At 63.0% G+C, this 139,203-nt stretch overlaps 1 protein-coding gene across 3 annotated transcripts; it reads right to left on the minus strand.

Annotated features, from left to right (window-relative positions):
- Positions 1 to 284: 284 nt before the first annotated feature.
- Positions 285 to 71,792, minus strand: CARD11 (caspase recruitment domain family member 11). 3 transcript variants are annotated; one of them, XM_036314659.1, is made up of 25 exons: positions 71,613 to 71,792; positions 34,196 to 34,325; positions 29,662 to 29,874; positions 27,267 to 27,404; positions 25,850 to 26,175; positions 23,221 to 23,400; positions 22,194 to 22,346; positions 21,737 to 21,862; positions 20,632 to 20,829; positions 18,004 to 18,180; positions 16,894 to 16,945; positions 16,277 to 16,359; positions 15,246 to 15,343; positions 14,031 to 14,083; positions 12,224 to 12,356; positions 11,599 to 11,812; positions 11,127 to 11,253; positions 8,727 to 8,967; positions 8,107 to 8,203; positions 7,662 to 7,757; positions 6,131 to 6,266; positions 4,965 to 5,144; positions 3,870 to 3,994; positions 2,256 to 2,371; positions 285 to 913 (listed from the first exon to the last, which is right to left on the minus strand). In XM_036314659.1, exons 2-25 carry the CDS (start codon positions 34,200 to 34,202, stop codon positions 709 to 711), a joined length of 3,474 nt encoding a protein of 1,157 aa, XP_036170552.1. In that variant the 5' UTR covers positions 34,203 to 34,325; positions 71,613 to 71,792; the 3' UTR covers positions 285 to 708. The 3 variants fall into 3 exon arrangements, with proteins under 3 accessions (XP_036170552.1, XP_036170551.1, XP_036170553.1); XM_036314658.1 differs by having other exon boundaries at positions 15,246 to 15,346; positions 71,613 to 71,791; XM_036314660.1 differs by lacking the exon at positions 20,632 to 20,829 and having other exon boundaries at positions 15,246 to 15,346.
- Between the last annotated feature and the right edge of the window lie 67,411 nt (positions 71,793 to 139,203).

The following is a 139,203-nucleotide window of genomic DNA, read 5'->3' on the forward strand; positions in this document are numbered from 1 at the left end:
CCCCTGCTCTCCCCCAGCCCCACCCCACTGTGGCTGGTGAGGTGGAGCCCAGGGCCCGCTCAGGGGGCGCCTGGGCGTGAGCGGCTGCCGTGGTCCAGGAGAGGAAACCGTGTCCCCCCACTCGGGCATCCTGGGAAAACGGCGGAGGTTGTTCATCCGCCTTCACCTGCCACGACGTGAGCCTGACATACCCGCTGCCGTGGCTGCAAGTTGGGAAGGCGGCAGGAGCTGCAAGCCCTGCCGACTATGAGATGAAAGGAGGCTTGAAACCAAGGAAATGGAGACATTTTAATGCAAGAAAAAGAACAGCGGGCACAGCTCCCCCGCCCGATGGCGGTCCTGGCGGGAATGTGTGCTCTGAGCGTCCCGTCCCCGCACAGGCGGTGCCCGGCCGCTGGGTCCCTGCATCGCGGGCCGCACGCCCGCTCCCTGCGTCACATTCAACTGCTGCTGCGGCTCCTCGGCCGGCTGTGCCCTCTGGGGGCCCTGCCCCCGCTCCGGGCAGCCAGGCCGGACCCTCGGCCGCCCAGCCCCGCGGGATCAGCGGCTCCGCGCCCGCTCCCTCTGAGGGAGGGTCTGGCCCCGGGCTCTCGCTGGGGGGAGAAGCCCCAGGCGGGCGGCTCTGCGGGCACACGATGCCCTCTGCCCTCGCCCAGAGCCCTGCCGTGGGGCCCGGACACCCGCCGAGTCCCGCTGGCACACGCCGCCTCACAGCTGGTCCTCGTCCACCCACACGGTCTTGCGCTGCTCCTCGCCGATCTTGTCCTTGACCACGCGCAGCAGCTCCTCCACGCTGCCCCACATGTCGGTCTCCACCGTGGCGTACAGGCAGGGCAGCGCCTCCAGCTCCTTCTCCTTCAGCCGGCACAGGCGCAGGAACTCCTCCTCCGTGTCCGGCCGCGGCAGCATCTTCCTGCGGGCGGGCCGGGGCGGAGGCAGGGCTGGGGAGAGGCTGCAGGCCCCGGGGTGTGTGACCATTGTCCAGCCCAGCCGCCCCTGCTGGGGGCCACCCCTCCCCACCCCGCCGACCACCCCTTCCCTGGCTGTTTGTCCGCAGCGGCTGCTGCCTCTCGCACACGCCGTACTGAGCCCTTCTACTCTGCTCGTTATGGAAATCCCAAGAGGTGGGCATTAAAAACCCACTTTCTTTTTACTTTTCCACGTGGTCAGGTACATAGAAATAACACCTCCCATCGTAACTACTCCTCCGTGCACAGCTCAGCGGTAAGTTTACTCACACACTGTGCAACCGTCACCACCACCATCTCCAGAACTTCCCATCTCCCCAGCTGAGCGTCTGTCGCCATTAAACACTCACTCCCCGCCCAGCCCCTGGCCCCTCCACCCCTGTCTCTCTGAACGTGACTCCTCCGGCCTCGTGTAGGTGAGTCACACAGTGTGCGTCCTCTGCGCACAGTGTCCATGTTTCATGTGTCAGAGCTCCGTTCCCCTGAAAGCAGGGGGGGATGGACATCAGCCACGGGATGGACAAGGCCCCTGAAGTCATTTGCTCTGGCCCTGCCGAGACGTGAGGGGCGAGTGATTAAATGCTTGGCTAACGGAGCAGGCTAATGTTTCAGCTGGCGATTTTGTGTGGCCCGAGTATGATGTGCGACACATCCAACGGCCCTGGAAAACAGGGTCCCCCTGCCCCTACCTCAGGGGTGACAACCATCCCACTGCATGGATGGGCCTGCTTCGCTGGCTCCTGGCCCATCCGTGGGCGGGTGAGCACCTGCCCGGCCCTGCTGTGGCCAGGGGTGGGGTTGCGGGGTCCCTGGAGGTGGTGTTAATTTTGGGGGCCCTCCATCCTGTTTTCCTGCAGCGGCCACACCATCCCGTCCCCACGGCGAGCTGTGGGGTCTGCTCTGGATGAGGGCCACCTGGGGTGTGTGAAGTGGTCAGGTGGGGACTCTGGTATCATCTGCTCCCTCAGGGGTCCCCTAGGTCCTGGCACTTAACAGGCGCCCCCCAAACATCTGGTGACAGAGTGCAGTGGCCTCAGCTCTCCGTCTCGGTCGTGTGCGAGGAGAGGGGGGGTCAGAGGTGATGCGTGTCCCCACCGGGCCCCAAACCTCAGCCTCATCCCGACTCCTCTCCTCTCAGACCCCACGGCCCAGCCTGTGACAAACTGCACACGCCCTGGCCTCTCCTCCCGCCGGAGGGCCCGGCTGCTCTGGTGGGAGCCCCAGAGGCGTGGCGGTGGGCGGGAGGAGAGGGGGTGCTCTCGGGCGCCCGGGGTCTCGGGGCCCTACCTGAACCTCTTGATGTTCTTCTCCGACACCCGGATGAAGAGCACGATGGGGTAGATCCTGGACTTGATCAGGTCTCGCGTGCAGCTGATCCCGGCCTCCAGCAGGCAATGCTTGTTCTGCAGGCACAGCCCCTTGTCAGCAGCGGCCCACCGGCTCCTCCCCAGCTAGTGAGGGGCCTGGGCGGGGCCTGGGGTGTGGGAGTGGCCTGAGACACAGGGGGCGGGGCCTGAGACACAGGGGGCGGGGCCTGAGACACAGGGGGCGGGACCTGGGGTGTGGGGAAGGGCTGTGGGGCGGGGCTTGACATGTAGGGGGCGGGGCCTAGGATGCAGGTGTGGCCTGATACACAGGGGGCGTGGCCTGAGACGCAGGGGTGGGGCCTGGGCTGCAGACCAGGCTGAGAGCCCAGAGTGCCAGGGGCTGAACCAAGGCGGAACCCGGGAATGACCAAGAGCGAAACCCAGCCTCCTCTGGCCATGCGTGGAGAAGGCACTGGGGGCCCAGGCACCGGGGCCCAGGCGACCCTGGCGGCCTGAGTGAGTCCTAAAGTCAAAGGGGCACCGGGAACGCCAGCTGCGCCAGGCGCCCGGCAAAGGCGGCCCGGTCCCAGGCAGGGGAGCACCCTCGGCGGGGTGCCCCGCGTCCACAGGCCCCCGGCGCCCGCCACCTCATTCCCGAGGGGACAATCCCTGTGGCTGCAGGGTCGCTTCCAGCACAAACCACCTCCGCACGAAGCGCCGTGAAGGCGGGAAACCGCACGTGCTCCCAGCGAGCGGCCACGGGTCTCACCCCCAGAACCGCACCGGGGCTCGCACGTGGGATGGAGAAATGACGCCGCGCCCCATGTTCCCTCACTGCTCCCCGCCCTCCCGCCCAGCGGCTGCCGGCTTCTCGCAGATCTGACGGCATCACTGCCTCGGCTCCCACGACCTCATTCCAACCTGCAGACCCGCCCGCCCTCCATCGTCCACTGTGCGAACCCTTCACCGGCCACGGCCCAGCCTCTGGCCACCGAGCCCAGGCGGAGGGCTGTGCCTGTGCTTGTGTCTGCGAGTGACCAGGCCGGGAGGGCGCTGGCGTGACCATCTGCTGGACGGCAAATGCGAGCTCCTGGCCGTCCCCAAGGTCACACCCAAGGTCGGGAGCTGCGCTTTCAGAGCCCTGGGCCGGGAGAGACTCAGTGCGGAGGGCGTGCGCCGGGCTCCAGAGGACGCTGCCTGCGCGCCGACACCTGCTCGTGTCGCTGCCATGACCCCCGGTGCTTCGTTTCTCCTCCTTTGGCCAACACCCCATCTGTCACCACCAGCTGGCCCTGGCCCCGGCCCGGCCCCAACACACACTCGCTCTCTATCTCTGGCCCTTGTTATCACGGCCAAGCAACCCCCGTCCCCCCAACAGCGTGAACTAGAGCCCCAGGAAGCGGCAGAAACAGGAGGTTTCAAAACACGAGGGCACGTCAGAGCCGGACGAGGCGTGGAGGGAGGAAGGGAGAAGGAGGAGGCCCACCCACTGGAGGCGAGAGCCAGTCACATCCCCACGGCGCTCAGCCACGGCCAAGGCGGCCTCCGCGGTCACCGGGCAGGGGCCACGCCGCCCGGCCTCCCCCCGCCTCACCTTGGCCGCCACAGCCTCGATGTTGGCGGGGACGATGCACTCGAAGGTGTTGGGGTTCTTCTCTCGGGAGTAGATGATGGTCTCTGACCTCTGCTTTCTGAGGAACTCGTCTCTCGTAACAACATCTGCGGGGACAGGCCCAGTCCTGAGGGAGGCTCAAGGCGGCGCTGGGCCGACGTCCTGTCCCCTCTGCCTTCCCATCGGGGCTGGACACAGCTGCATGCCCGGGCCCAATCCTGGCTGCGTGTACATAACCCGCCTCCCACCGCCGGAGGCTCCCAAGGGCTTGGCTGCAACTCCTCTGGCAGCGCCAGCACAGCTGTGAGTGAGCACTCGCTCTGCTTCCCAGCGGTAAGATTCACTGGACAAAGCATCTCATGATGATCACGGGTGCCTGTCATGAGGGACTTCGTGTTCCCTCACCCATCCACCCACCCATCTACCCATCCACTCAACTATCTGCTCATCAATCCATCTACCCACCAATCCACCCATCATCCATCAATCCACCCACCTATAAATCCACTTCCCAACCCATCCATCATCCATCCACCCACCAACCCACCCATCATCCATCAATCCATCCACCTATCAATCCACCCATCATCCATCTATCCATCCATCTGCTTACCAATCCATTCATCCATCCACCACCCACCCATCCATCAATTCATCTACCCATCCATTCATCCATCTACTCACCCATCCTTTTATCCATCCATCCATCCATCCATCCACATATCAACCCACCTGTCCATCCATCCATCTGTCCACCCACCATCCATAATTGTCTCCCTGCCACATGAGGATGCAGAAGTCCCCAGTGATGGGGTGGCTTGTCGCCCACATAAGGGCCCAGACTGGGGACCCCTGGCTGACCCTGAAACCCGTATTCACCCTGCCACCTTCAGTGTAAAGGGGGGAAGGGAAGACCGGCTCCCCTGGCTCTGGGCCCCCGAGTGAGAACTTGGCCAGGCTGGCATGGGCACACAGGCCTCCCGTCCACACCCGGCCACTCCACCGCTCCTCCTGCTTCTCCAGCCGCTGTTGTGATGTGACCTGGCGGTGGGGAGGGGGCTCCGGCCGGGGGCTCACCTGGCTTGCACATGGTGAACTCCATGGCGCCCCCCGAGTTGAGCAGCTTCTGCACCAGCGCCTTGGCCAGCATGGTGGGCGTGAAGAGCACGGGCCGGCGGCGCTCGCAGTGGACGGCGCGCACCAGGCTGTAGGGGATCAGGCTGAGGTTCTTGCTGAGCTCGCTCTCGGGGTCCAGCTCTGGGAGGGACAGAGAAGGGCTGGCTGGGGACCCCTGCCGGCCTGGCCTGGGTGGGGGGCACGGAGGCCCTGGGTGCCTTCTGGCCTCACGGATCCTTTCGGGGGAGAATGGACCACGGGGCCCGGGTCTGGCAGACAAGGCCGACGGCAAGCCCACAGGCTCCAGGATGCGCCTGGCCGCCAGGAAGCTGACGGAGTGACCCTGGGCTAGGCCCTGTGCTGTGAGCAGGCATGTGGCCCTGCCTCTGGGCGCTCCATGCCAGGAGGGCTGTGGTGGCAGAAGGCAGACAAGGCGCGAGGAACAAACACCAACTCTGTCCCTCTGACGGCACTGAGCACTGAGGAGGGGCCTGGAGCGGACGGGCAGGGATGCTGCTCCGACAAGGGGTATGGACAGCGAGGGGCTGGAGTCAGGCCCGTCTGGGCAGAGGAGGTGGACGCCAGGGAGTCAGGATTGTAGGAGCCTGCAAGGGGCAGGGCTGACCGGGCGCCAGGAGGGGCTCGGCGCCCTTCAGGAGCCCTGGAAGCTGCAGGGGCAGAGGCAGGAGCGCACGGCCTCATGCCGCCTTCCCACCCCATGCGGGCCTGGAGGAGCCGCCTTCCGGAAACCAGAGGCTGGGCATGTGCTTTGTCTGACCCAGCAGCCCAGGCCCCGCTCTGGCCACCAGCAGGCCCTGCACAGGGGCCTGTGCCCGGGGCCCTTCCCCGGCGTGATGAACGGCAGGAGTGCGCACGGGGGACAGGAACCAACAGGCAAACCCTTCCCAGCAAACAGCCCCCACCAGCACGGCTTCTGGGCGCACACCAACCGAGCGGGGCTCACGGGGATGGGCTTGGCGGGACGCCACCTGGGGGGCTGTGTCCCCCCAGCTGAAGCCAGGCAGATGCTCCCTGGGAGGCACCCCGTTTGGAGGGAGAGGCTCCAGCGCCCCTTGCGGGGACCCTGAGCCGCCGGGCCGGGGGAGGGGCCACGGTGGGCGCCGTACCTTCCTGCCTGTCGGCCAGGAGCTTGGTGGCGTCCATGGAGGGCCGGGCCAGGCCCCCGCGCGGGCTCCCGGGAACGATGCGCACGCGCTCGTTGCTGTTCATCCTCTTGTACTTGTTCTCCGACCTGCTGACGAACTGGGGGCAGAGGGCGCACACGGCTGTCGGCCGGTTCGCGTCTGACCCGCCCCCGTGCTCTCAGCCCGGCTCCGGCAGACCTCTGTCCAGTCCCAGCCTGCCCGGCCCGGTCCCCACTTCCCCTGGGGACACAGGAGGTGCCTGCAGGCCTGCGGTCCTTGTGCGTGGGTGTCATTAGGTAACTAAGTGGACAGGCGCCCACTCTCTCCTGGCCCAGGCTTGGAGCCGGGGGCTCGTCCTGTGGTCCCGCCTGCACCCTGCAGACCATGGGTGCGGCCTCCGCAGGCGGTGGGGCCAGGGGTGCCCGGCCGCTGAAGGCCCAGGCTGGGAGCCCCGCTGGCTGGGAGCCCTGCTGGTGGACAGCCCAGGCCCCATCTCCCGGGGCACTGCTCTCTGCACCCCTGCCTTGCTGTCCTCGGCTCCTCCAGGAGGACCTGCTCCCTCCCAAGTTCAGGGATGAGGTGTGGGGGGCCGAGAGGGCTGTCCCCATGGCAGGCACAGAACCCAGGCTCCCACCATGTCCCCCGGACACTCTGTGTCTCTCCATACCCTCCTCTGCCGGGAGGGGAGTCGGGGAGCCGGGATTTCTGTCTGCTCTGCTGTCAAGCGGCCCCTGGGTGTCAGCTTGCTGACACGTGGCAGTAACATGTGCTCCCGTGTGGTCCTGCTCCCAGGATGCCTCAGGCCCAGCAGGGTTCCCTGCTACCTCTGCCAGGGACTTCCTGCTACCTGTCTGCATCCCCTGGGCTTTAGGGTCACACCGTTCACCACGTCTCTGGGTCCCTCGTGTCCCAACAGCAGGACAGAGCAGTGGAGGGACACGTTAGCGCAGCGCCTGCACACGCACCGCCCCGCAGGCCCAGCTTAGAGCTCCTCCCTCAGCTCTGTCGCCTGTGACCGAAGGGACGGCCACATGGAACTGCTCACCGTGTGCGTGTGAAACCACTTCTGATTTCACGGGACACCCCCACTAGCCACTCTATGGTCCTTGGATAATGACCCATCAAAAAAAAGTCCCTGTAGAGCTAAGTATCAGGGAAGATCATTTGGTCCCGAAGAGCTGAAATAGCTCGGTGGTTAGATGAGATTCGAAGGATCTGCTGGTTCCCGTCGCCCTTGGCTGTGGGCGGCTCAGGGAGAAACGGGACGCTCAGCCCGAGGGACACACTGACCCAGACACCAGCAACGTGCTTCCCTTTCCTGGGACACGGCTTCCGGTTTCTGCTACTGTTTAGCAGAGGCTGAGCTTCCAGCCACGAACTCCCCAACCTCTTAGGAAAGCAGCGTGTTTGCTTTCCGCAGGCGCAGAGCCCGCCGACCGGCCCGCTGCCAGGTCACCTGGATGGGAGGGGGCAGGGCCAGCGGCTGAGGAGCAGCGGGTGCCTGAGGCCTCACCTGGAGCAGCTGGCCAAAGAGGAAACTGGCTCTCGAGAGGCGGGGGCTGACCCGGGGGTCACTGGTGGAGAGCGGCTCTTCGGGCTGCAGGGTGTTCTGAAACCAGGTGACCCACTGTCAGCCCCGCGGTGCTGGGCAGGACACGCCACCGCCACCGAGACACAGGCGTGTCGCAAGCCCCCTCCGAGCCGACGGGAAGTGCCAGCCAGGGACCCGCGTCCTGGCAGGGGCAGCTCAGACGGCAAGAGAAGCCCGAGACCCGTTCCCATGGAGACGAGAGCCCTGGCTCAGCATCGCCGTGGCCTCCGGTCACAGGGCAGGCTCCTCCTAGAGGGGTGTCCTGAGAACCAAGTCTCCCCGGGACCCTTCACCCCAGGACTTATCCGCTCCCGGCTGCGATCCCTCCAAGATGGGGGGAGCCCCGGTGGGCAGGGCGGGGACCTACCCGGAAGGCCCTGAGGGTGTGGTGGGCGCTGTCGGCCTCCTCGCGACTGCCCCGCTGCATCAGCCGCTGCAGCTTGACCAGGAGCAGCTGCTGGGCTCTGGGGAGGGGACAGGGGGCGGAACCTCAGGGCCGGAGCAGAGGCAGGGCCAGCCCTGGGCAGGGGCCTTGCGTGAGGGCTGTGAGCTCTGAGCCTGGGGCACCCGGGGGTGGACAGGGAGCCTCGCCTCTGGGCCTGAGTCCTGCCTCCAGGGCCATCATAGTGGCCTCATCTGTAAACGGTTCTACGAAGGCTGCCCCCCAGGCCTGGCCTGGGCCATGGTGCTGGCGTTTACAGGTGCTTTACGGACGCCTGTGCATCTAGTGGGTGGTGTGTGTGTGTGGGGAGGCTGGTGCTCAGCCCCTGGTGGCCACTGGCTACTGCTGTGCCATTCCGGGCCCAGGACTAGCGGACGCGAGCGGGAAGCTGCGGGAGAAGGACCGAGAGGGCGCTCGGGGACTTAGGGAGAGAGCAGCGTCCCCGAGGCAGGAAGGCTCCCAGGAGGGGAAATGGGCCTTGCTGCTCCACGGCAAGGCGCCCGCGTGTCCCCTGGGCTGCGCGGCCACCCCAGGCCCCGCCTCACCGGCTGTAGCTGGGGATGGTGCCCAGGTCCAGGTCGTGGTCCGTGAACGGGTCGACGCGCGCGCACAACCACTCGTGCCGGTCCTGGTACATGGTGTCGCGCACGTGCACCACGTCGTCGCACCTCAGGGACAGGGAGCAGGCGTCCAGCTGGCCGGAGATGTTCAGGTTCAGCCGGATGTAGAAGGAGTCCCCTGAGGTCACCAGGCCCTCCTCCATGTCCTTCAGCAGCGTCCGGTACCCTGGCAGGAGGCAGGGGACACGCACCGATGAGGCGGGGCCGGGCCTCCCGCCGCCGCCGCCGCCTCCCGGGCACATCCACCTGCCCTGACTCCTCTCAGAGCTGCTGGCACCGAGACGCCGGGGCCCCCAGGGAACCAGCAGCTGTGTCACTTACGGGGCTCCCGGCTTGTCCTGGCGTCCAGGAAGCTCAGAGCTAAATTTTGGGCCCAGTTGCAACAAATCTGGGGTCTCTGCTACACCCCACGCCTTCCCCACCCTCACCCAGCGCTCGTGTCTCATTACCCCCACCCTGCCCTCCAGTCAATGCACAGCTCGCACAGTAACAGCGTCATCATGGGACTCAGCCTGACGGATTCCCACAGACGGACACACCCGCAAGCACCACACAGAGCGCTCACTCACCCCTCCCGCCAACACCCCTCCTGGGACCCCCCACTGCCACCTCCACAGGCCAGAGTCCACGCTTCGCACGCGTGCAGCCAACAGCAGGGCCCCCGTCTGCGTCTGTTGCCCAACATCATGCCCGTGAGCGCCATCGACGCTGTGTGCAGCATCTGTGCCCTTCTCACTGCTGTGCACGAGTCCACGTGGCGTGGGTCTCTCCTGCGTGCACACGGGTGCTGTCCCAGGCCTGGGCCGCTGTGGACAGCCCTGCGACCAGCATGCTATGCCTCTCTGGTGGACGTGTAGACTCGTGTCTCTTGGACACAGTCACAGACGTGGGGTTCTCAGGCCCCGGTTATGGTCTGTTGAGCACACGCTGCTGAGTGGATTTCTGAAGGGCGAGGACCACGACGGCTGTGGTTAGACCAGTGGTTCTCAACCTCCTGGCCCTTTAAATACAGCTCCTCATGTTGTGGTGACCCAAGCATAACATTCTTTTCGTTGCTACTTTATAACTGTCATGTTGCTACTGTGATGAATCGTCATGTGAATATCTGATATGCAGGATGGTCTTAGGCGACCCCTGTGAAAGGGTCGTTCGACCGCCAAAGGGGTTGCAACTCACAGGTTGAGAACCGCTGGGTTAGGCCCCCCTGACACCATTGCTCGCCAGTGTGACGCTTTCAAATCCCTTTGGAAGGAAGGGCATGAAGCACAGATGCAGCAAATGCCACAAGGGGTGCCCACGACACGAACCCCTTTCCAGTCCCAGGTCAGCCCCACGTGCGTGAGCTGCGGGAACACGGTGGGCGAGCACACGGTCCCCACAGCCAGGCCCGGAGACCGCTCGTCAGACGGCCACACCGCACACGGCCATCTGAGCCAGCAGGCATGTGTGCGTGTTCACGGGGAAGTGGGGGCCGCTGGTCAGGCCCCCCCACCAGCCGGGTCGTGTTGATGCCAATCGCTCTGTGAGCTCCCCGCCCGGGTGGAGACCCTATAAGCCGGCCCGGCAGAGGGACATTTCCTCCGCTGAGCTCCATACCGGGCTATCCCGCTGCCCACCTCTGGGGGGCCCCGCCAGGCCCTGCCAGGAAGCCTGCGGGAGGCGGCAGGGCGGTGAGAGTGGCTATTTCTGCGCTGATGAAACATTCATGAGCCTGTGGTTAAAAATAAGCTCCAGCTGCAGAGATAATCACTCGGGGAAACACGGAGGTGAGGGCGCGACGCAGCCTGGCACAGGGAAGATGGAGCGCGGCGCTCCCGCCCGGGCCGGACCAGGAAGGGCCGGTGAGGCTGCCGGGGCCGGACCAGGAGCGGGTGAGGCCTGGCTGTCCTGGACCCGGGGCCACAGTGCAAAGGCCTGGCCCTCCGTGTGGCTGCAGGGCCCTGCTCCTGCCAGAGCGGCCACCGCAGAGCCCGCGCCAACCCCGGGGCTGGGAACCTGACGGAGGAAGCAGCTCCAGCCCGGCCCGGAGGGGGGAGCCGGGCCAGACAGGGCCAGTCCCGGCGCTGGGAGCCCTGGCGGCCTCCGGCCCCTGCTCGTGGCTGGACCTGCAGTGCGCCCCGGAGCCAGGTGTGTGCCCGCCGTGTGCCAGGCAGGTGCGTGGTGCTCACCTTCGTCGCCCTCCTGCTGCCACCCCACACCCGCCCGTCAGATCCTCCTCTCCCCGCACAGGTGCGCGAGGAGAGGCCGCCGCCCGCCCGGGGTCCTGCCCGCCCGGTGTCCTGTGGCCGCGGCCGAGGGCAGGCGCGAGGGCGGCGCGGGCCTCACCTTCCTGGTTGGCCTTGTAGTGCAGGGTGACGGGCCCGCTGCACCGCTGGATGGTCCAGTGCGCCTCCTCCTTCGTGCAGGAGTCGAGGGGCACGCTCTGCCGCTCGCCCTTGATGCAGCCTTCTAGCTGGAGAACAGACCTGTTCCTCCTGGGCCGCGGCAGAGCCCGGGCTGGCGGCTCCCACGAAGCGAGAGCGTCCCCCCACGCTGCACCCCGCCTCGTCGCCTCGCTCGCCTCCTGTCTACCCCCCTCCCGCACACATGTGCTGGCCCGTGTGCACTCGCAGGGGCACAGGCTCCCGAAACACACGTGAGGAGTGGCGGGGGGAAGGGCTGGAGAGGGGCTCGTAGCGAGGAGGGGACCCACCCCTTCCCGCCCCCTCCTGGCCTGGGGGCCGAGCTGAATGCAAGCCGTGGGGGTGGGACACGGGGACAGCCCCCTAGAGCCCCCTCCCCCGGGCCCCGCCCTCACCAGCAGCAGCTGCAGGCCCTCATGCAGCCCGGCCTTCTCGGCCAGCGAGCCGGGCTTGACCGAGTGCACGAAGCTGCCGCTTGCGTTGCCGCCGAGCAGGGTGAGCTGGGAGGTGAGGCCGTCGCCGCTCAGCGTGGCGTGCTGCACCGAGGGCTGCACCGCGGGCCCGGGGCCCCGCACCTGCCCCACCGACGTGACCGACGGCCGGAAGGGTCTGGGCAGGAAACGGAACAGGGGGTCGCGCTGGAGCTGAGCACCTGTCCCCGGACAACGGAGGGCGGGCGCTGCCACTGCAGCCACCTCGAGGGAGAGCTGTGCACACGGGCGGGAAGCCGAGCTGCTCCTGGCCACGGGCAGTGACCCAGTGACCGCGGCGGGAGACACTGCTGCCCTGAGAGCCAGGTCTCCCCCCCACTCCTCCTTGACGGGCGGGGGCCCAGGGCCAGGCAAAGGGGGGAGGCTGCTTCCTGGCGCCCCCAGCTGCATGGCTGGGGAAGCCCCTCCCCCTGGGCCTGATTGGGGGACTCAGATTCTAGCTCTCAAGGGGCTGTGGACGGTCCCCTTCGTGGGGGTCCCACCTGGTGAGTGGCCTCCACCCCAGTGCCCCTTCCCGCGGCCACAGTACCTTTCTAGAGAGAACTTCCTAAACATGAGGTTGACCTGCTCCAGGTCGAAGGCGTCCACGCCCTCGGACTGGTGGGAGGAGGAGGAGGAGTGGATGGAGGGGGGTCCGAAGGAGCACCGCTCGTGGCTGTCATCTGCAAAGGGACGGGGCCCTCAGGACCCAGGAGCAGGGGCGGGGCGGAGAGGGTGCCCCGGACTTGCTGGGGTGCCCTGGGCCGCTCCCGGGAGGCTCGGCCGCTGTCCGCAGCTGCTGGTTCTGCTTCTGAATTGGGCTCATTTGGGGACCACCCAAGGTCTCACTACCCTCGACCAGCTCTGGGCCTAGGAGGCTGGGGGCGGGGCTGGGCGGGGCAGGAGGGCAAAGCCTAGACCTTGCAAAGCTGTCCCCCTCCCCTCCCTTGGGAAGGCCGCCCGGCAGGGCTCGGCTCCGCAGAGGCTCCGCAGCCCCTGCTCGGGCTGATCACGAGGCTGGTCTGCAAGGGGATTTGTCCGGACGCTGCAGAATCAGAATCGCTTGGCCCGCTGCCCAGAACTGTCCCGCGTCCCCTTCCCCAACTCCTCCAACCCTCCTCGCTCCCAGCCTCCATTAGGGCTGCCCTCTCTTAACACTTGATATAGCTCCTGACGGCTCCCAATTACGGAGCCACTAATCTCTCATTTTATCTGCGGGCGGGCGGGGAGCTGGCCCGGAGGAGAGCCATCCCCAGAGGCCAAACCCTCCTGCCCCCTCCGCCCGCAGGCCAGGGGCTCCCGGTGTGGAACTCGGCACCGTCCCCTGGACCACAGCCTCTGCCTCGGCAAGGACTCAGGGACACGCGTGTGAGCCCGTGCACATGGCCCAGGCCCGCGAGGCACGGGGCTCAGCGGGTGCGGCTGAAGCAGGCCGCCAGCCGTCAGGGCGGTGCTAGGGCCGCACACGCTCTCCCCCAGAGACGGAGCCCCTTCCCGGCTCCCTGCAGGGCTCTGCATGGCACAGCGGGCCCGGGCGCCCGCCTAGGAGTGCCACGCGCACTCGCCGGCCCAGCGGCCCTGCCCCCGCCTCCTTAACTGCCGCCCCACCTCAGCCCCTCCCCTCTCCTCCTGTCTTGTTCAGGTTGGTTAACAGCTTAATACATGGATGCTTAGGCGGCCGCCCTGCCTCCAGGCCACGTCCACCCACCGTGCCCTCATCTGATTCTGCAAAGTGAGAACAGAAGCACCTGCGCCCGGTCGCTGGGAACCCATCAGACGGGACCAGGTACGCGAGGCAGGCGCGTCCAGGGCGCTGGCTACAGCCCGAGAGCCGTTCCCTCTTAAAGACCCAGGCCGAGCTCTGGCCCGTGCGCAGCAGCCCGTGTCCCCACGGAACAGCGGCCAGGCCCGGCCAGGTGGCTCCGTGGTTGAGCTTTGACCTATGGACCAGGAGGTCAAGGGCACAGGCCCGGGGTGCAGACTCCATCCCCAGTAGGGGGCGTGCAGGAGGCAGTTGATCCATGATTCTCTCTCATCACTGATGCTTCTCTCTCTCCCCCACCTTCCTCTCTGAAATCAATAAAAATATATTTAAAAGAAAAAAAAAACACCCAAAAAACCAAAGGACAGCCCTCGGCGCCTCCAGCCCTGCAGCCCACCAGGACCGAGGCCTCTCTGTGCCCGGGCAGCACCCGGCGCCCTCTCAGAGCCCATCCTCTCGCTCCTGAGGCCCTACTGTGTGCAGGGCTTCGTCCCGCGGGCCCTGCTGGAGCGCCAGGCGGGAGCCACGTGCCCTGCTCCCGCTCAGTGCCAGGCAGCGTGGCACCTGCAAAGGCTCGGAGCCGCCGGGTACCCACCGTCAAGGTCTAAGACGTCGAAGCCGCCGCTGTCGTTGTCCTCGTCCACGGCGCTGCAAGACACAAGGGGGGCGGGAGGGCGTGGGCGTGAGTGTGAGTGCCGGGCTGGGTGTGCGGAGCTCGCGGAGGGGAGCCTCCGGGGCCTGGCTTTCTGAGACGCTGGTTCTGAGAGGGCAGGAGGGATGGAGAGAGGAGGGTCAGCGGGAGGGGGGGCTGTGGCTGAGGGGGTGGATGCGGCGGGCGCTCTGCTGGGGAGGGGGGAGGTGGGTGGGGGTGGCATCAAGGTGTCAGCCTTCTCTCAGGTCCAGGTTGTTCACACGTGCTCCTTGCCACGGAGGATCGAGGCCCAAGCCAGGCCCTGGCGGGACCGGAGAAATGGGTCCAGCCCCGCCTGTGACCAGTGCTCTCGGCCCTTCAGGACCCGACAATCTCAGACTTGAGTGTGACCCACCATCTGTGGCTGGCGGGAGATGTGCCGCCCGGGTGTGCCCCTATGGTGCCGCCCGGGTGTGCCCCTGCTGTGCCGCCCGGGTGTGCCCCTATGGTGCCGCCCGGGTGTGCCCCTGCCGTGCCGCCCGGGTGTGCCCTGCTGTGCTGCCCAGGTGTGCCCCTACAGTGCCGCCCAGGTGTGCCCCTACAGTGCCGCCCAGGTGTGCCCCTACGGTGCCGCCCAGGTGTGCCCCTACGGTGCCGCCCGGGTGTGCCCCTACGGTGCCGCCCAGGTGTGCCCCTACGGTGCCGCCCAGGTGTGCCCCTATGGTGCCGCCCAGGTGTGCCCCTATGGTGCCGCCCAGGTGTGCCCCTACAGTGCCGCCCGGGTGTGCCCCTACGGTGCCGCCCGGGTGTGCCCCTATGGTGCCGCCCAGGTGTGCCCTGCCGCCGCCAGGTGTATCTGAGTGGTTTCCTTTCTGGGAACCTGATGGTTTCCAAGAGGCGAGGGAGGGGAGAGGGAGGAGCCGGGGCCATGCACGGGTGGCTCTGTGGCTCGGGCCCAAACCCTGGAGCCGCGGGCGGAGGACCCTGACTTCGCGCACAGGGACAAGTGGCGCCGGTTCTCCCATTTGCTCGCTGGCCGGTGGCCCTGGGAGAGCCATGTTCCTCCTCTGAGCCCCGGCCTCCTCGTCTGTAAAACGCGTCCCGGCTGCCCTCCCCGGCGCCCGGGAGGGGAAGGTGGTCAGTGCAGAGGGCACGGCGGGCACCAGGCCCGTCACCCACCTCCGATGGGGCGCGTCCTCCTTGCAGCGCCTGACGATGGAGTCGTTCCCCGGGGGCTCAGCGGTGATGGACATGATACTGGACCGGCTCCGGTGGGGCTGCTTTGGACGCCAGGGACAGTGTTACGGGGCCAGGCAGCCCCGCCCGGGCCCCCGTGGGCCCCGGATCACAGGCACAGCGACCACATTCGCTGGGACGCGGCCCTGCCTCGCTGGGGTGTGGGGCTGGCCAGCGGGTCTCAGAGGGGACCTCCCCCGAGAACCAGCACATCTGTGGGGGGGCGGGGGCGGGCGGTGGGGGGGCGCAGGCGGGAGGATGGGCTGCAGGCGGGAGTGGACTTGCACCCTGCACAGGCTGAGCGCCAGGGCCCCAGCTGCGAGGTCGGGGCACCCGCCCTGGACCAGATGAAGACCTGCGGGCCCGGCCTCCTTGTGTGTGGGGGGCAGTGGGGCGATCTTTCAAAACCAGGCCTGCCGGCTCCTGGCAAGGGCTGCCTTCTACAAGCGCCGGATCCGCCCCCAGAGCTGCCCTCAGGAGTCACCTGTTAGCGTCTGTTAGCACTGCATCTCCATCTCCTCGCCGCCCTCCCCTCCCCGGGGCCTGTTCTGGAAGCAGAGCTGACAAGCTTCTCAGGGTGGCCCTGGGTTAGATTCGCTAATCCCCAGCCCCCTGCTGCCTGGCAGGTGGGAGGCGGCTGAGACCCAGGCGGGCTGCCCAGGGGGGGCTGGAGCTGAGGAGAGGGCCTCTGGGCTGGGGAAGGGCCGACTGGGCCCCCAGCCGGGGTGTCAGGGCCGAGGGGTTGTGGCAGAGTCCCGGCAGCTCGTGCGATTCCCACAGCCCCGGGGGAGGGGGGCGCCTCCTCCATCCGAGAGTTAAATGGGGAGGAGGCGGCCGGAGGTGGAAACACATCCTGAGGCCCCAACATCTTCACATACATAAGAGGCCTGGGGTGCAGCCCGGAAGGGGAGCGGGCGCCAGGCCTGCAGAGGGAAGCAGGGCCCTGGGGTGGGGGCAGGAGGGGCCATGCTTACCATCTTAGGGAAGGAGCTGGTGATGGGCAGGGACCGGGAGGAGCTGGGGCTGACGTCCATGCCTTCTTCTTCCTGTCCCCTCCCTGTCCTCACCACGGGCAGGAGAGGCCGAGGGGAGAGGGGAGGGACAGGGAGTTGAGAGCCCCTTGGGGGGGAAGGGGGAACAGGGGGGGTCCTGTCTGGGGGCTCGGCTCCTCGCTCCCACGGGCTTGCTCTCTCCTCTCCTGACCCCGTCCCACTGCAGGCTCCTGGGGTAAGGCTGGCCTCATTCCCCAGCAGCCCCTGCCCTGGCCAGGCCCCCAGGTAAGTACTGTCCCCTGGAGCAGGGAGTCCCTCCCCTCCCCCTCCCTCAGGGGCTGCTGGGCCTTTCGTATGCTTCTCGCCGACAGACAGACAGACAGACAGAAGGCTGCACTGGGGCTCTGGGGACCCACAGGGAGCGGTGGTGGACACGACGAGGCTGCTCCTGCCCTCCCGGCACAGTGACCATTAATTACCAGGTGGACACCCCGCCCCAGCCCCAAGGCCAGTCCCAGGTGTCCCCGCAGGGGCGAGCGCCAGGGGGTGCGACGGACGCAGAGCAGCGGGGGACAGAGCGGAGGCCGCGCCGCACTAACCTGGAAAGTCGGACGCGCGCTTCAGGCTGATGGGGGACTTGGCTCTCTGCAGCTGAGGGGGCAGAGGACAGGGTCACGCGGGCCCAGACCCGGCGCCGTGACGGAGGGGAGGGCGAGGGGGAGCCCAGCGGCCCCTGCCACGCGGCTGCGACCACAGCAGGCGCACGGCACCCATCTCCGCGGCGACAGCTGCTGGCCAGACGCCCCCAGGGAGGCCGGGGCTGGGCTTGGAGGACAGAGCTCCGAGGGGCGGAGGGTGAGCGGCGGGCGCGGGCGCCGGGCTGCGTGGATCCACACGCCCCGGGCGCGGCGAGGGAGGGCGGGCGTCGGGCGCTGCCGGCCACTCCACCAGTGGGTCCCCTGGATGTGCTGCCCTGGTCCGTGGTGCGGGGACGGTGGGGACCCGTGGGCATGGTCAGGCCCTCACACGACATCGTCTCCCTCCTTCCCTCCTTCCCTTGCTCCTTCCTCATCCGGGGCCAGAGTGCGCCACAGACACGCTAGACACGGAGCCCGGCAGACGGAGGACGGGGAGCCCCGCGTCTGCTGTGCCCGTCACTCCCCCACTCAGGAGGGGGGCTGCACTCACACCTACCTGTTGAATTTGGAAATAATGCCTCCCTCCCTCCCCCCCTCCCTCCCTCCCTCCCTCTCTCTCTCCACTTATTTATTTATTTAATATTTCTTTATTGATTTCAGAGAGAGGAAGGGAGAGGGAGAGAGAGACAGAAACATCAATGATGGGAGAATCATGGATTGGCTGCCTCCTGCACGCCCCCCACTGGGGCCAGAGCCCGCAACCCAGGCCTGTGCCCTGACCGGGAATTGAACCGTGACCTCCTGGGTCATAGGTCAATGCTCCCCCCTGAGCCCCGCCGGCCGGGCCTCTCCTACTACATTTAAAGGAAACGAGGGGACTGGCCAACACGCACAGCGCGCAGTGCCTGTCCGTCCGTCCGTCCGTCCGTAGGGCTGTGACGGGTCGGCCCGTCTGGGGCCTGAGACCCGCAGCAGAAGCACAGCCGCATCCTTGACGGCTCCCGCTTGCCGCCCGCCGCCCTCTGCCCACCGCCCGCCGCCCTCTGCCCGCCGCCCGCTGCCCGCAGGTACCTGGATGCCCTTCAGGTTCATCCTGCGCTTGGGCGGGTGGCAGGGCAGGAAGTATCTGCTGTCTTCAGGTGAGTCCTCGGAGGTGGAGGAGTCGTCGGCTTCCTGGCCGTTGGTCCTGGGGCTGGCGTCCCCGAAGCTCTGGGAGATGATGGTCACCGGCAGGTTCCGGGGCAGACTCTGCAGACAGGGGAGCCGGGCGGGGGGGGGGGGGGGGGTGAGCGGCAGCCGCCAGGCCACAGAGCCGCTCTGCCCCTGGTGCCGCCACGTCCCGGGCCCAAGCTCAGGACGCCTGCGCTTCTCTCCGCCCCCGACCCCCCCGACGCCCGTCTACCGGGAGGCCAGGCCATCTTCCAGCTCCACCCCGTCTCTCCTCACCAGCCTCCATCCCGCCTCCCGCCAGCCAGGGCCTGGAGCAGGGATGGGACCCCCAAGCTGGTCCTGCCCCTTTGATCCGAGGTGCACCATCCTCTCTCCAATTTCCAGCCCCCAGTCTGAGCTATGAATACGAAAAACATTGCCAGGCCCGGCCAGGAAGCTCAGTGGTTAAGCGCTGACCCTGAACCAGGAGGTCACGGTTCAATTCCTGGTCAGGGCACATGCCTGGGTTGCGGGCTCGATCCCCATGTGGGGCGTGCAGGAGGCAGCCGATCCATGGTTCTCTCTCATCATTGATGCTTCTCTCTCTCTCCCCCCTTCCTCCATGAAATCTATGAATATATTTAGAAAAAACAAACAAACAAAAAAGAACACATTGCCGAACGAGGGAATAAGGACAGAAACAGTGCTGGGTCCTGTCCTCTGTACTGGGCTGAGGGGTGAGGGCGTGAGGTCACTTCTGCTGACCCCCAAAGCCATGCCACGCCACCCCCACCGGCTACCCTACAGCCTCCAGAGCCAAAGCTGCCCTACCTCCCTGCACAAAACCCCTCCCGGCCCCTGCGAAGCGGACAACGCCCGTCCTTCCACCACCGCCGCCCCCTCCCCTTGCGGCTCCTCCCACTGTGGCCCCTGCCTGTCCCCACCGCCCAGTCGGCCATCATGGCCGCCAACAGCATGCCAGGGTGCCACCCCGCCCCCTGGCCTGGCCCGTCTGTCCTGTGGTCCCGTCTTGTCCGTACAGTTGGCCGCTGACCCTGAGCCCACCCCATGCCCGGCACCAGGTCCTTCCTGAGCGTCTGCGTGAGCACAAGAGGCTTGAGAGCTGAGGGCACCGCACACTGGCTCCCGGGGCCACACCGAGGCCCGGGTGGAGGCGCCACAGCCCGCTCCCGGCTCCACGCGCCCTTCTCCGTGTGCTGACAGCCTGCGGAAACGCCAGGCTCCGGTCTGCCTCCAGCCAGGGCGTCCTCTACGGGGGGTGAGGGGGTGAGGGGTGGGCATCCCCGTCTCCCAGGCCCCGATACTGGGGCCCCAGGCAAGCTGCTTGGGGCCTGTCTGGGTCCCTCCTCGGTGTAGGAGGGGAGTGGTGGGGCCTTCCTGCTGGGCAGTCCTGCACGTCAAGCGAGATCACACACAGAAGGCGCTTTGCACCGTGCATGCACCCCCGCAGCTGCACCCCCGCAGCTGCACCCGCACACCTGCACCCACAGACCTGTACCCACACAGCTGCACCCACACAGCTGCACCCACGCACCTGCACCCGCAGACCTGCACCCACACAGCTGCACCCACGCACCTGCACCCACACACCTACACCTCCGCACCTGCACCCATGCACCTACACCCCCGCACCTGCACCCCCGCACCTGCACCCACGCACCTGCACCCATGCACCTGCACCCCCGCACCTGCACCCATGCACCTGCACCCACAGACCTGCACCCACGCACCTGCACCCACGCACCTGCACCCACGCACCTACACCCCCGCACCTGCACCCTCGCACCTGCACCCTCGCACCTGCACCCACGCACCTGCACCCACGCACCTGCACCCCCGCACCTGCACCCACGCACCTGCACCCGCAGACCTGCACCCACGCACCTGCACCCACGCACCTGCACCCACGCACCTGCACCCACGCACCTACACCCCCGCACCTGCACCCACGCAGCTGCACCCGCAGACCTGCACCCACGCAGTTGCACCCGCATACGTGTACCCACGCAGCTGCACCCGCACACCTGCACCCACAGACCTGTACCCACACAGCTGCACCCACACAGCTGCACCCACGCACCTGCACCCACACACCTACACCTACGCACCTGCACCCCCGCAGCTGCACCCACACACCTACACCCCCGCAGCTGCACCCACGCACCTGCACCCACACACAGGCCCCGAGACCCAGGCGGCTTTAATAACATCCCTCGTTCGGGCGGCAGCGCCCACTCCCCACCTTGCCCTGCCCACTGGGCACTGTAAGGGGAGCAGGGAGCTGAACCCCGTGAGCATCCCCACGGCGGCGGGAATCCAGTGTGGGCCCCGAGAGGGAGCCGCAGCGACCTGGTGAGGGGCTCGTCTGAGATGCCAGCGGCAAGCGCCAAGCCGGGCTCCACCTCACTTTCCACCTTCAGCACGAAGCGTCCCCTCATCACTGCCCAGCACACGGGAGGCTCAGGCGCAGGCTGTCCGGGGGAGGGAGGGTGCCCCTCTCAGCCAGGCCGCCTGCCGCCCGCCGCCCACCTGGTCCAGGCTGCCGCTGTCCCGGGACAGGCGCCGCAGCTTGCTCTCCAGGTTGACGATGCAGGCTTCGCGCCGCACCATCTCGATCCGCATCTCGTCGTTCTTCTCCTCCAGCTCGCGGATCTGCTTCCGGTACTTGTCCTTCTCAATCAGGCACTGTGAGTACTGCGTCTGTGCCTCGTCCCGGGAGTGGAAGGCCTGTGGGAGGGACAGGCCCCTGGCTCTCCATCCCGTCTCCCCCCGGACACGCCTCCCAGCCCAGGGCCCAGCCCCGGCGGGTTACTCAGCCTTTCCCAGCAGCACCATCCCGCTGGGCTCCAGCCGCGTGGGGCCCGGGGCTCGGGGCGCCTCTCCGGGGCCCACTCCCTGGGCCCGAGGCACTTGTCATTCCCGCTTTACAGACAAGGGCACCGAGCCTGCCAGGGTGCCCGGTGCTGGCCACACGCCTGAGTGACAGGCCCCGACCCGTCTACTCCGGAGACCAGCACTGAGGGGTCACGCGAGGCCAGCCCAGCCCCACGTGTTCAACTGCCTGTGCGTTCGGAGAGCCTCCGGTTGGAATTCATCTTTGAAATGGAAGTGGGAGAGCCCGGCTGACTGTGGGTCCTGGCGGGGGGGCGGGGGGGGGGCAGGGCCTGGGCCCAGAGCCCCGAGTCCTTGGCCGTGTCTTCCCTCCCGTCCAGAGCACTGGGCTCAGGGGGAGCTCTGAGGACCGTGGTGAAAGGGCACCGACATGGCCAACGCCTCGGGGACACCGGCTGGGGATCTTTGACCCTCATCTGTCGCCCGTTTCACCCCACGGTTACCTGGAATTTTCCAAGGGACATAGAGAGCCTTTGTTCTAAACAGCGAATCGGGAACGCCCTCAGCTGAGAGGGGCGGCTGGTTTTACTGGAGAAGGCTCTGTGGGCCCTTCTCGGCCGCCACCGGGGTGCCCTGGCCCTCAGTCCCCCCTGGCCCTCGGTGCCCCCCTGGCCCTCAGTCCCCCTGGCCCTTGGTGCCCCCCTGGCCCTCGTGTCCCCGACCCTCAGTGCCCCCCTGGCCCTTGGTCCCCCCAGGCTCTCTGTCCCCGTGGCCCTGTCCCCCCTTGGGCGGCGTGGCGCACCTGGTCCCGCTCCCGCTCCACCTCCTCCAGCTGCAGCATCACCGTGTTCATGCGGTGCTTGTACATCTCGCAGTCCTTCCCCAGCGTCGAGCACTTCAGCTCCAGGTCTTCCTTCTCCTCCAGGTACTGCGGGGGGACAGGCGGGTGGGGGGTCAGCGTGCCGCCAAGTCACCCGCAGGCCAGGCCGCCGCCCCAAGTGGCAGCCATCTGACCGGCAGGGATGGTCGCGGTAGGTCAGTCAATGAGCTGGGATTTGCTCAGACCTACTGTGTGACGGGGGATGGAGGGGGGACGTGCAGACCCGGTGCGTGCCCCCGAGGCCTGCCATCGGGAAGGGAGACGGGGCCCCGCGGACACAGTAGCGAACAGCTGCAGGGGTGCCGGTGCTGGAGGTGGGGCTGTACCCGGGTCAGGGAGAGGGGGGCCGGGCAGCAGGGTGCACCCCCCACCCGCCCACCTTGTCCCGCAGCCCCTCGGCCTGGCGGGCCTCCTCCTGCAGGTTGTAGATCTTGTTGACCAGCTCCTGCCGGTCCTCCAGCGCCTCCTTGCGGTCGTGCTCCAGGATGTCCAGGATGGCCTTGTCCGAGTCCGGCAGGCTGCGCTGCCCGGCCTGGGGGCGGGAGAGAGGGTGGGTGCCGGGCCAGGGAACCAGGCAGACACCACAGACACCGCAGGCCACGCTGAGCTGGGGGCAGAGACGGAGCAGAGAGCGAATCGCCGCCCCTGGGGTCCCTGCGGTTTGTTAGGTGAGACTGTCATCACCTGGCAAGAAGCATAAGCCCTGCTGCTGCCAACACCCCGAGGCCTGCTGTGGGGCCCCAGCTCTTATCGGAGCCCCAGAAGCTGCTCCCCAACACTTCACAGGTGGCAACAAAGATAGGGCAGGCCTGCTGGTGGGCGCCTCCGCCAATTAGGTGCCATCTGCTTGGATGACACCGGCTCAGCTCTGCTATGTGTGAGAGTGCAGGCGCCAGGCAGCCAGTTGGGGGAGGCAGGGGAGGCAGGGGGAGGCAGGGGGAGGCAGGGGGAGGCAGGGGAGGCAGGCGGCCTCTTCTCTCCCTTAGGTGTGCGCTGGGCTGTCACTCTGAGGAGACGCCCTCCGTCCCCCGTGCTCCGTGCTGACAGGGGCAGGAGGCACCCGGAGTGTTAATAAACGCACGGCTGACAGTGGAGGATCTTGCGATTTTTTTGGTTCATCCTCACCTGAGGGTATTGTTTCCGTTGATGTTTTTTAGGGAGTGGAAGCGGGGGAGGTGGAGAGAAACATCGATTGGTTGCCTCCCTCACATACCCTGATGGGGGCTGGGGACCGAACCCATGACCCTTTGGTCCCGGGCCGGTGCTCTAACCATGGGGCCACCCGCCATGGTGAGTCTCTCTGGGTCTTTGAGGACCAGCAGGCCCCCGGCTCAGGCCCTGGCTGTGCGGAGCGGGTCCGTTAAAGACGCTTTCCCCGCATCAGGCACCCATGTCCCGCCTCCTACCTGGATGATGGACTGCAGCTCCTGGATCTTGGTCTTGAGCATCTCGTTCTCGCGCTCCAGCTCCAGCACCTGCTCCCTCTTGGGCCGGCTCTCGATGTCGTTCTTGAGCTTCAGGGACTGGTTCCGCTCCAGCTTGCACTCCTCCTCCATCTTGTTCAGCCGGTGCTTCAGCTGGTCGATCTGCAGCCGGGCGCCCAGGGGGCGGGGTTGGCAGGGGCCCAGGAGGCATCGCTCCCAGGTCCCCCTGAAGCGGCCCCACCTGGGCCGCGCCCTCCCTCCTCCTTCCGTGGCGGCCGGGAAGGGCCCACAGAGCCTTTTCCAGTAAAACCAGCCGCCCCTCCCGGCTGAGGGGGTTCCCGATTCGCTGTTGAGAACAATTCAAAGGCTCTCTATGTCCCTTAGAAAATGCCGGGTAACCGTGGGGTGAAACGGGTGACAGATGAGGATAAAACCGGTGTCCCCGAGGCGTTGGCCATGTCGATGCCCTTTCACCACGTCCTCAGAGCTCCCCGTGAGCCCAGCTCTGGGCTCACCCTGACTCCCCCCCAGAGCGGCCCTGCTCCCCTAGGCTTTGTCCTCGTGGGTTCACAGCAGGTTTCACTGGAAAGGACAGCGTTCCTGCTGAAAGGTCCCAGGCTCACGGGTCTAGAGGGCCTGCCGGGGGCAGTTCCAACATCTGGTCACGGGGCAGCTGGACATGTGCTGGGCGTCACCGCGGGGTGAGCGTCAGGAACCGGGGCCAGAAGACTCTCACACCTGGTGCCCAGGCAAGTCTGCTGCCTCGGACCCTGGCCTCAGCAGAGCACCCAACACGGGGGCTCGTGTTCAAGGCTGCAAGGAGGGGAGAACCCAGAGGGAGCGGGTGTGTGTGTGTGTGTGTGTGTCCTGTCAGTTCCAGGCTCACGGAGAGGCGGGCATCAGAGTCTGGCAGGTGGAGGGCCGCGGCTTTAGCTGGGAAAGGCCAGCTCTGCACCCCCCCGCCCCCTGGCCCGGGTGGGAGGGGGAAAGGCCGCAGGGGAGCAGCCTGGGGCTGAGATGTGCCGGGTCGTGCGGGCCAGATGGGCCTTTCAGTTCTAGACACGCTTCCTCACTATGACTACATCTCAGGGAGGGAGAGTTCCAGCAGAGAACCGTGTGAGCCCCGCCCTAGGTTAACGTCTGCACGCGCCGGGTAACCGGCACAGGGGTCACTCCTGCTTAGAGACCGTGGGAAAAGGCCTGGTCAGCATCCTGTGCTGGGCCCGGGTCCCCAGTGGCCCCTGAGCGGGCATGGCGCACGGAGGGGCGCACGCGGGGCCAGCCACTCCCCCAGCGGCTCAGACATCTGAGGGCGTGGGTGTTACTGCCCTGATTGCCACTGACAAATGAGGAGACTGAGGCCGAGGGTCCACTAACGGGGAAGCGGAAGCCAGATGTGAATTCCCGTCGATGACAGTTAAGGCTCCTGCTCTTCACACACGTCCCACTGCCCGTTACGCCTCTGACTCCATCCGCCCGGATTCCAGGGGGCTGTTTACTGATCTGTCCGCTGCAGCTAAATTGCATGTGACCCGACCAGAAATCAGGTTATTTATCCCCGCGTCCCCCACGGTGCTCAGCACATGCCTCACGCGTGGCAGGTGCCTCATAAATATCCCGAGTCTATCTCCACCCGCAGCCGGAGTGATCCATCCTGAAATAAATCAGCCGCCACTCCCAGCTCCCCGGCCTTCAGCGCTCCCCGTCACCTGGGATGAACGGCAACGGTCTCACCACGTGTCCCCTCCAGCGGGGTCCTGGCCGCCGCCCCCCCCCCCCACCTCCTTCCCCGCCACTTGCTCCTGTGGCTCCAGAAACACCACCATGCAAGCCCCCTGCTCGGGGCCTCGGTCGCTGGGAGCTCCACCCTGACACTGGCATGGGCGGCCCTCCCTGTCCTCGGCCTCTGCCCCGCGTCCCCGCTCACTGGCCTCCCCGACCGTCCCCCAAGACAGCACCCGCCCGCCGGCCCCCTGCTCTGCGCGTTCCTCCTGAACAGCAGTGGGCACTGCCAGTACAGCGCCTGGTGCGGGGGGCGCTCAGCACTCGAAAGGAATGAACGGGTTAAGCAGATGCCCTGCCCTGTCTGCACTCGGGCGCTGAGTCCTTTAATGACAGCATCACGTGCCGGCGGCCCGTTCACCGAGAGGCGTCCTGGCTCTGGGACTGGGCCCGGCTGACCTTCCTGCGCACGGCGGTGCCGGCAGAGCCTGCGCCCAGGCCCCCATGCCTCCTGCCCCCGCAGCAGGCGCGGTGCCATCTCCTCGCTGACTCCTGGGGGCCACCATCTGAGCGTGGGCCCTTGCGTCTCCCCACCCCTTGGCCTGTGCACGGTCTGAGTGCGCTCGTCTGCACATGCGCATAGGGCACCTGGGCCCCGAGCAGGAGGGAAGCCCCACGAGGTCCCTGGGCACGTGTCTGCACCTGCCTGCGCCGGACCTGCGCTCCCCAGCCGGACTTCAGCTGCAGGGGGGCTGGTCTGCGCTGGTCTGCGCATGCGCAGGTGGGGCTGGGCCCCGGGCGGGCGCCAGGCTGCGGAGGGCGGTGCGCCTGCGCCTGCGCGGTGGGTGGCGGCCCGCCCCGCCCCGGCACCTGCCCGCGCCGCCCTCACCTCGAGCTGCAGGTCCCGGCTCCGCATCACGGCCATGTTCTTCTCCTCGCTGAGCTGCGCGTAGCGCATGGCCAGGTTGTAGTTGTCGTCCTTGACCTTGACCAGCTCGTCGTTGTAGCCGTCGCGCTCCTCCTTCATCTTGTAGTAGCGCTCCTGGAAGGTTTGCAGCTCCACGTGCGTCAGCATCAGCTGCTTCTTCTCGTCCTCCAGCTGCCGCGCCTTGGCCAGCAGCTCGCAGCGCTGCAGGTCCTTGGCCTTCATCTGCTGCTGCAGCTTGATGACCTCGTTCATGAGGAAGTGCGTGAGGCCCTCGTGGCCCTCCTCCACTGCGGGGGGCGGGGGGGGGGCGGGTGTCAGGGCATCCACTCCCCCCCCCCCCCCCACCCCTCCTCCACTGCGGGGGGGCGGGGGGGGGGGGTCAGGGCATCCACTCCCCACCACCCACCTGCCCCTCCTCCACTGCGGGGCGGGGGTGGGATGGGGGGTCAGGGCATCCACTCCCCACCACCCACCCTCCCCTCCTCCACTGCGGGGCGGGGGTGGGATGGGAGGGTCAGGACATCCACGCCCCCATCACCCACCCGCCCTCCTGAGCTCTCACACCGACAGGCCCCAGACTCAAGGGGAGCAAAGCAGCTCATCCCGGTTGAGCTTGGGTCTGGCAGGGAGGCAGACATCAGGAAAGGAGGGATGCAGACATGGAAGTGCAGCCTGAGATGTCGGAGAGAGGGCACAGGGCTGTGAGTGTGAGGGGCCTCTAGCCTGGGGGGTGGGGGTGGGGCTCCTAGGCTCCTGACCAGGGAGCTGAGAGGTTGAATGTGGAGGGAAATGCTCGGGCTGGTGGGACATGCGGAGGGGGACGGGGCACATTTCAGGAGCTGGGGGAGACCAAGTGCCTGGAGCCAGGGAGAGGCAGAGGCGGAGGGAGGCTGGAGTGTCAGTGGGGCTGGGCCACAGCACCCTGTGGGTCGCAGGAAGGGCTGGTCTCAGACAGAAGCAGCGGGAGGTTTGACGCAGGGAGGTCTGCCGAGGTGGCGAAGGCGCGAGACAGGTAGGGGTGGATGTGGAGAGCTGACGGGATGCAGGGCCGGGAGGAGGCCGGCGCAGGAATGTGTAGGAAGGGACGTAAGGCTAGACGGCCAGGGGCTCTGGCTCAGGGATGCTGGCAAGAGAGTAGGTGAGAACCAGACCCAGAGGCGGCGAGCATCTGTCCCGCCTCCGCCATTCACCGGGATGTGCCAGGAACACCCCCTCTCTCGGCTCAAGCTTCCCTTTGCCGCTTTCATCATCGGGCAGAAACCAGGGGCCGCCAGCCCGCAGGTGCTGTCCTAGCGCCACCGGTCCGCCGCTCTGGGACTGTCCGCCCAGTGGACACCCCCCCCTGCACCGCCGGCGCCCTCCCGGCTGAGCCGCTCACCCACGATGGTGGAGAACCTGCGTGTGGGCTCCTTGCCGGTCACCAGCTTGTACAGCTCCGGGTAGTAGAACTCCAGGCTCTCCAGGAACACCACGTAGCCCCGCTGGCCCTTGGTGTGCAGGATGTCCAGCAGCCGGCCTAGGGACACGGCCCCGTCACTCGGCGCACAGGGCACAGGTGACCGGACCCAGGTCCCATGTCCAGCCTCATCCCGGACTCCCACCCCTCCGTGAACTCAGAGAAGACAGCGTCGCCACAGCCGTCGCTCCCGAGGTGCCTCCCGGGTCCAGGGGAAGGAAATCCGAGCGCCAGGCCCTCAGTGGGGATGCGGTGGCTGTCAGCTCCCTTCCTCTGGGAAACTGGGGGGACCCGGGCGCCCGGACACGGCCTCAGGACACCCAGAGCTTCCCGTCGACGGGTCACAGTGAGCCATGCTGGCTCGGCTCCCTGACCGGAGGAGGGGGAAGTGCAGTGGCCACTACAGCGTGGAGGGTGTTCTCTGGGCTTCGGAGCAGAAGCAGATTCTGTGCGGGGAGCTAGGAGTCCCCGGAAGCAGGCCGCTCCCCTCGGGGCTGCCAAGCCCCTGGAAACAGCTTTAACGCCGGAGGGATGTGCCCGCAGGTCTCTGCCCCACTGGTTCCACTTAGTGTTTACATGTCCTGGCCTCCCCTCACTGTTTCATTTCCAGATGTTTCTACCCTGGAGGCCCCCGAGCTCGACGTGTCCCCAGGACGGCAGGACACGCGCATGTCATCTTGTGTGGGCCTCCGGCGTGTGGGCCGCGGGGTGTGGGCTCCCGGGGTGTGGGCCGCTGGGGTGTGGGCCGCGGGGTGTGGGCTCCCGGGGTGTGGGCTCCCGGGGTGTGGGCTCCCGGGGTGTGGGCCGCCGGGGTGTGGGCTGCCGGGGTGTGGGCCGCCGGGGTGTGGGCCGCCGGGGTGTGGGCTGCCGGGGTGTGGGCCGCCGGGGTGTGGGCTGCCGGCGCAGTGGGGGCAGGGCTGGAAGTGACAGCCGCACTCGGCAGGAGAGCGCTGCGATGGGTGATGAGTGTCGTGTTCACAAAGGACGGTCACAGCGCACGAGCCACTTAGCACCCATCACGCTGTGGGGAAGTGACTCCAAACCTTTTAAACTGTGAGCCACAGGGAGAGACATGTACCCTGTGACCCCGTGTGCCGCACAAGGGCAAATACACACACGTGTGTACACACAGGCACGTGTGTGTATAAAACCCCAACTAGTTTCACAAACCAGACTTAGCACCAGGCAGCCCTAAGGCAGTCCGACAGACCCCTTCTCAGGAGACTCTAGGCCAGCGGTTCTCAACCTGTGGGCCGCGACCCCTTTGGGGGCGAACGACCCTTTCACAGGGGTCGCCTAAGACCATCGGAAAACACATATATAATTACATATTGTTTTTGTGATTCATCACTATGCTTTAATGATGTTCAATTTGTAACAATGAGAATACATCCTGCCTATCAGATATTTACATGAGGATTCATAACAGTAGCAACATTACAGTTATGAAGTAGCAACGAAAATAATTTTATGGTTGGGCGTCACTACAATATGAGGAGCTGTATTAAAGGGTCGCGGCATTAGGAAGGTTGAGAACCACTGTTTATATATGTGTTTTCCGATGGTCTTAGGCGACCCCTGTGATAGGGTCGTTCGACCCCCAAAGGGGTCGCGACCCACAGGTTGAGAACCGCTGCTCTAGGGTGTCCCCAAAACGTATGCACACCCCTTGAATAATTATATAGGTAGTGCTTATTAGAGCACATTTCCTTTTCAAAACTGAGCTGTCAGCTGTTAAAGTGTGCACACATTTTTTGGAGACACCCTACATTCTTAAACAGACACAACGCATTGGGTTCCACAGGTGTCAGTGATAATAGAATACAGTTCTCAGACAGCAAAGCTACGACTCAGTAAGAAACGTGCTTCTTTCTGCCTGAAGCGACTCACTCTCCGGCAGATCTAACGGCCACCCTAACTCCGAGGGAGCAATGAGTGTAAAGGGTGTGTGGGGAGACTGTGACCGCGGTGATGGAAACGAAGACGTCGGTGATTGTGACGGGTGGCCACGTCCCAGGTGTCGCTAATCACTTGCTTTGTCACCTGCCTCCACCCGTCAGGTCAGCGGAGGGGTGCTCCCCTCAGGCCGGGTAGGAAAGTAAACACCGTTTCCCGCTCTCCGAGGCCGGGACCCTCTCAGTTCTACCGCTTGGTGGGGGGCAGGGCCGGGCAGAGGGCCGTGGGCCCAGCTGAATAATTCCCGCCCCGGAGAAACTTCACGCTGGCACACTGGCCGGAGGGGTTTCCTGGGGCCGCCACCAGGGGCAGCCCGCCCGCCCCCGCCGCCCCGTCCCCGTCCCGGGAGCGGCTGGCTCACCTGCGCGGTTGATCTTGGAGGGCAGCATGGGCGCGTTGAGCACCTCGTCCTCGTCCTGCTCGTCGATGACCTTGCACTGGCGCAGGTAGGGCGTGAGCTTGGCCGGGTTGATGTAACGGCTCAGCATGTGCCGGTTGCACTCCACATTCTCCCACAGCGCGTCCTCCTCGTCCTTGAGCGTCTCCATGTAGTCGTCCATCCCGGGGCCGCCTCCTGGCACACAGAAGGCACGCGGTCACCCGGGAGCTCACGGGACCGCGGCGAAGTCCCTCAGGGTGACCTCTGGATGCTGTTGGGTTCATTAAGGTCAAGCAGGGCCTGGTTGGGCGTCACCCCGGGCACCAAAAGGGTGCCGGTTCGATTCCCGGTCAGGGCACATGCCTGGGTTTCGGCTCGATCCCCAGGGGGGCGCGGGGGAGGCAGCCGATGGATGTGACACCCTCACATTGGTGTTTCTCTCTGTTCCCTTCCTCTGTCTCTCAAATCAATAAGCGATGCTTTAAAATAAATAGATAAATAGATAAACGGAAAGAGTCAGGCAGAGGAAAGCACTATGGTATTTTAACCATTTAAGAAAGGAAGGGAGAGGCCTGGCCAGGTCGCTCAGTTGGTTAGAGCGTCGTCCCGATTCACAATTCGGGTTCGACCCCTGGTCAGGGCGCGTACAAGCATCAGACGACGAATGCATACACAAGTGGAACGGCAAATCGGTGTTTCTCTCTCCCTCTCCCTCCTCCCTCTCGATAACCAATCCATCAGTAAATGAAAAGAAAGGAGGGGACAGAATACAGACAAGCAGGGTGAGCAAAAGTCGGCTCACAGGTTCTGGCTGTGACAGTAGCTTTACTAACTCTGTGTCTCACGTACTCACACCTGGAGCGCTGCCTTCGCCACCCGCGTCTACATCCTGTCTATAGTAACCATGAGCAATGGGTGGACAAGCCATAGTATTAGGGAAACAACTCTGGGAGGGGGAGACTGCAGCTGGCGTACAGCCCTCCAAGTTTTCGTGTCTCACGGAGAATTGTCCTTAACGAAGACGCCCTGTGTGGTTATTTTTTGTTTTGCAGTTTCACGCCGATGGTGTCATGCTGTGCAGTTCCTCGCTTCCTTTTCCACCTTGCTTTCTTTTCTCTACGTTTTTTGAGACTGATTTAGGTTGATATCTACGTCTGATCTGTTCATTTTTTAAAATATATTTTATTGATTTTTTACAGAGAGGAAGGGAGAGGGATAGAGAGTTAGAAACATCGATGAGAGAGAAACATCGATCAGCTGCCTCCTGCACGCCTCCCACTGGGGATGTGCCCGCAACCAAGGTACGTGCCCTTGACCGGAATCGAACCCGGGACCCTTCAGTCCACAGGCCGACGCTCTATCCCAGTGATGGCGAACCTGTGACACGCATGTCAGAGTTGACACGTGAACTCATTTTTTTGGTTGATTTTTCTTTGTTAAATGGCATTTAAATATATAAAATAAATATCAAAAATATAAGTCTTTGTTTTGCTATGGTTGCAAATATCAAAAAATTTCTATATGTGACACGGCACCAGAGTTAAGTTAGGGTTTTTCAAAATGCTGACACGCCGAGTTCAAAAGGTTCGCCATCACTGCTCTATCCACTGAGCCACACCGGTTAGGGCTAATCTGTTCATTTTTATTTTTATTTATTTTATTTTATTTTATTTTTTTTAAAAATATATATTTTATTGATTTTTACAGAGAAGAAGGGAGAGGGATAGAGAGCCAGAAACATCAATGAGAGAGATCGATCAGCTGCCTCCTGCACGCCCCCCATTGGGGATGTGCCCGCAACCAAGATACATGCCCTTGACCGGAATCGAACCTGGGACCCCTCAGTCCGCAGGCCGACGCTCTATCCACTGAGCCACACCGGTTAGGGCTAATCTGTTCATTTTTAAACAGCTTTAATGAAATATAATTTATGTAGCACACAATTCACCTCTCTAAAGTGTACAATTCAAAGTACATTCACAGAGCTGCCCAGGGATCACCCCAATTCATGTTAGGACAGTTTCATCGCCCCCAAAGGAAGCGCCATGGGCATCCCTCCGATGCGCACCCCTCCCGCCCTGGGCAACCACTAACTTCCTTCCGAGACACCTGCCTTTTCTGGACCTTCATGCGCAGCAGGCGCTCAATTGTCAGGGCGACAGTGCCTGCATTTCAAGCGCTTTATTCACGTCTAACGGTGGCACGTGTTCCGTGGTAAGAACATGGCAGCGTTTCTTATCCCTCCCCCCGGTTTTCGATGGGAACATTCAGCACTGTCCCCAGCGGGAGAGCATGGAGCAGCCTGACCAGGAGACAGTCCCCGGCCCTGCTCCACGGAGCCACGGCTCCGAGGGATGCATGCGGCGGCCCGACGGTGGCCCCAGACACGCTGGTGTTAAAAGAGGAGATTTCAGAACAAACACAGGTCCTTTAAGAAAAAGCACTTTGGTCTTGGTCCCCTTTCCTACAACTCTCGGGATCTGGAGGGGTCAGGGTGTCCTTTGTGTGGCAACGCGATGCCTCCTCGCTCGGGCCCTGGAGAGCTCTGGGGTGGGCTGGTGGCCGGGAGACAAGAAAGTGACTGGGAGCGACTCAGCCCCACACCTGACCTCTGGGGAGGGGAGAGGCCAGAGAGTGAGTTCAGTCCTCCACGGCGCCCGGCTGGCGTGGCTCAGGGGTTGAGCGTCAGCATATGAGCCAGGAGGTCAGGGTTCGATTCCCGGTCAGGGCACGTGCCCGGGTTGGGGGCTCGATCCCCAGTAGGGGGTGTGCAGGGGGCAGCCGATCAGTGATTCTCTCTCATCACTGATGTTTCTATCTCTCTCCCTCTCCCTGCCTCTCTGAAATCAATCAACATATATTTAAAAGAGGAAAAGAAAGTCCTCCATGGAGAATGCCTTAACCAGCCATGCCCGTGTAATGTCACCCCATAAAAACCCCTAAACACTGGGGTTCCCAGAGCTTCTGATTTGTGCCCACGCGCCCACGCTGGGAGGGGCACCTCAGCTCCAGGGCCCTGGGCCTGGGCATCTGAAGGGTGGGCAGGCTGCTGAAGATGAAGGTGAAGCCAAGTCTAGGGCGGTGGGTACCCCGATACCCAGTGCTGCCTCCTACTCACACCCTCTCAGCGGCCACCACCCTGCGGTCTCATCTGTGTCAAATAGACCCCTGGCCCTGGCCGACTGAGCTGCCCAGGGAGGACCCACCCATGCGCTGGTTGCACCTCCCCCTGGGGCTTCCACGCGGCCGGGGAGCACCGGGGAGCGGGCTGGGGGCTGAGCCGGAGGCCGGCACCTGGACGCCGGGGAGGTCAGAGCTGGGCCACCCACAGTGGGCGGAGCGGGGGAGGGAGGCAGGGAAGCCACGCTGTGTCACTGCCGTGACCGACCCACGCGTCCGCGAGAAGTGGCAGGGCCGTCTCTCTGGGTCTCTCACTCCAGGTCCCGGCCCCGTGAGCTCCGGCCACGAGTGGCCCTGCCCCTCTCGCGTGGCGTCTGGTCCCTGCTGTCGACCGCAGTGATCTCCCAGGGAACGAGCTGTCTGGTCTAGGCCTTTGCCACATGCGACCAAGGGCCTTGGCTGTTTGCTGTTTGGAGCAGCAACTGACTCAGTGATTCCAAGTGAGGGCGCGGCCCCAGTCAGGCCAGCAAAGTGCCAGACAGCAAGCCGCCGTCACCACCGGGCGTCCTGACCTCCAGCCCCTTTGCAAACGGCGCGGGCCACATGGCTGCTGGGTGGGGGCGGGCGCCGCCTCCGTCACTCCCTCCAGGAGAACCTGCCTTCGCTACTTCCAAGGCGTCAACATCCACGTTGGACGCTCCTCCCTCCCCTGAATATATTTTTTAAAATATACTTTTGATTTCAGAGCGGGAGGGAGAGGGAGAGGGAGAGAGAGACAGAGTGATGAGAGAGAATCATGGACTGGCTGCCTCCTGCACGCCCCACACTGGGGATCGAGCCCACAACCCGGGCCTGTGCCCTGACCGGGAATTGAACTGTGACCTCCTGGCTCATAGGTCGACGCTCAGCCCCTGAGCCACGCCGGCCAGGCCCTCCCCTGAATCTTAACCAGAGCTGGTGGCAACTCCAACCCAACACCGGCAGGTCTGGCCAGGGTCTGGCCAGGGTCTGGCGTGGTCTCAAACCCTGGGCCCCACCGGTCTTTCTATAAATAGCAGAAGAGCAAGTTCAAGGCTCCCGGGCAGGCCCCACAGGAAGGGCCACTCCGCTCACCTCTTTACAGTCCCGCCTCCGCGCCTCATTCATCTGAAACACGTACCGCGGGGCTCCCTGCTGCTGTCACCGTGAAGGTCAAAGTCTTCACCTTGACCCCAGGCCCTGTGTGGCCCGTCCCCGCGGCCTCCAACCCACGGACGCTGAGTGTCCAGGGACCTGCTGGGTCAGAGCCGGCCCCGCGACCTCGGGGACCTCCCCGCGCCGCCCCCTCACTCTCTGGTCCCCGCGCTCTGTTCGCGCTCAGGGTGAGGGGGCGGTGAAGGGGGCGGGTGTGACGTACCTGGCATGTGGCAGGCGCTCAGGACGCAGCTCCCTCCGGTTACCGAGGCCTGAGGGTCACTCCTCCCGGGCCGGGCTCGTCCCTCCCCGGGCCGGGCTGCTCCGGGGCCTGGGGCTGCGGTGGCCGGGCTCTGGAAAAGGGGAGACGCGACTGGCGCGGAGCCGGACAGAGAGCAAGGGCCGTGCGGGCCTCAGTGGCCGAGCAGCGCCTCTCTCCCGGGCCGGGACCGTGGGGCGGCCGCGCCCAGGAGCCGCTGGAGGAAGAGCCGTGGGTCCAGCCCGTGGCCGCCTGGGGAGCCACTGCCCAGGTTCTGAGGCCCCGGGACAGAGATGGACAGAGGTCCCTGGGGTTACTCCTGGCGGGGGGCTCCCCACGGTGCGAGAGGACGTGCAGAGTGGACGCTCCCATCGGCCCTCGCTCAGGAGCCAAGGGCAGGGCACATCCCGAGCCCAGAGGCGCTGCCTTCGCTCTAGTTACGTCTGCAGCCGCGGCGCCCGGGTCGGGCGGGATGGGCGCTTGGTAACTCCCCACGGAGCTCCTTCCGGGCTCACAGGGCCCACGGGTTGAAGGGAAGGACCAGGCTCCTCGGGAGAACGGGAGGGAAGGGGAGGGAGGCTCTGCCCTGAGCAGGTGGGAGGGGCTGTGTCCCCCCCCCCCCCCCCCGCCGGCTGCGGGCCTGTGCGGGCTCAGGCGGTGCTCGCTCGGGAATGAGGGGCCTGGGCGCCTGTTTAATCAGGAACCCGCTTGATTTGGGCCAAAGGATTAATCGCAGGCGACACCGGCCCTCCCAGGGCTGACAGAGCTGTTCTCATCGGGTGTCAGCTCGATCGCAGGGAGCTGTCACGGCCTCGCCCCGGGGAGCACAGGACACGCTTCTCTGGAGGACACCGTCTCCTTGGCGTCCCCAAGGCCTCCCTGTTCAGCGGCCGGGACAGGAGCAGCCGCCCGCTGCGGGCACCGCGGGGAGGGCTGTGGGCACCGCGGGGAGGACTGTGGGCACCGTGGGGAGGGCTCTGGGCACCACGGGGAGGAGTGGGCACCGTGGGGAGGGCTGTGGGCACTGCGGGGAGGAGTGGGCACCGCGGGGAGGAGTGGGCACTGCGGGGAGGAGTGGGCACCGCGGGGAGGGCTCTGGGCACCGCAGGGAGGAGTGGGCACCACGAGGAGGAGTGGGCACTGCGGGGAGGAGTGGGCACCGCGGGGAGGAGTGGGCACCACGGGGAGGGCTCTGGGCACCGCGGGGAGGAGTGGGCACCGCGGGGAGGGCTGTGGGCTCCGCGGGGAGGAGTGGGCACTGCGGGGAGGAGTGGGCACTGCGGGGAGGGCTACGGGCACCGCGGGGAGGGCTCTGGGCACCGTGGGGAGGAGTGGGCACCACGGGGAAGGCTCTGGGCACCACGGGGAGGGCTCTGGGCACCGCGGGGAGGAGTGGGCACCGCGGGGAGGGCTCTGCGCACCGCGGGGAGGGCTACGGGCACCGAGGGTAGGGCTACGGGCACCGAAGGGAGGGCTATGGGCACCGAGGGGAGGGGAGTGGGCACCGCGGGGAGGGCCGTGGGCACCGTGGGGAGGGCTGCAGGCCAGTCTCCGGGCTGAGTGCCCAGCCTATGTGGGCAGGCCGCCCACAGGTGAAGGGAAATAGCAATTTTCTTCATTTTCGAGAAGGAGGGGCATGGGTTCCTTCCAGAACCAGAAGAAAAGGCTTCTGGAAATTGGCTGGCGAGAGAGGTTCCTTTGCAAGAGACGGAGCGCGGTGGGCCCAGGCTGGTACATCCACCAGACGTGTCAGCACAGACTGGGGAAACCGAGGCACAGGGCAGCCGGGCATGAGGCTGCCCTTCCTGCCTCTGCCCTAGAGTTGGCCCACAGCCTGAGGAGCCTGAGGTCGGGGGAGACGTACAGGCTGTGTCTCCCGAGAGGTGGACCTGCAGGTATTTAACAGTCACCCCGATGCTGACACGTCACCCCGATGCTGACAGGCCATGGACGGCGCATGGGCTCCCTGAGAGGGGGCGCCCTCGGGGCTGGGGGGCCATCCCGCAAGGAGGCCCACGTGAAGGAGACAGCACGTGTCAGGTCCGCACGGAGGCAGCTTTGGGCCACGGTCGCTGGCCGCCTCTCATCACCCTCCACTGAGCCCCGAATTGCTTTTTTTTTTTTTTTTTTTAAAGTCTGCCTTTTAAATGCCTCTAACCAGAAAGTGTCTGTACAAAAGCGCCCTGAGATATCGCTCCAGCACACAAGCCTAAAACAGAAGCAAAACCACGTCCGAAGACGGCAGATATTGGCTCAGGGTTAAAAAGAGCTATTGCCTCTCACCAAGGAATCGATGGCTCGGGGAGTTACTGGTGTGGGAGTGAGGCCGGCCGGGGAGCCCATCCATCCTGCAGGGCGCCCGTTAGCTGACAAGCAGCGCTGTCTGTGCGGCCTCGCTGCCCCTGAAGGACGGCCACCCCCGGGGAGGGCGAGGAGGCTCCGGGAGGAGGGAGCGGCCGTGTCCCCGCGGGGAGCAGGGTGCGCGGAACAAGGCGAGACGTTAGAAAACAATCTCATCATGAAAACCCATGAAGAAGTTAGAGAAGATGTCGCAGCCATAACGCCATGAAAAGGAACAAAGAACGGGTTCTTGGCAATTAAAATAAGGTAGCAGACACTTGTAATTAATAGAGGATTTGGAAGATAAAGTTGAAGAAATCTCCCCCCAAAGTTAATAAAAAGTTAAGGAAGATGAGAAGGAGGGCTGAGGTCCACTTAGAAGGTCTAATACCCAGTAAGCAGAAATCCTAGAAAGAGACGACAGAGGTTGTATGTCCTTTCTTGTGCATCTTTTATATCCTATAAATGAAGGGATGAAATGATCAAAGAAAGAATATTTGGGATCCTCCACATGTAGGACTATGAGTCTTCCGGTGGGAAGAGATTGTGAGCAGGCGGTACAGCCAGGGGAAACGCCTTCTCAGAACCTCACTGAGATTTCAGGCCACCAGCGAGCAGAGACCCCGAAAGCGTCCGGGGGAAAAACAGCAGGGCACCCCGAAAGGTCTGGAAGTAAGTTTGGCCTCGGGCTTCCAATAGCAACTCCGGAAGCTGGGAGACAGTCAGGCAATACCTTCACATTTTTGATGGAAAATACCGTTAAATCTGGAATTGTAAACCCACCCAAACTATGATGAGTAAAAATAGAACAGTATTTTCAGAAAGGCAGTGACTCTAGACGTTTATTTCCTCGTCCCCTTTCTTGGGAAGCTACTTGAGGATGTGCTCCAGCAGAACGAGGGGCTCAAACAGTAAAGGGGAGGGTATGGAGCCCAGGAAACAGAATCTGATGGGCGGAAGCACCAAGGAAAGTTATGGGATGAGAGGGATGCCGCAAAAAGCAGCGGCCAGGTTTGCAGCAGGGGCATCAGGACCCATGAGAGACGCTGCCAGGGTGAACGTACTGAATGGTCGTCTCATATCCTATATAATAAAAGGCTAATATGCAAATCAACTGAACGGCGGAATGACCGGTTGCTAAGATGCTCACTGTCCACCAGGGCACAGACGCTCAAGGCAGGAGCTGCCCCCTGGTGGTCAGTGTGCCCCCTGGTGGTCAGTGTGCCCCCAAATGGGGAGCACTGCTTAACCAGAAGCCAGGCTCACAGCTAGCGAGCAGAGCGGCTCCCAGTCCCTGTGGGGAGCAGGCCTAAGCTGTGAGTCGGACATCCCCTGAGGGCTCCCGGACTGTGAGAGGGTGCAGGCTGGGAAGGGATGCTCCCCCTTACTGCACGAATTTTGTGCACCGGGCCTCTAGTATTTGATAATGTAGGACATAATATTGTGAAGCAAAGGACTGGTCTGAGAGTCAGATGGGAAAAATTAAGGACAGGCACATTAAAACCAAAAGCCCCGGCAAATGAAAACAAAAAGAGAGGCAACAGTAACTCCAGGAAAAAATAAAAAGCTAAGAATGGAAGCATTGCCGTAACCGGTTTGGCTCAGTGGACAGAGCGTTGGCCTGCGGACTGAGGGGTCCCAGGTCAATTCCGGTCAAGGGCATGTACCTTGGTTGCGGGCAGATCCCCAGTAGGGAGTGTGCAGGAGGCAGCTGATCGATGTTTCTCTCTCATCGATGTTTCTAACTATCCCTCTTCCTTCTTCTCTGTAAAAAATCAATAAGATATATTAAGAAAAAAAAGAATGGAAACATAATTACAGGCCTCAACCGGCCTCAACATAAACAACACCTAGTCACGGAATCGTAGCACACAACACCGTGACCCACATGCACGGGGAGCGTGGAGGAGGGGGGCGCACAGTGGGTCCAGAGGACCGCGGCTCCTCACCTACCTCGCGCTGCGCCAACAGAAAGGACAGAGCAGACACAGCGCCGCGTGGGATGCACACGCATCGCCCAGGAACACGGAGGTGGGTGCCGGAGGGCAGCAAGGATGAAGGCGAGTCAGAAGTGGTCGCCTTTGGGGGTCAGGACGGGGCCTGCTGCTGGCCAGACTGGGAACTGACGGTTTTCACGACAAGCCTACTTAGCCTTTATTCTCCCCACCACTGGCTTTTGGAGAGAGTGGGCGAGAAGAGAGAAACATCGATGTGAGAGAGACACATCGATTGGTTGCCTCCCACACCCGCCCGGACCAGGGCTGGGGATGGAACCTACGACCCAAGCACACGCCTTTGACCGGGAAGCGGACGGCCACCCTCCGGTGTGCAGGTCGATGCTCTAACCACTGAGCGCCCAGAGCGTGCCTGCTTAACTTGTAAACTCTGCATGACATGCATTATCGTGGCAAAAATATTAATAAAAAATGACAACATCCATCGTCGGAAATACGGACGCTGCATTATGGTCTGAAGGGTCAGACAACCACCCCCTTCTCTGCACGCTCACCGCGCCCCGCCCTCTGCAGGGCCTGGCACACCGCTCACCCCTTCAGGAGCCAGAGGTGCGTGCAGGGCACTTCACAGACGCCCCTCCCTCCCCTGCACAGGAGCGGGTCGGGTCGGGTTATGGCTCCCACGTTAGGATGGGGGGTAGGTTAGGGAGTAAGCCCTGGGTGAGACCCCACAGCCACTCAGGGGCAGAGCCTCCAGCCCCCTCCCCGACTCCCCGTCACCGGGTCCTGAGGGAGCCAGCGGCCCTCACAGGTGGCGTGCAGGAAGCGGAGCATCTCAGCCCGCCCGCCGGAGCCCTGCTTCCTGGGCTCTGTGTCTCCCTGTTCCTGTTTGCTCCCCTCAGCCGCCGCCCAGGAAGAGGTGGGGGTAGCTGCTGCGGGCAGACACCCGTGGATCCTCTCATTTGACACAACCGCACTCCGAGGCGGCCACGACCCCCGCTCCCCCTTACAGAGGAGAGACCACCTGCCCATGTCCATCCCCTCTCGCCCCCCCAGCCCCGCCAGAACCCAGCAGGGGCCTTAGTCACAGTAGGTATCCCACATCTACTTGTCGGTGACGGAAGGTGGCAGATAAATAAACAAACGGCAAGGCTGCTCTGACTTCACCTCCGCACATAGCCAGGCCCTTCGCCAGGAGCCGCCCCGCGGGACAGACACGCCTCTGCTCGCTGCACTGGTCCCTCTGGCGGGCGAACGTCCGGGGCCAGACGGGCCGGCAGTCAGGGAGAAAAACGCGTCTCTGGTTAATTGATTTGCCTGGGAGATTGGAGTGGGCGGCTTGAGAGGGAGGGTTTAATTATCCCAACGAAACCTCCACTTAATTGAAAGGAGTTCTGGCAGAAAAAAAAAGGGAGGGGGGATACTATTTAAAAAGAATGATCTAGTGCAGTGGTTCTCAGCCTTGGCCGCACATTAGAATCACCTGGGAATCTTTTTAAAATCCTGATTTCCGGGCCTCATCCTCCGGAAATTCGGTTTCTTTGTTATGGGGCGGGGCCACAACGTGAGCAACAAAGAAACAGAATTTCCAGAGGATGAGGCCCAGAAATCAGGATTTTAGAAAGATTCCCAGCTGATGCTAATGTGCAGCCAAGGTTGAGAACCACTGCCCTAGTGCCTGTGAGGGCTGAGGACACACAGGGACACACCAGCACTCGGCCGGGCGGCCGGCATTCACAGCCCAGGAAGGACAGCTCACGGAAAAGACCCCAGTCACGCCTTCCTCGTGTCCCCTCCCCACGTCCCCTCGTGGCTACAAGAAGGACACTCAGAGAAGCAGCTAGAAACCCCCCTGCAGGCTTCCTCCTGGCAACCCCGTGCACGTCCTCACCTCTGTCTATCTCGGCTCATCCAACCGAAACATTGCGATGATAACATTTCCCATCAATTACCATGTGTACAGCAATCAGTGGCGCTTCACCCGTACATGTTTTGAAAGCAGCAATTATCGTTTTAAATTCACAGCCGAGTGGCAGGCACCGCCAGCCGCCGGCCCAAACCCATGCTCTCCTACTCTGGTGAGGGAGCCCAGTTTTGTGGTGTCGCCGGGCCCATCTGTAAAAACAGCGTCTCTCGCCTCCCTTGCAGCTAGGGTGGCCGTGCGACACAGCCCTGGCCCTCTGCGACGTAAGTGCAAGTTTCAGGGGAGACATCGGGGAGGGCTCCTTGGCCTGGGGGCAGAGTCTGGCGAGAAGAGCCTCTTCTTTGTCCCCGTCTTCCTCCCTGGGGGCGGATCCAACGCCCGGAAGCACAGCAGCTGCCCTGTGAGCTGAAGACAACGGCTGCCCTCCAAGTGCAGCTGCCTGGGTGCCGCCAGGACGCCGGGTCCAAGCTCAGCGTTGAGCCGCTGGTCCACAGGAGAATAAAATCCCTCGTGTGTATGGAATTCGGATTTTGTTTCTGTGATTTGCAGTTAGGAAAACCATCCTCACAGACACGTGTGACAAGCAAGATCTACGACTCTGAGAGCGCCATCGTGGTCCCAGCTACAGACGCCCGAGCCCCGGCTGTCCATCGCTCTTGTTCCTGCTTCCAGGTGCAAGACCGAGCAGGCAGGCGGTCGATGAAGACAAAGCACCGCCCGAGACGGAGCGCCGCGGCGACGGCCACGGACGGTGTGGCTCCGAGGGGTGGCCGTGCTGCGAGGCGGTAGGCACAGCCGGGACACGGTAAGGAGGCGACACCACCTCCGTCTGTCTGCCCGGCCGCTCCTGGAGGGCGGTGCCTGGCGGACCATTCATCTCGCCGCCTGCCTCGGTGCGGCCTCCAGTCCTGAGCCCACGCTCGGTCTCCAGGCCCAGCCTCTCCCACACCCGCTGGCCTCGCCTCTTCTCTCTCAGCCCACGGTCTTCCCGAGGCTCCCAAACGCCCGGTTACAGCCATGCTTCGCGCCAACATCCAGGCATGCCCACTCCATAGCCGGGCACTGCCCACCACCCGCCATCCCCCCGGGCACCAGGCGAGCTCCTCAAGGTGCTCCAGCCACTCCTCTCCGTGACCGGCCAGGGCCATAGCTGCCGTGGATACAAGTGCCAGGGAGAGAGGAGGCCCCAGGAGGAGCCGGGGTGCAGGGGCAGGGGGTTGGCACCCCCTCTCCTTCCCAGTGGCCTCCACCCTGCGCCGAGGCCAAGCCCTTCTGAAGGATGTGCCTCCCCCACACCGCTCCCCCCACCCCTGCTCTCCCCCCTGTTTCTCCCCTTGCTCCCCCTCCCCCTGCGGCTCTCACTTCCTGCCGCAGGGAAGCTCCTGAGAAAAGCTCGGTCCGCAGAGCCGGGCTTACACTGCTCTGGAAGGTGCGCCCCTTCACCACGGGGCTCTGTGAGCGTTGCTGCGTCTGGATCCCAGAGCCGCGCACACAGCGGATGGACAGGACAGTCCCCAAGGTCTCCGGGGGGTCATGGCTGCGCGGGTCTGCCAACCCTCCCCCCCACCCCCCTGCCCCAGCGTGAGGCCACCTCTCTCCCTCTTGGGAAGCTCCCCCTGCGTGGCCACGGGAAGCCCTCTGGCCTCGACCACAAGGAAATGCCGCTCTCTCTCTCCCGCGGTCGCTGCGGTCAACAGATGCCCGTTCGCCACGGGAGCCGCGACGTCACCGGGAGCACCAGCGCGCTCCAGTTCAGGAGCCTCTGTGCTTTCAGAGGAAGCCCTCTGCGTCGTCCGAGGGCCCCTGGGACGTCCCTTACCGGCATCTTCTTCCTCGTCTTGGCCACGGGTTGGTTCAGCATTTGGGTTGGAAGAAACTTGAGAGCCCACGGTCCCGCTGTGACTTCGTCACGCCAGTCTCCAGGCGGGGTGCGGTCACGCCAGTCTCCAGGCGGGTTGCGGTCACGCCAGTCTACAGCGGGTGCGGTCACGCCAGTCTGTCTACAGCGGGGTGCTGTCACGCCAGTCTGTCTCCAGGCGGGGAGTCGGTCACGCCAGTCTGTCTCCAGCGCCGGGGTGCGGTCACGCCAGTCTCCAGAGGGGGTGCGGTCACGCCAGTCTGTCTACAGGCGGGGGTGCGGTCACGCCAGTCTGTCTCAGGCGGGGTGCGGTCACGCCAGTCTGTCTCAGGCGGGGTGCGGTCACGCCCAGCTCTGTCTCCAGCGGGGTCACGCAGTAGGGGGTCACGCCGTCTCCAGGCGGGGTGCGGTCACGCCAGTCTGTCTCCAGGCGGGTGCGGTCACGCCAGTATGTCTCCAGCGGGGTGCGGTCACGCCAGTCTGTCTCCAGGCGGGGTGCGGTCCACGCCAGTCTGTCTCCAGGCGGGGTGCGGTCACGCCAGTCGTCTCAGGCGGGGTGCGGTCAAGCCAGTCACGCCAGTCTGTCTCCAGGCGGGGTGCGGTCACGCCAGTCTCCAGGCGGGGTGCGGTCACGCCAGTCTCCAGGCGGGGTGCAGTCACGCCAGTCTGTCTCCAGGCGGGGTGCGGTCACGCCAGTCTGTCTCCAGGCGGGGTGCGGTCACGCCAGTCTGTCTCCAGGCGGGGTGCGGTCACGCCATGCAGCACGTGCGGGATTCAATGAAAATGCTGACTGGGATGCTCTGGTGATCATCCCATGGCCACCTCACTGTCTTCGGTCATCAGTCCCCCAGGAAGTGCGCAGCTGGACTCTCAGGCGTCGGGTCACTGGGCAGGTCTCCGGGCAGCAGAGGGCGGAGGAGCTGCTCTGAGGGCCGGGTGACCACGACCTCGATAAGATGGGCCGTCTCTGAAGAGCCCTCCGCTGTCCATGTAGAGAGTTGGGGGGCTGGGGTCCGTGTGCAGGGCACCCCCACACAAGGAACATGGAGCGCCTGCCCTCAAGGGGTTAAAATATGTTCTGCTTGTTGGTGGGAAGTGACATCCTCCCCCTAAAGGAGGGGCTGTAGCAGAAGCGTCCCAGGACTGTACTCAAATAAAAAAGAGAGTGAACCCCCAAAACCTTTGCATAAAGGCACAAGCCGAGGCTCCTCTCTGCCCCGTGGGGAGAGCGCGCCCTGAAGTGAGAGACCCTGGTGGGAGCTGCAGCTCTGCGTCCGCTGCTGTGGCCTCTGCGCTGCTGGGCCTCTCGGAGCCGCCTGCTGTCCGCGCAGCTGGACGGGCAGCACTGACGTCCTAGCGTTGTCGCCGCGCCCACGGCAGGCCCTCAGTCCACGCCGCTCGGTCCAGCCCGGCCACAGCCAGCGGCAACCGCGATGGGGGTCTCTGCCTAGGCCCCGCTAACCACCTCCACACCGAACGCAGGTCACAGGAAAACGTCAAGGACTGGCCGCCACCCTGCTGTCTGGGCTGCCGGTTAGAAACTCACCCCCTGGGGGGCGGCGCCTCGTCCGTCCGTCTGTCTGTCTGTCTGTCTATCTGTCTGCCCTGTTGCTTACGATCCTCGGGGCAGGGAAGCCCTGTGGCCGGCAAGACTCCTGGACAAACAGGCGCTGAGTATGTGTAAAGGGGTTGCTTTCCGAGGGGTGCGCGCTGGCTCCCTCCTCCCTCCTCCGTGCGTGCTGTGCCGTCCTCCCTTCGGCGGGTGAGCCCGTCATCTCCGTCATCTCATCTCCGCGGTGAGGTTCCCCCGACAGCCTGCGGGCCGGACCGCGTGCCCTTCACGCACCCGGGCTCGTTTGCTGCGCCTGCATTTCGGGTCTGAGCGCCCATCCATCGCGCTCTCAAGCAGCCGTGGATTAGAGGCGGGACCGCGTGGCCCTGTGGTTTCCGGCCTGTGGGACAGAGGCCTGGTCGCTGGGCGGGGCAGCCTCTCCCGGCTCTGTCGCGAGGACTCTCCGTGGGCTGCGCTCCCAGACGCCGCGTCCGAGCTGGGCTTTTCCCGGGGGCGCTGCCAGAACCCGGAGGCCTTGGCGTTGATGAAGCCCATCCAGGCGCCACGGTCCAGTCACTCCGTGGAACCCCGATGCTCTGAGAACCGATCGCCCAGAACCAGCCAGTGGCCCCTGTGCGAGCCTTGTGCGCGCTCTCTTGTGTGAGGACACGGGAAGGGGACGGGAGCCTCGCCGGCTGCTCCCCCTCAGAGACACCTTCGTGCTGGGGTGTCCGAGGGGCGGGGCACTCATTCGATGTCAGCGGGGACAGAGGGACGCAGGAAAAGCTCAGGACCGACGTGAGGTGGAGGCAGGACGGGCGCAGGAAGCTGCTGGAGCTCAGGGGCGACCCACCGCCACGAATCCTGCGTCACAGGGGGCGGGGGGGGGGCGGGGGGGGGCGGGACCCCGCAGGCAGCTTCTGGCGTTTCTGCCGCATCCCGGCGCCGCCCAGGCCTCGCGCTCCCCCAGCCTCTCTGCCAGCTTCCCGCCCCGGCCCGGCACCCCGAGCCCGCCCAGCAGCGACCCTAAAACAGACACCTGTCCCCACGGAGGAGCCGTATGCAGCCGAGAGAAGGAGCGGAGCACTGACACGCTGTGTCCACGCAGCGGGGCCGGGAAGACGTCCTGCTGAGCGGGAGGCAGACGCCCACGGCCACGCAGCGAGGGCTTCCATCCCGGAAACGCCGGGACAGGCAAGCCCACAGGGCCCGGGGCTCGGGGCGGGGGCGGGGGAGAGGCTCCTGTGTTCTGGGGACGGGAATGCTGGAGCAGGACAGAGCGGGTGCTGGCACAGCAGCACGAATGTACTAGAAACCACTGGCCTGGCCGGCGTGGCTCAGTGGCTGAGCGTTGACCTATGAACCAGGAGGTCAGGGTTCGATTCCCGTCAAGAGCACAGGCCCGGGTTGCGGGCTCCATCCCCAGTGGGGGGCGTGCAGGAGGCAGCCGGTCCATGGTTCTCTCTCATCACTGATGTTTCTATCTTACTCTCCCTCTCCCTTCCTCTCTGAAATCAATAAAAATATATTTAAAAAAACCCCAATTGTTCACTCTAAATTGGTGCATTGCACACGCGTGTCGGGTCCCCAGCCAGCGCTAGCCCACCGCCACGCACCCCGCCTCGCAGCATCGGTGGTTTTACCCGACGCCGTGGTCTCTGATGTCATCACGCTTCCTGCACAGCCGTGATGGGAACTTTACCGCGTCCCAGAAAGTTACCGGTGAAAGGAATTCGGGAATCTTCACGCTCAGAGACAATCCAGCCGGGGCGAGGCGGACGGACCCGGGGGCAGGCGCCCGCCTGTCGCGGTGGCACCAGGGGCTCTCAAACCCGAGTCCTGGGGCCGTGGGACTCAGAGAGCCGGCTGCACAGGGGGGAGGGGGGAGGCCGCAGAGGCAGGTGGGCAAGGGGTGGGAGAGGACGGAGAAAAGGGAACAGGGACGGGGTTTTATTTAGCACCCGCAGGTGCACGGCCCGAAAAGGGAAGAGCAGTGAAGCGAGCCGCAGCGAAGGAGGGGGCGGGCGGACGGGCGCCGGGTGCAGGGCGGGACGGAGAGGGCGGGCTGCCAGGGGGCTGTGCCTAGGGCGGGACGGAGAGGGCGGGCTGCCAGGGGGCTGTGCCTCTGGGCATCCCTGTCCGCCCTCCGCCTCCTGGCCGCTCAGAGACCCCAGCCACCCGCCCAGGAACTAGCGGGCCCGGCTCCCCGTCAGCCGAGGCGTCACAACACGGGACTCGCATTTCCCATCCCCGGGGAGTGTCACCAGACCCCGCAGAGCACACCCGTTCCCCACGGGGAGCCGGAGCTCGCCTCTCCCGCCACCGGCCACCGGCCACCGGCCACCGGCCGTCAGTGCGAAAGGGCCTCCGGCGAGGCGTGGGGGGGCTGGTGGGCGTTCTGCTCGCTTCCTCCAGGACCCGCCCCGTCACCTGGCACCGGCTGTCCTGCTGTCTCCTCGCGTCCTACAGTCGTGCTGGACACCTCACCGAGTCTGAAGTGCCCGGGAGAGGAAGGCGGGCAGCTCCTCGCCAAGTGCGGGGAGCGGTAAACCCACGCCACCAGAAGCCGTGGGAGCGAGGTGGGCGCCAAGCGGGACAATCGCCCCTAATTCCGCGAGGGCCGTGGGCTAGGGCTGTTGGGAGCCCTGGCTGCCTCTGTGGGCCCTCTCTCTCTCTCTCTCTCTCCCCCCCCCTCCCCCCCCGCAACCCCCACCGTGCGAGGACTGTGTGGGAAGCCAGGCTCCAGGGCCGCCGCCCTGCGTCACACACACGTGTTGCAGGCCAGGCCGGGGCTGCGTCCGCCGGGGCTGTGTCCACCGGGGCTGACATTTCTGCACCGACGGGTGTTACCCTCTGGGCGACTCCGAGACGCCAAGAATGTACCACTCGCTTCTTTTAAAGGACGCTCTGCACCTGAGTCACCTCTCACACCTGTGACCGCAGTTTGACCCTGAGAAGAGGACTCAGTCCCTAATGAGCAAGACTGCCCCCCCCGCCCCCCCCAGCCCCGGTGCAGGAGTGTCTGCCGCCCACGGGACCTGCCGGCTGTTTCACGAGGAGACCAGGCCCGGCTCAGCGTCCCCTGCAGATCCTGGGCGGGTGAGCTGCCCGGGGCCCTGGCCCCACTGCGCTGGGGTGAGCCTGCCCCCACGCAGGCCGTGTCTCCGGGATCGAGGACCTGGGTCACCCTCGCGGCTTGGCTCCCAGTGCCGCCTTCTCATCCCTTTGCTGTGGGCGGGCTGGCCCCGCTGATGTCCGCCATCCACGGCTGGTTCCTCTGCATCCAGATCTACTGAGCCTCCGTGGAGCTGACTGACTGCACCCGGGAGGGCGGGTCCCAGGGGGCGGGTCCCAGGGGTGAGGCTACCGGGGCGTGAGGTTTGCATGGGGCGGGGCCCGGCTTCTAGACACAGACTCTGTGCCCACGTCCTCTCCGCCCAGCCGGGGCACGGGCACCCCACTCCTTCCCCAAGAACTCCCTCGGGCCCTCAGCCTGGGCACCGTCCTCATCAGAGGAAAGTTAGGAAAACCGGCCGGCCGGCGGGGCTCAGGGGTTGAGGGTTGACCTATGAACCAGGGGGTCACGGTTGGATTCCCCGTCAGGGCACAGGCCCGGGTTGCAGACTTGATCCCCAGTGGGGGGCGTGCAGGAGGCAGCCGATCCATGATTCTCTCTCATCACTGATGTTTCTATCTCTCCCTCTCCCTTCCTCTCTGAAGTCAATAAAAACATACGGGGGTGGGGGGGGGGTGGTGAGACAGGAAGACCAGCAACAGGAGCAGGAGGCTCTGTCCGCACGGCGGTCAGGATGGGGGACCTCCGTGCAGTTCCGCGCCCCGTGCACCCAAAGCGGGTCCCACAGCCGCCAGGAGTGTGAGGGCCACCGCGTGGCTGAGAGGTGAACACGGAAGAGGAACACGCACGACCATCAGCACACGGTGCGGGCGGTGCCAGAGAAATCAGAGAGCGGGGTGCACGCCACCCGACCGACAGCCCACTCCCTCCGAACCAGCTGGCTCCCTGGCAGGTGGGCAGGCCTCGGGGCGCCGGCCGGGGGCTGTACTCACGGGCTCGCACACGGCGCTGCCCGGCCTGGCCGGTCCCTCCGGCTCCGGATTCCCGCCCCGCCTGCTGCGGGCCAGGCCCCCAAACGCTGACGCTGCAGGAGCAGCGCCGGAGACCGCACCCCACGCCCCACGCAGGGCGCCTCTATTCTCAGCCGGGGCAGCCGTGGGGCTGGGGGGGGGGGGGGTGGGCGGCGGCCGCACTTCCCTTTTTGCTTCTGCTCTCAGCAGAGTCTGAGGGTGACTTTCCAGGGAGGGGAGGCTGGGAGGAGAGAAGGGGCCCCGGGCGGGCGGGCGGGCGCAGAGCGCCTGCGGGTCTGTCCGGCAGCAGCGGCATGGCCCAGGTCTGCCCACCCCGCCCGGCGCTGGACCCCGGGAGGCGGCCGGGGTGGGAGTGCGGGGCCCAGCGCCGCCCTGCAGGGACTTCCTTTGGTTGTTGCTGTCAGCCCAGAGGATACTGTTCCCACTCATTCTGTTTTTAGAGAGAGTGGAAGGGACAGGGAGGAACATCGCTCTCCCGCACACGCCCTGACCGGGGCGGGATGGAGCCTGCAGCCCGGGTGCGTGCCCTGGACCAGAACAGAACCTGGGCCCTGCTGTTCTCGGACCGATGCCCTAGCCACTGAGCCACACTGGCCAGGGCCCTGGAGGAAACCTTTGAAAGCCTCACGCGGAGGCGCTCAGAGCCAATCACACCATTATGAAATTCTCCTCCGGCCCTGGGCCCCGGGCCACGGCAGGGAGCGGGCACCCTGTGCCCTGGGCCTGCAGGGCGACGCTCCTGGATGGGCAGCCCGCACACCCAGGTGTCAGAGGTCATCCCCGCCCCTTCCTGGAAGCCTGCTCAGCCCCCTCCCTCCCTGCTCAGCCCCCCCCATCCTGCTCAGCCTCCTCCCTCCCTGCTCAGCACCCCCCATCCTGCTCAGCCCCCCCCTCCTGCTCAGCCTCCTCCCTCCCTGCTCAGCCCCCCCCCATCCTGCTCAGCCCCCTCCATCCCTGCTTAGCCCCCCCGTTCCCCCCGCTGGTCCTGCCTGGGGACCCTGGAGACGAAACACACCCTCCTGGGTCACGGGCTTTGGTGAGTGAGCCCCAAACCCCAGCCCCTCCAAGCCTGGGGGGGGCAGGAGGACTCCTCTAAGCCTGGCGGGGGGGGGGGCAGGAGGACTCCTCCAAGCCTGGCGGGGGGGGGGGCAGGAGGACTCCTCCAAGCCTGGCGGGGGGGGGGCAGGAGGACTCCTCCAAGCCTGGCGGGGGGGGGGAGGGGGCAGGAGGACTCCTCCTGAGGGACCAGGTCTGTCCTGCCGGCCGACACCGGCTCGGGCCAGGCCCACCCAGAACCCAGGAGCCAGCCTCCGCCTGTGTTGCTTTATTTAGCTTCGCCCCGAAACCCCGGTCCACACGGCGTGGGCCTTGCCTGCTGACTCAGCTCTGCAGCCAGAACTCATCAAATCCCATTTCAAACGGGTCCAGTGATTTTATTTTCCGATCATAAATATGAAATTTAATTAGCAGCTTGCTGCTAATGATGTCGCCGTGGAGGGCGGCCTGGAGACGTGGGGGGGGGGGGCGCCTGGGGAACAGGGCCCGCTGCCCTGCTCGCTTTCCCCTGCCTTCCTCGTCCCTGCAGAGCCAGGCAGCTGCGAGGCAGCCGCTGGCCTGGACAGACACGCGGGACCCTGCCCTCAGGCGGTTAATTGCGTCGGAGGGCCAGGGGGAGAAGGTGCGAGGGGGGGGGAGGGGGCCAGGGGGGTCGGACGTCCCCTCCCTGGGTCTGTGTCCCTGGCCGTCACAGGCCGCTGTCTTCTCTCGCAGCTGCCACTCCCCACGCAGAAGGGAGGGGCCGGGAAGAACCCCGAGTCTTTGCAAAGAAGGTGAAGGAAAGGCCGCGAGAAAGAGCCGGAAGGAGCCGGTTACCCTGCCTGATGCCGAGATTGCGGGTGAGCAAGGCTCCAGGAGACCCAGGCATGAGCCCTGAGCAGGAATCAAACCGTGACCTCCTGGTTCACAGGTCGGCGCTCAGCCACTGAACCGCGCTGGCCGGGGGGTTTTCTTTTAAACAGAAGCATCTCACCCTTCTGCTGGCACTTGGGCTCCTGGACAGGTCGGAGCAGCACCTGCTGGGGCTGAGGGTCAGGGCTGAGGGTCGGGGCTGAGGGCCGGGGCTGAGGGTCGGGGCTGAGGGTCGGGGCTGAGGGTCAGGGCTGAGGGTCGGGGCTGAGGGTCAGGGCTGAGGGTCGGGGCTGAGGGTCGGGGCTGAGGGTCGGGGCTGAGGGTCAGGGCTGAGGGTCGGGGCTGAGGGTCGGGGCTGAGGATTTGGGGCTGAGGGCCGGGGCTGAGGATCTGGGCGCTGTATGTCGGCCCCAGCAGGTGCAGGTGCTCAAGGGTTAAATGCTTCGAGTAAACTAAGTCTGTGTGAACCTCAGCTCGTCCCCTCGGCCACAGCACCGCTGACCCCCTCGGGGACCTGCCTCCGCAGCCCCAGCTCCCTGAGACCTTCCAACCGGAGGCTCCGCAGGGATCACACGCTGAGAGCTCTGCTCACACTCCCTCCACTGTCCGCATGGACACGGTTGTGGACTGGCCTTCTCACTCCCCTGCAGAACCTTCTAGAACCCCAGTTTGACACCGGTGCCCGGCTCTCCTGGCTCACAGCCGCCTGGTCTGTGAGGGCACTCCCGACCTCACTGTTTGGATCTACACACTCGAGATTCTCCTGGGTAACCGAGCCCCGTGTGGGACCAGGTCTCCATCCTTCACCCCAATGGGACCCTCCCCTGGCTGTGGCCTTGCTAGGGCCCCAGACGCCCAGATGGGCTGCGGCACCCAGTGGAACACACTCAACAAGTCCCCAATCACTGTCGGCCCTTAGAGTCCCCTCTCCTCTGGGCTGGCCCTTAGAGTCCCCTCTCCTCTGGGCTGGTGCATGCAGGTCGACCGCGAGGTATGGAAACATCACATTATCAACAGCAGTGACCATATTAGACAATTATAATCCAGGACGAGGGATCTGAACAGGCATTGGCCAGCCGGTGGCTGGGGACTGGTGCTGGAGGTGACGAGGCTCAGGATCACGCTGGCTTTTTGCCTGGATGCTCTTCGCATGGGGCGGGGGGGGGGGGGGGGGGGGGCGGGCAGAGAGGTGGAGCCAGACGGCGCAGGGCAGCCTCAGGGAACCCGGGAGACAGATCAGAATCGGGCTGCCGGGGTCTGCCATTGGGACAGGGGTGCCGAGAGGAGGAGACCACGCAGAGGAGGTGCGCCGAATGCGAAACACACACACGCAGTCCGGACTGCATGCACCTGGCAGAGAACAGCCACCGAGGGCCGGGACCAGAGGGGTTTCATGACACGCGGACTGAGAGATGCTGCCGTCCTGCCTGGCCATGGAGAGACCCCAGTGAGCTCCCCTCAGCGACCTGGAAAGTCCACCCACAGAGCAGGCGACTCCAACTCCAGAATCAGGACCACTCGGAGGCACCGAGCACCCCCTAAAATAAGTGGGAAAAGAATCCAGCCCATTGACACGTAAATTAGCGGTTTGCCAGATCAAAAGTTATCCCAACGGATGGGCAACACAACCCAGACGCTTGGCTCCCATAACCACCAGAACTCACTAACATTTCACTGGATGCGTCTGAACCAACAAACATGGCTCATCACCAGGAGCAAAACCCGTCGATAGAAACAGACCCGGAGATGACAGAAATGCTGGAATCTGCACACGAAGACTTGAAAACAGCTGTTATCAACATGTCAACGATTTAAAGAAGTCACGAACACAACAGCAAAAGAGAGGAAATAAGCAAATGGAAATTCTAGACCTAAAGATCAGAACACACGGACCAGAGGTTCAGCAGATGGGCTGAACCATCATTTGGGCCTCGCAGAAGGCAACACAAACAAACCACAGTGAATCTAAAAACAGGGCAAGAGGAACGATACAACGGAGACACGGCGGGGAACCAAAAGATGAAACGAAAAGGATGAAACTAAGAATCAGCACACTGCGGGGCAGAGTAAAGTGGTCTAACGTTCATATTCCTAGAGTCCCAGGAGGAGCGGAGAAAGCAGGATTGTGGAAGAGGATGCTTTAAAATTTTCCCCAAATTTGAGGAAATGTATCAACCCACAGGTCCAAGGATTCCAACAGATTATAAGCACAGTAAACAAACAAACAAAAACCCCCACATAAGGCATATCGTAACCAAACTGCTGAAAATTACATATAATTACATCTTAAAAGTAGACAGAGGGAGAAAAAAAAGACACAGTCAATGCAATAAACTAGTGGTAAGAAACACTGCTTACTCCCCCTGAAAAGCAATGCGAGGAAAAGGACAATGGAACTGTATGTTTAAAGATTTGGAATAAAGCACCCAACATGGGATTCTTTATCCAGCGGAACCTCTTTCAGAAATGAGAGGAAAGAAAGGCTCTTTCTTTGACAAACCCGAAGCAGAAAAAATCCATCCCAGCAGACCTGCCGTAGGAAGAACATGAAAGGAGATTCTTCAGCCGGAAGACTCAGATCTGCGTGAACCGGAGAGAGCCCAACGTGGCAGCTGCGTGAGCAAATAGAACATATTTTTATTTGTAGTTTCTTTAAAAGATAATTGATCGCGGAGGGCAAAAATAACGGCAACCTATGGTGCAGCTTAGAAAATACTCAGCAGTAAAATATAGATCATAGCAACCCAAGGCGTGAGCGGCTCAGTGAAAGCGCACCGAAAGTCTTTACACTGTGTGTGAAGTGATAGGTAAAAACCCGGCGGCCCGGCCAATGTGGCTCAGTGGTTGGAGTGTTGGCCTGTGGACCGAAGGGGCCCGGGTTTGATTCTGGTCAAGGGCACGTACCTCGGCTGCCGTTCCCGGCCCTGGTTGGGGGCACGCGGGAGGCAACCAATCCATGTGTCTCTCTCACATCGATGCTTCTCTCTGTCTCTCCCCCTCCCTTCCACTCTCTCTAAAAATCAAGGGAAAAATATCCTCAGGTGAGGATTAAAAACCAAAACAAAATAAAAACAAGGCGATGTGATTTAATGGCAGATACATACAAGGTAGGCTGTGATCAAGGTAAAGATGTGTTTCAGAAGCCACAGAACAACTGCGTACATGCAGGGGGAGAGCAGGCAGGAGGCTGACCAGCCGGCAGAGAGGAAATGGGAAGCCCAAAGGACTTGGTCAACCCAAAGGCAGGCCGGCCGGCAGGAGGGGACTGTCACAGAGAACAGGCCCATCAGGAAGGAAACAAAGATCAGACGGTACGTGCCACTGGGCTAAACTCTGCCCTGAAAAGCCAGAAGTGATCAGAGTGGATCACAAAGTGCTTATACAATATGCTGTTCAGAAGAGACACTTCAAGTATCAGGACACGGACAGGACGAGAGTAAAACTGTGGAAACACTGTGCGTCAAACTGGAGCCACTGACATTAGAAAAGGAGACTTGGGGAAAGGAGTGTGGGCAGGGGCCAAAGGGACATCTATATGTAGAAAAGCCTCAGCAATTGTACGACCGGATGACCGGTCGACCGGTCGCTACGACGCACACTGGCCACCAGGGGACAGACGCTCAACACACAGGATCGAGCTCCCTCCTGTCTGGATCGGGCCGAAACTGGCTATCTGACATCCCCGAGGGGTCCGGATGGTGAGAGGGCGCAGGCCAGACTGAGGGACCCCACTGGTGCATGAATCCGTGCATTGGGCCTCTAGTTTTATTATAATAATGGAGTCAGTTCAGCAACAAGAGACAACGATCTGAATGCGTATGAACTTAACAAAAAACCAGACAAACGGATAGAAATGAAGGGATCAGCCAAGCCCACAGTTATAGCTGTAGATTTCTCTTTCATTGTAATTATTTATTATTTTTTAAAAAGAATAGTTTATTGATTTTTAGAGAGAGAGGAAGGGAGCAGAGAGAAACATCATAACATCCATCGGCTGCCTCCCGCACACCCCTCCCACCCACTAGGGATCGAGCCTGCAGCCCGGACCTGTGCCCTGACCACGGACGATGCCCAACCAGCGGAACCCCACCTGCCAGGGCTCTAGTCGTAGATCCCAACACTCCTCTCTCAGTAATTGTCAGAACAAATGAATAAAAACCAAGCAGCTGGGAGATTTGGACAATACTCTCCCCACTTGACCCAGCGGGCACCTGCTTACCAGGACACTCCAGCCAACGCCTGCGGACCCTGCAGAACACAGAGGCGTTCCAGTGCCCATCAAACCTTCGCCAGGACCTTTTGCGCGGCCATAAAACCAGTCTCCACAGCTTTACAAAGATTAAAATGATAAAAAACATGTCCTCTGACACCAGGGAATTAAACGAGAGGCGATAATTTAAAGGCACCTGGAAAACCCCCAGATGTCGGGAAGCTGAATGGCAGCCCTAAATAACCCATCGATCAAAGACGGCGCAGAAAGGAAGCACGGAAAATGGTTGGACTCGAACAGAAATAAAAACAAAACACCGAAATGAGTGGCAGGCGGCAAAGCCAGCGCGTCGAGGGGAGGTCTGCTTCTAAGCGCTCACGCTAGGGAAGAGAACCACTTAGAACGAACGTTCTGAGCTTCTGCATGGAGACGCAGAAAAGCCAAAGCAGAGGAAAGACGCTAAAGAGTGGGGAGCAGGAAAAAAGGACGTTCAGAGCCATGTGGGGACATCAATGGAGTTAAAAGCTGGTTCTTTGAAAAGATCAACAAGGTTGCCGCACCTCTAGCTAGAGATTAAGAAAAAAGGGGACAAGACGAAATCACCAACATCAACCCGCTGGCACCGACCCAGTGGGACCCCGTGTCCTCTGCACACCCAGCCTGCGGCGATGCTACATGAGAAGCCAGCCCAGTAACGGTGACGGTCGTACAGTGGCTCGGCGATGGAAACGCGGTGATAAAGGCGACCGGGTGGCGTCGGGCCATTCCTAAGTACAATAAGGGCGACGTGAACTCGAGCTCCCTCCGTGACACCCCGACAGGCCATCTGGGGACAGGCGGCTGCTCGGGGACGAGGGGCGGGGCGCATGCACAGCAAGGACACAGCGGGGCGAGGGGTCACTCGCATCCCGGGCGGACAGAGCGGACGTGCCAGAGGGCTCCGGGGTGCTCACAACGGCGCGCGATTTAAACCTACGGACTGTTTATTTCAGACTGTTCATTGAAACGTCAAAGAAGAGAGAGGATCATGGGTCGGCTGCCTCCTGCACACCCCCCACTGGGGATCGGGCCCGCAATCCAGGCATGGGCCCTGACCGGGAATCGATCCCGGGACCCTTCAGTCCGCAGGCTGGTGCTCTATCCACTGAGCCACACCAGCCAGGGCTGCGAGGAAGGGTTTACAATCAGCGCACGGACGGCAGGAGACCCGGTGCCGAGGCACCAGGTGAGCCGTGGGAGGCCGCGGTTCCTGAGCCGTGTGGCCGGGATTCGGATCCAGGTCAGTTCACCCTCGTCCACCCACCACCCCCTTCTCAGCACCGGGCAACGGGGCCGTGGCCGCGTCTCTGGCTCCGTCCCTCCGCCGCGAGCGGTGGTGGGGGGTGGGGGGAGCGGGATGCGAACCCCTCGGGAAGCACCGAGCCTGGGACGCATCGGGAATAACCAGGAGAGTGAAGAGGATGGAGGAGACTTCCGGCTCCCGCCCCCGCGTGATTAATTCCCTGCGTTTTACATGCACGTGCCTGCGGCCCCCGCAGCAATCGATAGCCCGCCGGCTGTAGTGCCGGGGCCCCATCCACCGCCCGGTGTCCGCGTTCGCTTCCTCGCTGCAGCTCCGTGACGTTGGATTCTTTCACCAGGACGGCTCTGCCAAGGGTCCCTCCAAGGACAGACACCCCGGTGGGGCGGCGACAGGGAGGGTGGGGTGACCACGGGGGTGGGGGGGTGAGACATGCGATATTAGCAGCCACGAGGAAAGGAAGGGGGCGCCACAATGAAAACACCACCAACTACATTTCAGTGACATTAAGGCTGGGCCACGGACCAACACAGCCAAGAGCCTACGGGTTCGGCTGACGCACCATCCGAAGGCGCCTTCCCTGGCCCGTCTCCTCGGCAGGAATGTGGAGCCATTTGTCACCTCCCTGACACGGAGGCCCCCCGACACCGGTGCCCCCCGACACCAGTGCCCCCCGACACCAGGCACCCCCGAACTTTCTCCACCTGAACCTCTGCAAAGGCCAGAGCTGGGTAGAGCGGCCTTTTCCTTCTGAAGAAGTTGTTCTTGCTCCCAGGACCCCCAGCTCTGCCCAGCTCACCCGCCATCTGACACGGGCGGCTGAGGGCTGGACACGACACGTCCGTTCTGCCCAGTGGCCGCCTTCGTGGCCTCCTGGCCTCCTCGCAGGGCCTCCTGGGATTTTCCCGTGCAAGGCCCTTCCCCGTGGGGCGGGGCTTCTTAGCTTTCTTCTTTTTTTAAAATATATTTTTATTGATTTCAGAGAGAGAAACATCAGTGATGAGAGAGAATCATTGATCGCTGCCTCCTGCACGCCCCCCACTGGGGACCGAGCCCGCAACCCGGGCCTGTGCCCGGACCAGGAATCGAACTGGTGACCTCCTGGTTCCTGGGTCGATGCTCCGCCCCTGAGCCACGCCGGCCGGGCGAGAATCATGTTCGTAAACACGTGCAATGACACACGGATTACAAAGGAGCCGGTGACTGGAATGGAGCTGCCCGCGTCTGAGAACGGACCACGTGTGAGCCTGCGCACTCATGCATCCGGGACGACCGGGCAGCACGGGCCCAACAGCCACCCCCCGGGCTGGACACGGGCCGAGCACGCGGCGTGTTGAGACGTCGGCAACAGTGACAACATCTGGGGTTTCTGTGGGTGACGGAGTTCAAGGTGCGCGGCTACCCCGGCGCCGGGCGCCTGGATTCCCACAGGGAGGAGGCGCTGACTGTCATGGAGTCCGAGAGAATAAAGGTGCAGTGGCCTGTACGCAAGCTCACGGGGAGGAAACGCGCCCGGTCCCCCCGCCATCTCCTCGCCACCGCGTGTCTTCCCTGCGGGACCCCGGAGGCCGGGACCGGCTGTCGCACCCGCGGCGACTACGGGGCGCCTGGCACCCTGCCCGCCGCGTGCAGAGGTGCGAGGCTGTGCGGCGTGCTGGGCGTCGGGCGGCATTTCCGCGGCTCCTGCGAAGGCTGAGCGCCGGTGCCGTTCCCCTCGGCGCCGCGTCCCCGCACCGTAGTCACGTGTTTACTCATCTCAGCCGAGACGGGACTCCCGCAGCGCAGGACCCGCCACTTCACGTGTGAAGTCCGCGTGTTTGGTGTTCACCGGGGTGTGGCCCTCGCCGCTGTCTCATGCAGAGGGTTTTCATCGCCCAGAGTCCTCCGCCCCTGGGAGGGGTGCCCGCCCCCGGAGGGGCGCCTGCCCCCGAGAGGGGTGCCCGCCCCCGGAGGGACGCCTGCCCCCGGGAGGGGCGCCCGCCTTTCCTGACGGGGACTCGCAGGTGAGGAGCGCGGTCCGACAGGTGCTCGCCGATAACAAACACCACCAGGTCTCTCACAGGTCGCTCGGCCCTGCCGGGCCCCCTTTTCTGGCAGCGATGCCAGTGAGGGTGCGGGGGGGGGGCTCTCATCAGATCCCCCCACATACACCGGGGAGGGGAGTTAACACGGGAAATGCAGGCATCACCGTTCCCAGCCAGAAGGCGGGACGTGAGCCCCAAGCGCAGGTGGATTCAATAAGACGGAAGGAAGCGCTTTGCCTTGAACAAGTGCGCGGAGTAGGGAGGGGGGTGAGGGGGGAGCTGGCTCGGCTGCGCTGGGGGAGGGGGGCGGGGGGAGGAGGGGAAAGAAAAGGAAAAAAAGTCTTGGGCTTTTGATGAACAGCATCCCCAAAGTGATCGATGATGCAGCAGGCGCATAGCGACCGTGTGAGGTCGGATGAAGCAGGAGACTGTGTACGAGGAGCTCTCCCGCCCCGCCTGCCCCGCACGCAGCGGGAGCTTTGGGCCCGACAGAAGGAGAAAACCGAGGTCCCAACAGCACAGGGAGGGCCGGTCCCAAGCCCACCGCGCAGACACCGCGTGACCCTCGGCCACAGGCCAGAGCTCTGGCGGCCGGGAGCAGCAGCCGGCTGACCCCTGCCAGCCACGGGGCCTTCCTGCAGGCCGGAGCGGTGACCGTGGCCTGCGTGGCAGGGACGGGCAGGATCTGGGGCGAGGGGCAGGGTGTGCGGGCAAGACCAGCAGGAACGGAGGCCGCTGAGCCGAGAAAAGCAGCTTTTCTCTCGCAGAAAGGCCGAGGGAGCAGGTGCGGCCACGGCAGAGTCACATCACGGAGGTGCCCCGGGCAGGTGCCCTCACCAGGAAGCACCAGCCCTTGGGGCGAAGCAGCCACGTGCAACAGACAGCTCCACCGGGAGCCGCTCACAGCCCGCAGCGCAGGCCACCCGGGCAGGCACGCGGTGTGACCCCCGAGAGGTGCAGGCCCACGGCCCCGCCGCAGAGACTGCCAAGGCCCGGAGCAACCCCCGGGGGCGGAGCTGGCAGCGGACGAGCTCGTGGCCGAAGGACGGAGCTGGAAGACTGGCCTGAGGAACTCGCCCGGGATCCCGGGAAAAAGGGCCGGAGGGAATGGAGTGAAGTCGGGAGGAAGGGGACCGGGCCGAAGCCACGGCGCTTCTCGGAGGCGCTGGATGCGGGAGGAGACAGCACGCAGCGCAGGGAAGACAAGCCAGAGGCGTCCCGGGAGGTGCCCGGAGCAGAAGGAAGGCTTCAGCGGGAGCGGCCACACAAAGGCCGGGAGGGGGAGGCGTGAGGCCCACAGCTGTTCCCCGAGGAGGCCCGGACCGGCTCACAGGAGGCGTCCTCACGGCCGACGGCCAGGCGGCCACAGAGAAGCCGAACCAGGTCGGCAACCGGAACACGATGAAGATGACGGGCAGGACCGTCAAGATCCAAGGAAAAATAAATTTTAAAAAATATATTTCTATGGATTTCAGAGAGGGAGAGGAAGAGAGACAGAAACATCAATGATGAGAGAGTCACTGATCAGCTGCCTCCTGCACGCCCCCCACTGGGGATCGAGCCCCCAACCCGGGCCTGTGCCCTGACCGGGAATCGAACTCTGACCTCGTGGGTCATAGGTTGATGCTCAACCCCTGAGCCACACCAGCTGGGCAGAAAAATAATTTTTAAACTAAAATTTGATGTTCAGCTAAAGCGACTCCAGGGTAAAAGGGGAAAAAAAAATTTTCCACACATGCAAGGACTCAGATGTGTGTCATCCACAGACCCACGGTGACGCGACCACCAGACAAGGCCCATGGGAGGAAGGGATGGAGGAGGCAATGGTGCCTGCCTGCTGCGTGCGATCCGAATGGCGTCCCCAAGTTCATGCGGACACCCCAGTCCCCACACCCCAGAGCGCAAGTGTATCCATAGGCAAGGTCTCGAAGCGGTGGCTACGTTAGGACGAGGCCATTAGAACAGGGCCTTGGTGAAGAAGGGGAGAGAGAGTCCATGGGAAGAGTCACAAAGGGAGCCGGTGGCCATGCGAACACCAGATGAAGTAGATTTTGAGTAAAAACTGTTGTAAGACCCAAAGAAGGACATTATGTATCGATAAACAGATCGATCAATCGATTGAATGGAACAATGACAGACGCACCTGACAGCGGAGTCCCTGAGATACAGGATGCAGAAATCGACAGAGTCAACAGGAGGAATCTCTCCCAGCGAGGGCTGCGCACTGCAGTAGCCTCTTTCAGCACAGACGGAACAGCGGCAGATCAATAAGGAACGGCGACGAGCCAGCCATTACGGGACAGAACAGGACGAGGACGGCACGACCGGTCCCACGGGAGGCAGAAGCCAAGAAATGATGAGAGATGCCATCGCAGGTACATCCGGAGAACACGCTCCCGCATCGCACGTCACATACAACAAACGCACAAGGGCCACAGGACAATGGCCTTAAGGGGACACATTAAAAGGCACAGGCCCGGGTTGCTGGCTCGATCCCCTGTGGGGGGCGTGCAGGAGGCAGCCGATTGATGATTCTCTCATCGTTGATGTTTCTATCTCTCTCGCCCTCTTTCCCCTCCGAATCAATAAAATTATAGTAAAAAAAAGGGACAAGGTGGCTTGCAGGCTGCGAGGAGGAACCAGCATGTCCCCCCCCCCCCCTCCGTGCCGCTCAGGGTCACGTGCCCTCTGCACGGCCTTGGAGCTCGGAAAGCAGAACCGCGAGACAGCCGGGCAGAAGCTGGCAGTCGCCGAGGGTGTCGCAGTGCGAGACGTCACACGGCCCCGAGGAGGGGACACGTGAGCATGATCAGAGGACGGAACCTACGTAACACGCTGGCTCTGACGGACCAGCTTTAAAGTCTGTGCCCGACCATCGGGCCATCGGACCATCGGGAGGCCCACGGCTCTCAGATGCACATGAAGTTTTACAGACACTCACCACGTCAGGCGACAGTGAAAAGCGGAAGTAGCACGGGGTAGGATTGCTGCAAAAAATACAAAAATAAAACAACTGCAAAGGGTACCGTCTCCAACCGCCACGCCAACACAATGTAAAGGGGAATGAAGACTTATTTAAAAAGGAACGGCAACGAGGCCATCGACTGCCGGACGCAGGAGGCCAGCGAGGGGCTGGCTCCCAGACCAGCCGCCCTCTCCCCACGTGCACACGTCACAAAGCAACAGGCGCAGCGGGACCGCGCGGACCAGAGCTCACTGAGCCCCATGTGGCGGGCAGCTCGGCGTCGTGTCCACCTCGGTGCACGATCGCGGTGCCGTTTCAGATCCGTGTCGAGCATAAAAGACGTTTCCAATGACCCTGGGGATAATCGCCAACGATTTAAAACGTGCGCCTGGCCCTGAGCCGGGAAAGGCTCCTGGACGAGCTCAGTGAGGACGTCGCCGGGAGACGGTCGAGGCGGCTGAGCAGAGCGCGATGAGGCGGTTCCGCCGGCGCAGCGCCAGCTGATGTGAGCGCGGGTCAGACAGCCCCCGACCCGGAGAGAAAGCGGCCGCGTCAAGAAAAAGACAGGAACGCGGCAGACAAGGGAAGAAGGGACACGCCCAGGTCCGCGTGATCAGCGAACAGGGAGCCACAACCAAGATGCAGCGCCAACGGAGGCGCCATGCTGCCCCTGAGCTGCCCCAGCTGTTCCACGAGACCCAGGAGGGACCCTCCCTCCCAGGGCACCCCCACCTCTCAGGTGGCCCCCTCTCAGGGTTGCCCCCCCTCCCCAGGGTACCCTCACCTCCCAGGTGGCCCCCCTCCCAGGGTCACCCCCCCTCTCAGGGTCACCCCCTCCCAGGGTCGCCGGGGGTTGGATGAGTCAGCAGACGCCTGTATAGGGCCCCTGGCTCGCCCGCCTGGCTGCTGCTCTCCCTGCAGCGTGGCCTTGCACTCCAGTGGCGACATGTTCTCATTCAGGTAAAGTCCTGGCGAGGGTGCCGGGGAAGGAACACGCTCACGCTGTCTTGGTCCCGCCAGTCCCGGGGGGCACCCTGCCACACCCACTAAGCCACCATGGTGTCCCCACCCCAGCAAGTCCCTGTTGGCACCGAACCGACAGAAACAGTCGCCTCTCTGACAGGAGGAGTGAGACCAGGAGGAGCAGGAAGGGAAGACCCTAGATGCCCGCACGGGGCTTCTGTCCCAGGGGAGGCCTTGGAGCTGTTACGAATGGGGCAGCCCGGCCGGCGGGGCTCAGTGGCTGAGCGGCGACCTGTGAGCCAGGAGGTCAAGGTTTTGATTCCCGGTCAGGGCATGTGCCCGGGTTGCAGGCTCCAACCCCAGTGGGGGCGTGCAGGAGGCAGCCGATCCATGATTCTCCCTCATCGTTGATGTTTCTCTCTCTCTATCCCTCTCCCTTCCCCATCTCTAAAAATCAACTGAAAACATATTAAAAAGAAGAAGAATGGGGCGGAGTTTATACCAACATGGAAGGAGCTCCAGGACACATTTTAAGTGAAGAAAAGCAGCTGCTGGACAATACGTGTTGTATGATGCCCCCAGACTAAAGCGCGTATTCCCGTCGCTACATTCGATGCCGGGACGAGGCCCGGACGGCGACCCCCCGCCGGCCACCGGTCCCGCAGGGGAGCTCACCAGGATCGATGCTGCGCTTGGAAAGAGAGGCAGCAGCATGGCGACAGTCCTTGAGGATTTTAAAAGAATGTTTTCATGCATGAATGTTTAGAAATAAGAGTAAGTGAAATATAAAACAGACCCCAACACCAATGCAATCTTTGGCCTCGCAGCCGGGGATAGAGGCAGCTGCTGTAATGATTTCAAAACTCGCTCCCAACTTGGTCCTCCTCCCTCCCATCTTTTCCCAAACCGACTGTCACTGGCCTCGCCTTGCCTCAGGCCATGCTGTTTGCAACAACAGAAACGGCATTGCTGGCTTGTCACCTTTCCTCAAGGGACTGGGTGCTCTCCACCCTTAATGCACCGCAAAGCACCCGGGAACCCGTGAAAATGCAGATGCTAATTCGGCGGGTCCGGGGTGGGACCCCTCAGACCCCACCCCGGACCCACCTCTGAGCCTCGAAGGGACTCGAGGCAACGCCACAGGGAGATGTGGACATTCCACACCTTAAAAAAATATATCTATACTTGTATTGATTTCAGAGAGGAAGGAGAGGGAGAGAGAGAGGGAAACATCCATGATGAGAGAGAATCATGGATTGGCTGCCTCCTGCACACCCCCCACTGGGGATGGAGCCCGCAACCCGGGCCTGTGCCCTGACCAGGAATCAGACCCTGACCTCCTGATTTCTAGGTCAACATTCAACCACGGAGCCATGCCGGCCAGGCTGTCCTTGATCTGTTGACCCAGCATGTCCATCCGTGGCTGGTGCCCCTGCTCCGAAGCCCCCGTGGCTGCCCACCCACAGGACAGCCTCTGCCTCCTGCGGCAGCATGGTGGGGGGGGGGGGCGAGGGTTGGGGGCCTCTCCTTGCCCTCACCTCACATCTTCAGACTTTTCCCCACGTGGAGACTCACCCCCTGCCCCCCCGGCCCCCCCTCCCCCCGCAGGCCTGGCACCGAGCTGTTTCCCTGCTCAGAAGGCCCCGGGCGCTCCTCTCTGCGGGCAGGGCCTCGCCGCTTCCAGCCTCCGTCCAGCGGCCAGACTCAGGGAGGTCCCCGGCTCCCTCGGCAGGCCCGGCGCCCCGTCCCTCAGACCGGCCTTCGTCGAGGGCCCCGTTATCACCAGCAGCAGGCTTGTTGGGCGGGAACCTGGTCTCCACCTTCCTCCTTGGCACCCAGAGGAGCGCTGCGACCACAGACCCTGGGACGATGACTAAGAGGATCAGGGCAGCCCGGTCGGCGGGGCTCAGGGGCTGAGCGTCGACTGATGAACCGGGAGGTCACGGTTCGATCCCTGGCAAGGGCATTTGCCCAGTTGTGGGCTCCATCCCCGGTGTGGGGCGTGCAGGAGGCAGCCGAATCCATGATTCTCTGTCATCACTGATGTTTCTCTCTCTCCCCCTTCCTCTCGGAAACCAATACAAATGTATGTTTTAAAAAGAGGATAAAGGTAGTAATGGATGCTCACGTCCGCGGATCAGACAAGGGGGACAAGCAAGCGCTTGGCAAATGGCTCGGCCAGGAGTTAGGTTTGGAGGGACCCTTCAGAGCCCGCCTGGGTCACCCCGAAACGAGCAGCCCACGCCTGGGCCACGGGGTCCCTCTGAGCGGGGAGCTCCCCGCACGGGCGGGCCCTGGCAGATGGGAGCTCGCGCCGTCTCCCGAGAGGGGCGCTATCCCCGCCTCGCAGGCAGGAGGGGGCAGAGCCGCCCGGTCGCCCGAGGCCGCGGCTGGTGGGCGGCAGAGCCCACGATCACGCACGCGCTGCCCCGTGAGCACGGGGTGAGTCAGTCGGTGCCCGCGGGACAGGAGGGCGAGGGGCGTGCCCGGCCAGTTCTGACGCAGGCAGCCCTTCTGGGCCCCTGGCCAGTCTCGGGGGGCCGCCCCCTCCCCGGGGAATGGCCCTCGCAAGGAGCATCGCCCCAAATCGCCCCACACCCCGCAGCGCGGCGACCGGCTCTGTCCGGAGCCTCTCGATCCTGCCCAGGGCCTTCGGGTTTGAAGCAAAACAGAAATCTGATTCACTGTTTCCAGTCCCGCAGGAAACGCAAGGCCTTTATGTCTCTGTCACTAAAACCCACGTCAGCCCAGAAAAAAAGCCTTGGTGTCTCAGGAGAGTGTGAACGCGTCTCATCTCACACCAGCACACGTGGCTCATGACGCAGGCGGGAGCGCCCCGGGCAGAGCGAGGAGATGGAGCCCATGACTGTACACACCCGCCCACCAGCGGGGGCCCCGCCCCGCCCCGCGCAGAACACCCGCCGTGGGGAGAGAGCCCGCGGCTCCGCTGGCACCCCAATAATGTGAGGGCGATGGCCCCCCATCTCCCGGGACTCGGGAAGCTCAGCCCAGAGGCTGCGGGCGGAGCCGGGGTTTCGGCAGGAAACCCAGGCGTTGGCCCCATTCAGGCGGGAGCAGGGGCGTCCCTCACACATGGGGGCGGCTCCCCAGGTAGCAGGCATGGATGCATCTGGAACCCTCCCGGACCCCAGGGCGCACCCGCTCCAGGAATTAACCAGAAACGCACTGGGTAGGCTCGGGGCCTGCTGCTCCCCGCCCACCGAAAGTCCACTGAACCCCGAGGGGAGACGGACGCTGCCTCTGGGAAGAGCCCTGTTTTGTGCAGAAGCGTCACCACGGGGCGCGGACGCTGGCTGAGCTGCGAGGCGCCCGGTGCTGCCAGGCTGGGGGCTCCCCCTGCCCGCGGGGGCTGTTAGAAAGTGCACCTCCCCCCCAGCATCCACGCGACCCGTCCTCATCGTCCCAGGGAGATGGACGCCGGCGTCTTGGCAAAGGGAAGGCCCAGCGCCCGCCGAGGGAGGAGGCGTGACCCACAGGAAGTCATGACGAGGGAGCACTTCATAGCAGCAAACCTCGCACGAGGTGGCAGCTCCCCACCCGCTACCCCGGCCGCTCCGAGGACCCCGCGGGGGTGGGGAGAGGGGGCGGGCCCTCATCTCCATCTCGCTGCGGGAGAGACGAAACCCCGGGGCAGAGATGTGCTCAAGGTCACGTGCAGCCACGGACAGTTACAGCCGGAAGGTTCCGGTCCTGACGCGCGGGCGGAGATGACTAATGGGGCTCGGGCTTCGGCTGTCAGTCGCACACCCGCCGCAGGCGTGGCAGCTGGTCACGGCCGTCCCACCGCCGCCCTGCTCGCCTGGCCCGGCCCCCACGAGGAAGCCCGCCGGGCATCTGCCACTTGCCCTGGCTCCTCGCAACCCCTCGCGCCAGGGAAGCCAAGATCCCGGGAGGAGGGCCTGGGCTCGGGCTGCCCACGCCGCCACGCGCCCACTGCAGGGTGAGACGTCCACCCGGAGCACCGACCGGCCCTCGGTCCACACGCCTGCTGCCTGGCAGCGAACGGCTGCTCTGTGCAGAGCGCGGGGCACGGTTGTATCGCCAAGACGGGAGCAGGGACCGGCCGAGGGTGGAGGCCTGAGCGCCGGGCAGGACGGAAGAGCGGACGGCAGGGCGGGAACATCGGAAGTCTGATCGCGGGTCTCCTGCACGTCAGGCGGACACGGAGTCGGCTGGTGGGCAGGACACGTAGGGATCAGAAAAGAGGGACCAGGAAGGATGCGCATGGACATGAGAAACAATGAGATAGAGAGACAGAGAGACAGAGAGAGAGAGAGAGAGAGAGAGAGAGAGAGAGGCCCCATGGCCATGTGGACACTGTGCTCCGAGGGAGAGGGGCCGCTGTGGCCAGTGATGCTGCGAGGTCCGAGGTCCGAGCTCCAGGCCTGCAAGGGTGAGGGGTGGACACTGGACCTGGCCATGGAGGCCGCGCCGTGGCTGGGAGCAGCCCTCTGTTGCTGCCGTGGGCGGGTGGCCTCCCACCTGGAGAAGTTAGAGACCTCCCCGCCCCGCAGGCCACTTTCCTCTGCAGCCTCACACGTCCCCACACTCAGAACCAGGGGTCTCCGGGGGCCCGAGGAAGGCCCGCCCCTAGGAGCGGGGGTGGGGGTGGGGGTGGGGAACACATGCTTCTCAGAGTCGGAGAACCCGCCAGGAAGGGGTGTCCATGTGCCTCTGTCTCGCTCCGCAAACAGGGGTGGCCGTGGGCTCAGCCCCCCGCCTGGTGGAGGTGAGCGGCTGGCTTGGCCCAGCTTCTGAGAACTGGAGACGGGGCTGGAGAGGGCGAGGTGGCATTATTCAGTGATCGCTCCCCTGGACCAACAGGACTGGGATCAACCGGACCGAACCAACCGGATCTGGACCAACTGGACCGGACCAACCGGACCTGAACCAACTGAACCTGAACCAACCAGACCTGAACCAACCAGAATGGGACCAACTGGACTGGGACCAACTGGACCTGAACCAACCGGACCTGGACCAACTGGACCTGAACCAACCAGACCTGGACCCGTTTAAAACGACCCGGGCCATTTCTTTGTGGCGAACGTCAGTGAGTCACACAACCCTACGCAGCCACCGGGACGGGCCCTGATGCTGATGAAAGGCGGTTTCACTTCACCGACCTCCATCCCCTGAAATCACCGCTCACCGAACCCGGGCCGCGCCGCACGGGGCTTGTGCCCTCGGGTTAGACAGTGGGTCGTGGCGCTGGGACTCCTGCACGTGTGTTCAGCAGCGTCACCGACAGCCGCGCACGGAACCCACAGGGGCGTGTCCGGGGCAGGTGGTGAGTGATTGGGTGGATTCATACGGCGCAGTCCTGTGCAGCAAGAACCCTCGATGACTGACTGCTACACACAACATGCAGGGAACTCAGGCTGGAGACGAGAGAACACGCGTGTGGCTCCGTGTATGTGAAGGTCAAGGGCAGGTGGGCAGGGGTGACTGGGACAGGCCGTGAGGCCCCCACCCACCAGACGCACCGGAGCGGAGTGTGCTGTGCGCCGGCCAGGGGCGCCCCCACCGGAGCGGAGCGCCCGGGATCTCTCTGACGGGGACGCTGGACTCGGGAGCTACTACCAGCGAACTTGTCCTTCATGGGGGACCAGCCAAGCCAGAACTGGGGTGGCAGCCGGAGACGGGGCACCCACCCCGGCCGCGCTGTCCTTTCTTTGTTTTTAAGAAAAAGATGTCTGTGGATCTCAGAGAGGACGGGAGAGGGAGCGGGAAACATTAATGAGAGAGAATCACTGATCGGCCGCCCCTGCGCACCCCCTGCTGGGGAGCCAGCCCACAACCGGGGCCTGGGCCCTGACGGGGAATCGAACCGTGACCTCCCGGCTCATCGGTCGACGCTCAGCCCCTGAGCCACGCTCTTCTCGGTCTCGCCTTTCCCGCAGCTTCTCACTCATAAAGAGGGGGCTCACGGCACGAACCAGCCAGACGCCCCGACGCCTCCCCTCCGGCCCGGCCTCCGAGCCCCACGCCCCAACTTCCGACGAGAAGCAGTTCTCTGTCCGGGTTCCTCCCAGAGACCGCCGTGTGCCTCCCGGTCAGTCCCGTCTCCGCTGGGCAGTGGCCTCACGGAGCCCTGCCCCAGGGGTGGCGCTGCCCTCAGGGGCGTCTGTGGGCTCCCGGCTTCCCCGGAAACACCGCGTGCAGGCGGGCTGGGCAGCCGGCGCCATCGCTGCGGCTCACGGAGCTCCCGCCCGCGTTCCTCGTTATCGCGGGGTAAGTGCACGCCGCCGAAGCGAGGCGTGGGGCGCCCTGCCCGGCCCCCGCCAGCACCAGGTCCCATCGCACCTTTGGACCCCGCCAGGCTGACAGGTGAGAAACGCAGGTCCCTGGCGACTTCCCTTTCCCTCTAAGTGAGGCGTGCTGAGCTGGTGGTGGTGGTGGGGGGGGGGGGCACGCTCTGCTCGCATGCCGCCTGGAGCAGGGTCCTTGGGGAGGATTCCCTGACTCTGCAGGCGGCTACCTGAGGCCAGGGGCCCCGCGGCTCGGCCTGTGTCTTCGCCTCTGGCCCAGCACCCCCCCTTCCCGTTTGTCTGCAGCCGCGACCACATGACAGCCAGGAGGAGCAGCAGCAGGACGAGCAGGTGCGCCTGGGGGAGCCCGAGCACAGGACGGAGCAGGGAGGCGAGCGCTGAGCCCGAGCTGAGCAGAGAGGACAGGGCCACCGACGCCCCCTCCACAACCGGACAGTGACCACTGTCCTCTCTGAGCCTCGAGCAGCCACGGCCCAAGGACCCCGCGGCCTGGCCGGGGGCTCTGCTGGTGGAGCGTCACCCCTGCACCAAAGGGTTGCGGGTTCGAGCCCCGGAAGGCACATACCTAGGTTTCCAGCTCATCCTCAGTCGGCGCATACGGGAGGTAACTGACCGATGTTCCTCTCTCACATCGATGTCTCTCTCTCTCTCTCTCTCTCTCTCTCTCTCTCTCTCTCTCACAATGAGTAAGGACTGACCCTCAGTGAGGGTTTTTTAAAAGACTGCCCCCCTGCAAACACCCCATTGCAGCCACTGACCGGAGCAGGAGCAGCTCAGGGCGAGGTTGGGGGACGCCCACAAGCGTGTTCTTTTCTTCCCGTGGGGCGTGCGGCGTGGAGCTGCACCCGGGAACCTGCCCGCCCGTTTTCTTTGGCAGAAAAATGGTGTAAGGGGCGTCCTCGGAAGTCGTCCTCCCTTTTCCTCCTGTCCCCGTGCTTAAACCTTGTCACGTGTCTCCTAGAGGGTCGGACACGCCAGTGCGCCCACAGGGCGGCCAGCTTCACCCTCCCCATCGCCCCGAGGCGGGGATGCAGGCCTGGCAGCCGGGCACCCGGACAGTGGGGAGCCGCATTCCGGCCCCGGCAGGACCCTCCGTCCGGCCTCTCCTCCCCCCCAGGTCTCGGGAGGACAGCACAGGGAGTGACAGGCAACATCTCGTGCTCCTCGTCTTACACGTGGCGTAGCCGACAGGCCCGACCATGACCGACCCCAGCATCCCGGCTGCAGTGGGAAAAGGGCTCCTGGGGAGCCGGGTGGGCACAGCCTGTCCAAGGTCAAGGATGAGCACAGAGGAGCAGGGGCACCTCGAACCCGCATCTGCGGCCACAGTGTGAGCGCCTTCCCCGTCCCCCTTGGCCTCAGACCCCGAGGTGGAGCTCGGACCTCCCATGGCCGCCTCCCCTGGGTCTGACCGTTTTTAAAACACAGGTTTTAACGACCTGGTCGTGCAAACGCAGCAGGCAGCAGTGTTGGGGGGCTTTTGGGGGCGCTGGCCACGTGGGGCTTCACCCCGTCCTACTCCCAGGGGCCCTGGGTCAAGGCCCAGCAGAGCAGAGGCTGTTCGGTTTTTTTTTTTTAAAAAAGCCTCACCAAGCGTATTTTCCCATTGATTTTTAGGGAGAGTGGGAGAGAGAGGGAGAGACAGAGAGAAACATCGATGTGAGAGACGTCGATGGACTGCCTCCTGCACGCACCCCGACCAGGGCCGGGGAACCGGCAACCAAGGTGCGTGCCCTGGACCGGCATCGAACCCGGGACCCTTCAGTCTGCGGGTCGCCGCTCTAGCCACCGAGCCACACTGGCCAGGGCAGAACAGCCGGTTCTGAACCGACCTGAGGAGGCTCCCGTGTTCTGCGGTCCACCCGCCTCTTCATCACCATCCCCTGGATATCGGGCCCGGCGGGCCTTTCACGCCTGAGGTGGCACCCCCTCCCCCGCCCGCCCACCCCCACCCGCACGGCCCTTCCGTTCTGGGCAGCACGTCTCATCGCGGGAGGACGAGCGTGTGGGGACGCGGGGAGGACGTCGGAGGAGGAGGACACAGGAGGTCGGAGGTCGCCGCACAACACAATCTCCGCCTGGAATCTTCCCTCCACCTCTGGGCCCTGAGCCCCACCCTCTCACTCGGCTCCCGCGTCCCCTCTGCCGGGATTCTTTCCCATCCAGGGAGTCTGAGCCACTCTGGCTGCGGCTCAAGTCCACACGGCACAACCCACTTCAGGACAGGGGGCCTCACACTCCCTCTGTGCCCCCACAGTGTCCCCGAGCGGGCACCCCACAGCACCCCCACAGCGTCCCTGAGCGGGCACCCCACAGCGCCCCCACAGCGTCCCTGAGCGGGCACCCCACAGCGTCCCCACAGCGTCCCCACAGTGTCCCCGAGCGGGCACCCCACAGCGCCCCCACAGCGTCCCTGAGCGAGCACCCCACAGCATCCCCACAGCGCCCCCACAGCGTCCCCAAGCGGGCACCCCACAGCGTCCCTGAGCGGGCACCCCACAGCATCCCCACAGCGTCCCCACAGTGTCCCCGAGCGGGCACCCCGGCCCGGCAGCACCCTCAGAAGGAGAGCTGGTTCAGGGCCCATTTTACGGGGTCGGTGAGGAGGAGGCAAACACAAGGGGCCTCAGACAGGGAACGCTGTGCAGCCCCGAAAAGGAAAGAGGCGGCCACCTGCTCCCCGTGGACGGGCCTGGAGTGACTCCCAGGGAGACCAGCCGTCCCAGAGGGACAGACGCTGTCCACCTCCCTGGGTCCCTGCAGGCGGCAGACGCACAGGCCCCGTGGAGGGTGGGCCGGGGTGGGAGGGGCCGGCCTCCGTGTGGGAGGTGGAGGTGGGGGTGGCGGCACATGGCAAGGAGCCTGGCCAGCCCTGCACCTTGTAGGGATCGGGGGGTAACGTCTACGTTATGTGCATTTTACCACCATTTACACATGCACACGGGGACCCTCCCGTGCAGCCAGGACTGTGGGCCGTGGGCGCTCACAGATCCACGCTGTGCTGGGCAGGAGGCTGGGCTGGTCCCTGCCCTAGACCACCGGCCACGGCACCACCCACAGCCGGAGAGGGGAGGGAGGGGGCGGGGGGATGGAGACTCAGGCGGAGAGCGGGCAGCACCACTGCCCGAGGCCTAGGACCCCCAGCACCTCCTGCTTCCTGCGGGGGCGACCGGACACCTTCAGGGCCATGAATGTCAGGGGACACTTTTTCAACCACAAGCCAGAGGCCTGGCGAGAAGGTGGGCGCCCAGGCCAGCCCGGCCCAGGCCCGGTCAGCGGGCGGCTCCCTCGTGGCCACACCTGGGGCCCCCTCCCTGTGGCCTGGGCGCTCTGAGCCTGGGGGACCGGCCATCTCCTCTGGGCCTGACCCCCAGGCCGGGAGGACCTCACCTCGCATCCAGTCACATCCCCCCCGCCCCCCCTCCCGCCCCAGCTCTCAGGAGCCTCTGAGTCAGGCCTGGCTGAGGTCTGGGAACTTCCTGTCCCCTCAGGTGGTGGAAGAGGCTCTTTCCCTCCCTCCTCTCTCCTCCCTCCTCCCTCCCTCCTCCCTCCCTGGGGGCAGGTGTGGGGACGCTCTGCTCTGCGGGGTCACCCCTCCTCTGAGGGGCTGGCACTCTGCCCGGTGGACACTCGGATGGTCAGAGAACCGCGGAGACTCAGGGAGGTGCAAAGTGAAAGAAAGAGAAAGGCTTGGAAGGGGGGGACAGAGAAAGGGGGGGAAGAGATGGAGGGGGGGGAGAGGAGCAAAGGGGCCCAGCACTGGGCCAGCAGAGCCAGACACTCCCCACCCCCCACCGCCACTCACAGCCCACAGCCCTCGAGGGACGCCCAGGCATCCCGGCCAGGCACCCTGTACCCTCAAGTACGCCCCCGCCCCCCCAAGTCACTCCCCCCACCAGGACCAGGCTCTCTCCCCCAGTGCGTCCCCTGACTCCCGACGCCCCCCTCAGTCCCTCCACCCCCGCACGTCCTCTGAGCCTACCTGGGGCGCTCATGCTCTGCCAGCTGCGGGCACCTCCTCCATGCAGGCCACGGGCTTCCTCCCGGCGCCCGGCCCTGGGCCTGGCCACACCGTCCAGCGCCTGCCCGGGGGCTGCAGGGCCGGGGTGGGGGTGGGGGGCAGCGCTCCCCGGAGGCAGGAGTCCGACACCAGGGGAGGCAAGAGAGAGAAAAAAGAAGAGAAAGTGTGTCACAGACCGGGAGGGCGGGGGAGGGAAATGCAAACCCGACAGGAAATGAGACTAAAATGCAAAATGTTAGAAGAAGAGATAAGGAAGAGGGGGAGGGGCGGGCTGGGTCCCAGGCCCGGGAGCAGCGGGCGGTGGGTGGGCCCTGGGCGGGGCCGGCGGCCGGCTCTGTGGACACTCGGTGGGCCCTGTGGCCAGCCACCTGCCCAGCTCTGAAGCCTGCAGGGCGGGTGTGGCCGTGGGAGGGGGCCCCAGAATGGTGGGGAGCATGAGTCCTGTGGCCTGGACCCCCCAGCCTCCTCCCGCCTCACCTCTGTGCCAGCAGCCCCTGGGGCTGGCCGGTCCGCTGGAGGGGCCCCGGTGACCGAGGCTGCCATCCCTCCCGCCCCCTGCCTGCCCCCAACCCCCCCACGGCCCCCCCCCCCCGCCCCCCGCTAGAGAACAGCCCCGTCGCTTCCTGCTCTGATGTCTGGGGAGCGGTCCTCGGGCCCTGGAGGGAGACAGTCCTTCAACCGAACGGCCGAGCGAGAAGGCGCGACTCCGCGTGCGGCTCGCGGGCCCTGGCGCCTGGCTCCTGCGGGCGGCCGGCGGACAGGCGGACAGGCGGACAGAGCGCGCTTCCTGCGAAGCGTCCAGAATGAACCCTGGAGCCCACAGAGAGAGAGGGCCCAAGCCCACCCGGCCGCGGCCCGCAGTCCTGGGTCCCGGGACCCTCGGGGCGGCGGGTGCATGTGCCCTCGGGAAGCCGCCCCCCCTCCCCGCTCCCCTCCTGCCGGTGGGGGCAGCTCCGCCTGCAAACCCCCATCCGGAGCCCGGGATGCACCCACCGCGCACACTCTGCCGGCAGCGGAGGGAGGTCCGAGCAAACGGCCTGCGAACCACCCGCCCAGACTAGAGCTTCGCCCCGGGCTCCCTCGCAGCCCCGTCCTCACACCCGCGGACACAGGGTCTGACCGCTCCCGGCGCAGAGCGGTCCGGCCGCCATCGCCAGCGCGTTTGCCGCCGGGGGCCAGGTGCAGGCCCTCCTCACGCTGCTCTCGCTCGGACCCGGGATCGATCGCGGGATCGCGTGTGGCTCGCGGAGCTGCCCCCCCACCCCCGGAACCTGAGCACACGCAGCTTGGGGAGAGGGGGGCGAGCACAGTGAACACCCCCCCAGCGGGCTGTGCTGAGCGTGTGCTCTGTTTGCTTGAACACGTGTGTGCCCTCTGTCCCTCTGGTCATCAGGCCTTGCTTTTTGGAACATGTTTCTAACCAAGTTGAAGACATCCATGCACACACCATGCACACACATCCATGCACACACATCCATGCACACACATCCATGCACACACCATGCACACACATCCATGCACACACATCCATGCACACACATCCACGCACACACCATGCACACACATTCATGCACACACATCCATGCACACACCATGCACACACACCATGCACACACATCCATGCACACACATCCATGCACACATCCATGCACACACCACGCACACACATCCATGCACACACATCCATGCACACACCATGCACACATATCCATGCACACACATCCATGAACACACATCCATGCACACACACACACCATGCACACACTATGCGTGCACACCATTTACACACATCCATGCACACACCATGCACACACATCTATGAACACACATCCATGCACACACACCATGCACACACTATTCGTGCACTCCATTTACACACATCCATGCACACACATCCATACACATCCATGCACACACATCCATGCACACGCCATGCACACACACACCATGCACACACACACCATGCACACACACACCATGCACACACTATGCGTGTACACCATTTATACACATCCATGCACACACATCCATTCACACACCATCCCTCCATGTGGGGCTGATGGGGGCATCCTACAAAAACGTGCAGAACACGGTGGGCTGTGGTGCTGCTGCTGTGGGACCGAGGGCTGCGGGCGGGCGCGGGGCTGGTGGCGGGCCCTCTGGGCGCCACGCGTGGGGCAGGTGGATGCGGAGAAAACGGGGACTCAGCCATTCGCAGCAGCTGCGCTCTCGGCCCGTGTTTCCTTCCCGAGGGGGCGGAGGACAGCGCCGACACTTCATCAGCATCAGGGCAGCCGGCGCTGCACGGCCGGTGCGGTGGGGCCTGTGCGGGCGCCGCCAAGTGATGAGGGAAGCGGTCAGGACGGGGCCGCGAGCGTGGGAAGTGGTCAGGGACGCTGTCTGTCTTGGGAGCGGAGGTAGCAGCTGGGACCTAGGAGGCTCTGAGTCGCCGGGGCCACCTCCTCGGAGTCCTTCCCTGGCTCCAGGGCACCCTGTGCGCCTAGTCCCCGTTTAAAGATGGAACCGGTCCGCCGGCTCATCCCGCCCAGGGCGCCCCTCCCGCGGCGCTGAGAGGGCACCGGAGCCACCAGGCCGCCGGAAGGCCTGTGTGCAGCACGACGTCTGAGCCGGGAGTCAGGCTCCTGAGAAAGACCAGCGCCGTGGCCAGAGGACTCGCACCTTAAGACCATCCAGGGGCTGGGCTATGCGGCACCTCCCGGCGGGCGTGCCTGGCGCTCCGTCTGCTTCCTGAGGGCCCGCCCGCCAGGCCACTCCAGCGAGAGGGGAGCTCCCATCTGCCGTGGGCGCACCCGGCACTGTCCCTGTGGGCACCAAGGTGTGACACTGATGTCAGACAAGTCAGAAGCTTGCTTTCCTGAGAGCCCACCCAACCCTTTGGGCTGCGCCTTCGCATCTGCACATCCTCTGGCATGAAGTGCGCGGTCACCCACACTGGCCTTGACCACCCAGAGAGTGTGGGCGGATGTGTGTTTCTACCTTTAGTTTCTTTCTTTTTTTAAATATACTTTTTTGATTTCAGAGAGGAAGAGAGAGGGGAGAGAGAGAAACATCAATGATGAGAGAGAATCATGGATCGGCTGCCTCCAGCACACCCCACACTGGGGACCCCGAAACCCGGGCATGTGCCCTGACCGGGAATCGAACCGTGACCTCCTGGTTCATAGATCAATGTTCAACCACGGAGTCAGGCCGGCTGGCCCTTTGAGTTTCTTCATGGAGGAGCTGTGTCGTGGGAAGTGTCCACCTCACCACGGCTCGGTTCCGGGTGTGGAACGTGGAGGGGTGTCACAGCTGCGTGAAGGGTGAGGCGAGAGGGCGAGTAGGAGGGAAGGGAAGTCAGACGGGAGCGTGGAAGCAAGAAAGGGAGGACTGGAGGCGAGAGGAGAGCCAGCCGCAGCGGATCTGATCATACAGAAGCCGCTGGGGAACGGTCTGTAGGTGCAGTAGCAGTCACCCCAGTTCCGAGGCTGACGCAACACACGGGTCGGCACCCTGCCTGCCGTCCAGGCCGGAGGGCTGCACATGGCCCTGTCCGAGGCGCCCACGTGAGCGCCTGCAACAGTGGACATACCCAGAGCGAAAGCAAAGCAAAACCACCACCAAACCACACAACACACACTCACACACACACACACACACACACACACACACACACACACACACTCATACACACAGTCACACAGCCACGCACACACTCACACTCAGTCACACACTGCACACTCACACACACACTCGCACTCACACTCACTCATGCACACACACATTCACACCCACTCACACACTTGCACGCACACACATTCACACTCACGCACACACACACTCACACACACAGCATGTGCCAGTGACGGCCTATATAGGCACAGCTCTGGGGCGGCTGGTATGAAATAATGATGAGGATGGGCCCATACAGTGTTAACATACGTGACCAGAAACATAAAGTACGTTCATATTTTTCATGGCCGAGTCGTATCCCACTGTGTAAACGCACCCCCGCCCCTTCACCCGCTCGTCTAGGAAATCCCACCCTTGGCGACAGCATGGGGGCCTGGAGGGCGCTATGCCGAGTGAAACAGGCCATCAGAGTGCCGGGAGCCGGTCCATCCTTGCTGTTTCAAGGGACCTGGCATATATGGCATACTGTTTTTAATATGTTTGCTAACCTTCTTGGCACTATGTGTTTTAACCAAGGTCACCTCTCTGAGAAAGGTTGTTTTCCCAGGTAGGGATTTTCCCCTGAAGTTAGGGAGGGAATAAAACCCCTTAACTAAGTGCCAGGCAGGTAATTAATCACTTTAACTACGAATAATCATGCTTAAGCTACATAATCTTTACTCCCTGGAATGGAGATAAGAAACGCCCTAACCTTTGGAATAGAGATTGATAGGATTGGAATCAACTGGTATAAATACAGATGTAACAAGACAACAGGACACAGAACCTAGACACAGAACCTACACAGAACCTAGAGACAGAAGAACTTCGCTGGAGAGAACATGGCAAAAGATCCTGGACAGAAACTGGCCACAGAACCTAGAGAAAGAACCTAGCGAGAGAACCTGGCTGAAGAACCTAGAGACAGAACTGGCTACAGAACCTGGATAGAACATGGCAAGAGAACCTGACTAGAACCTGGTGACTGAACCTGGCTGGAGAACCTGGACAGAACCTGGCTGGAGAACCTAGCAAGGGAACATGGCTACAGAACCTGGCTGGAGAACCTACAGAACCTGGCAATAGAACCAGACAAGAGAACCCAACCATGCTGATCAACTGAACGCTGCCTCTGTGTCATTCCTTCTTCATCAACTCCGTCCACACCTTTGGGGACCCCTGGACCTGCTGGGGTTGGACCCCAGCATCTGGCTCCCGAATAGGGACCCATTAGGTAAGCCCCCCCGCACTCGGGATGGATAGGACTCCACCATAGGAAGAGGGTGGATAGTCTTCGCCGACTCCGTCCACACCTTTGGGGACCCCTGGACCTGCTGGGGTTGGACCCCAGCATCAGAGAAATACCAGTGCCTGTGAGTTCACTCATAACGAGCAGATAGAGACAGACTCCTAGAGCGGCCGGGGCGGGGGTGGGGAGAGTGGGAGGATTGAGCAAAAAAAGGGGAAAAAAAGAGAAAGAACTCACAGACACGGACAGAGGTATGGTGACTGCTGTGGGGGAGGGAGGAGGGTGCGGGGGGATAAAGGGGGATAGAGCCTGGACTCGGGGTGGTGACCGGGGCACAGACGGTGTACTGTAGATTCGTGCATCTGAAACCCGTCTAATTGTTAACTGGTGTCACCCAAGAAAATTCAATATAAAATAAAATAGATCACATTTTATTAATAAGGATTAGGACCCGCTGGGCCGGCGGGCATCACCCTGGGACAGGCAGTGTCTAGTGTGGCATGGCAGGCCCTCCCGCCACGGCCACGCCAGCAGTGGCGCCTCCTACTGACAGCTGGGGCAGAGCACTTTAACCACCTCTAGTTCAAAACTATTTTCAGAAATCCTATCTAATAAAAGAGAAACATGGTAATTGGCGTACGACCGCTACCCTTCCATTGGCTAATCAGGGCGATATGCAAATTAACTGCCAGCCAAGATGGCGGCCAGCAGCCAGGCAGCTTGAAACTAACATGAGGCTTGCTTGCTTCAGTGATGGAGGACTCCAACGTTCCCCGCCTGCCTTGCTGGCCTCTGAGCCTGCAGTTTGAAACATTGTAACAAATATAGAAGCTAAACAAAACCCCAGAAACCTGCTTTCAGCGAGCAGGGATCTCAGAGCTGGAGTTATACATTGTTTCGATTATAAAACCCAAACAAACCAGATACCTGCTTTCAGCAGCAGAGGCCTCAGAGCTGGAGCCAGAGCTAAAGCTGGCCCAGAATTAAAAAAAAAAGAAAAAAAGGAGCGGTTGGGAGCTTCTGTCACCCGCCAGCCTGAAAACAGCCCTCAGCCCCTCACCCAGACTGGCCAGGCACCCCAGTGGGGACCCCCACCCTGAAGGGTGTGTGACCAGCTGCAAACAGCCATCATCCCCTCACCCAGGCTGGCCAGGCACCCCAGTGGGGACCCCCACCCTGATCCAGGACACCCACCCTTCAGGGCAAACCAGCCAGCCCCACCCATGCACCAGGCCTCTATCCTATATAGTAAAAGGGTAATATGCCTCCCAGCACCGGGATCAGCGTGACAGGGGGCAGCACCCAAACCCCCTGATCGCCCTGTGGCTCTGTGTGTGACAGGGGGTGGGGCCACAACCACCCTATCTGCCCTGCTCTGTTCGTGACAGGGGAAGGCGCCCCAACCTCCTGATCAGCCCTGCTCCGTGCCTGATACGGGGGAGCTCCCCAACCCCCTGATCGCCCTGCAGCTCTGTGTGTGACAGGGTAGAGTCATAACCTCCCCATCGGCCCTGCCCTGAGTGTGAGAGTGGCGGTGCCCCAACCCCCTGATTGGCCCTGCTCTGTGGGTGATAGAGGGCGACGCCCCAACCCCCTGATCCGCCCTATTCTGTGAGTGACAGGGAGGAGCCCCTCAACGCCCTGATGGGCCCTGCTCTGTGCATGATGGGGGGAGCTCCCCAAACCCCTGATGGACCCTGCTCTGTGCGTGACAGGGTAAGGAGCCCCAACCCCCCTGATGGGCCCTGCTCTGTGCGTGACAGGGTACAGAGCCCCAACCCCCCTGATGAGCCCTGCTCTGTGAGTGACAGGGGGCAGCGCTCCAACCCCCGGATTGGCCCTGCTCTGTGTGTGACAGGGGGTGGCACCACAACCTCCCCATCGACCCTGCCTTGAGTGTGACACGGGGTGGTGCCCCAACCCCCCAATCGGCCCTACCCTGAGCGTGACTGAGGGTGGCATCGCAACCTCCCGATCCGCCCTGCTCTGTGCATGACAGGGGGTGGTGTCCCAACTCCCCAATCGGCCCTGCTCTGAGCCCGACCAGGGGCTGCACCTAGGGATTGGGCCTGCCCTCTGCCACCCGGGAGCCGGCCTAAGCCAGCAGGTCGTTATCTCCCGAGGGGTCCCAGACTGTGAGAGGGCACAGGCCGGGCTGAGGGACCGGGCCTCTAGTCCTATATAATAAAGAACTAATATGCTAATTAGACCTGATAGCAGAACGACCTTCCAGAACAACCTTCAGGGATGACCAGTGGGCAGGGCTGCGGGGCCATGAGGCAGCTGGGGCTGCAAGTGCTGAGGCAGCCAGGGCTGCGAGGGCCTTGCACGAATTTTGTGCATTGGGCCTCTAGTAATCCTGTATAATTAAAGGCGAATATGTAAATAAACCAAACTGTGGAACAACCAAACAACTGAACAACCCGTCACTATGACGTGTGCTGAGCACCAGGGGACGCGTGCGGAACATGGTGGGTGTTGGCTGCGGTCAGGATGGTGGAGCAGGTGAGCGGGGGCGCCAGACCAAGGTGGGGCGCTGGTCATTGTCATCGGGGTGAGCCTCTGGTGGTTACTAAAAACTCTTTGCACCACAGTCCTGCCCGGTGCTCACACCTGCTGCCGGCACCCCTGCACCAGCCCCAATCGCTCTGGGCCGTCAGTGGATGTGAGCAGCGGCCGCCGGCCCCGATCGCCCTTGAGGGCTTCTCCACCTCCCCCTGCTCCTGAGGGGCGACTGGGGCAGCAGCTGCCACTTGCACCTGCTGCTGGCGCCAGCCCCAATCGCCCCACGCCGTCGGTGGGTGTGAGCGGGGCTGGCGGCATCAGGTGTGGGAGTGTGGGTGGTGGGAGTGGGGCTGCCGGCAGACAGGGGACCGGGGGGCTGCGGGGCTGTGGTGGGAGGGCCTGGGCGGGGGTGCAGAGGATGGGCCGAGACCACCCCTGTGCCCACCGCAGCCTCGAGGCCCACAGTTCCTTTCAAGGTGCACGAATTCACGCACTGGGCCCTAGTTATATAAGAACTGGCAACACATTGTTATTTGTGGGTTTTTTGGTTTGAAAACAATGATCAGTTATAAAAAGAATGAATTTCAATTTTAAAGACATTCAAAGTCAGAAAAAGACTTCCCGTCTCAATGAAAATGGGTACTTACCAAACAAAATATTACAGCTTAGGACCTGCCTTCGGCTTCACCGTTTTACAGTGTAAACATGAATACAACTCCCCGATGGGCACAGAAACGGCAGACGCGCGGTAACCGGAGATCGCTTGGCCCTCGGTAGCGGCCGCGTGGTTTTCAGGCGGGAGGAGGACACGTGGGGGCTTGGAGAGGAGACCCAGCCGAAAGGAGCGCAGACGCTTCCGACCGCGGGGAAGCCTTTCGCTAAACAGCTTTTCCCGAATGCTGAGCCACGGGCCATAAAGCTCAGCTCTCCCGAGTGTACAGTTCAGTGGCTTTTACTGCATCGAAAGCGGTGCCATCACCATCGCGGCCTGGACAGCATTTCCGTCACCGTCCACGCAGGGCTTGCGCCCGCTGGGAGTCTGTCTCCCACCCCCCAGCCCCACCCATCCCTCCACCCCTGCACCCAGCCACCTGCCCATCCACGCTCATCTCTGCGGACTTGTCTGTCCTCAACGTTTCCTAGGAGTGGCATCGTACCAAGTGGCTTCGTGTGTGGCTTCTCTCACTGAGCAAAGCGTTTCTGAGGCTCCCAGCGCCGCAGCCGGACGGCGTTCTGTTATGACAGACGCTGCCCCTTCCTGTAACCACACCCCCGCGCCCCGGCCCCCCGCGTGTCCGTCTCCTACCAGCTGGCCGGCCGGGGCTGTTTCCACTCCCGGCTGCACCGGGTTCCGCTCTCGCCATCGGTGCCGCGGTTCCATGTTCTCGTTTTATTGCCAACACGTGTTCCCGTCTTTCTTTTTTTTAATCACGGCCATCCTCACAGGCGTGAAGTGGTCTCTCGTTGGGGTTTTGATTTGCTGATGACGTTGGGCATCTTCTCGTGCGTCTCTCGGCTACTGGAGCATCTTCTTTGGAGAAGTGTCTCTTCCAGCCCTTTCCCAGGTCAGGGATGGGCTGTCGTGTCTGCGGACTTGTAAGGGCTCTTTCTTCCGGGTGCAAGCTCTGTGTCAGGTCTATGGCTGGTAAGTAGTGTCTCCCCGTCTGCGGCTGCCTTCCCACCTTCCTGACGCTGTTGTTCGCAGCACAGACATGTTCCTGTGGACGCGTCTCCTGTGTGTTATCCCCTCACGGTGCGTTTGCTGGAGCTCCTAGGACAGTGATGGCGAACCTATGACACGTGTGTCAGAGGTGACACACGAACTCATTTTTTTTGGTTGATTTTTCTTTGTTAAATGGCATATAAATATATAAAATAAATATCAAAAATATAAGTCTTGCCCTAACCGGTTTGGCTCAGTGGATAGTCAGCCTGCGGACTCAAGGGTCCCAGGTTCGATTCCGGTCAAGGGCATGTACCGTGGTTGCGGGCACATCCCCAGTAGGGTGTGTGCAGGAGGCAGCTGATCGATGTTCCTAACTCTCTATCCCTCTCCCTTCCTCTCTGTAAAAAAAAAAAAAAGCAATAAAATATATTTAAAAAATAAGTCTTTGTTTTACTATGGTTGCAAATATCAAAAAATTTCTACATGTGACACGGCACCAGAGTTAAGTTAGGGTTTTTCAAAATGCTGACACGCTGAGCTCAAAAGGTTCGCCATCACTGACCTAGGACACCAACGGTAACCCCAGCCACACGCTCTCTCCTAAGAGCGTCACTCTTTCAGCCCCTTACACAGTCCACTTGGACGTAATATTTGTTTATGGTGTCAAATCTGGGTCCAAATTCAGGCTTTTTTAAACAATACATTTGTATTGATTTCAGAGAGGAAGGGAGAGGGAGAGAGAGATAGAAGCATCAATGATGAGAGAGAATCATTGATCGGCTGCCTCCTGCACGCCCCACACTGGGGATCGAGCCCACAACCAGAGGAACTGACTCAACTGGGAATCGAACTGTGACCTCCCGGTTCATAGGTCGCCGCTCACCCCCTGGGCCAGGCCGGCCGGCCAGGTTCGGCTTTTGACATGTGGATGGACACCTATTCGTCCCAGAACCACAACTGAAAAGACTACTCTTTCCTCTGTGAACTGTCTGGCCCCTTTTGTCCAAAATCAGTTGGCCATAAATGAGGGTTTATTTTCGGATTCTCCATTTTATTCCATCGTCTATCTGGCTAACCCGTGGTCAGCAAACTGCGGCTCGCGAGCCACATGCGGCTCTTTGGCCCCTTGAGTGTGTGGCTCTTCCACAGAATACCACGTGCGGGCGCGCACGGACAGTGCGATTGAAACTTCGTGGCCCATGCGCAGAAGTCGGTTTTCGGCCTGGGCGAGCCTGTTAGGAAGAAGTGCTGTTGATATTTGGCTGTTGACCCATGAGTTTGCCGACCGCTGGTCGGACCCCAGGCGAGTGCCACACTGTCTGGGTTACAGTCGCTTTGAAGGATGTTTTTAAACCGGGAGGTGTGAGTCATTCCATTTTGTTCTCCATTTTCAAGATTGCCTCGGCTATTCTGGGCTCCTAGAGCTTCTGTATGACATTGTAGGGCCGGCTTGTCGATTTCTGCATGAAAGCCAGCGGTTTTGATAGGAATTGTGCTGAATCTGTAAATGAACGTAGGGAGCGTGATCACGGGCCGTCTCCCCATTTATTCAGGTCTCTTTAAACGTCTTTCCAGGACGGCTGACAGTTTTCGGCGTCGAAGTCCTCCCTTCTTTTATTAAGTGCATCCCCGAGTGTTTTATTCCTTCCGACGCGATTATAAATGGATTGTCTCCTTGGTTTTGTTCTCAGGTTGTTTTTTACCAGTGCACAGAGACACAATTGGTTTGTGTATTGATCTTGTATCTCTCAATCTTGCTGAGCGTGTGTATTCGTCTTAATCGCTTTTGAGTGGGTTCCCTGGGGTTTGCTATGCACAGGCCTGTCCTCTGGGGCTCCCGTGTCTCTTGTGAAAACCCGACAGAACCCCAGGGCGATGTAGAACGTAGACCAACCGCCGATGAATTTCAGGGCGCTATCGCCGGCCTCGGGTGGAGTTGCTGGTCTGATAGAATAGACAGCTTCTGGGTCTTAAATTCTCTACAGACTTCGTGCCCGCTGCTGCCTGTGGCCGGGCAGACGCCCCCCCCCCCCCCCCCCCGCCAAGTGCGCTGGGGCCCACCCCACTTTCCTGGCGCTCTCTGAACCCGACTTTGATACAAACCCTCCTCAGATGCACGCACTTGGTCACCCGGGACACGGCTGCGCCTCAGTGTTCCTGCCACCCCGCCCCCCGACCCTCCACACCCCGCGGGGCCAGCTGGGATGGTCTGGGGACACCTGAGTGGCAGCTCTGCCCGTCCTGACACTGCCCTGGGCCTGTGGTCAGAGGCGTAGGATGACGTGGGTGCCAAGAGGCTGCCGTGTGGAGCCCCACACCTTGGGGGCGGAGGGAGAGGTGCACCGGCCTGTGTGGGTGACGGCGCTGCTGTGACCGGTCATGGACGCCGGGCCAGGCGGGTCCCGCTTGCTGTTCTGTAAGGAGCGACGCCGGTTCCGTCTGACCCGCCGCAGCCCCGGCAGCCCCTCGCCCTGCACCGCCCGCCTCGGCCCAAGCGCTGCTCCCGTGGTTTGTGATGAGCTCGGACGGAGGATCGTGGACAGAAGAGGGGAAAACCCGCTGGGTCCCTCCTGCCCCCCCGCCCCCGGGGGCCCACACCCCCGGGCTTCTCAAAACTGCCTTTAAAACGCGCTGTTTTCACACAGGTTAGCCCAGTGGTCGGCAAACTCATCAGTCAACAGAGCCAAATAGCAACAGTACAACGACTGAAATTTCTTTTGAGAGCCCAATTTTTTAAAGTTAAACTATATAGGTAGGTACATTGTTATTAACTTAATTAGGGGAGTCCTAAGGCTTAGGAAGAGCCACACTCCAGGGGCCAAAGAGCCGCATGTGGCTCGCGAGCCGCAGTTTGCCGACCACGGGGTTAGGGGGTGGAGAGAGGTGCTTTCTTTTTATTTCTTAAACATGTGTTTATTGATTCAGAGAGGAAGGGAGAGGAAGGGAGAGGAGGGGAGAGGGAGGGAGAGGGAGAGGAAGGGAGAGGGAGAGAAGAGAAACATCCATGATGAGAGAGGATCATGGGTCAGTTGCCTCCCGTATGCCCCCCACTGGGGGTCAAGCCTGCAACCTGGGCCTGTGCGCTGACCGGGAACAAACCCTGACCTCCTGGTTCCTAGGTCGATGCTCAGCCCCTGAGCCGCGCCGGCCGGGCCCCAAAATCCTTAATATGTGACAACATGCAAATACAGTTATAACATCAGACGTTTAAAATACTTTCCTGAAAGAAATGAACTCTGTGAACACGCAGTGCCATACAATCGTGCTTTCGCGTGTCGATTAGCCGCTCTATAATAATGAAAGCATAACATGCGAATTAGACCGGACGACTCGGAATGGCGCGAGCCTGCTTCAGCGGGAGCCCGGGAGGTGTCCTATAGCCGCTCTGTGAGGGGCGCAGGCCGCCTTGGCACAGAAGTGCGAGGCGTCAGGCCGAGGGAGCAGCAGGTGCTCACGAGGGAGCTGTGGCGTGTCCACCTCCCGCGCTGCGTGCGTCGGCCCGTGTCGCAGCTCAGCAAGCTGACCCCGGCAGAAATGTCAGTCGTTACTAGTCCGCGGCAGGACTGCCAGAGGGACCGGGAGCCCCCTGTGCCGTGGGCGCGGACTCTCCCTCCCTCTCTGCTCAGCGCCCGGGGAACCGTGAGAAAGGAAGGAGCAGGTACCGGCCACCGGCCGGCCCCAGGGCCTTTGCACGTGCAGCCGTGGGCTCCCACCTGGACTCGCACCAACTCCCCTGTCTGCACCTGCCAGCTTCGAGTAGCCACAGCACCTCCCGCCTCGGACGCAGGGAGCCATCAGAAGGCCCTGTGTGCGGCTCAGCGACGGCTCAGGCGGGTCCGCCTCCTTCTGTCTACTCGTGTGTTCCCAAACTGAAATTTTGGGAGGACAGACCATTAAGGCTACAAGACGCGCCCGTGTTACTTACAAATGGTCGCGGGCCCGGTGAAAGGTAACGGGACACGGACTGATTGTGGCCGCGGGCTTTTCTAACACCAAGGACGCCGCTGTCGGCGGGAGCGAACGCTGGGCCGCGGACCTCGACAGAGGACGCCCCTCCTGCTTCCCAGGGCAGAGCCGTCAGGTGGGCACGGGAGGGAGATGCGCTGTCTGCGGCCAGAGCCTGGCTTTGGGGGTATTCATCTCAGTCACGCACAGATACTGAGCCTGACTGCACCTGGCCTGCCTCAGCCACTTTTTAAAAAATCCTCACCTGAGGATATTTTCCTTTGATTTTTTAGAGAGAATGGGAGATGAGAGCGAGAGAGAGCGAGAGAGGGAGGGACACATGGATTGGTTGCCTCCTGCACATGCCCTGACCAGGGTCCGGGCTGGGGAGGAGCCTGCAACCAAGGTTCATGCCTTTGACTAGAATCGAACCTGGAACCCCTCAGTCTGCAGGCCAACATTACCCACTGAGCCACACCAGCCAGGGCTGCCTGGGGCCACTTTGCCAGGAGCCTCTCTCAGAGCCTCCAGGCAGCTCCGCAGCCCCACACGCAGGTGCGGACAGCTCACCTGCTTCTGTGCCCCGCAAACCCGAGCTGGAGCCCCGCCTCCCACCCGCTCTGTGACGCTGGGCGCCTCGGTTCTCATTCATCAAACGGGAGAGAGTCGCCACGCGGTGCAGTGGGTTCGAGCGTCACCCACCAAGTTCACGCCCATCGGAAATCCATGGCCTGATTGGAAGCGGGGTCTGTGCGGAGAAGGCGGTGAGATGGACCCTAAGCCACTGGCAGGGTCCTCGGAGGAGAGGAGAGGACAGGGACACCGGGACAGGCTTGGAGGTGAGAGCGGAGCTGGGGGTGTGTCTACGAGCCAAGGGGTCCCCCCGGAGCTGGGGGAGGGGCAGGGGTGAGCCTCCCGGAGCCCCCAGAGGGACCCAGTCCTCACCCCGCGTCGACCAAGGCCTTCTGAGCCCACAGCTGAGCACAGGAATCGGGTTCTGCTGTCTGACGCCGCCCGCTCGGCAGTGATTGGCCACCGCAGCCCCGGGACGAGTGCAGGCCCCAAAGCAGCCGTCAGAGTGGCCCTGACCCCACGAGGGAGCAGACGCCCCTCAGTGTCAATGACGTGCGCACGGCGTCTCCCCGATAAAGAGCATGTCACACGCAGTCGCCAGGGTGACGCGGGTCTGTCCCGCAGGCATCACCAAGCCCATTGCCGGCTCCTCCTGCCCCCCCACTCCCCTGCACCCCTTCTCCCCTCGCTCCCCCCAACGGTGCCTGGGTGCCTGTGCCTCCGTTGGATCAGACAGCCAGGAAGCTCCTGGTTGAGCCGCGCGCTCCTCCCCACGTCCCAGGCCCCGCGTGCCCGTGCGGTGTGTCGCCGACTTCACGGCCGCGCAGGCAGGTGCGCTGGTAGTTGGTGACAGATGTGGAAATCCAATAAAAGGCACGTTAAATAAAACAGAACAAGCGGTTGCCTGGGGCGGCGAGTGTTTGAACACGAGGAGGCACACTGTTCTCCCGCCCCGTGTGTCCTGGAGTCCGTGCAGCTAACACAGAGCTGAGCCCGCCCACGGGGACAGACGGCTCCAGACGGGGATGTGTGTGCACATGCGTGTGGCTGCCCTGGTGCGGGGTTGGCATGAAGAAAAGCCCTCAGGCCTCAGCCCTGGGCGGGGCACCAGTCCTTTCTAGTGCCAGCACCGTGTGGACACCCACTGAGGTGCCATTCCCAATCGCCACAATACCAGGTGTCCCGGTTAATAATGCGGGTTATTTCCAATAGATGAAGTTACACGTATGTTGATATATAAGTGGTTTGATATGTATGCTGTTTTGTTGTATGGACAGCAAGCTTCAAAACTTCATATGTCAAGTTTGCTGAAGGTGTTAACATCATAGATATTTTTATGCTTAAAAATGTCCAATTTCGTGCCACAAAAAAGAGCATTTGCAGGAAGTTTTAATTCATTACTTTATTTTGAAGAAAAAGTTATCGTCTACTTCGGGGAGCTTATGGTGAACATGCTCCATCTCAAGACACTTGTGATCGCTGGTTTAAACGCTTTAAAAGGGATGATTTCGATGTGAAAGACAAAGAATGTCCAGGTCAACCGAAAAAGTTTGAAGACCAACAATGACAAGCATTATTGGATGAAGATGCGGGTCAAACTCAAAAACAACCCGCAGAAAGATGAAACATTGCTCAGCAAACAATTTCCGATCATTTACAAGCAACGGGAACGATTTTAAGGAAGGAAAACGGGTGCCACATCAACTGAACGAGAGACAAATGGAAAACCGAAAAGTCATCAGTGAAATGTTGCTTCAACGGCACGAAAGAAAGTCTTTTTGGCATCAAATTGTGGCTGGTGGTGAAAAGCGGATTTATGTTGAGAATCCCAAACGCACAAAATCATGGGTTGGTCCAGGTCAACCATCAACATCTGCAAGGCCAAATCGCCTCGGAAAGAAGACAGTGCTCTGCGTTTGGTGGGATCAGGAAGGTGTGGTGTAGATAAGCTTCTAGAACAGGGGTGGGCAAACTTTTTGACTCGAGGGCCACAATGGGTTCTTAAACTGGACCGGAGGGCCGGAACAAAAGCATGGATGGAGTGTTTGTGTGAACTAATATAAATTCAAAGTAAACATCATTACATAAAAGGGTACGGTCTTTTTTTTCAATAGTTTTATTCATTTCAAACGGGCCGTAGTTTGCCCACGGCTGTTCTAGAACCAGGTGAAACCGTTAATACTGATCACTACCGACAACAAATAATCAATTTGAATCACGCTTTGATCGTGAAACGACCAGAATGGGCCAGAAGACACGGCAAAGTAATTTTGCTTCGTGATGACGCCATCACACACTTCAAAACCAGTGAAAGACACGTTAACAGATCTTGCCTGGGAAGCATGAACCCACCCGCCGTGTGCACCAGACCTCGCGCCTTCAGATTCCCGCTTGTTCCGATCGACGGCCCACGCGCTTTCCGAGCAGCACTTCAACACGTGCGAAGACGTGGGAAACTGGGTCTCTGAACGGTTTGCCTCAAAACAAGAAAAGTTCTATTGGGACGGTCTCCACAAATTACATGAAAGAGGGGGAATGTGTAGCCAGCAATGGACATGACTTGAATAAAGCACTTTTGATGCTTCTCTTGAAATTACCGTGTTTTCTTTGATTATAACATCCGCAGTATTAACCGGTGCACCTGGTAATGCAGAATCATGTCCCCCCCGCCCCCCCCCCCGCCCTCCGCACTCCCCCACTCACAGGCTGAGTCCCAGCTCCAAGCTCTCAGCAGGTGGCTGTTTGGAGGCGGGGCCTTAAAGAGAGAATGAAGGTCAGTGAGGGCCGGGGGACCCTCTTCAACATGACTGGCGTTTTCTAGGGAGAGACGAGAACTCAGACAGGAGGGGTGACCTGTGGGGACCCAGGGAGGAGACGGCCATCTGCCCACGAGGAGAGGCCGCGGCAGGAGCCAGCCCTGCAGCACCTGGACCGGCCTTCCAGCCCCGAGGCCCGGGGGGGGGGGGGGGAACCAGCGTCTGCCCTGAGCACGCCCCCCGTCTGCTCTGAGCCCCATGTTTGCCCTGAGCCCCCGTCTGCCCTGAGCCCCCATCTGCTCTGAGCCCCCATCTGCCCTGAGCCCCCATCTGCTCTGAGCCCCCTGTTTGCTCTGAGCCCCCGTCTGCTCTGAGCCCCCTGTTTGCCCTGAGCCCCCGTCTGCCCTGAGCCCCATCTGCTCTGAGCCCCCTGTTTGCTCTGAGCCCCCGTCTGCTCTGAGCCCCCTGTTTGCTCTGAGCCCCTGTTTGCTCTGAGCCCCCGTCTGCCCTGAGCCCCCATCTGCCCTGAGCCCCCATCTGCCCTGAGCCCCCGTCTGCTCTGAGCCCCATGTTGCTCTGAGTCCCCGTCTGCTCTGAGCCCCATGTTGCTCCGAGCCCCCTGTTTGCTCTGAGCCCCATGTTGCTCTGAGTCCCCGTCTGCTCTGAGCCCCGCAGGCTGAGGGGCACCTGGCCACTTGGACTCGCTCAGGCCCACAGGCGGCTGGGCGGCCCTGCTGGTCCCAGCTGATCACCTGTGTCCGCGTGGCTGTCCAGTCCTCAGTGGCCGTGCTCCTGTGGTCTCTCCTGCCCCAGCGGGGAGCCCGGGGTGTTGGGGTGACGGCAGGGAGAGGGGGGAGAGGGTGCATTAGTGCAGTCGCCGGAGGCCCAGCCCAGAGGAGCCGCACACGTCTGTGGGTCCCATTGGCCAAAGCAGGTCACGTGACCAGCCACACTGGGGAGGCGGAGGGGAGGCGAAGGGGATGGATTTCGGGAGGGGCGGGGAATAAGGGCATTTCTGCAATCAACCCAGAGGGTTCCTAGATATGTTATTTGTTTGTTTGTTTTTACTGATGTCAGAGAGGAAGGGAGAGGGAGAGAGAAACAGTCATGATGAGAGAGAGTCATTGACCGGCTGCCTCCTGCACGTCCCCTACTGGGGCTCGAACCCACAACCTGGGCATGTGCCCTGCCCGGAATCGAACCCGGGACCCCTCAGTCTGCAGGCCGACGCTCTACCCACTGCGCCACGCCGGCCGGGTTAGACGTCTTATTCTGAAGTAAAAATGTAAACTTCAAGCCTGAGAGATTTGGAAGAGGCTCTGAGGGCCAGAAACCCTTCGCAGTAAAGAGTTCGGGGCCCCTGCGGAGCAGCGGCGGGGAGAAGGCCCTGACGTAAGGGGTGATGGAGAGCAGGAGCCGACCCCCCGTTTCCAGCGACTCGGTGTTCGAGGTCTGCCTTGTACCCCGCGACCCGCACGCGATCAACAGCGACGATGCCGGGGACCCAGTTTGTGTCCGACAGAGAACCCTGAGCTTGGGGCTCAGTCACGATGCCGGGCCCCTTTGAAATGTCACTTTCCCCGGGAGCCCTTGTCTGGGCCGCCCGCCGGGCAGGTGTCGCTGCTCTGGGCTCTCAGACCTCCTGACCGCCCCCCCCCCCCCGGGCACCACAGCACCCCTCGCCGCGCAGCCTGTGGGCTCAGCTGGGCGGGGCTCCCGCGTGGGCAGGCGGCAGGCCCCCCTTCCAGTTTTGCTGATCGCCTCCCCAGGCACAGACCCGGGCTCCGGGGACACGGGCAGATGACCTTGTGGAGAGTCCCGAGTCCCCGGCAGCCCCATCCCCGCGGGCAGCCTGGGGAATAGCAGAGATTGATTTAGAGGGAATGAAAAGGTTTGCATTTCTGATGGGCCCGGAGCCGTTCCGGGATGCCGTCCCCGCTGGCCTGCGGCGATGCCAGAGAGACAGATGGCGGAGCCGTGCCCGGCTTTTGCAACTAAAACAAACAGCCCCCCCCCCCCCCCCAGGCCCCCGGTGGCACCGGGCCTCGCTCTCTGGGGGGCCCTAGAGCCTGCAGAGGGCTGGTTTATAGCTCTGTTTGGACCCGGCTTTGTCCGGCAAGATGTTTGTCAGCGGCTCTGAAATACGGGCGCGCATTCCTTGAACACTTGTAATTTAGTTCCAATTGCTCCGTGCGGTGGACACGCAAATGAAAATCAACAAGATTCATACTTATTCCCAGGCGCACGGCGACAGGAGCAAAATTAACTCCGGTAAATAAGACCCTTCTGCGAGGGACGGAGTTGCTAGGAACCGCTCTCGACCCTGAAAACTAATTCTGAGGCTGAAAAGAGCCCGCCATCAGGACAAGAATAGCAATTTCAGGGCGGCGTGCGGCGGGCCGGAGACACAATGCCTGCGATTTATTTCTCTCGAGGACTTCGAGGGAGGCGTCACGAGGGCTCCCCGGCTAATTGCGGCTTCTGTGCAAACAGGCGAGCGGAGAGCGCCCCGGGTTTCAGCGGAGGGAATCGGAAACCGCAGAGCCACGGGCAGAGCTGCGTTCCCACGGGCTGCGGGCTGCGGACGGGGAAGTTGGAGGCCCGGCTGGCGAGGGGCGTCGGGCCCAGGGGCCTGGGCATGACCGGGAGGCTGAGCCCAGACAGGCCGCGACCTGGGAGGACAGCAGGCCGGACTCGAGCGGACAGGGAGGGAGAGGGGGCGCTGCCCCCCTGCCGGGGCAGGTGCGGGCGCCGGGGCGATTCCTGGGGCCCAGGGCATGCATTGATGGACATTTCTCTGTGGACAGGAGCCTAGAGGTTGTGGCGGCCGTGGATGGAACACACGTGTGTCCAGCTGGAGACGGACCGGTGGGTGGGGGTGGGCGTCCTGGGATGGGGGGGCCACCAGCAGTTGGGGCGTTTCAGGGAGAGATGGCCAAGGCGGCTGGGCCCCTGGAGGTGTCTGTCATTGGGGCCAGGGGACCAGCTTGATGGGAGGCAGGAACGTCAAACCCGTCCCCACTCTTCATGGCCCAGAGGGCGGAGGAGCAGGGGGCTGTGGTCACGGACGATACACAAGGACACTTCAGTGTGACCTTGGCTGGACCCTGAGGTGCCCACGTGCTGGGTGAGGGCAGCACATGGAGCGTCGCTGTGTGGAAGGACTTTGAGTCCCTGGGAGGCAAGTTGGGGGTGAGAAGGGGGGGCTTGTTGGAGAGACAGTGTGGTCCCCGGTGCTCAGTGCACAGCACAGGCTCTTGAGATGGGGGGGCCTTCCACAGGCCGGACACGGGCATCCGCGTGGGCCCTGCGGCAGCGTGGGCATCAGTGTGAACTCGCGTGCCCAGCGCATCTGAGTGGAAATCACGTGTGAACTCGCGTGCCCAGGCATCTGAGTGGAAATCACGTGTGAACTCGCGTGCCCAGGGCATTCTGGACCTGATGGAGGAAGTCAGTCCGATCAGTTGTTGGCACCTACACCCCGAACACTTTTTAAAAAAGAAAGAAAACAAAGCAGAAACTGTTGCGCTGACCGCATTTCCCTTCGCCGTCTGTCGGGTGTTTTACATTTTAGATCTGTCCGTCCGCGGGACTCATCGTCTGTTGTCCGTCGATGTGCTCAGTCCATTCTCATGTAAAGAGGCTCCAAGAATCCCAGACGCCCCTGGGGTGCAGGCGACTGACCTGCGGGCGCACGGAGGACGTCCTGCTTGGACCCCTCATGGGCCTCTGGAATGACTGACGGACGGACTCGCCAAAGACACTGAGAGTCAAGGTCCAGCTTACATGGTGTCCTTGGCTAATGCTTCCCTCATACGGAGAAGAGTTAGGGCTCCCTCCCTCTGTCATCAGGGCCCCCTCCCTCCTGTCCACAGGGCCCCCCCGTCCTGTTCCCAGGGCCCCCTCCCTCCCTCCTGTCCCCAGGGCCCCCTCCCTCCCTCCTGTCCCCAGGGCCCCCTCCCCCTCCTGTCCCCAGGGCCCCCCTCCCTCCTGTCCCTAGGGCCCCCTCCCCCCTCCTGTCCCCAGGGCCCCCCTCCCTCCTGTCCCCAGGGCCCACCCTCCCTCCTGTCCCCAGGGCCCCCTCCCCCACTCCTGTCCCCAGGGCCCCCTCCTTCCCTCCCTCCTGTCCCCAGGGCCCCCTCCTTCCCTCCCTCCTGTCCCCAGGGCCCCCTCCCCCCTCCTGTCCCCAGGGCCCCCTCCCCCCCTCCTGTCCCCAGGGCCCCCTCCCCCACTCCTGTCCCCAGGGCCCCCTCCCTCCCTCCTGTCCTCAGGGCCCCCTCCCTCCCTCCCTCCTGTCCCCAGGGCCCCCTCCCCCACTCCTGTCCCCAGGGCCCCCTCCCTCCCTCCCTCCTGTCCCCAGGGCCCCCTCCCTCCCCCCCTCCTGTCCCCCGGGCCCCCTCCCTCCCTCCCTCCTGTCCCCAGGGCCCCCTCCCTTCTTCCCCGCCAGGTGCCTCCCCTGTGGGGCCGGGAGAAGTGGACGATGTCACCTTCCCCGTTTATTTAACCGCGACCGGGAGCCTTCTCCCAGGAACTCAGTGTCACGCGTGCAAAGGGCCCGACAGGAGACGAGCAGCTGCTGGCTCTGGGAGGCTCCCTGGGGAGGTGCTGACAGCGCGCATCAGGCGGAAGCGACAGCAGCCCTCGCCCTCCGTCCTCCTCTCGTTCCTCCTCGCTGATGAGTCCGAGGTGACAGCTCCCCGAGGCCACGCAGCCGCTCCGGCTCCGGGAGGGTCCGTCTTTCACGCCGCGGAGCCGACGTCCGTCCCTTCTCGTTTGGTGTCGGGCGCTCCACCTGCTTGTTCTCATTAGCGAGGCTGCCTGCTGGTCTGCGATGTCACGGCCGAGCCTGCACTCACACCCGGGGACGCGGTGTGGCCGCGGGGTGACATCGGGGGGGGGGGCGGCCGGGGACGCGGTGTGGCCGCGGGGTGACATCGTGGGGCGGCCGGGGACGCGGTGTGGCCGCGGGGTGACATCGTGGGGCGGCCGGGGACGCGGTGTGGCCGCGGGGTGACATCGGGGGGCGGCCGGGGACGCGGTATGGCCGCGGGGTGACATGGGGGGGCGGCCGGGGACGCGGTGTGGCCGCGGGGTGACATCGGGGGGCGGCCGGGGATGCGGTGTGGCCGCGGGGTGACATCGGGGGGCGGCCGGGGACGCGGTGTGGCCGCGGGGTGACATCAGGGGGGGCGGCCGGGGATGCGGTGTGGCCTGCTGACCTGACAACCTGGGCAGGAACAGACAATGACACCCGACTTCGAGGAAGAACCAGGAGCCCAGTCCTGCTCCCGCGGCCCAGGTCGCCCCTGGGGTCCCTCTTCTGGGCAAGAGCGGCAGGGACCGGGCATCTGTCCCTCCACCCCCACTCCCATCCCCACCTCGATCCTCCGGGATGGGCTGTGCCCGGCCCTGGCAGCGCCGCCCTGAAGCGGGGTGAGCTGGGAGCCGCTCTGGGAGCCGCTGGGAGCCGGCCGCCCGGACACCGCAGCCGCTGGCGCTGATGGATGAGGCTGTCGGTGGGGACAGCGTTCCGGTCACGCGTGGCTGGCGGGTTAGGAAAGAATTGACTGCAAACATGGATGCGGGGGCCGGGGGGGCCGGGAGGGGCCGAGGGCCTTTCTTCCCCGCCAGGTGCCTCCAGCCGGACCTGCTGCTCAGGGTGCAGATGCCAAGAAAACACGCACCTTCGAGGCGTTTCCTGCGTCGGCAGCTGTGCCCAGCCCGGAGCAGCGCCTCACCGTCCCCAGACCCCGGGGCCCCGGCCGGAGGCTCCCTCCGAAGGGCTCACGTGTCTGTGTTGCTGTGAAGACAAGAAAAAGTGCCAACACACGGGCAGGGAGTGGTGCTGTCGGTGCCGCCGACGGGCAGAGGGTCTGGCCGAGGCCGCGCTTGGAGCCCGCTCCCCTCCTGGTTTCGGAAAGCAGACCGTGTTCGAGGAAAGCTGCCCCCGGTTCAATCCTGTCGTGAGCAGATCTGAGCGGCCAGGGAGCTGTTTGAGGAAGAGACACCTGAAGGTGTCGGTGAAAAAGGGGAAGAGCAAACAAGAGGGGGCAGCACGTGCAAAGGCCCTGTGGCAGGGGGCAGCGAGGAGAGGGGTGGGGACGTCCTGCATGGAGGGCGGCACAGGCGGGGAGGACCAAGCCGAGAAGTTGAGTCGTTATCCCAAGAGCAGCGGAGCCACGGGAGGACGTGGGGTAACGTGATGGGGGTAACGTGACCACATCTGTCTTTAGCGCCATCACTCCGCCCGCCTGTGCTCGGCAACGCGCTTCCAGAGAGCCCTGCGGCCACAGAGGCCTGTCCCCCGGACGCCGGGAGGGCTGCTGGCAGGAAGCCCTCATATCCAACCCCTGGGGGTGGCATCTGCCGGAGAGGGCGCTGGCCCCCGTCGCACCCCTTTCCGGGAGAGCCGGCAGCTGGTGCTGGTCACCCCCAGGACCTCTCTGGGGGTCACCCATCTCCAGAGCCCCTGGCGGGGTGTCTGAGGCCTTCTTGGAGGGGGGTCACGCTGGATAGCGCTCCCTGCTGAATCCTGCGCACCTGCTTGCCCTCCCCAGGCGACACCCTCCGGACCCCCTGACAGAGTGCCTGCTCGCTCCCTCCTGAGTCTGCTTCCGGGCCCCCAGCTGCGACCCACAGCGGGAGCAGGGACGGGCTGGTGATGGGGGGGGGATGGCTCCCAGTGGGGCAGGGAGCAGGTGGGCTGACCGGGGCCGGGGGAAGAGAAGAGGGCACCTGCCCTGAGTTGAGTTGGGCCCCCCCCAAAGATGCCGAGTCCCGACCCCAGGCCCGTGGACGTGACCTCTTTGGAAATGGGCCTCTGCAGGCGATCAGGTTAAGGCGGTCGTCAGGGCGGCCCTGCTCCCAGATGCCTGGGCCCTTCTCCAGGGGAACCCGGCGCAACTCACACAGGGAGGGGGGCGCCCTGAGGAGGAAGCAGAGGCCCCGGGCCAGGGACGGAGCCACCCCGGAAGGCAGGGCGCAGCCTGGGGTGGACCCTCCCTCGCACCTGGGAGGAGCCCCCTGCCCACCCCGACCCCCGACCCCCGACCCTGGGCTGCTGACCGGAGCCAGCAAACGCCTGTCCTCTAGGGCGATGGCGGTGAGGCGCCGCCGGTGACAGACGGGAGGCCGTGCGCATCTCATCATTACTCAGCTCCCACGACAGACTCAAATGCTCAGAAACAGAGCAAAACCCAAACTTAAAATGCTGGTCACTATGAAAAAAAGCGATGCTCTAACCCAGGCTGCTGCTGAGAAAGGAAGAAGGCGGGTTCCCACCTCCGCCCGCTGCAGGGGTGCGGCTGGGAGCCCTGCGGGTCCCACTTCCTGCAGGGCCCGTGGGGTTTCTGTCGGTTCTGTGCACACAGCTCAGGAGCCCCGCGCCCTCCCCCCCCCCCCCCACCAGCCCCAGCCCTGGCTGCAGGCCTCCTGCAGGAAGCCAGCGGGGAGCCGGCGACCACGGGGCTGCGCACGGCCTCCCCACTCCTGCCGGGACCACATCCCCGCAGTTGGGATCCCCCCACACACCCAGGACCCCGGGGGGCCGGCTCAGGCCTCGCCTCCTGTTTCACGTTTCACTAACGACCGGCCTGAGCAGAGGAGCCCGTTCTAAGGAAACATGAAGAACTGAACTTCCCAAGCAGGTGTCTGGGGAGAGCCCAGCTCCGGCTCCCGGGGGGTCTGCAGCCGGAACCACCGGGAAGGGCCGCCTCCCGCCGGGGGGGGGGGGGGGGGGTGTCAGACGCCACAAGGACACTTTGAGGGTGAAGACCAGTCCCCCCAATAACAGCAAAACCCCCACATTATCTCTGCAATGGAATGAGGTGCAAAGGACGAATGTCTTTCACAGAGGTGTGATCTAACCCTTACGATGTATAAATGTTAACAGGACAGACTGTCCCGGGAGATTCCTCATGCAGGTGGCGCTGACTTCCTAGCAGCAGTTCCCTCGGCTCTCAGACAGTGTGACCCTCTCCCGTGGGATGAACGTTTCCTAGGAGGACGGCCCGCCCTGGGCGCAGCGCGGCCCGCAGCGCAGTGATGTCTCTGATGAGGCCTGCGCTCCCACAGCGGGGGCAGCGGGGTGGGTGGGTGGGGGGGGGGCGGCAGGGGCAGGGCGGGCTGCAGAGCTGCAGCCTGGAGGTGCTGTAAGGCGATTTGATTTACATCATGCCCTTGAGAATGCAAAGTCCGACACCAAACCAAAGGGGAGATACCCAGAGGGTAGCGGGCACCTTGATGTGCTGGCGTGCACTCGGGGCAGGCCCAGGGGTGGCCCCACTGCCTGTCTCCCTCCCTCCTCCCTTCTTTCCTTCCTTCCTCCCTTCCTTCCTCCCTCCCTCCCTCCCTCCCTTCCTTCTTTCCTTCCTTCCTCCCTTCCTCCCTCCCTCCCTCCCTCCCTCCCTCCCTCCCTCCCTCCCTTCCTTCTTTCCTTCCTTCCTCCCTTCCTTCCTCCCTCCCCTCCCTCCCTCCCTCCCTCTCTTTCTCTCTCTTAAAGATTGTTTTATTGACCTTTACAGAGAGAGGAAGGGAGAGGGAGAGAGAGAGCGCCATCAGTGTGAGAGCAGAACATCGATCAGCGGCCTCCTGCACACCCCCTCCCAGGGATCCAGCCTGAAACCTGGGCGTGTGCCGTGACTGGGAATCGAACCTTTGGGTGCGCGGGGTGATGCCCAACCAGCCGAGCCACACTGGCCATGCCCACTGCGTTTCTCACCTTCCTCCCGCCAGCCGCCTGGGGAGGGAGGTGAGGGAGCGTCCCCCTTCACAGATGGGCAGACCGAGGCTCCGGAGATGGCACGAGCTAGAAACCCAGGAGCACGAGCTCCCGGCGGCCGGTGTGCACCGCGAGCCGGCACTGCCCGTGCACTGAGCGCAGCGACCGCTCCGTGCGGCCGCGTGACCGGCCGAGGGCTTCTGCGTGGCGTCGCGGTGGCCCCGGCGCCTTGAGGGGTCCCTGGGAGCGCCCCTGTGGGCATCGTCATCCTGCCACCCAACAGCCTTTCTGTCTCCGCCTCTGCGAGGTGAGCCCCAGGCGACGCCTGCTGAGCCGCCCGTGTTACAGGAGCGGGGAGGGGGCCACAAGCACCGCGAAGTTACACCGGGCCGGTTCCCTCCCGGAGAAAGATCCGGAAGCCTGGCGTGAGGCTGGGGCAGCGCCGTGGCGACAAAGACGAAGAGCTGCCACTGGTCTGGGAGGAAAACGGCCGAGTGGGGTCAGGGCCGCTCCGCTCTGCTCGCAGCACAAGAACCATCAGCTGCGTCCATCCCAGGCCCCAGGCGCCCATGAGCCCAATGAGGGGAACGGCTTTCGCTCTCGGTTAATGTCAGGAAGGTGAGCCCGCTGGGCGGGTGGACAGGGGCTGGGAGACAGGGAGGAGCCTCATCATCCCAGGGCCCCGCCAGCAGACCCTTCCCGCTCCCCAAAGAGGCCCCGGGAACTGGGTGTCCCCCGACCCCGGAGGGCACCGTGGGCACCGCAGGCAAAGGGCCTGCTCGTCCTGGGAGCCGCAGGCTGAGACGCAGGCTGAGATGCAGGGGGACGTGCTCTGAGAAAAGGGGAACGGACTGTGGCTTAGGGGGTGCTCAGGACCCGATGGACGTGCAGGGGGAGGGGATGGGCGAGCAGAACCAGAGAACCCAGGGCGCACCTTCGTTTGGGCTTTTCCCAAATGGACAAGGGCTCCTGGCCGATGGGCCCAGGGGGCACCCTGCACCCGGGAAGGGGAGGTGGCCTGTGGGCCCCGTGGGAGGAAGGGGACGGGGAGGGCTAGCAGGGCTGGGCCTGGGGGGGTTATTGGGGGGACGGGGAGGGCTAGCAGGGCTGGACCTGGGGGTGTTATTGGGGGGACGGGGAGGGCTAGCAGGGATGGGCCTGGGGGGGTTATTGGGGGGACGGGGAGGGCTAGCAGGGCTGGGCCTGGGGGGGTTATTGGGGGGACGGGGAGGGCTAGCAGGGCTGGGCCTGGGGGGGTTATTGGGGGGACGGGGAGGGCTAGCAGGGCTGGGCCTGGGGGTGTTATTGGGGGGACGGGGAGGGCTAGCAGGGCTGGGCCTGGGGGGGTTATTGGGGGGATACGGGGAGGGCTAGCAGGGCTGGGCCTGGGGGGGTTATTGGGGGGACGGGGAGGGCTAGCAGGGCTGGGCCTGGCGGGGTTATTGGGGGGACGGGGAGGGCTAGCAGGGCTGGGCCTGGGGGGGTTATGTGGGGGGGACGGGGAGGGCTAGCAGGGCTGGGCCTGGGGGGTTATTGGGGGGACGGGGAGGGCTAGCAGGGCTAAAGGTCTTCCATAAATTAACTGGGCCGGGCTGCCTCCCATTGCCATAGCAACAGGCTCTAGTCCCAATGGCTCCCAACTGCCCTAGTAAGTGAAGCTGTAACGCAAGCCTGGGTGGCTCTTGCCAGTTCCAGGTCGCCTTTTACTGGCCTTAAACATTCCTTTCCGTGGGGAAGACAGTCACGGCAGAGCCACGGGGCGCTCTGTCTGTCACCGCCCGCATAGCGGAGCCGGAGGTGGTCAAACAACCCCTTTGGCGGTCGAACGACCCTTTCACAGGGGTCGCCTAAGACCACCCTGGGTATCAGATATTTACATGACGATTCCTAACAGTAGCGACATGACAGTTATGAAGTGGCCACAAAAATCATGTTATGGTTGGGTCACACCATGAGGAACGGTATTTAAAGGGCCAGAAGGTTGAGAACCAGTGGCCCAGTGTTTCCTTCTTAACTTTGTGTCTGGACAAGCAGTCCATTGTTGAACAGGGGGTTCTGAGTCCCCCATATTATCGCACTGCTGTCGCTTCCTCTCTTCAGGATGCGATTATTTGCTTTATATGTGAAGGTGCTCCAATGCTGGGTGCACACATGTTCACATTTTTACTCAGTGCACCACAGGAGGGGAGTCACGCTCAGAGCCCCGTAATGCCAGGCACTGAGCACATACCCCAGCGACTCCCACAACGACGCTTTTCCCATTTTACTGATAAGGAAATTGGGTGTAAAGAGGGAAATCATGGCCGGCAAAGACCATGTTCCCACATGACTTCATCTCGTCGTCGGAAGGGTCGCTGGAGAAAGTTCTATGTCTCTTACTCCTCTCATGGTTCCTTTTTGTTGTTTTTTAAAGGAAATGTTGAAGCTAAACTGTGGACAGGTTCAAGCCTCGGACTAAGGAGAGGGCGGGTCCGCTCGTGGCAAAGCCACGTGCAGGGCCCAGCACCATCACAGCCAAAGGCTGTGGCTGTGGGCTTGACCTCATGGTCCGAACCTGTGGGCCCAGGTGGCTGGGTGATGTGGGCTGCGGGAGGTGCAGCAAGCGCTGCCCAAACAAAGCTTGATCGAGTTCAGATGCAGGTAATCGAGTAAATTCAAAACCCGTGAGAACGTTGTAAACATCTTGACCTGCCCTTGCTTCGCCTCGTGGGATCTGCTGTAAAATAAAGGCTCGGCTCGCAGGCCGTGGCGCTGTCTCTCCGTCCGGGAGCAGCGTCCCACCCGGCCCCAGCTTCATTCTCTGTCTGCCTTCTTTAACCCTTCACCGCCGCCCCCCACAGGCTCACCCCTGGCCGTGCTGGACACGGCTCACTAAACAGCCTGGGGTCAGTTTGTACTGACCATGGGCGCTCACTTCCTAATCCTCACTCTTGACTTCTTCCTTCTAGACTCCCGTGGAGCCGTTAATAGAAATGGGAAGTTATGCGCCCTGACCGTCACTTGCTCCCGTGGAAAACCCCTCAGTGACCTCTCGCCCCTCTCAGGCTCAGGTCTCGATGGAGAAGTGGCGAGAGCCCTTGGGGGCCAGAAACCGCCACTGCCTCTGGCCTCTGAGGAACTGGCACGGATGTGGGTGTGCAGCCACTGCCTTTCGAAGGAAGCCGTGATGTGTCCGGCTGAGCAGCGGGAGCTCCAGGGCAGGAAGGCCATGAGACGGGGAGGGTCTGAGAAAGGGTTCTTTTCTCCCGGAGGGAACAGTGCCGCGTGCACTCCTGTTCCCGGCCTTCCTGCCTGGGGCGAGGCCACGATGGCCGGGTATGGCGGGCGTGCTGGGGCTGTGGTCTCCTCTCCGCGTCCCGCACAGAGGGGGAGACTTGAACCGGTTCGAGCCAGCTAGGAGGCTCTTTCGGGATTAAAGAATAATGAAAGACAGACATAAAATACATTAAAACCGTGGGCTGGGTGTGGCGCCTGCCCTCTGGAGGGACAGAGCACAGAGAGAGAGCCAGCCCCGAAAGCTGTTTATTAGACACTCGAATTACAGGCAGTTACATCACACCTGGGTGGGCCTTTGACATCATGAGGTCCATCCCCTTAACACTGGGCAGAGAGTCAGACTGGGTGCGTCCAGTCTTTGGCTGGTCCCGCCCTCAGGGAGTGGCTCTGCCCTCCCCCCCCCCCCCCGCAACCCCCCTGAGTCCCAGCTGATGTCCATTAAGCCAAGTGCATTCCTAGGGCCCTAACGGCCGGGGCTGCAGCAGCCTCTTGTGATCCCAAGGGAAAGGCCAAGAGGTCTGCCAACATGTGGGTTTTGATGTCGTTGAGCCGCTGAACCGACACCTGCAGCCACGTGCCCGGACCTTCTCGTTCTTGGGCGGGAAAAGGCCTCCGTGCCGTGTGAGCCTCTCCGGCCAGGGTTCTGCTCCTCTGACGGGGTCCACGGTCCTCCACGGGGCCGAGACGGTCCCACCCTCACAGCTCATCTCCCACCAGACGCGCGCTCCGTGAGGGAGGGCAGGCCCCACGCACTGGGCGTCAGATTGCCAAGAGTCTGGAATGTTGGAGGCGCTCAGCTGCCTGCTGAGTGATGGCGACCAGTGAAGGGGTTGAAGGATGGTTAGAAGCAGAGCCGCAGAGGCTGCTGGCCCTCCCAGACACGGAGGAGCCTCGTCATCCGGTGTCCCCCGACGCTGGAGGGCACCGTGGGCACCGCAGGGCCAAGGGCCTGCTCGTCCTGGGAGCCGCAGGCTGAGACGCAGGGAGATGTGCTCTGAGAAAAGGGGGGGTGGACTGTGGCTTAGGGGGTGCTCAGGACCCGGTGGATGTGCGGGGCCGGGGAGGGGGTGCGGGGGGGGGAGACACGGGCCAATTTCAGCATCTGATGCCCGTCCCGGCACCTCCTGTCCCCAAGGCCACGGGAAGCTTGGCTGCTCCTGGCAGTTGGCGGAGACAGAGGGACCGTCCTCACCACGCCACCCGCGCCGGCGGCGTCCCTGCCAGGCTCCTGCCGCTGCTGTTAGCGAACGTGAATTCGCCGCGATGACCGCTGGCCTCTGGGGGGCCCTTTCGCTGCTGTCACCCTGTGACCCGCTGCAAAGGCCGCCCTCGTCACGGCCCTCGGCCTCGGAGAACCCTCGGCGGGTGTGGCCTACGGTGGGGAAGACCAGATACAGATATGTTTTGCCACCCGTGGGCTCATTCCGCTCTGCAGGTAGGTCGGGTCGTGCCTGTGAAGCCTGCGCTTACGTTAAGGTGAAGCACACACATTCACAGCTCTCCGCCGCGGCCCCTCCCGACGCGCCTTCCTCACCAGCGGCCCCAGCAGCCCGTGGGCCCCTCGCTCTGAGGGTGTTTTCTGTTTGTTTTGGTTAACCCTCATGAGGGCATTTTTCTATTGATTTTTTTAGAGAGAGTGGAAGGGAGGGAGAGAGACACAGAGAGAGAAACATCGATGTGAGAGAGACACATCCATCGGCTGCCTCCCCACTTGTCCGGACCAGGGCTGGGGACGGAGCCCACGACCGGGGCAGTCAGCGTAGTTTTGATTTCACATCAGCCAGGAAGAGTCTGCTCCTTAATGCCCCTCTGACTCTCGGAGAAAGCCTTTGAACACGGGGTCACGCCGATGGGACCGGGCCCTGCGCACAGGCTCCCTCCAGCCGGGCTGGGAGGCGCGCTGTGGACGTCGCCGGGCCTGGTTTCCGGGGGACAGATGGCGACCAGAAGACGTCATCGGGTGTGTGAGGCCTACAGACCCCGGTGGACCGGGCCCCGCCCGGCTCTGGGTTCCGGCTCTGCCCCTCGGTAGCTTGGGGACCCTGGACAAGTGCCTGAGTCTCTCCCGCCTCGTGTGCCCCGTGTGAAGCGGGGATGTAGACTGTGTCCAGGCTTGGCCTTGCTCGTTCGGGAGAGGCAGTGAGAGCGGAGCCTGATTCACACACATGAGCAGGCGTGTGGCCCCGGCCGGGCAGCTCGGGTGTCAGAGCACGTCCCAGTACACCAGGCTGCGGGTTCGGCCCCAGTCAGGGCACGTACCAGAAGCGACCAATAAGCGCAGAAGCAAGTGGAACAAGTCCATGTGTTTTCCCCTCTCTCTCCTTTCCTCTCTCTTTAAAATCAATACTAATCCTATCGAATAGGCTAATATGCAAATTGTCTCCTCAACCGGGAGTTTGACCACGGGGCAGGCCCAGCCGACCAACCGCTGGCAGCCCCTCCCCCTGGCCACCGCTGCCCCCCATCACCCCCAACCCTGATCGGGGGCGGGGCTGGCCAGCCAAACACCCGTAGTCCCTCCCCCCGGCTGGTCGGGCCTGATTGGTCCAATTGGGGTGGGCAGGCCGGACCCCACCCATGCATGAATTCGTGCACCGGGCCTCAAGTAATAATAATAAAATCAATAGGTGGTGGCTGTCCCGTGACCCACCTGAGGGAGGGCTGGGTGGAGCAAGCCCAGCGGAGCAGGAGGTGCTCACCAACATGACATGTCACATGTGTCTTTGGGCCTCAGTTTCTCCACTTGTAAGAGGAAGGAAGTGATGTTGTTCGTGAAGCCCTTGGCAACTGCAGATGCACATGTGACGCGGGCACAGGGTCGCCATGGCTACATGATGGCAGTCTCTGTGGACTGGGGAGGCGCAGGCGGGCGGGGGCCACTGCCTCGATGCACATGGGGGAGCTGGGGTGTGAGAGTGTGTGTGTGTGTGTGTGTGTGTGTGTGTTTGACTGTGTGTGTGTGTGTGTGTGAGTTGTGTGAGTGTGTGTGTGTGAGTGTGTGTGCGCATTTGTGAGTATGAGTGTGTGTGTGAGTGTGTGTGTGTGTTGTGGGAGTGTGTGTGAGTGTGTGTGTGTGAGTGTGTGTGCGTGCGTTTGTGAGTGTGAGTATGTGTGTGTGCATGTGTGAGTATGAGTGTCAGTGTGTGTGTGTGGCTTCTATTGAAAGCAAGGTTCACAGAGCAAGACAACCAGCAGCCCCGTGCAAAGGAGACCTAAGAACGGGCACTAAATACATAAAGTTTCTCCCCTTCCTCAGTGATCAAGGAAATGCACATGAAACCACGGCCGACAGGAAGGTGGACGGGAGAGCGTTCACGGACTGGGCACTGGAGGGGAGACAGGAACTCCCCATCGATCAGGGCTTGTCCTTAAAGGGCCCCGCCCCGCGAGCTCAGGCTGCAGTCTGTGTTCAGGGAGAGCCAGGCCGTGACGGAGAGGAGCCTCCCCTCGCTGGCGGGAGGCCCTCACGCAGCTGCGTGTCCTGCCAGCGCGGCCACAGCCGGGGCGGCCTCGGGCAGAGCAGGGCGCAGGCAGGGGCTTCCCACGGCGGCGAGAGGGACAGGAAGTCGGTGTGGGCCCGGACCACAGGGCGAGGGGGGGCCGGCAGCACCGGGGATGTGGTCAACCTCAGCTCCGTCCCGTCGCCGGGAGGGTCCGACCTTCACACGCGCGTGGCAGCAGGTGGCGGGGGTGATGGAGGAACCGCCCACGCGATGGAGCGGCCGTGAGGGCTGGACCCTGCGGACGCGGCCGAGTACTGGCTCGGAGGCCCGATGCCAACCCGTGCGCGTGACTCGCTTTCCCTAAGTCACTCCCTCCCCGGGGAGAGGAGATCGTCTCAGCTCAGAGGGTCCCCCGGGAGCCAGGCGGACGGGAAGGTGGGCCGAGTGCCCGCAGAGCACACGCTCGGCTCAGGGGCAGGGCAGCCGCAGGACCCGGCGGGTGACTGTGGAGGCGAAGCAGAGAATCAAGCACCCTGAGTCGGCCAGACCCCAGCCAAGCAGGGCGAGGCTCACCGCGGGCCCCAGGCCAGCAGAGGGGGCGCTGGCGCCTGCCTGGGGGGAGGGGGGCCCTTCCCGGGAAATGGAAGTCCTCCACGGACAGCGTTCCCGGGAAAGACTGACGGGAGAGCAGGACCGCGGCCCAGGAGGGAAGGCGGCCGCGCGGGGCGCAGAGACAGCCAGTCCCACGGAGGCCCCGTGTGGCCGAGAGGCACCCCGGCCACCCCGGCCGGTGCTCATGCCTCCCGCCCACGTGGAATGGACAGCCTGTGTGACCCCAGGGTGCTGGTGAGGCCGTGGCGACATGGCGCTGCTCCCGTGCTCTCGGGGTCACTGGCCAGGGAGGCCGCTCTGTATCGGCTGTGAGCACCCCCTGCCGTCTGTGAACAGGCCTGCGTGGGAGCAGCGAGGCCTCCGGCCGACAGCCCTGACAGGGAGTGGTCCGAGGAGCCGGCCCGGCCACAGTCGAGCCTTCGGATGACGCGGCCTGGCGACATCCGGACGGCAACCTCAGGAGAGACCCCGAGCCAGGAGCCCCAGCCCGGCCACAACCGAGTCCCTGGCTCGCACAAACGGGGCCATACAGCTTCACTGTTATTTTAAACCACAAAACTGGGGGGCATCTCTCGTGACATTCCCAAAAGGAGATTCTATCGCCCACGATCGACCTCTCCCCGTGACCTGGGAAAACAAACACGTGAAGGTCATAAGCAGACAGCGACTGCGGGAACCATTTCCCCACGCGCACGTCTCCCGTGTCCTGCTCTCCACACACAGCGGACCCCCAGCCCCGGCCGGTCACACGTGGCTTTAGTTTGATGCGTTAATTTCCCTCCGAGAGTATCACTCAGGGCGGATGGAGGTGGAGGGAGGGTTCCCCGAGGCTGTCTGTGAAGGTGCGGGAGGGTGGTGCGGTTCTACAGGAAGGGATGCTAAGCGATGCTCCGGGGCTGGGGGCTGGGCAGCGGGGGGAGCTGTGGGCGTGAGGTTGGGAGCCGAGGAGGAAGGAAGATGGAGGGATGGGATGTGCAGAGGCAAGTGCAAGAGTCCCTGTGGCCCTCAGCCTCCCAGACCCTGGGCCACCCCTCTGAGCAAAGGGGGTCCGGATCTCCCCCTGTTCACGGAGGACTCATTCAGAAACCCCCACCCCCCCAGCTCCTCGTCCTGCTTTGAATTCTGCTGCCGGTGGCGGCGTCTGAGCCCACGAATCATCCGGGGGCTGTGGTTCTGTCTCAGCCTCACCTTGCCCTTCAGACTCGCCGTCCACTGCCTTCCTGGTTCCGCTCGCCACAGCGTCCCCCTCAGGGCCTGCCGGCCGCCTGGCCGGTCTCCTGCCCCCCGCACTGTGAGCGGGGCTTGGACGCGGAAACCCGGGGAGTCAGACGGACGCCCGACCTGGCCAGGCCGGCCCTGCTCTCTCTCCGATGCTCTCTCTACCGTCGTCCTCGGAAACGGCATTTTGCGAACGCAGCTCTCAGGACGCCCCCCCCCCCCCCGCCCGCCCCCGTCACTGGTTTGCGATCCGCAGCCCCTCGGCGTTTCTCGGAGAGTCCCCGACAGAACTGCGGCCTCTCCGCGAGGGCCTGTCCACGGGCCTCGGATGAAACTAGCTCCGCACCACACCTCATGTCGATAACACGCGGAACGCAGGCCCGTCGCACACAGGCTCAGCCATCAGGAGCCCGTTCCCCTTTCCCTTTAAGACTTTACGGAGCCCTCGTGGAGCTGGGCACAGGGTGACTGGTCCACAGGCGGCGCTGGGCAGGGAGGTGCCAGCCCAGGAGGCAGTGCGTGTGCTCAGCGGGTTCACACTCGAGGAGATGCCCAGGGCAGAGAGGCGGGGGGGGGGGGGGAGGCCAAGGGGAGAGAGGCCGGCGGGTGGGAGGGGGTGAGGCCCAGGGGAGAGAGGCTGGGGGAGAGAGGCCGGTGGGAGAGAAGCCGGGGGGGGGGGGAGGCTGGGGGGAGAGAGGCCGGTGGGAGAGAAGCCGGGGGGGGGGGGAGAGGCTGGGGGGAGAGAGGACGGTGGGAGAGAAGCCGGGGGGGGGGAGGCTGGGGGGAGAGAGGCCGGTGGGAGAGAAGCCGGGGGGGGGGGGGGAGAGGCTGGGGGGAGAGAGGACGTGGGAGAGAAGCCGGGGGGGGGGGGGAGAGAGGCCGGTGGGAGAGAAGCCGGGGGGGGGGGGGGGAGAGAGGCCGGTGGGAGAGAAGCCGGGGGGGGGGGGGGAGAGGCTGGGAGGAGAGAGGCGGTGGGAGAGAGGCCAGGGGGAGAGAAGCCGGGGGGGGGGGGGAGAGAGGCTGGGGGAGAGAGGCCGGGGGGAGAGAAGCCGGGGGTCGGGGAGAGGCTGGGGGGAGAGAGGCCGGGGGGAGAGAAGCCGGGGGGGGGGAGAGGGCTGGGGAGAGAGAGGCCGGGGGGGGGGGAGAGAGGGCCGGGGGGGGGGGGGGAGGGAGAGAGGCCGGGGGGAGAGAGGCCGGGGGAGGGGGGGGGGAGAGGCTGGGGAGAGAGGCCGGTGGGAGAGAAGCCGGGGGGGGGGGAGAGGCTGGGGAGAGAGAGGCCGGGGGGGGGGAGAGAGGCCGGGGGGGGGGAGAGAGGCCGGGGGGAGAGAGGCCGGGGGAGGGGGGGGGAGAGGCTGGGGGGAGAGAGGCCGGGGGGGGGGGAGAGGCCGGGGAGGGGGGAGAGAGGCCGGGGGGAGAGAGGCCGGGGGGAGAGAGGCGGGGGGGGGGAGAGAGGCCGGGGGGGGGGAGAGAGGCCGGGGGAGGGGGGGGGAGAGGCTTGGGGGAGAGAGGCCGGGGGGGGGGGAGAGGCCGGGGAGGGGGGAGAGAGGCCGGGGGGAGAGAGGCCGGGGGGAGCTGGCCGGGTGCCCAGTGGTTGAGCATCGACCTCTGATCCGGGAGGTCGCAGTTCCATTCCTCGTCAGGGCACATGCCCGGGTTGCAGGCTCGATCCCCCGTGTGGTTCATAGGTCGATGCTCAACCACCGAGCCGCGCCCGCAGGCCCAGGCGTATGTTTACTCCTTAGGGCTCCTCTTGATTTTTCAAATGTGATTTATACGGAGGCAGCGACTACATGGAATGAGGCCACGCTCACAATTCACAGGCTGCCTTCACGTCCTGCTCAGCGTCACCTTCTGTCACGTCCCGTGTGCGTGCGTGCGTGCACGTGTGTGCGTGTGCATGTGTGTGCACGCGTGTGTGAGTGTGAGTGTGTGTGCATTTACCCCGTAGGACCGAGGTGGGAGGTGGGGCGTCGGCGCTGCTGGGAAGACGGGACAGGCCAGCGCCCCCGGACGGCAGGTGCCAGATCAAATTTGGATTTCAGATAAACAACACATTTTTTACTGTGAATATTCATTTGCATTTGCTTTATCTGACAATCCTGCCCGGACCCCTGATTTATCAGAAGAAAAGCTAAGATTAGGATTTACTATGAGAGAGAGAGAGAGAGGGAGGGAGGGAGGGGGGGAGAGATTACCGCTTCTCCTCTGAGCACCCCTGCAGGGAATCATAACGTGTAAAGTTCCCATCTCTCCCCAGTTTCCCCCTTTTGGGGAGAACTCACTCTCACTCTCTCCTTCTGCCTGGAATTTACATACAGGAACCTCCTCTGTCTCCCTAGCAACGGGGCCTCGCAGCAACTTTCCGGACAGCAACCCGCGAACCCCGAACCCGGTTCTGGAGGAGCTGGATCCCTTCCCGCCAGCATTCTGTAATGACTGTAAACAAGCGCTCGGAGCCGGTCTCACGCACACCAGCCCCCCGTTTCCGTTCGGGGAAAAGGCCGCGGACACTCTTCTCCGGCAGGGGCTGCCGGGCTCAGGCGGTCGGTGACCCGCCCGTCCAGGGCCGTCCAGACCTTGTGGAGTCGCCACATGAGCGGGAGCCAAGGGGGACGAGGGCCCTGGGGAGACGCCCACCCGGGAGCGGGAGGACGGAGGCCCCGCTGCGCTCACACACCGCGCACTTGGAAAGGTTTTGGTGAACAGCTGCGCCTCCAAAGGTGTGAGCTGGACGAGACATTCTGTTTGTCCCCCCAGATCTTTCTGTCCCCCCAGATCTCTCTGCCCCCCAGATCTACCTGCCCCCAGATCTCTCTGCCCCCCAGATCTCTCTGCCCCCCAGATCTCTCTGCCTCCCAAGATCTACCTGCCCCCAGATCTCTCTGCCCCCCAGATCTCTCTGCCCCCCAGATCTCTCTGCCTCCCAAGATCTACCTGCCCCCAGATCTCTCTGCCCCCCAAGATCTACCTGCCCCCAGATCTCTCTGCCCCCCAAGATCTACCTGCCCCCAGATCTCTCTGCCCCCCAAGATCTACCTGCCCCCAGATCTCTCTGCCCCCCAAGATCTACCTACCCCAGATCTCTCTGCCCCCCAAGATCTACCTGCCCCCAGATTTCTCTGCCCCCCAAGATCTACCTGCCCCCAGATCTCTCTGCCCCCCAGATCTCTCTGCCCCCGCTCCCTCCCCTCCATCCCGAGACTCCTCTCCAGGACCCACACCCCAGGCCTCCCTCCCCCGGCCTCTCCTTTTGTTAAGGTGATTGGCATCCCCCCCCTCCCCCCGCCACAAGCGTGCAGGTCGAGTCTCGGTGGTTCTACAGCGTGAGGCCCCACACCACAATGGTGACCCCCTCCCCCCATTCCCTCCAGCCGCTCGCGGGAGCTCCGGGCAGTGTCCCGCTGGGACGGGACTTCTGTGGGCACGTGATAGACGTGGAGCCGCACACCGCGCAGTCCCGTGTCCCGCTCCCCCGCCTCGCAGCCCACTTTGTCGTGAACGCTGTGCTCGGTCCTCTCTCCTGCAGGAGGCCTGGCGCGGACCCACGTCTGCTGGACCTGCTGGGCAGCCGGCGGGTGTTCGGCCGCTCGCGGGTTCCGGTCATCCTGAACGACGCTGCCGTGACCTTCTGCGCACGTGTCTCTGTGTGGACACGCGTGTTCGGGTCCCCTGGGTCGGTTCCGAGGAATGGAGTTGCCAGCTCAGAGGGTAAGTTTATGTCTGACTTTTTAAAGCTGCTGCCTCTCAAAGCTGCTGTGACACTTTCCATTTTCACCAGCCACGAACGAGTCCGATTTCACCGGCGGTTTGCAGTTTTATTTTTAAAACTGTAGCCATTTATGAGCGGGCGTGGCCGCGTGTCACGGCCGCACGTGCATTCCCTGATCCCTCAGGGGGAGGCCTGGCCTCACGCTTCCCAGTCACTGGAGTGTCTGTGTCTTTAGCAGAACGTCCCCCGAGCTCGCGCTCATTTTAAATTTAAATGGTCTTCTTATTGCCGGCTCCCAGAGTTCTCTGTAGATTCTGGATACAAGTTCCTCGTAGGAGATGTAATTGGCAAATATTTCCTCCCAGGCCGTGCTGGCCTTCATTTTCCTAATGGTGTCTTTTGAAGTGCGGGTGCTTTTAATTTTAATGATGCCCAATTTATCAACAGGCTAATGCTGTTCCTGTCATGTCTACAAACTCTCTGCCTAACCCAAGGTCTTGAAGGTTTTTGTCCTAGAAGTTTTATAATTATCGTTCTTATATTTAGGTCTGTGGTCCATTCTGAGTGAATTTTTATACATCACAGAGATAAGGCCTGAGCTCCTGTGTGTGTGTGTGTGTGTGTGTGTGAGTGGTGTGTATGTGAGTGTGTCTGAGTGTGAGTGTGTCTGAGTGTGTGTATGTGTGAGTGTGTGGTGTGTATGTGAGTGTGTCTGAGTGTGAGTGTGTCTGAGTGTGTGTCAGTGTGTGTGTGTGGTGTGTGTGCGTGTGAGCGAGCGTATGTGTGTATGTGTGTGTGTGTGAGTGTGTGTGTGAGTGTGTCTGAGTGTGAGTGTGTCTGAGTGTGAGTGTGTCTGAGTGTGTGTATGTGTGAGTGTGTGTGTGGTGTGTGTGTGAGTGTGTCTGAGTGTGTGTATGTGTGAGTGTGTGGTGTGTGTGAGTGTGTCTGAGTGTGAGTGTGTCTGAGTGTGTGTATGTGTGAGTGTGTGGTGTGTGTGTGAGTGTGTCTGAGTGTGAGTGTGTCTGAGTGTGTGTGTGTGTGAGTGTGTGGTGTGTGTGTGAGTGTGTCTGAGTGTGTGAGTGTGTCTGAGTGTGTGTGTGTGTGAGTGTGTGGTGTGTGTGTGAGTGTGTGTGTGTGTGAGTGTGTGGTGTGTGTGTGTGTCTGAGTGTGAGTGTGTGAGTGTGTGGTGTGTGTGTGAGTGTGTCTGAGTGTGAGTGTGTCTGAGTGTGTGTATGTGTGAGTGTGTGTGTGGTGTGTGTGTGAGTGTGTCTGAGTGTGAGTGTGTCTGAGTGTGTGTATGTGTGAGTGTGTGTGTGGTGTGTGTGAGTGTGTCTGAGTGTGTGTATGTGTGAGTGTGTGGTGTGTGTGTGAGTGTGTCTGAGTGTGAGTGTGTCTGAGTGTGTGTATGTGTGAGTGTGTGGTGTGTGTGTGAGTGTGTCTGAGTGAGTGTGTCTGAGTGTGTGTGTGTGTGGTGTGTGTGTGAGTGTGTCTGAGTGTGTATGTGTGAGTGTGTGGTGTGTGTGTGGGTGTGGTCTGAGTGTGTGAGTGTGTCTGAGTGTGTGTGTGTGTGAGTGTGTGGTGTGTGTGTGAGTGTGTGTGTGTGTGTGAGTGTGTGGTGTGTGTGTGAGTGTGTCTGAGTGTGTGTATGTGTGAGTGTGTGGTGTGTGTGTGAGTGTGTCTGAGTGTGTGAGTGTGTCTGAGTGTGTGGTGTGTGAGTGTTGTTGGTGTGTGTGTGAGTGTGTGTTGTGTGTGAGTGTGTGGTGTGTGTGTGTGTCTGAGTGTGAGTGTGTGAGTGTGTGTGTGGTGTGTGAGTGTGTCTGAGTGTGAGTGTGTCTGAGTGTGTGTATGTGTGAGTGTGTGTGTGGTGTGTGTGTGAGTGTGTCTGAGTGTGAGTGTGTCTGAGTGTGTGTATGTGTGAGTGTGTGTGTGGTGTGTGTGAGTGTGTCTGAGTGTGTGTATGTGTGAGTGTGTGGGTGTGTGTGTGAGTGTGTCTGAGTGTGAGTGTGTCTGAGTGTGTGTATGTGTGAGTGTGTGGTGTGTGTGTGAGTGTGTCTGAGTGAGTGTGTCTGAGTGTGTGGTGTGTGTTTGTGGTGTGTGTGTGAGTGTGTATGAGTGTGTGAGTGTGTCTGTGTGTGTGGTGTGAGTGTGTGGCTGTGCTGTGTGAGTGTGTTGAGTGTGTGAGTGTGTTGTGTGTGGTGTGTGTGTGAGTGGTCTGAGTGTTGTGTGTGAGTGTGTGGTGTGTGTGTGGAGTGTGTCTGAGTCGTGTGTGTGGTGTGGTGTGTGTGTGAGTGTGTGTGAGTGGTTGTCTTGAGTGTGCGTGTGTCTTGGTGTGTGTGGTTGTGGTGTGTGTGTGAGTGTGTCTGAGTGTGTGAGTGTGTCTTGTGTGTGTGTGGTGTGTGTGGTGTGTGTGTGTGAGTGTGTCTGAGTGTGTGAGTGTGTGAGTGTGTGGTGTGTTGTGTGAGTGTGTCTGAGTGTGAGTGTGTCTGAGTGTGTGTATGTGTGTGTGTGGTGTGTGTGTGAGTGTGTCTGCGTGTTGAGTGTGTCTGAGTGTGTGTGTGAGTGTGTGGTGTGTGTGTGAGTGTGTCTGAGTGTGTGAGTGTGTCTGAGTGTGTGTGTGTGTGAGTGTGGTGTGTGTGTGTGAGTGTGTCTGAGTGTGAGTGTGTCTGAGTGTGTGTGTGTGAGTGTGTGGTGTGTGTGTGTGAGTGTGTGGTGTTGTGTGTGTGTGTGTGTGTGTGTGTGTGTGTGTGTGTGTGTGTGGTGTGTGTGTGTGTGTCTGAGTGTGTGGTGTGTGTGTGAGTGTGTGTGTGTGTGAGTGTGTCTGAGTGTGAGTGTGTCTGAGTGTGTGTGTGTGAGTGTATGTGTGTATGTGTGTGTGTGTGAGTGTGTGTGGTGTGTGTGTAGTGTGTGTGTGTGGTGTGTGTGTGAGTGTGTCTGTGTGTGTGTGTGTGTGGTGTGTGTGCGTGTGAGCGAGCGTATGTGTGTGTGTGTGAGTGTGTCTGAGTGTGTGTATGTGTGAGTGTGTGGTGTGTGTGTGAGTGTGTCTGAGTGTGTGAGTGTGTCTGAGTGTGAGTGTGTGTGTGTGTGAGTGTGGTGTGTATGTGAGTGTGTCTGAGTGTGTGTGTGTGTGTGAGTGTGTGGTGTGTGTGTGAGTGTGTCTGAGTGTGTGTGTGTGTGAGTGTGTCTGAGTGTGTGAGTGTGTCTGAGTGTGAGTGTGTGTGTGTGTGTACAAATATCCAATTGCTACAGCACCGTTTTTGCAAAGACTTGTGCATCCTGGTGGCCTGTCTGTCGTCTTTGTCGGAAACAGTCGATGACGCGGGTGGGAACGTGTCCGGCTCCCGGTGGCCGGCGATGGGGCGCGGACCCACTCCGCCCGGTGTCCCGGCTGCCGTGGGCGCAGGGGCTTAAAGTGGGCGGCCAGGACCCCGTTTTCCGTTTCACAGGCTTTGGCGCCGCAGGTGCCCTGCGTTTCCGTGTGAACTTCGGGCCGCCTGTCAGCTTCTGAACAAACCCTGGGCTTTACAGGGTCTTACCCTGAACCTGTCGATCAATGGGGGAAACTGACTTCGCAACAATAGTACACCTTCTGATCCACAACCAGGAACTCTCTCTATTTACCCCCTTTAGTGCCGCCGCGGGGACCTGGGCCCCACCCGCTGAGCCCCGTCATTCCCACCCGCGAACCCCCTCTTCCGCGGAGGCTGGGCAGCGGCTCCCGACTCGGGGCCATGTGCGCCCGGAGCCCCGTCACCTCCGCGGGCTGCGGGCCCGGCAGGGCGGGGCGGGGCGCACGCGCAGCGCGCACAGTCCGGTGCGTGCCGGTGACCGCAGCAGGTCGCGGGGGGCGGTGTTTTCTCGCTCTTACGTTCTCTCCCCCGGCCGCCGGGCCCACTCGCGCCCTGCGGGGGGAGCAGGAGGCCGTCCAGCGGCGGGCAGGGCGCCCCGTGGACACAGGTGACGGACAGCGCCCGGCGCGTGTGCGTCCCCGTGGCGCCTGCAGGCCGGGCTCCGGGGCTCCGCCGTCCGCTCCCGGCAGTGCTCTGTCTGGGGGCCCCTGGGTGGGTCGGGGTGCCCCCGGGCCCAGGCATCGCGCGGGCGGGGCGGTCCCCCCCAGGCCTCCCGGAGCAGCGCCTTCGGGTGCTGTCGGTTGTAGGGCCGCTGCCTCCGCAGCGTCTTTAAAACACGTTCACGTTTCCGATCGCCTCTAACTGTTTAGAATTCGCAAATGTGGAACTGCAGCGAGATCATGAGAGAAAGCCGCCGACCCCGGGGACAGCGCTGGCTTTTATGTTTCTGTTTATGCCATTTCCCCGCCGCCCCTGGAGACCGCCGGCTCGTTGGGGAGAGAACCCGAGGCCGGAAGCGAAGTCCCCGCTAAGTGGCCTCCCTCCTCCCCGTCCAGCCGCCGCCCACAGGGGTGTGTTCCCGGGCGCAGCAGCAGCCCGGGCAGCGTGAGATTTAGACCATCAACAGATACCCCAGCCTCCACGCACACACACACACACACGCACGCACAGACGCACGCACATGCACGCACACAGACATGCACACACATGCACACACACACATGCACAGACATGCACACATAGCACATGCACATGTGCAGACACACGCGCGCACATACGTGCACACGCACACACACATGTACATGCGTCTGATTCCAGCCTGGACATGCGGACGGGCAGGAACGGGTCTTTGGTTCTGACAAAGGCCATCGCCCCAGCGGCCCCTCCCGGAAGGCCTGGCGCTGGCGCGGGCTCTGAGGGGTGATGCCCCCCCTGCCCATTGCTGCCAAGTCGGTCCTGCGCCCTGTGTCCTGTTTAATCACTAATAAACATTTCAACCCCCCCCCCCCCCAAAATGAGCAGGGAAATGAGAGGCCGGTGCTGCTTGTACAGACGCCGCGGGAACACACATGTCAGCAATGAGGGACTTGCTGCAGGGATCTCACGGAGGAGTGGGGTCGCCTCCTGTGGGCATTTCTGCTGCTCGCCGGCGGCCAATGGGCTCTCCCATGAGGCCCCCTCTTTCTCACGCCTCCTCTCTTCCCTCCACCCCAAACCCCCAGGCCGCGTGGCCAGCCCTGCCATGACGCCTCAGCACCGGGCAGGGCTGGGAGGACCCGGGACCCTCAGGCTACCCCGCTGCGCACCGGCCGCCATCTGGTGGCAGGACAACAGGCTGGCCAGCCCGAGGCCTCCGTGAGCGCCTCGCAGTGTGACCCCCCAGGCCAAGGGCCGAGCAGATTCTGCCCAAATCATGGCGGCTCTGCTCCCCGTGCCGGGCTCTGTCAGGAACGTGAGCGGTTTGCACCGAGCGCCTGCCACGCGCCGGCACCAAGTCCTTCACACGGCGGTCCCACTGCATCTGCACAGCACGTGGTGGCAACATCAGCCCATTTCACAGGTGAGGAAACCAAGGCAGCCAGGCCAGGGGAGGAGCCCCGCCAGGGCCTCCGGCGTCCACACCCCTCCCACGCCCTGAGGCTGTGAGCAGGGGCACTCCCTCCTGAGCCCTGTGCCTGGCGAGGGGCCGAGCCCGCCCCACATGTTGCTTCCGCCAGCCCCCACAGGACCCACGGACGGGAATCCTTGTCCGCCCGTCACAGCCGGGGAAACTGAGGGCCTGAAGCAAGTGTCAGAGCCCACCCCAGGCCCAGGCCCCAGCCCTGCCCCCACAGCCCCCCTCAAATCCGGCCTGTGCCCCTGGCCCGGCCGAGGTGGCGGACGGGAGGGTGGGGTGCTGTCCTGCGTGAGTTCCGGGGAGCCTCCCCGCAGATGGCGGCCCTCCCGTCTCAGAGGCTCACGTCCGGTCTGTGCTCCCTTCGCGCCATGTTGGGGCCTCCATCCGCGAGCCAGAATCGCCTTCTGAAAACAGACGCGAGGCCCATCCCCCCGCCCGTCAGTTGATTTAAATCCATGAGAAGTTGGGCAAAACTAGAGCCGGAGAGAATGTGGGGGAACGCAACCCCCGCGCCCTGCCGATTGGATGCAGACGGACCCAGCCTTCCCGGGGAGCTCTGGGGTCTATGAGGCCAAGCATGTGCAGAACCCCGAGCCAGGGGTCCCCGCGCAGGTGCGCCCCAGGAGGCCCATCAGGAGGGACCGTGAAGGAGGCATGGAGGTCCCTGTGCGGACGTCGGTAAGCAGGTGTGATCGATGACGGGGTGACGGGACGTGAGTGCCGAAAGCCAGCGAGCGGCTCTGAGAGGCGCCCCACAACAGTATTATGGGCTGTTCAGGCAAGAGAGGGAGGGAGGGGTGCCTTGCCAGTGGGGTTGGAAGGACTGAACCTCATCTGTAATGTTCTAGGCATTTTATATATTTTTAAAATATATTTTTATTGATTTCAGAGAGGAAGGGAGAGGGAGAGAGAGAGAAACATTAATAATGAGAGAGAGTCATTGATCGGCTGCCTCCTGCACGCCCCTGACTTGGAATCGAATCTCAACCTCCTAGTTCATAGGTCAGTGCTCAGCCACTGAGCCACACTGGCCGGGCTGCGCGTTTTATATTAAAAAACAAGAGACAGGAAACGTCGGCGGCTGTTAATTTGGGTCGGTGGGCCCCTGGGAATGTGTTCCCGTCGTCATGGGGAAACGATAAAACCCGGGTGCGACGCAGCTTGAACTGAGGCGGCCCCTTACCCAGTGGGCGCCGCTGCTTCATGCCCCGCACGGCGGCGGGAGGAGCCGCCTGCTCTCCCGGCAGCAGCAGGACAGGGAGCAGAGGGCGCCGTCTCCGCGGCTGCTTTGGGAGGTCGTTAAAGAAATCTGGACATTGTAGGCGATATTGATTCGCAGAGACACAAATGGGGAGCAGAGTGTAAAAGCTAATCAATAAATAAATGCATCTCTCCTCTCCTGACCTTAGGTAACGGGGCTGATTGAGGGCCTCGCCACTTACCCTGCGAACCGGAGTTAAATATTCATTATGGGTCATATGGCTCGGCCCCAGGAGGGACCATCTGGGGCTCCGGGTGCATCCCCCCCACTCTGCACCCCCCCCCCCGGCAGATTCCCCCCGAGAGGCCACCACGATCCTGCCCTTCCTACCAGCCAGGAGAGAACAGGACCGCTACGGCGACAGAATTCATGGTTCCACGGGCTGAGCTCATAATATCAGCGTGGATTTAAAGAAATCAGTTCTTAGCGAGAAATTAAAAATAGTCCGTCCTCTCCCCGCCCCCACCTCTCCCCTCCTCCTGCCATCTCTCTCTCTCTTTCCAGATTTAGACTCAGAGAAACCTTGCTAGGTCACCTCCCCTCACATCGCTGTGACGCCTCCTGTGTGAGAGGCTTGGGGACCCTCTCTTTAACGAGCGGGTGTCACCGTGCTCCTGTGGGGACCCTGCGATCAGCTCAGTTGCAAATGAAGGAGAAGAGACGGGAGGCCTAGGACCTGCCTGCGAGCCAAGGGAGCCATCAGGGAGCCCCCCCCCCCCCCCCAGCCCTCGGCCCAACCTGAGCACCAGGGAGAGAACTCCTCCCCGCCCCTCCCCGCCCCGTGGGTCCTCCTGCACCTGAGAGTTGAAGGACGACACATAGCACAGTCCCATGGCTCCTTTACACGGGGAAACTGAGGCCCGACGGAGCAGAAGGCACAGGGGTCCCAGCGCCCTGTCCGGGGTCCTCGCCACCCGACCCCATGCCTGCCCCTCTGTACACACGGGAGAGCGTCCCCCGATACCCATGCCAGCGGCGGGTCTGGTGCAGAGGAAACCCACGCCCCCTCCTGCCCACCTGCCCCTGAAAAGGCACCGCGGAAACCCCGCGGATTCAGGGTCACGCAGAACAAGCCCATCTCAGTGAAGTGACCCCAGTGGAGAGAGAGCCTCCAAATCCCCCCGGGAACAGGGCCCCGACACTGCCAGCCGGTGCCGGGGGGCCTTGTGCCTGGCACCCAGCCTCCCTGCATTTCGCTTCCCAGAAGCCCTTTCTATTTTTTTTAAAAAAATATATTTTTATTGATTTGAGAGAGGAAGGGAGAGGGAGAGAAACATCAATGATGAGAGAGAATCATGGACCGGCTGCCTCCTGCAGGCCCCACATGGGGATGGAGCCTGCACCCCGGGCACGTGCCCTGACCTCCTGGTTCAAGGTCGACGCTCAGCCACTGAGCTGTGCCTGACGGGCCCAGACACCCTTTCTGTGCCAGTGCTGCTCACACTCAGCCTGCACGCGGCCACCTGCCCGTCACCGGCGGGTCCTGGGACTCGGCGGGGCTGGTGCTGCAGGTACGGGTGCCTGCGGGGCCGGCAGTCTCCATGAGGGGCCCGGAGTGGCTTCCCGGCTCCCGGTCACGGTCACCTCCATGAGCTGACAGCTCCCGACAGCCCTCCCGGCCTCAGGGCCTCGGAGCCAGTAGCCTGGATGGGATGAAGCAGCACAGCCCTACGCCCCGCCCCGAGCTCTCCTCTGGCACCTGGACCCCCGGGGAGCGGCTTGAGCCAAGGGGCGGGAGGCTCCCTCGGGCGCAGACCTTGGCGTGAACAGCGCTGTGAGCCCAGGAGAAGGTCACGGCCATGAAGATCCTGATTGCAATGAGGGGCTCTGCCGGCGGGACCCGAGAGACGGAGACGCGGGTGTTTCCTGCGAGCGAGGGTCCCGCTCAGCTCATCAGCGCCGTCCGCTGCGTCCGCCCAAGATGCTCACGTGCCCACGACCTCGCTCCCGTCCCTCCCCAGGCGGACTGCGGGCCGGCGTGGGCACCTCACGTGCGAGGGCCGGAGGGACAGCCTGGGAGCCACGCACCTCGCGCTTCCTACAGGAGACAATGCCCACGGGACAAATGCCACGCGTCCCGCTCCCGCCCTGAGCTGTGGCACCAAGACCTTTAAGAGGACGGAGCCCCCATGGGGGGAGGCGGAGGAGGGGAACCGCTGCGAGGCCCCTGAGCCCCACCCACGGAGGCCCACGCTCCGCTGGCCACCACTCACTGAGGAGGCCGCCGCACCCGCACCCCACGCCCCACACCATGTACCCCACAGCGCACACTGCACACCGCACGCCCCACACCGGGAAGGGGGTTGGGCTGGGAATCAGCGTGAAGTCAGGGGGCCTGGGCGCCAGTGTCTGGGCTCTCAGTTCACACCCACGTGGAGCAGGGAGGGACCTGGAGGGGGACGGGGAGAAAGCGCTGCAGGACCGGAGGGGGGAGGGGAGGGGAAAGAAAGACTCAGAGGCCACCCTCTCCCCGAGGCCCCTCAGCTGCTACGGCTTCTGCTGCCGCCTTCCCTCTGACAGTTAATAGTCGGTGAATGGGCGCCGCCTTCTTAAGGCAAAACCAGGTGTCGCCAATGACTTTCCCGTGGAATGGGATCACTGCCAGGTTCTCCCAGGGCCCGGGAGGCTACCAATCACCACGATGGAGTGAGGGGGGTCTGGGAGGAGGGAGGGGGGGTCTGGAAGGAGGGAGGGGGGCCAGAGAGGAGGGAGGGGGGTCTGGGAGGAGGGAGGGGGCCTGGGAGGAGGGAGGGGGCCTGGGAGGAGGGGGGGGTCTGGGAGGAGGGAGGGGGGCCAGAGAGGAGTGATGGGGGTCTGGGAGGAGGGAGGGGGCCTGGGAGGAGGGGGGGGTCTGGGAGGAGGGAGGGGGGCCAGAGAGGAGTGATGGGGGTCTGGGAGGAGGGAGGGGGGCCTGGGAGGAGGGAGGGGTGTGTGTGTGTGGGGAGGGGCGCTGTGGGAGTGGGGACGGTGGGCCTGCAAGGACACCCAGTGGGTGCTTTACAGAACTGGCTCCCTGCCGCCCTAGGACTCACTTCTTCCCTGAAGGCGTTTACTCACAGCCCCACCTGCCCCCAGACTCCACTCCAGGTCAGTGTCTGCGCCCTCCCCAGCGCGCACCTAAACCAGCTCCCTCGCCACCCACCGACAGGCGCACACCACCCCGCACAGCCCCAACCTCGCCCCCCTGCACCCCGGGCTCCAGGGGCTCCCGCCGCCTCTGTTCACTGACTCGCTGATGAACCCCAGCCGGGCAGGGACACCCTGTGACTCCTCGGCGACCAGGCTGGGGGTCCCCGCTGATCCCTCGGGACCTCGGCGACCAGGCCCTGCTCTGCTGACCACCTGCGTGTCCAACCCCAGACCCGGCCCCCTGGCCTCGGCCCCGAGGCTCAGCTCAGCCCTGCGCCCTCAGCAGAGCCTGCTGCCCCCGGATGCGCCCCCCCCCCATGTCTGACCAGCACCTGCCCTGCGCACCCCCCCACCCCGTGTCTGACCAGCAGCTGGGTGGTGGGGGCTGTGCCTCCTCTGGGCTCCCAGCTCCTGAGGCAGCTGAGCCCCTGGGGGCCTCCCAGCTCCACTGCCCCTGCCCCCCCCACCCCCCCCGCACCCCGAGGCACCACTCACCCAACCTCCTGGTCCTGAGCCGGGCACCTCCGGAGACGCCTGGCCAGAGGCTGAGGTCACCGTGCCGGGCGGTGGCAGGTGTGAGCTGGGGAGGAAGCAGGGTCTGCTGTCCACAGCCTGTGGGGCGCCGGACGCCCTCCCGCTGGCCACGTGCGGCTCCTGCGCCCGGCGGTCCTGCAGCCTCGGGACCGGGTGTCCGCGCGCCCACGCCTGTCGCGCTGCGCGGTCAGGAGCTCAGGTGCCCGGTCACCCCGGCGCCGCCCTCCGGCTTTTCAACGGCCGCGTGACGTTCCCGGGGCGGAGACCCGCGTTCCCGCAGCTGCCTGCCCCGGACTCTGCTTTTCCCACCCACTCGAGGCGGAGGAATCGCCGTTTTCCTACGCGAACAGCCCGCGCATCCACGCGCGCCCGTCGCCGCCCCCCCCAACCCCCCTCCCCGTAGGACAGACTCCCCGAGGGGAGGTCAGGGACCCCGGGGCCTGCGTCCTGGCGAGGGCGGGAGGAAAGGGAGCCCGCGGCTGCGGGTGGGAGGGTAACCGGTGCGGCCACGTGGGCGGCAGGAGAGGCCCTAAAACGCACAGCCGGACGCCATGTCACCCCCAGTCCCACTGTGCGCACACCACACGCAGCCCCTCTGCAGCTCCTGCCCTCAGCCAGCCGCCCTGTGGGCACCCCCACGTGCACAGCCCCTGCCTCACGCAGCCACCACGTGTAGCCGCCCAGCGTCCCCCGCGGGTGGAGGGAGGGATAGGGCCCGTGGGTGCCGGTGCACAATGAATACTGTTCCGCCATGAAAAAGAATTCAACCCTGCCGTTCGCAACAGCATGCACAGAGCTTCGAGCCACTGTGCTAAGTGAACCACTAGGTCAGAGGAAGACGAACTGTATTGCCGGAAGCCGGTCCATCCTTGCTGCTTGACACAGTCGCTGCAGGAAAGAAACATCTGCACAGCATATGTTTCAGGGGACCTGGTGTATATAGCATACTGTTCTTAATATGTTTGCTCCCCTTAGCACTGTGTGTTTTAACCAAGGTCACCTCTCCGAGAAAGGTTGTTTCCCCAGGTAGGGATTTTTCCCTGAAGTTAGGGAGGGGATGAAACTCCTTAACTAAGTGCCAGGCGGGTAGTTAATCACTTTAACTACAAACAATCATGCTTAAGCTACATAATCTTTACTCCCTGGAATGCAGATAAGAAACGCCCTAACCTTTGTAATAGAAATTGACAGGATTAAAATCAACTGGTATAAATACAGATGTAACAAAACAATAAACAGCAGAACCTCTCTGGAGATCCAGACCAGAACTTGGCTGGAGATCCTGGCTGGAGATCCTGGCTAGGCTGCTGATCAACTGAACACTGTCTCCGTGTCCTTCCTTCTTCGCCGACTCCGTCTACGCCTTTGGGAACCCCTGGACCTGCTGGGGTTGGACCCCGGCACTGTATGATCCCCTTTATTCCTGAAATCAAAGCAAAACCAACCACGGAACTCAGAAAAAGAGCTCGGACTGCGGTTACAGAGAAAGGGAGGGAGGCGGTCAGAGGAGACGGACTCCGGCTCTGGGACCAGCAGGCCCAGGAGGCCCCACCTGCTGACCACAGCCCGCCCTGCGCGCCGCGGGGACAGTGAGAGTCCGCCCTGAGCTCGCATCACGAGAACATGTTCTCTCCCTTCTGTTCTTGTTCCTCTACGTCAGTGGTTCTCAACCTTCTGGCAGTTCCTCATGTTGTGACCCAACCATAAAATGATTTTCGTTGCTACTTGATAACTGTCATGTTGCTCCTGTTAGGAATCGTCATGTAAATATCTGATCTGCAGGATGGTCTTCGGCGACCCCTGTGAAAGGGTCATTCGACGGCCAAAGGGGTCGCGACCCACAGGTTGAGAACCGCTGCTCTACGTGAAGACGGGTGTTCGTGAACTGCCGTGCAAGCATGTCACAGGCATGACCATGAGACCACCCTGTCGTCCGCCTTGCCCGCACACAGGGACACATGGCTTCTTTTCCAATAAAACTGAGAACAGGGCTTGTGCTTTAAATGGTAACCGACATGTGAGGCGAATTCCTGCAAAGGTTGCATCCACCCACAGCTTCCCACGCCTGTGAGCACGTGTTTCCCCCCGGTCTTGCCCGTATTGGAAATCATTGCCCTTTTAATCATTGGTTAATCGAATCGATGAAAAATGGCGTCTCGTGATCAATGCCATTTGCATCTCCTGTGAGTTGGGGCAACGTCGCCAAAGCTTGACAGGCAACGTCCCTCTGCCGTGAGCTGTCTGCCCATATGTGTCTGGGCTGCGTTTTTCTACAGTCTCGGTGGCCTCATCCATAAAATGGGCCCAAGGGAGCTGCGCTCGGAAGTCCTGGAGACGCACGGAGCCGGTGCGCACAGGGAGCTCCACGGGCACAGCGCCCGCCGGCCCAGGTGCAGCTTCAGCAGAGTTTTGGGCGGAGGAGGGAAAAGGGGAGGATGAGAGGGTGCCCATCATGGGCTGGTTGAAGGCAGGAGCCTGCAGCAGGGGGCCGAGAACAGCCGGTGAACATTGGCCTAAGCTTGGAGAACGGCGAGCCGGAGAAACACTGGGGGGAGCTTCGGGGGGGGGGGGGGGCGGTCAAGAACATTGGGGCTCACCGAGCAGCAGCCGTGGGGATGATGCCCGTGGAGCACCTGTCACCGTCCAAGGGCTTTGCCTCCGCAGCATCCCAGCGAGACGGGACCTGCTGTGTATTCCCGGCCTGGGGCTCAGAGAGGTTGCGTGCTTTGCCCCGCACGCCCCGCCCCACCGGGAAAGACCGAGCCCACCGGTATCCGAGTGACCCTCTCCTTGGGTGGAGGGACCCCGACCATTGGGGTGGCACCGGGAAGCCCCAAACCACAGTCTTTTCTTGATTTCTTGGCTAAGAATTGTAGGAAGAAGATCGTTCAGCCTCCACATTTCTATGCAAGCGGCGGTGCGTCCGCTCCCTCGCTAATTAGAGCAGAAACGAGCAGCGAGCCGAACGGCGGAGGGCTCGGCGCAGGTGTGAGCCATTAGCGGCGAGCCGGCAGGTGACGGTGTAGACACGGCTGCTCAGCGTTCCGCTCCGAGCACACGCCGCGGGCCCTGCGCTCCCTGCTCCGCGCCCTGCCTGTCGCCCTCGATGCTGTAATCCAGTGCAAACGTTTTAAATAAGTCAGCACCCTGTTCTCCCGCGCAGGACACGCGTGGCATTTTCAAACACGGAGGGAGAATAAAACATGTTTTAGTGAGGAGGCTGGAACCTGCAGGGCAGACCCAGAAACCGCTGTTTTCCTGCTCGCTCGCTCTCCCGCTCTCCCTCTGGCCGTGGCTTCGTGGGGGATAAATAATTCACCTCCAGCCTCTGCCCTGAGCGGGTCTGAGCTGAGCGGATGGAATAGAGAGAGTGCCCGGGGGTGCCTGCGGCTCCGGAAACGGCCTTAGCAGCCCCGGCTGGTCCAGCGTCTGGCTGTTCAGGAGCAGCCTGGGTTCTGAGACGGGGGTGGGCTGGGGCGGGCACCAAGGGAACCCACAGACACAGAGGGAGCTGTGCCTTTAAGGCAGACCCAGACCCCTCCTTTATCGAGGCAGCTGTGGTGTGAGGGCATCTGCGTTTCAGCAGGTGGGGCCAGGAGCCTGGAACTATTTCCCCGCGTGCAGCCGCTGTGCGCATGTGTTAGTGTGTGTGCGTGTGTGCGTGTGCGTGTGCATGTTAAGGCGTGGACTCAGTGTCTGCATCAACCACAGCCCAGCGAGCCCCAATCCCCGTCAGGGGAAACTGGGTCCAGATTTCTCACTCTCGACCAGGAATGGTGGCTGGCCCTTCCCACCTCCGGGCCGGGTTCTGGAACATTCTCTGCTCAGGGAGGCTCTGTCTCTGAGTCACCCCCCTGCACGTGGCAGCCCCTGGGTGACCAGTGGGGTGCTGCAGCCCCGGGCAGGACGAGGGGCCCTGTCTTTCCCCAGCAGCCCGGTGGCTCTTGTACCGGCAGCTGCCTGGTCCGGGGTCGGGAGTGTGTGTGTGACGCTCCAACCGCCCAGCCTCCTTAGGGACAGCTAGTGCCACGGAGTGAGACACGTCAGATACCTTTCAATCCATCATGACCCTTAAAGAGAAAAAAGCCCTGGCTGGTGTGGCTCAGTGGATAGAGCATCAGCCTGCGGACTGAAGGGTCCCGGGTTCAAGTCCAGTCAAGGGCACATGCCTGGGTTATGGGCTCGATCCCAGTGGGGCCGTGCAGGAGGCAGCCGGTTCACGATTCTCTCTCACCATTGATGCTTCTCTCTCTCTCCCTCTCCCTTCCTCTCTGACATCAACACAAATCTATTTAAAGAGGAAAAACCCTTCGCTGGCCTTTGGAGGGTGTGAGGTACCAACTTGTTGTGAACATTGATCAACACGGGGAGCGCGTGGATCTATCCTGCCGCCCCTCGAGCACCGGCGCCCCAGGCGGAGGAGGGACGGGCGCACTGTGGGCGGGGCAGGCTCTCCAGGCAGCCCGCAGCCGGGGAGGAATGAGGCCGGTGGAACGCGAGTGCGGCCGTTCTGCAGGCGCCTGTGGACACCAGGGCCTGAGCAATGACACCACACTCATCCTTCCCCCGGACACAGGCCAGCGTGCGCCCCTGGGAGGACGCAGTGCCCCACAGCATCACGTTCTTGCCAGAAAACACACCCCGAATCTGGGCAAGCCTCCAGGTCCAACCCCTGTTCACAGACCGTCCGGAGGACAGAGGAGTGTGGGAAGGGGCACCACGGGGTACAGCCGGCAAGCCTGGGCCGCGGGCACCTCGCCGACAGAGGCTCCTCCTCCGTAAGGAAATAAATGAAATAATGACAACGAAGTACGTACGTGCAGGGGAAGGAGGGCCAGCGGTGAGAGGGGACAGGGAACGCTGGGCCGACCGCGACGCATGGCCCTTTTAAGTTCCTCATCCACGTTTTAAAATGAGACCAGGAAACAGCTGCGAGGCAATGGACTCGAGTGGGTCCTATATGGATGTGCTGGGGTGACGGGCATTGGGCTATTGGAGGAATTGTGGGTCCTGTATGGATGTGCTGGGGTGACGGGCACTGGGCTATTGAAGGAATTGTGGGTCCTGTATGGATGTGCTGGGGTGACGGGCACTGGGCTATTGAAGGAATTGTGGGTCCTGTATGGATGTGCTGGGGTGACGGGCACTGGGCTATTGAAGGAATTGTGGGTCCTTTATGGATGTGCTGGGGTGACGGGCACTGGGCTATTGAAGGAATTGTGGGTCCTGTGTGGATGTGCTGGGGTGACGGGCACTGGGCTATTGAAGGAATTGTGGGTTCTGTGTGGATGTGCTGGGGTGACGGGCACTGGGCTATTGAAGGAATTGTGGGTCCTGTGTGGATGTGCTGGGGTGACGGGCACTGGGCTATTGGAGGAATTGTGGGTCCTGTGTGGATGTGCTGGGGTGACGGGCACTGGGCTATTGGAGGAATTGTGGGTCCTGTGTGGATGTGCTGGGGTGATGGGCACTGGGCTATTGGAGGAATGTGGGTTCTGTGTGGATGTGCTGGGGTGACGGGAACTGGGCTATTGAAGGAATTGTGGGTCCTGTGTGGATGTGCTGGGGTGACGGGCACTGGGCTATTGAAGGAATTGTGGGTCCTGTATGGATGTGCTGGGGTGACGGGCACTGGGCTATTGAAGGAATTGTGGGTCCTGTGTGGATGTGCTGGGGTGACGGGCACTGGGTTATTGGAGGAATTGTGGGTCCTGTATGGATGTGCTGGGGTGACGGGCACTGGGCTATTGAAGGAATTGTGGGTCCTGTATGGATGTGCTGGGGTGACGGGCACTGGGCTATTGAAGGAATTGTGGGTCCTGTATGGATGTGCTGGGGTGACGGGCACTGGGCTATTGAAGGAATTGTGGGTCCTGTATGGATGTGCTGGGGTGACGGGCACTGGGCTATTGAAGGAATTGTGGGTCCTGTATGGATGTGCTGGGGTGGCGGGCACTGGGTTATTGGCGGAGTCGTGGGGAGTGTTCTGAGCTGTGGTGATGCTGTGCTTATGCTTATACACAGGGTTGCAGCACCAACTTGGTAGCAGTGGGCGAAGGAAGCCGCCAGCCCCCACAGAAGCCCGCTGGATGCGGGGCCTCCCAGGCCGTGTCCCAGGAGGAGCGGCTCCGCCTCCCACTATCTAGAAGGCGCTGAAGCAGCTGGGGCTGTTGCTATGCCATAAGCGAGCCGCGGTCCCTCGCTGGGGGTGGGTCTCGCCTTCAGGCTGTAAAAGGCAGGAGGGAGAGCTGTGGTCAGAGCCACGAGACAGAGGGTGGGAAACGGGTCCCGGGGCGGGGGGGCGGGAGTGAGGGTTTAATGGGGACAGAGTCTCGGGGAGATGAGGAAGCTCTGGGATGGGTGGCGGTTCCTTAATGCCACTGAGCTGCACTTACCATGACGGAGGTGGCGAGGCTGATGCCGCGGATTAGGTTTTACTGCCGGGAGGTGCAGCGCGGAGGACCGTCTCTGGCAAGCGTCTCCGGGGACTGTGAGACTCCAACGGGCGAGGATAGAAACCCTCGGACACGGCCCTGGACAGAGCGGCTTGGCGATTGTTGGCTGTACTTGTTGTTGGAACTCCCTGGGGGTCTGATTGAGCCAGCCCCCAAATGCAGCCCCGGGGTGTAGTTCTCCTGGCGACCAGCAGAGGGCGCGAGCTCCCGCCAGGTGCAGGTGGGGAGGGAAATGTACAGGGTCCAGGCAGCATTTTCTTTCTTCCTGTCTTCTCGGTGCTCTTACGGCTCTTCTGGGCACCACCATCTCTCCAGCCGAGAGGGGGTGCACGCTTCCTTTTACCCCAAAAGAAGCGCAGCTCCAAGAGCAGCTATTTTTTTTCCTGGGCAAGGGAGGCTGCTGTAATCGAACCCCACAGACGGGTCCTTATAAACAGGTAGTGACCCGGTGCACGGATGCGTGCACATTGAAAGGAAATTAATTGGAAGGTGGCCGGTGGGGTGGGACTGGGTGAGACGGGCTGGACACGCCCTGGAGCCAACCTCCTGTGGTCCCTCCCCAGCGTCTGCGGAGTGAGCGGGGGTCCCTCCACCAGGTGGGGTCCCTCGGCCTGGCCTGTGGGGATCGGGCCGAAACCTGCTCTCCGACATCCCCCGAGGGGTCCCGGAGTGGGAGGGGCACTCTGCAAAGTTGCTGTCGTGCAGGGTGTGGAACGCAAGCACAGTGTGCAGTGACCAGATTCGGGGCCGACAGTGCGCCAGCCACAACATAACCCACGGCCAAAGGTGGAATCACGCGGCCCCATGAGGAATTGGGCTCCCCCCTCTCTGGTTTTGGGGTGCGTCACCTGAGAACCACCACTGCCAACTCACTGCAGCTCTGCAGCTCCTGCATTGAGCGCCTGCCCCCTGGTGGTCAGTGCGCGTCATAGTGACCGGTTGGGTGGTCAGACACTTGGCACATTAGCCTTTTATATATGTAGATGGGCATTTCCTTCTCACAGTTCTGGAGGCGGGACGCCCATGGTCAGCAGGTTGGTGTCTGGTGAGGTGCGTTTCTTGGTTCACAGGGGTGTCTTCTTGCCGTGTCCCCACATGGCAGACGGGGCCAGGGACTCTCAGGGCCATTTAGAAGGATGCAGGTCCCAGTCACGAGGGTCCCACCCCACGGCTTAGTCAGCACCCAGAGGCCCCACCTCTGAACCACCACATTGGGGAGTAGGGTCTCAACAGGTAATTGGGGGACACAGACATTCTCTCCGCAACAGAGCCCATCTCCGTGGCTGGGTTCCCTTTCTGGGCTGTTCATTCGGACTCAGTGGACCGAGAGTTCTTCCCTCCGGCTCTCCCCCAGGCGGCCTTCGCTTCGTCCTGACTGAGCATCTCAGAGACGTGCTCCTCACACTGCGATGTGCTTGTGTCACCTGACAGGCCATCTGAAGACCCAGGTAACACTGACGCAGTAGGTATGGGTTTCTAGCAATTTCCAGTGGATGCCAAGGCTGCTGGCCTTGGGCTCACACGCACCGCAGCGAGGACTCCTGGGAGATCTCTGGCCACGGCCCCGGGAACCTTGCGTGGAGGGGAAGAGACGGGCGTGGCTCTCGCCCAGCCGCCCCCAGGGCCTGGTGCGAACATTTCCGCCCGTCCAGCTGCCAGGAACCCTCCCTGGCCAGGGAGCTCCTGAGCTCGGTTCATGGCGAGGGGGCTGTGACTGGGGAGGGGGCTGTGACCGGGGAGGGGCTGTGACCGGGGAGGGGGCTGTAACCAGTGAGGGGGCTGTAACTGGCGAGGGGGCTGTGACCGGGGAGGGGGCTGTAACCAGTGAGGGGGCTGTGACCGGGGAGGGGCTGTGACCGGGGAGGGGGCTGTGACCGGGGAGGGGGCTGTGACCGGGGAGGGGCTGTGACCGGCTCATGGGGAGGGGGCTGTAACCGGGGAGGGGCTGTGACCGGCTCATGGGGAGGGGGCTGTAACCGGGGAGGGGCTGTGACCGGGGAGGGGGCTGTGACCGGGGAGGGGCTGTGACCAGGGAGGGGGCTGTGACCGGGGAGGGGGCTGTGACCGGCTCACGGGGAGGGGCTGTGACCGGCTCACAGGGAGGGGCTGTGACGGGGAGGGGCTGTGACCGGGGAGGGGGCTGTGACCGGGGAGGGGGCTGTGACCGGGGAGGGGCTGTGACCGGGGAGGGGGCTGTGACCGGGGAGGGGCTGTGACCGGGGAGGGGCTGTGACCGGGGAGGGGGCTGTGACCGGGGAGGGGGCTGTGACCGGGGAGGGGCTGTGACCGGCTCACGGGGAGGGGGCTGTGACCGGGGAGGGGCTGTGACCGGCAGGCGGTGTGCGGTGAGTAGCTCAGGAGCAGGCAGGACCAATTAGAAGCTCCACGCAGATCCCGTTCCACCTGAGCTGCCTGGGGCGTCAATAAAGCCCCGGGGAGTGCCGGGGGCAGCAGAAAGTTCCGGAGGCTCCGCATGGGCCTTTCTGCTTTCTCCTGCGTCATGTCCTCCTGACAGCGGAGGACAGTGCGACTCCCCTCCCCCGGCCCAGCCCAGGGATCCACCGTCACTTCCCTGGCACATGCCCTCGCTGCCCGGGGTGACTGATGTGCTGGGGGGTTAGGGGGGGCATGTGTGCCCGTGAGCAAAGCCAAGGCCGAGTGGGCCCCACAGGGCGGTGCGTCTCCGCCTGCGGCCCCTCTCGCTCACTCGCTGCCCGGCTCTTGTCAGAAACCTCAGGAAGCCTGGCGGCCTGGCTCAGGGCTTGCGCGTGGGCCTATGAACCAGGAGGTCAGGGTTCGATTCCCGGTCAGGGCACAGGCCCGGGTTGCGGGCCGATCCCCAGTGGGGGGCGTGCAGGAGGCAGGCGATCCATGATTCTCCCTCATCACTGATGTTTCTCTCTCCCCCTTCCTCTCTCTGAAAATCAATAAAAATATTTTTAGAAAAAAGTATTTAAAATTGCAATAGTGTGCTTCTTTCTTTAAAAAAAAAAGAAACCTCAGGAGTTCACTGAAACCCTGGGCTGTCACTGGAGGATGGGCCACGGGCGCCCTCTGCCCCGCCCTCGGCCACGGGGGAGTCCTGGTCACGGCCACGCATGGCAGCCGCCAGGGGAGCAGCCTGGCAAGCAGCCTCCCTCTGCCCAGAGCCGGTTCCGGGCCAAGGGGTAAACTCCCAAGGTGGTGCTCAAGCCCCAAAGCCTCCACCTCTCACTGCCTCCTCCCACACAGGCCGGTTCCCTGTCAGCCCGTCCTCGCGCCCTGGGCCATTCTGCGTCCCAACGCTGACCTCCTGCGCTCCGGACCCTGAGGGCATGAACGCCAGGTGTGTCCAAGGCAGCTGGGGAGCCCGGGGGGCGGGGAGGGAAGAATCTTCTGAAACCCCCCAAAACAGCTGTGACAGGGCTGGGGAGGGCGGGCGCTCCGGGCTCACCTGCTGCCCGGCCTGGATGGTCAGGTGTGTGGGGGGGAGGGGCGGGGCAGAAGCCCGAGCCAGGCGTGAGGTCAGATCGGCGTGACCAGCGGGTGACCTCGCAGGGACGCAATCAGCCGTTGCTGCCGAGTACCCCGTCCCCAAAGGGGCGCTGAGCTCCTACCCGGCCCGTGGCCGCCGCCTGGTTTGGAGACGGGGCGTTTGCAGGAGGCCCAGTTCAGGTGAGCTCCTTGGGGAGTCCTTGTGGGAAGGGAATCGGGGCTCAGCGACACACCTCGGGGAAGCGCGGGGAGGGAGCCGCGTGAGGCCTGGGCCACCAGAAGCTGGGGAGGGGGGAGGGAGGCCCCGCACCTGGGGCCCCGACTCCTGGTCTCCAGGCTGAGAGGACCGATGTCCGTGCTCTCAGCCGCAGGTTTGTGGTGCTTCGTCCCGGACGCCGAGGGAAACAGGGCGGTGGGCTGTCTCGCTAAGGGGACGAGGAGGCCACGGCCAGTGGTCCTGGGGTCGGGCACGACCATTGAAACACAAACCAGCACTCAGCCAACTGTTGGGCACGGGCAGCTGGGCCTGCGCTTCTGTTCCCCGCGGCCCCGGGCCCCCTCCAACCTGCTGATCATTAGCTTGACCTTGGGGGGTCACATTGCAACAGCCCCCCCTTATCCTCAGGGGATTCACTCCAGGACCCCCGGGGCAGCCTGAAACCGCAGCTGACACCTCACCCAACCCTGCAGACACTGTTTTCTCTGACACCGGCCTATGGTCACGTTTAATTCATGCATCAGGCGAAGTAAGAGGTTAACAACGGGAGCTTCTCGGCTTCTCTTTGTCGCCCCCTATCGTCCGCGTCACTGCGCTGGCGCTTTGGGGCCGTCATTCAGTGCAGTAAGGGTGACTGAGCGCAAGCACTGCCCGGGCGGCGAGTGTGGACGTGGGACTCGGACAAAGAGCTGATTCACGTCCGGGCGGGTAGGGCTGGAAGGCGCTAGGTTCATCACACGACTCAGCACAGCTCGAAATGGAAAACGTATGGATTCTTTCCAGAATTCTCCATGTCGTGTTCTTGGACCCTGGGTAACGAAACCACAGATAAGGGGACCCGCTGCTATTTTATTTTGCTAGGACAGGGCGAGGGGCAGGAAACTCAGAGACCCTGATGAAATGGATGCGCATCTAAAAAAATACACATTTTTATTGATTTCAGAGAGAAAGGGAAGGGGGGCAGAGAGAAACATCAATGATGAGATGGAATCATTGACTGGCTGCCTCCTGCACGCCCCACACTGGGGATCGAGCCCACAACCCGGGCATGTGCCCTGACTGGGAATTGAACCTGACCTCCTGGTTCATCGGTTGACACTCAACCACGGAGCCTCGCCATCCGGGCTAAATGGATGTAAATTTTAAAATGCAATTTAGATGTTTGAGGCAGGAGCCCTGGATGCTCACCCTGGTTCCCTCTCCCTCTCTCTCCCCCTCCCCCTCCGCCCTGGGATACACAGGCAGGTGCCCGGGATTGCCCCTCTGGGTGGGCACCTGTCTGGTCGCAGGTATAGCTCCTGAACAAAGGCCGGTGGGTCTGCGCCCTCCGCCCACTCTAATCCAGCGAAGGCCGGTCTGCACACAACCCTTCCGCCCTCCTTCATCCCGTCCCCCGCCTTCCCCATCGACCCGACCTGCCGGGGCGGCCGGCTCCCGTGTGCCTCTTGCCGCATACTAATTAAATGTTTCAAGCGGTTCGGAGCCATGGTTAAGTGCAGGTAAAATTTTAATGATTTAATTAGCGAGCTCAACGAGAAGGAAAATCATGATGAAGGCAGGAGCGTGCAGCCGTCCTGGGCTTTGAGCGGTTCCTGCGGCTGCGGGCGGCTGCGGCCCGAAACCGTCCCCCACGTCTCCCCCGGAGGAGGCGGTCAGCAGGGCCAGCGCCGCCCCGTCCAAGGGGCCGCCTCCCAGGCGAGGGCCAGGGCTCCCGGGAAGGGAGCGTCCACCCTCGGGGCCAGGAGCCCAGGCCGAGGGAAGGCAGCCGAGGTCCTTCCCACAGGATGTTGGACACGGCGCCTCCTCCCCTGCTCGCAGCTCTGTCCTCCTGCCGCGCATTGCGTGGGGGAAGGTGGGGTTCACGTGGGAAAATTATTCGCCTCCTTGGGGGATTCTTGGTGTTTCTGCTTTGGAGGCTCCCACCTTTGAAAGTGGCAGGTTTTCTTTATGCAAAGAGCCAGCCCCGGGCCCCCACCGCCCGGGTCCCACCATGGGGCCTTTCTGCTCCCTTTCCTGCAGCCATGACAGCCAGATCCCCAAAGGGCTCTGTATTGTTCATGCAACAGGAAGCAGCGTGGCCTGGAAAGCCAGCAGACGGTGTCGCCCGCCACTGGCCCTGGCAGCAGAATTGGCTCTGGAAGCAGAGCCCCCGGTGACGGCTCCCGACACGGACTAGACCGGGGCCGGGAGGCGCTCCTGTCCCCCCTCAGGGAGGACCCGCCGCGGAGAGGGGCTCCTGGCCCCCCTGTCGGAGCTGGAGGCCCGGGTCCGTCACATTCGCGAGGAGGCGGGGCCTGCACAGCTTCACACACAGGGGGTTCTGGGAAGGGTCGAGTGGATGTAACACGCTCTCAGCACGGCTCCCTGATCGGCTGCCTTCCACTGGGGATCAGCCTGCAGCCAGGCATACGGCCAGGACCCGACCCCTGACCTCCTGGTTCATAGGTCGATGCTCAACCCCGAGCCACCCGGCCGGCTATAGTCTTTCTGCCGCCTCCTCCGGTGTCTTCAGGGACTGTAGGGCCTGATGGGGACATCCCCCCACTTGGGCAGCCTGGGTGGGTCCCTGTTCTTGCACCAAATGTGAGACTTCGGGGTTCAAAAGAGGCAGTGAGGGTGTCTGCCTTTGAGAGCCCACCCTCTAAAGCAGCACTGAAATCGGGGTCCCCGTCAGGGCCCCTGGTTCTGAGGTGAGCTTTCCACCCCGCACTGCCCCGTCCAGGGGGTGGACCGCGGAGGCAACGTTCCTGCCCACAGCCTGTCCCGTCTTTAGCTGTTAACACAGGCTGTCACACCAGTCACCGGGCCAGACCTGCTATTGGCAGAGACTTCCCGCTGCCGGACAGGCCTGTGTCTGTCCCATCAGCCCGGCCCCTCTGCCAGGAGGTCACCGAGGCCGCGTGGGACCCACCTGCCCGTCAGCAGTGACCACGTCGCGTGTGTGAATAATGCCTGCACGGCCGCCTCCAAATTCCTCCCGGCGGCCCCACAGGGAGAGGAAGAGACAACAGGGGTCTCCCTCTCCCCCCCTTCCCTCTGCAGATGCACGAAGGACAGGCCATGTGAGGGACAGCAAGGAGGTGGCCGTCTGTGACCCAGAAGGAGTCTCTCACCAGGAACCAGCCCCGACAGCACCTTGAACTTGGGCGTCCAGCCCCCGGCTGTGTGAGAAGATGAGCATCTGTGGTGTGCTGCTATGGAGGCCGGAGCGGACCCCTCCACCCCGGGAAGGTCAGCTCCTCGCCGGCGGGGCGGGCTCGCTGGCCCTCCGGTGTGACTGACCCCTCAGGGGGTGGCAAAGCTTTGCTGAGCGCAGACTGAGCTCGGACCCGGCCTCACAGGGAATGAGGAGGGTCTGGGCTTCTCTGTCGGGCACCCAGGAACCACGAGCGCATTCTTGGCCGGTGGCGGGCGCCGCTCTTCCCGACTTCTTCCTGAGCCGCTGGGCTCCGCCTGACCCACCCCGTGGCCGCCATTCCTTCCCCGCGTTCCCGGGGCAGCGGCGAGTCTCTGGCGGACTCAGAGTTTCTAGCTCTGAGCCACCAGGTGCGAGCAGTTACCTTTTTCCTGCCTCAGAGGTGAAGGCTGCCGGGAGCCGCCAGCCGCAGAGCAGGGGTGCCCTGGCCTGGGCTAATTCCCGCCGCCCGCCGGGTCCTGGAGGTGCCCGCCTGCCCTCGGAGCGGGCAGCGCCATGGCGCAGGGAGGGGAGGTGGCCAAGGGCGCGGCCACACTCTGCCCAGCTCGGCCTGCACACGGGCTGGACTTTCTGTGCCTGGTGCCAACCCTGAGATGTGTGCCATATGCCCACTGATCTTTGAGACTCGGACTCAAGACACGAGGGGTGGAGGGGCGGCTGCGATCACCGCCGACACACGCAGCGCGCCGTGTCGGAGCGCAGGAGGCCCGGGACCCCGCCGCCACCTCAAACACACACACACGGTGCGAAGGTGTCATCATTCTAGACACACAGCATATGTCCTTGCAGCTGACGAGGCGCTAAATTAATTCTAAACGCCGAGCCTGAGCCTCTTGCCGTACAAACAGCTCTGTGCCGGGCATTCCCAGGCGTGGCAGAGCGCCAGCTATGGACTCGGCTGTGTGTCATAGGCCAGCGCGCTCCACAATAGCTGCTCTCCACCGCGGGATTAAACACGCACGAAGGGACACTCGCCGCATCCACTCGGGGTCTCTCTGAAGGTCTCCCCAGTCATCGTGGAACTGGGCCCTCTGGTGCCGCGCTCCATGCAGCCAGGGTGAACCTGGGGGTGGGGGGTGAAGGATTAAAGAAGGCGAACATAGAATGAATCTGGGACCGGGTGGGACGCTGCTCTCGGATGGAGAGACAGCGCCAGGCCTGCAAGCCGAGTCTTTATAGCCACATCCCAGGAGGCAAAGCAAGGCCTGGTCAAGATGTTTACAACGTTCTCGCGGGTTTCGGATCCACTCCGTCACATGCACCTGATCGAGCTTTGTTTCCTTGCTGCACCTCCCGCAGCCCAGATCACTCAGCCACGTGGGCCCACAGGTTCGGACCATGAGGTCAAGCCCACAGCCACAGCCGTTGGCTGTGATGGTGCTGGGAGGGCTTTGCCCTCCAGGCTGGGACCTGCACGTGGCTTTGCCACGAGAGGACCGTGCCCTCTCATTGGTCCCGTGGTTCTCCACCTCGGCTGCACATTAGAACCACCTGGGAATCTTTTTAAAGCCCTGATTTCTGGGCCTCGTCCCGGATTAGTCCGAGGCTTGAACCTGTCCAAGTCGCTCTCCACACTCTGGGTAACGTCAATGCCGTCGACATGCCAGCGGGTGGGAGGAAGGACGGGGGGAACCCACCTTGAATCTACGGTCTGAGCAGCCCACCCGCTGCAGCTGCTCCCTGGGGAGAGCGAGGCTGGAGCCGTCAGTGCGTCCAGGTCTGTGTGTCCCGCATCCCGAGGCTTCTCTCCCGGCCGGGCCCTGGCTGGCCACAGATGACCCAGACCCTGAAGCTGGCCCAGGTGCGTCCTGCAAGCACTGCACGCGGACGTCCGGGGGGTGTGTCTCACAGGCGCCCCCCCCCCCAGAGCCCCCCAGGGAAGGGCCAGCACATAGCGGTCCTCTCTGGCCGCGTCCCAGCTGAAAGCAGCCCCCCACAACGCCCCCGCTCTGGCCGGAGGCGAGGGCAGCCGGGCTCCCGGCTTGGCCATCGGTCTCCAGGCACCGATGCCGGAGCGCTTTTATGGCCCATCCGTCCTCGGGCCTTGTCTCTGAGGAGTCTGCTCTGTTAACACACGGCCCCCATATTTCCTGGTGACAAACTAGGTCACGGCCTGGCAAAGCGCAACCTGAAATGACGCGGGGGCGGGGGGGGGGGTAGTTACACTCACTCAGGGCGGCCATCCGTTCTCAGCGCGACGGGCAGTCAAGGCCAGAGGCGCAGAGCCAGCCCCGCCCCGCGTTCCCTGCCGCGCTCCGGCCACGCGTGCGGTGGGGGGTCTGGCGGGGGGGGGGGGGGGTTGGGGGGAGACAAGGTGTGGGCCGCTGGGGCAGGGGGCGCTGGGAGCTGCGTGAGGTGCTCCTGCCGCTCCCCCCGCCACGGAGCTGCGGGCCTCGCGCCCCGAGGAGCCGGCTTGGCTGGCCTACTCCCCGGTGGGAGCTGCTGTCAGGGACAGCGTTTCAGTGGAGACCGGGGGTCGGAGACACGGCCACTGGGAGACGGTCTTTACTCGCAGTTCCCACGCGGGCTACGGGGCAGCACTGGGAGCGGGGGGCAGAGGGAGGGTGCAGGGAGCCGCCATGGTTCCACGGGAGGAGCGGGCGGGCGGGGGCGCGCAGGGCTGCCGTTCCGGTCACTCTGGCGGGCTCTGGGCGCAGGGCAGTCCCTCGCTGTCTGGGACCCGGCCGGAGTGTGGGAGCCCCCGGGGGGGGGCGGTGGGTGCTGGGCTGGGGGGTTGCATCTGAGAGGTGTGCTCCTGGGGGAGTGGTTTTCTGTCTCTGGGACTCAGCCGACCCTGGGGCGTCAGCCCCTGGGAAGTCCGCGGGCCCCGATGTCAGGGCATCAGAACAGAGAGAGGAGGAGGCAGGGTGAACACCAGACACTGGCAGGTGGGCCAGGCAGCTGCAGTGGCCTGGGGGGGGGGGCGTGGTCCTTCGTCAAGCCCTGGAGGCTGGGGTGACTCACCTGGTGCATTTCGATGGGGCCCGGGAGGAGCGTGCACGCGTGGGTGAGGCCGCTCTCAGGCCTGTCTGACATCCGGGAGGTTCAGTCCGTCTTGTTTTCCCTCAATGGTGGTCGATCCAGCGGTGTGTCCGGCCCAGCGTGGGATTTGGCCTCACGGCGGTCAGGCACTGGCCTGCCCTCAGGAAACCCGTCGTCTTGTGAGAAAGGGAGACACGGCGAAGGATAAGCGTGAGAGCTGGTGAGAGGCTGGGTCTGCGGTGGGTGAAGAGAGCAGGCCACGATGGCTGCAGCAGCTGAATCAGGGAGGGCTTCTCGGAGGAAGTGGCATTTGCTTTGGCTCTGAAGGAGGCATATGAGAGTCCCCTGCAGAGACCATGGGTGCGGATGTTCTCGGTCAGGGTGGGGACGTCCGGCCCGTGGGCCGTAGAAGGTCTGCAAAATCCGTGGGTCCGGCCCTGCCGAGGCACCTGTAGGCGGGACTCGAGATTCAATCAACCAGGAGCTTTTTTCATCGCAACATACATTTATACGAAGTGAATTGCATGCAGCGAGTGATGTTATAAACACCCGAATGGGCCTTGTTGTCCGTGGTCCAGGGAGAGCACAGGTAAAGGCACACCCAGCTTTGCAAAGAGTCCTGAGGGGCAACCCCCCAAGGAACCCAGTGACACACGCTCACAGGCCCCGAGCAGACGTCCTCCCACTGACATGCACGCGGCAGCAGGCACATGGAGGGAGCTCCACGCCACTGATCGCCAGGGAGGTGCAACCCAGGCCGCAGCGACTCGCACCTCACACCCGGGCGGGCGGCGTCATCAAAAAGACGCGCGGTAAGAGCGTTGGCAAGGACGTGGAGAACAGCGAGCCCTTAATGAGAATGTAAATTGATGCAGTCATTATGCAAATAGCACGGAGGCTCCTAAAGAAAAACCCGCCTAAAAATAGCTGGGCCCAGCACTCCCCCGTCTGGGCGCATCCCCGGAGGAGAGGAACGCGGTGTCTGGGAGGGAGAGCCGCGGCCCAGGCTCAGGGCAGCGTTATTCACAACAGCCAAGGCGTGGAAACGGCCTGTGTCCACCAATAGATGAAGGAAAATGTAACACACGCACACGCACACACATGCGCGTGCACACACGCAGGCACACACACGATTGTTACTCGGCCTTAGTAAAGAACGGAATCCTGCAGTTTGTAACGAACCTGGAGGCCATGGTGCTAAATGGATAAGCCAGGCACAGAGAGACACGCACCGTGTGATCTCGCTAATATGTAGAATCTGGGGAAGCTGAACTCAGAACCGGAGAGTGGAGTGGTGGTAGCCATGGGCTGGGGAGGGGGGGGGGGGAGTTAGTCAAAGCTACAAGCTTTCCGTTACAAGATGAGTTCTTTCTGGGGATCTAATGTGCAGCACAGTGCCTGCAGTTACCAATACTGTATTAGATATATATATTTTTTTCTTTTTTTTTCAAATATACTTTATTGATTTTTTACAGAGAGGAAGGGAGAGGGATAGAGAGTTAGAAACATTGATGAGAGAGAAACATCGACCAGCTGCCTCCTGCACACGCCCTACTGGGGATGTGCCTGCAACCCAGGTGCATGCCCTTGACCGGAATCGAACCTGGGACCCTTCAGTCCGCAGGCCGACGCTCTATCCACTGAGCCAAACTGGTTAGGGCTATATATATATTTTTTAGAAAATATATATTTGTATTGATTTCAGAGAGGAAGAGAGGGAGAGAGAGACAAACATCAATGATGAGCGAGAATCACTGATCGGCTGCCTCCTGCACGCCCCCCACTGGGCATGGAGCCCCCAACCCGGGCAGGTGCCCTGGACTGGAATCAAACCTGGGACCCTTCTGTCCGCAGGCCGACGCTCTGTCCACTGAGCCACACCAGCTAGAGCCTGTATTATAGTTTAACCAAAGGAACGAGTGCTCATGGTGGGATTTTGCTCAAGCGGAAGTGTGGAGAGGGACAGCTGTGCGATCCCCTCCCGTCAGTCAGGCTCGCCTCACCCGCTCCGACGTGCGTCCCATGTGGGATGCGCAGGGCACACTCGTTATCTTCTCTCCCGCCTCCGTCGCCACCAAAACTGTCCCTGTTGTTTACAAGCCGAGGTAAACACCGCAGAGCGAGCGAGAGCGGACGTTTCCATGGCGAATCCTCCCGCACGCCTCCCTTTGTGTGGCCCGCAATGCCCGCCCCCTTGCACGCAAAGAAAAATTGCTCAATAAACGTTTATTGATTGGATCTAAATTGCAGCTTTATCCACCACCCTCGGGGCAGCCGAGTGGAAACGCAGTTCACCCCCACACAGCGCCCAACCATCGATCACCGGAAAGCAGGGTGCTGGCAGCCGGAGCGAGGTGCGTGTTTTCCAAAAGCCACGGGAATCGAGGCTCACGCAGCCCCTCGGCCCCTCGGGGACTCGCACGGGCGTCCACGGCTCTCCCACGTACCCCGGAGGGGACAGGGACACGGCCCCTTCCCAGCCTCCCACCACACGGGGGGCCGACACACAGGCTCTCAGGGCCGCTGGCGGGTGGTGAGGGAGGCACGGCTGGCCCAGCGAGAACGAGGTGGGATCCCTCCCTCCGCCCAGCCAGGAGCTCAGAGACGCATGCGGGTGCCTGGAAGCAGCAGGTGGCCTGTGGGGGAAGAGGGGGCACCTGGAGGGCAGGTGGGTCGATGGGAAGCGTGATGACTCAGTTCTGAGCTCCCAGGGCCCGAGGTGCTGCTGGGACATGCGTGGGGACCGCGGGGGGCGGGGGTGTCCGCTGAGCACAGACCTGACCAGCATCGCAATCCCGGGCCTGCGGACAGGGCGCGCCCCCGCACACGCTGCAGGGGACACAGACGGAGGCGGAAGTCAGCGAGGGAGGAGGAAGTCGGGGTCACCTCCCGGGGCCCCACAGTTCTTCCCCACGCTGTGTGCATGTGTGCGTTCCGTCCTACACAACTTTATAACGTGTGGATGGTGTGATGGGTGCCGTCCACGGTCCACCGGTAACAGCCCCATCGCAGGGCCCTCGTGCAGCTTTTATGGCCAGAGCTACCGCTTCTCTCCCCGCCCGCCCCCCGCCCCGCCCCGCCCCGGGCAGCAGACTGTTCTGTCTCTAGTTTTGCCGTTTTCAGGGGGCCATATAAATGGAATCGCACGCTGTTGATATGAGATCTGGCTTTCATCGCGCAGCGTCATTCTCTTGAGATCCGTCCAAGTGACTGCGAGCATCAGCGCGGCTTTTTTATTTTCGAGTCGTATTCCACGGGAGGGACACGCGGCCATCGGGTCGTTCCCGGCTCGGGGCTACGATGAATGAACGTCCCCGTGCAGATTTCAGTGTGACCGTAAGTTTTTATTTCTCCGGGATAAACGTCCAGGAGCGGCTTGCGGGCGGCGTGGCTGGTTGCACGGTGTGAGGCTGCCGCCGGCGTGGCCTGCGTGGCTCGGCTTCTCCACACCCTCCCCGATTGGATGTCCTCACTGTTGACTGGAGCCATCTGCCAGGA

Source organism: Myotis myotis, unplaced genomic scaffold (assembly GCF_014108235.1).
Source record: "Myotis myotis isolate mMyoMyo1 unplaced genomic scaffold, mMyoMyo1.p scaffold_m19_p_6, whole genome shotgun sequence".
NCBI classification, from domain to species: domain Eukaryota; kingdom Metazoa; phylum Chordata; class Mammalia; order Chiroptera; family Vespertilionidae; genus Myotis; species Myotis myotis.

Coding starts and splice junctions, on each gene's coding strand:
- CARD11 (XM_036314658.1), bottom strand. Junction 11,813..12,223: donor AGGAAGTTCTCTCTAGAAAG/GTACTGTGGCCG, acceptor TTTCCTGCCCAG/ACCCTTCCGGCCGTCGGTCA. Junction 6,267..7,661: donor TCTTTGGCCAGCTGCTCCAG/GTGAGGCCTCAG, acceptor CTCTGCCCCCAG/TTCGTCAGCAGGTCGGAGAA.